Source organism: Daucus carota, chromosome 3 (assembly GCF_001625215.2).
Source record: "Daucus carota subsp. sativus chromosome 3, DH1 v3.0, whole genome shotgun sequence".
Classification (NCBI taxonomy): Eukaryota; Viridiplantae; Streptophyta; class Magnoliopsida; order Apiales; family Apiaceae; genus Daucus; species Daucus carota.
In genome coordinates this window covers 16,536,547-16,662,278 of record NC_030383.2, presented here as the reverse complement: position 1 = coordinate 16,662,278, position 125,732 = coordinate 16,536,547, and the positions used below count along the sequence as shown (strand labels likewise).

Below are 125,732 nucleotides of genomic sequence, written 5' to 3'. Positions count from 1 at the left end.
GTCTTGGAGATAAAGTTGAATTTACAATTCGGAAGAAAAGATATGTTAGAGGATGGAAAGATTGGTACTTATGATAATTACCAACCAGCAGGAAGGAACGTAACTCCTATTTACATGAAAATGATCAAATTTGCTGTTATTAGTTGATATGTAGCTTAATATATAATCTCTCATATGTCATTGTATTCTGTATGAGCGAATATACATGAAGCTTTGTATTTTTACAGAGAGAGAAAGAGAGATAATTATCAACCAGCAGGAAGAAACGTAACTCCTATTTACATGAAAATGATCAAGTTTGCTGTTATTAGTTGATATGTAGCTTAATATATAATCTCTCATATGTCATTGTATTCTGTATGAGCTGATATATACATGAAGCTTTGTATTTTTACACACACACACACACACACACACACACACACAGAGAGAGAGAGAGAGAGAGAGAGAGAGAGAGAGAGAGAGAGAGAGAGAGAGAGAGAGAGAGAGAGAGAGAGAGAGAGAGAGAGAGTTTGTGTATTAAGTTTGTAACTGCAAGATTTGCAAGCACAACTGCTAAGGTATTTGTACGTCTTGATATAGAAAGTTTGTATCCATTCAGATTAAAAACAATTATTTTCATCATTGAATTTATTGATTATCTTTTGCTTAAATATTTGTTTCAGTAATTGAGAAACATACATATATTAGAGTACTTGTATTCAAACCCCACAACCCCCCCCCCCCCACCCCTTAAGACTCAGGTATTTCACAAATAACAATATGTATTTATTTAGACATAATGGTATTGAAAAGATTATCAAAGATTATCTGTATGCAATGATCCTTTTTCCAAAATGATACATGTTACGTGGTATGTGATCATTGAATGTATGTATATGTATAAATAAGTATGGTAAGGGGTTAGCAGTCGAAAGGGTAGCTAGTAAACATACATATATTAGAGTACTTGAATTTAGGGATGGACGGAAACTGAACCGAAAACTGAAACCAAACCGAAAACCGCAAAAACCGTACAAAACCGCACTAAATAAAACCGCACTGAATAAAAATCGAACCGAATAAAAATCGCACTGATACTTTGGTTTTGGTTTCCGACAATTTTAAAGCCAAATACAAACCGAACCCAACCGCAATAATATTTATATTTATATAATTCTTTATTTTATATATTTAAATTTAATATATAAATCATATGTATTATAAAATATATAATTAGGCATGAACTTTGGCACCAGTTAGAAATGTTGGCTGATAGTACTTGTGTTGTGTTATTGTTCGATTCCTGTTGATGGTTTAGAGCAGAGGCAGGCTCATTCTCTAATGTAGATAGAGAAGATATATGATTTGCTCTTCATAAATGGAGGGCTCAGGGTTGTGTATTTGAATTTGTAGTTTGCGGCTTTGCATAAATCTTATAACAAGACTAGTGATGAACCTTTTATCTGGCTATAAGTGTTTGCTTATGCTTCCCTTCATTGCAAGTTTGAGGAACCACCTTGCAGGCTTGCACCTTCATTTACTTTCTGATGTGAACTGATGCCCCGAAAGCAGCAGACTTTCTTGGCGGTATCTTTACCGAGCTAAAATTTGTTTTATATTCTCCGTGTTGATGTCATGATTTTTAGTTTTTCGGACTTTTCACGGTTTGAAAACCGAACCGCACCATATGAAACCGAAACCGCTCATATTATAAACCGAACCGCACCAATGGTGTTTAGTTTTGTTTCGGTTTTCAATTTTGAAACCGCACCTATGTGGTTCTGGTGGCGGTTTTAGGTGCAAACCGCACCAAACCGCACCATGCACATCCCTGCTTTTTTTTTGTCAGGGTCTACATACACGTGGATGAATTGTATCGAATACAAAAGCTGCCACAAGGGAATTCTTTCATTTAAGAAAGTTTATTTTCTAACAGACCGCACCATGCACATCCCTACTTGTATTCAGTTCCCCCTCAAGTATTTCAGAAATAACAATGTGTATTTATTTAGACATAATGGTATTGAAAAGATTATCAAAGATTGTCTGTTTGTAATAATCTTTTTTCAAAATGATACCTGTAACGTGGTATGTAATCGTTGAATGTATGTATAAGTATGGTAAGGGGTTAAATGTCGAAAGGGTAGCTAGTAAACAGAATTGGACATTCAATGAATGTTAAATCTTGACGAGGTTACTGAAATAGTGTTTTTCATGATCGTAGATACGAGTACGACCAAGATAGCTGGAAGTGATAAGAAAAGAAGGTTAAAGTTGAGGACTAGTAGTACAGGAACAACTATCGTTCATGCAAGTAACCCTCCTGAACCCTTGACCATTTTGTTGAAGTAAAATGTAATGCTAAGAACATGTTTATTATATTGTTCCTGTGATATCATTTTGATACATTTGTACATACCCCAAATGTGATGTATGTACAACTTTTGGTAAATGGAAAAGTTTTCATAAGAATTCTAAAATAAAGTTTGTTTGAGCATGAATAGTTTTTCAATAGAAATATAATTTTCAATTATCGGCTTTATGAATGAGAATAGATGAATTAGTTGATAAAGAAATATTTTGGAAAAGAAATGAATTCCTATTAAAAAGGGAAAGTATAAATTTTCTAAAATTTTTGAAAATGATTGATGAGCGTAAAAAGTCGAGTGACACCTGTTCAACATAGTTAAAATGGTGTAAAAGACTGGTCTTTACGCTCTATATTAGGATATACAATTTCTATCAAGTATTAGTCGAATTTCAGTAACTACTAAAATCATTATATGAATATTGCGTTTCATTCTTGACTCTTTTGAATTTGGAAACAACTTATAGCTTGTAATACTAATCCAATATAAAAGAAATAATTACTCCCTCTGTCCCTCCCATTTCTTATCGAATGAGTTGGGCACGAAGGTTAAGAAATATTTATAAAGTAGTGAAAAAAAAATGGATCAAGTGATGGGACCTATTAATTTTTAATGTATAAAAAGAAGATAGTGGAGTAAAAGTAGTGTGAAAAAGAAAGAAAAGTGGATCAAGTGATGGGACCTATTGACTATTTTTGGTAAGTTTTGAAATGAAAAAAATTGGATAAAACACCCGAGAAAAAGAAATAGTTGGGACATAGAGAGCATAAAAGAAAGAGTTAGTCTAATTGAGGGCCTAATTATAGATGAATTTTATATGAACCTCGGAAACTGATAACCCCTATGGCCCAGAAACGTCGAGAAAGATCCAATAAAAATATTTTTCTTAATAAATTTCTTTGAAAAGTGAATATTTATTTAAAAAGTTATGTTGTAATATAATGAAGGTTCAAGGAAAATTTGTTTTTAAGAAATAAATTCAGTTTGTAACGAAACTCAAAATGATTGACCAATAATTTTCCTTTAAACCAGTTAATACAAATTTAAAAGTCCTCCAACAATATTCTTAATACTTGCTCTTAAGTTAATATTTTATTCTTGTTTGGACTTGTATATGACACAAACTCAGATGTAATTGGAAGGAAGGAATATTCTATTGTAAAAAATAAGTTAAGAGTTTTGTAGTGGCTCTTAACTTTGAGGAGAGGAGAGAGAAACAAGAAGTTCTTAGTAATATGAAAAGCCACTAAGAGTCTTTTGAAGCAAAAATTTCTTTCTCCCTCCTCAAATTTCAATTTAAGAGCTCATTTAAGAGTCTCTCAGAGATGCTCTAAACTAGACAGACTTATCCTCATCTCTGTTTGTTCCTTGTAGTGATTACCTGAGCCTCCACCTATTTTCTTAAATTAGATTGGTTACTGTCAGCTCTGAGACAAACAAAACAGAAAATGAGGATCGATAGACTCTAAGTGCGGTCAAAACTATCTACCAGCAGGGTAACTGATATGGCTTGAATCCCTGCCACAGATATATTCAAGTAATTAAATGTTTGGTGTATAAATTGACAGACCTGCTAAATATTACAGTTTCCAAAATGTATTCCTAGAGCTCGTCCTGTAATAGGATCTCATATATGTCCGTCCTCAGATTTAATTCCTTGTCACGCATTACTTCCTGCAGATCTGACAGCTCTTTTGCCGTCAGAATGGAGTTCAATTTGAGAAAGCCATCAAGCCATAGCTTTTTCGACCTAAAAAAACAAGTGGAACAGCACTAAGATCACTTCAGAATAGTGTAGTATGAGGAATAGCATCATGTTATCGCTTTTCCAACCTAAAAAACATGTTAATCAGCATTAAGATCAGAGTAACTTTTACACTACAACAAATCTTTGTTTATGTATATAGGCTTCCGTTTTCCGAGACGCCAAGCACTACATATATGAAAACATTTTACCATGTTCTGTTCAATAACTACAATATATATTTTATGCCACATTTCCTTAAAAGAACTTCCTGGGTCTTGTGCACTTGCAAAAAAGAAACCAAAGGCGAAACCTCTCCGTTTCACATGACAATGCCTGGGTTATAAACTCATCCCATACTTCTAATGTGTATTTATAGTATTTGAAAGACAACATAAAAAACATACCATGGGCATGCATGGATAGCTCGAAAGTAAACTCTCCTAGCTGCAGCAGGATCACATGCAACATTCATCTCATATGATATATAACAGCGCCACAGTATTACTGAGTTACGCGTGTTGTCACTTGCCAGTGCCCTCTCAAACAGGCCATGCACACGATGATAGGAACTTCCTCTACTTATTTCAAATGACAGTGCATATAGCCAAACTATCACGGATGGCTTCCTGCATGTATTAACATGGATGAGACAGAAGAATAGTTGATATTCCAACTTCGTCAGTTATATTTATGTCAGTGCGAATGTGTGGATCTATTATATCATTATTGGAAATTTAACACTCAAGTAAATGATTCTGCAGTTCTACTAATTGCCCAGTGGCAAAAATTATCATGATCTTTATTTCAAAACATAAGAAAAAAAACAAGGGAAAAATGAGATTCAGCTCAAGTCATAAGCTCTGATTCTGAGATTTCCTCGTCAATCAAAGGGAACAGATAGAGATACTAGTAGATAATAAAGACAGTAAATATACATAACTTACTTCTGACAGCTGTCATCTAATATCCATCGCATTTTACTGGGTGTGGTATGAAGATGGCCTATTTCAACAAAAACACTGTAGAGTTCTGGGCTGAGAGAATATAAGTGCAATCCTTGTATAACTTTTCCCCAGACAGTTCCTAATTGAGATTGCTGATGATGTTTCCGCAGCATCCTTACGTAGTAGTTGAACAACATTTCGAACTGATAACTGTGAGTTCTTCTTTCTGGAATTAAAACCCCATGTCAATCAACTGTTAAATATATGCTGTGAATTTCTGGAATAAAGAAATTTAACTCTTCTGGACAACAATATTGAATGCACAACATGAAGTCCACTTGTACACCTTTTAAATCGAGTAATCAACGCCTGCTCTTTTCTTTGTGTCAGCAAATCCAAGAATGGAGCATGAAATATCACAAGGGACAAAATATGTTGTAAGATGAAGTGCTGGGTTGGAACATCCGACATTTAATGGTATAGAAGCAATTCTGGGAGAACATATAGATGCTTAGAGCATCTACAAGAGTCCCCTAGTTCGCTCTTAAATTATAATATAATATATATAGCTCTTAGAGGTTAGTACATTTTTAAGAGTGTCAACTCCAACGATACTCTTTATACTCCTTTAGTTTATATTTTATTAAAATATGAACTAAAAGAGAGGGAAAAGTAGTGGATGAGTAGGAGTGAATGTATTTTTTATTTATAAAAATAATTTAAGAGCCATGTGGAGGCTCCTAAAGAGAGGAGAAAGAATAGGCTCTTAACTTTATAATGAGACTCTTAGAGTCTTTTGGAGCTCTATTTGAACCAAGGCTCTTTATTTTTCTACTTAAAAGCACATATAGAGCCTCTTGAAGATGCTCTTACTTTGGGTTTGGTCTGGATGGCATACACTTTGCAATCGATGGCATATATTTAACATGTAACACTGTCATTTCTGATCAATTTAAATTGAACACAAAGCCATCAAGATCCATTCATAAAATCATAGCAGAATCTTGGCTACTATTCAGATTAACCAACTACTAGCATAGTACAGCACAGAAAAATATATTGATTGATTAAAAATTTATTTAAAACGGTCAGCAACAGACCTGCAATCCTACACTTCATCACCATTTAACAACTTTTCCGAACAAGATAAGAACCATATTACTTTGACTCCCCAAACTTCAAAATAATGGAACATTACATGTTGCAGCAATGCTTGATTACTATAACAACAATTAAATCTTTCTGGTCTTGACTAACTAATATTTCCTTAAACGTACATTTTTGTACAATCTCTCTCTCTCCCTCCCTCCCTCCCCCTTCATCGTCCAATCCAAAATCAAACAGAAATTCAAGATGCCGTGCACAAGTATACGCATCGTGGTTTGTTAATGGCGATTCTATGGAATTATTTTTTGGATTCGGTAAGATTATTCTCTCAATATTGTATGTAATCAAGGTGTCCCTATCTCTTTGAAAAGGTACATTTTTTTCTCGATTATCTTGTTGTGATCAAGAATAATTTTTGTTATGTGTTTTATAATATACTTCATTTGACTGTTTGTATATATCAAGATAGCATGTGTTTTTGGTAGAAATCATTTTATACTTGTGCTCTTCTAATTTAAAGGTTGTATAGATTTTTTAGGTGTTTGAAATCATGGATTTTGTATCTAGTTTGTTTATTTTGCTAGGATTAATTTGTAGATCTAGTTGAGCCTTTTTCTGACATGTTTTTGTTTTAGCCGGATTCGTTATGGTCGGCCGGATTATTATGTTGAAATCAAGTCCATTATATTTTTCGATATGTGTTCTTGGTGTTCTTGATTGTGTGGGTATGTAAGTGTGTACTTTGATCTTCTAAATCACAAGTCTTAATTTTTAAACATGTTTTAGGTGCATGTTATCAATTTATTTTTTATTTATTTCATTGTTTTTGAATTTTATATTTGTTTGTATATTAATGTGCGATTTTTTTAAATTGGTAAGATCCTAATTTGATATGTTTAGGCATAAGATTCTGCTAATTTACCATTTATTTTGATGTTTATATTTTTTGTGCTAATATTACGGGTAATTTTTTATTTTGATGCTTCAAATCTTTTGCAGGTTTAATATTCTTCATGAATATTCAGTACCATTTATAGGGGTCATTATTGATGACATTATTGTGTCTTTATGACATTTAATTCCTGATTGGTTGCCATTTTATATGGCTTGTGTTACCATTTTGATGGTCATTATATATGATATATTTAATTATATTTTAATGTCTATTATTTTATTCTTCGTTTGATTAATTTAGTCTTATGTATCTAACCAAAGGATTTCTCTTTGGTTAGATTTCCTTCTTTAGATTAAATATTATTTTTTATTATTTTATTTTCTCTCTATTCTATTATATTCGCTCCTTTCATTCTTACTTTTATTAGATTTATTTTTTTATGAATTAAATTTCTTTGTATATTATATATATATATATATATATATATTAATATATATGATTTTCTTGTATTAATTTATGTTTTGTTTTTGTTTTGTTTCGTTTTCCAGGATATTTTGGAAGCGGGCTTCGGAGCGAGGACTTTTTAGAAGACGGGTTTATCTTGTCAATCATTAAAGTCTTATTTACTAAATTTCTGGGGACATGTTGCATGACCTTCAGTTAGGAAATAAACTTTCTTGAATAAAAGAATTCCCTTGATGCAGCTATTGTATTTGATACAATTCATCTACGTGTATGTAGACCCTGACAAAAAAAAAATATTTCCTTAAACTGAAAGCATTTGTTTGGGGAACCCAAGAAACATGGACAAGTAGGACTGACTTGGTGAGCGGATGACCAAAATAGTAACTTTAAAAGATGAACCACACACAACACAATTGTTGATGCAAAAGACAACACACACACAGACATAAAGTCAGAAATTCAAAAAAAAAAGCATTAGATGCATGCTTTTCTATGCAAGGAGACAAATGATTAAAAAAAGAGAAAGGAAGAGAACAAAAAGGTTAGCCAAATAAAAATCACATGATACCAGATTGATTATGTAACTGCATGCTTAATATAAAGAAGAATAACCTATCTTTTGGTCATTTTGTGTGTACTCCAATGTTAAATTTAATCATAAAATACATATATACATACATACATAATACATATATATATATATATATACCAGATTGATTATGTAACTGCATGCTTAATATAAAGAAGAATAACCTATCTTTTGGTCATTTTGTGTGTACTCCAATGTTAAATTTAATCATAAAATACATATATACATACATACATAATACATATATATATACATACATACATAATACATATATATATATATATATATATATATATGGTCCTACTCCAATAGAAACTAAATAGAAACCAATGCGATTAAGTAGAATGATGCGGGTTTTGGGACCGGTGATGGACCCCGAGATGGGCCTAGACGAGGTCTAAGTGGGGCCTAATAGGGCCGGGTCGGGGCCTAGTGGGACCATGGTGGGGCCAAGGTTTGGCTCTTTAAGACTGTCTGAAGCCTGTCCAGGGCCTGTGAGGAGCTTTGGGGCCCTAGCGGGCCCGCGGTGGATTGAGTGGAGGTGAGGCTGGGCCCTAGGTTGGTGATGACATATAGGGGGTGGGTGAGGTCATTTAGGTATAGTTTCTCTTGATTTCCATTTTAGTTTTTATTTTAGTGGTTTCTATTTGAGCAATTGCCTATATATATATATATATATATATAGAGAGAGAGAGAGAGAGAGTGTGTTGAGTTCTATGGAGTAGACAAAAACATTGGAGTATTGGAGTACACAATTGGAAAAAATATAAACTAGTCATCTAAATTTAATTTTTTTTCCTAAATAGAATATTTGTAAACATTCGACAACCTGCAGATTATGTTCTACAATATAAACATTGTAATCAAAACGTAGAACAATTACTTTTATAAATCAGAGAACACTATGTTCTGCAATATAACTAATAAGCAGAACATGAATCTTAATACTTGTTAAAGTTGAAAAATATTATTAATTGATTGATAATATAGTTTAAGACAACTTATAAATGATGAATTACATATAAATTTGGATAATCAAAGATATTATTTTTGTTTAAACTAAAAAATTGTAATTCGTACTCCAATACTCCAACGTTTTTGTCTACTCCAGTACACATATCGGGTTTTAACCGGGTTTCGGGTTAGGATCAGGTTTTAAGAAAGATTTCAAATCGGTTTGGTACACATGACCCCAATCCAAATTTTAAACTCTTTAGGGTTTAAAATTTAAATCCAAATTAATAATTTTGAGTTCCGTAAGATCCAAATGGATCGGGTATCCGTTGGTTTCAATTGTTTTAGCATCCATACCTTTGATGGTTCACTCAAGTAAACATCTTACATGAAAAATAATGCTCTATTGGTTATAAGTCGGCTAAAAGAACAAAGTTGGTTGAGAACAGTCAAGTGACTTGCAGAAAACCTGGTTATGGTAAAGAATATCCACATTCGTTTAGGCATTTAAAATATAACATTTCATTCCAATAAAACCCCATTAAACGATTCATACACAAGCTCTGTTACTTGAAAAGTTCACAAAAAGGACCTTATATCATTGGTTTCATTGTCACACAAACACATCATTTCTGATGTGCTTTATTTGTTTAGAGAAGTGAAAAGTCCATTTATTTACAAGTGGTCCTTTTTCAATTCTGTATCTTTGATTCAATTATACTATCAAGACAAGTTTTTTTCAAGCAGTATACAGAGTTGTGGCCCAAATCCCTGGTGACAACCTAAAGACAAGCACACTCAAAAAATATTTAACTACTTAAAGCATTTGGCTCAAACAGATTTCTCAAGGTATACTATGCAAGGCCCCGACCAGTGGCCTGGAAAGTGTGGCTTTGGGGGCACTAGCTTAAAGCTAACATAGCAGTTACAAAATGAATAGGACTATGGCAGAAAAAAAAACTATATTAAGTGCGTAAAAAGAAAGCAGTAACTTACTGGGAAGCACCATGGAAAAGGCTTGATCATAAACTTCACTAGCTGCTGTCCATCCAGCAGTCAATTCTTCAAATAAAGCAGCTGAACATAACAAGGCTGTAAACCGATCATCTGTGACAACATGCGCCCCCATTGCCCGTATTGTCCGAATTCTTTCCCTAAATCCTTGGCGTGCTCTCAACTGTTGCAAACTTGATGGCTGACATGTAAAAGGAATGTATTTCACCCCACTTCCAAAGCTATATAATATGTGCATTGCTCGTACTCCTGATTCTGAGTTGCTACCAGAATTGTTTGCAAGTTCAACCTCAGCATACCACAGATATATTAAAAATGTATTTGACAGGCAATCCTGTTTCAAAAAAGGAGTATAGAGAAATTGGAACCACAACACATTCGTGAGCAAATAAAAAACAGGGGGTATATCAACAACTTCAAGAATATACTAACTAATGACTTACATCACCATTTCTTCACTGATTATGTAAAATAATAGTACCAAACGGGTATAAGATTTAGTTGAAAAAAAATTATAGAAAGTATACACTAAATTTACATATGAATGATAAAGCGAAGGGAGTGATGCCATTACACAACTACTTTTCCAAAAAAATCGTCATCTATGACTCTTTCAAAGCCAATATATACAGCTTAAGATACTATATCTAAGGAATTACAACCACAGCCTCACCATAAAATTCGTGGTTAAAAGTTAACAAATAAAATTATAAACGCAACTAAAAAGTATATTGAAAGCATGTGCATGACTTAGACATAACTAACCGATAGGCATGACCCCCACTTTGTTTACCATTTCTAAAAGTGGGGGTTTATCCTTTGCTCTATGTTAAAACTGTGCATCAACTTGCACAATTACTTCTAGGATTAGCTTCTAAATATGTTATTTTTTCCAAAGAGCAATTAGAAGGACCCCAAAGTTAAAATAGTTATGAAACATACCTCAATGTAATTGTACTACAGCCTAGAGAAAAAGGAAAAAAAAAAACTAGTTGTGTGGAACAATAGTAATGCGGTTTAAGTCAATAACCCTTTTTCATTTCTTTAGTTTTCTCATATTTCCCCTAGATGCTATTCAAACTGACCCTTTTTTAATCCATATCAGTATTTTGTATAGAAGTTAATATGTCAGCTATAAAATCTCTACCCGTGCTGAGGTAAATTTCTTAGCGTTCCCCAGTACTGATATAATCAAAATGCATTTTCTAACTTGTTTATAATTCATGAATGTAATTTTGTATGTTAGAGAAAGAACATGATCCCTTAAGTAGAATTAATGCTGGAACAAACAGCGTCACATAAAAAAAAGATATATGAATTCATCTCAACCGGCGGTCAGGATCCATAAAGCGGGAATATCAAACTATCAATATCACTAAAAATATAATGATAGGAAATTATTAGTAGTAATGATGATCATTATTGTTGTAAAAAATATTTTATTGGTTAGTATAGACCAAAAAATAGAGTGAATGGGTGAGATATATGTCGGGGGTGTTTGGTTCATGGTTAATGAGCCCGGTTAACAAGAACCGGAACCTCAATCTCATGCATAATTGTTTGAATTAGCTATTTAGTTGTATGGAATGGGAACCTCAATTCTTTTAGGTGGTTAAATCATACCCTTCCCACCCTCGGGTTCTCATACCATTCCCATTCCCGATTCCCATTCCAAGCCTTAATCCAAACGCCCCCATAGTTATTTCTCCATAGTTCACTCTTCTAAATTAAGTTTTAAAGTAGACTCCTACACAAATAATTTAAATGTATAAAATGAAAATCTACTAATCTGATTAATCACATAGAACTGCTAAACAAAATATTGGCAACTTAAAGGAAAAGAATCTTACAGGTTGCACCATTTCGCTAGAAGATAATGCCATGTCAAAGACCTTTCTTGCATGATCAATATTTCCAAAAACGGCCTCCCTGCGAGCATAAACTCCGCACAGGAGCACATCCTATATGAAATTTTTTCAGGAAGATAAATTAGAAGAATTGATTAGAGACTGCCTATATCACTTCAACTTAAAAAAAAAAAAAAAAAAAAAAGCACGGCAGTTTTAAGTATGAGCTCGAGAAGAAAAGATTAATTGCAAGAAAAGAAACATAATGTGCCAAAAGCATTAAAATAGATAACCAGTAAAATAAGATATTGATCCCACTGCTGAAAGATATGAAGGAAAGAAATGCAACAAATACCTTATACCCCCATAAAAGAACACGGAAAACGGTAAAGGGCTTCCAACAGTTATCAAGTAAATATCACCCTAGAAGTTATGTAGGAAAACTAATGGAATAAAATAATTGTATGCTCCACTTGGGTGATCCAACTATGGAAGAATCACTAGCCCAAGGGTTTCCAAACCATGCAAGGGAGAATAATTATGGATTGCAGCCCATTAACAAAGAAAATACTCAAATCAATTCAAGATTTAAGTCTTCGACAATATAAGGGGTTACATAACATATATATGATACAAAAAAACCTAATAACATGACCTAATGGACTAAGATCCCAAAAAAATGGGCTTGCTATAAATAGCCTACAAACTTAATAACTTCGAGCCCCATATATAAAACATTAAAGTAAATTCACTAATTATCTGCTATATATACTAAGCTATTTACTATCGAAATAAAAGTTCCCTTTTATTATCATTTCCCCTTGAGAACCCACAAACAGCAGTTGCAGACCGGAAGATCTTAAATTTATTGTGTACATCCAAAAGAAATAGAGGTGGAACCCTAAGATTAAGTAAGCAGTGAAATAGAAGACAGGATTTCTAAAAGTAATATAAGCATTTACCTGACGATTTTTCTTTAGTAGGGTCTTTGCTAAAGCTCGACACGGAGTCACCGAACTGGATAAAGTACCCATTCTTGTATTTGATAGCTCATCAGCAACTAGTACGGCTTCTTGCAATAGGTGATTTTTCGGAAATGCACTCAAACAAAGTAAGGTGGCATTACGAAGAAATTTCATCATATTAGTCCTCATGGAAGTATCTCCAGAGCCATCCAATAAACATTCCAAGCTTAAACTCATTGGAGTGCTTTTTGCTTTAGTTAAAACTTCATGAACTCTCCTCAACTTATCCAAAATTATGTCCGGTAGAACCTCTAAGCTGAGAATTTTCTCACCCCAAGCTGAACTGTTTGTCGAGGTCCTACAAATTTAGTATTGCAAGAGTTCATCCACCAAGGCAATAATTTTGGTTAAGTTATTAAAAAGATTAATGAAGTAAAGCAAAACCAGGGAAGGAAATAACAGATAGAAAAACAATCTAAACTTTGCACGTTCACAATCCTGTAGTATTTAAGGAAAACATGAAACAGAAATTGTACAGCATGGTGACAGATACTTTCCTGACTTAGCAAGCATGCTGATATAATAGTAGATTAGATAATTTTGCCCACAGATGAGACAAAAAGGTTATAAATTATATTGATGCCAGTGATAAAAATGTGTGTTTAAACCACAGAAAATATAATAAAACGAGTTACGCTTGTAAATAGGTATGAAACTATAACTTGATCTAATGCAAGTGATCATGTTAGTATCCCGGAAAAGAATCATCCCTATAAAATTGCATTTGTGTTGCATCTCTTGCACAGATAAAAATTGATGGCTAATATATCAAAATATTCATATTGTCTTCCAAAGTAGTTTTATTTTTCTAATTAAAAAATTTTAAAAATAAACTTTATTGGTGACATTAAAATTTATTTTATGCAGTACAAAATTTATTTATGCACTCCTATTTCTTCTACCTTATCAGTTACCTTAAGGGGCCGTTTGGTTCGACCTAAGGAAACGGAATGGAATTCAGAAAGGGAAACGAAGAGAAAGGAAAGGAATGATGCTGAATTGTATTACATGTTTGGTTTTGATCTGGAAACGGAATGAAAAATTATATGATTATCCTTATATTTGATTTTTAAATATTAAATAATTTCTCAAGAGTAAAATATATTTATGTTTGTAATTTGACATATTTTATTATTTAAAAATTTCATTAATTTTCTAAATATCATGACTTATAAATTATATCAAAATTATTTTTAATATGTAAAAACTATATTAAAATTTATATTTGATCTTCAAAAATATTTTACATATTATTTTTTAATATTAGTGATTTCTAAAACAAATTATAAATGAAAATAAAAAAAGATTCATGAAAGGGAAATGAAATACCTGATGGGGGGTGGGGAATGAATTATGAGGCATTTGGGGTAAACCTAAAACCAAAAGAAGGGAAAGGGAATGATAAATTTCATGAAACAAACAACAACAAAGGGAATGAAACTGGTTGTTTCCCTTTCCCTTTGTTAGTTACCCCTAACCAAACGGCCCCTAACCTTCCTCTTCCAAAAATTTAAGATCTAAATCATTTATTCAAGGCAAGTGAGGAAACTTCATATGAAATTCAATCGAATACCGGAATGTGGATACATGTAAGGAAAATTTTCCAGGACCAGGCGAATGTGTCTAGGAATACAAGGTGACGCGATCTTAACTTGTAATATAGAAAATGCACGGATATGATGTAGTAGCATCTGAATGAGGTGATTTCTGGAAAGAACTCGGTTTCTGAACAACATTTTGACTGATGTAGTAATATTCCATCCATGTATATCAGTATATAACGCAGACAAACAAAAAAATATTGTAGTTTTTGCATCTCTTTTGCAATAGTGATGAAATTTTGATTTGCTATAACTATTTGCCATTTTTAACCAAATATAATAGAGGGTTACCATGAAACTATAAAATAGGCTGAAATATCAAAATAAAGACAATTAACCAATTCCACATGTTTGGACCTGACCAAAGACAGTAGTAAAAAAGGCTTTATCAGCATACACGAGTGACCTAATAATTGCCATTAAAGATTAGGTATCGACAAAAAGTGTATATGAGCAAATTAACTCCTTCATTCATATACAAACTATTTTATAATTAAATGAAGTTTTGTGAAGTATGGACAAGTGAAAAAGACAGTAATTCAGGGTAAACATTGAGAATAAATACTAACCATTGAGATATCTTCCCACCATAAAAATCTATAAATTGGTATAATAAAGACAGACGAGCTTCCTCTGAGGTCAAGGAGAACATGTAATCACTAATATCTTCAAATAATATTACCCTTGAAAAGTGTTCATCAATTTCCCCATCTGTTATTCCATCACCATGGGTATCACCCGCTGCTTTACAGAAAAGATTGATTTTAATTCTAGCAACATAAGGAATTAATATACTAAATTCCACAAAATTTCACAGGCACACAGGAAAAAAGAAGAAGAAATACATGGAATGGATATGCAATAATATATTTGAGTTGCTACTTAGGATAAAGTCCAAAGGCATTAGGGAGTGTTCTCTTTTAGATCTCACAAGGGAATGCAGCAGCTTTTTGAGGTGTAAATTTTGTGTTTCCAAATTGTCTGTGTTTCAACAATCTTTATCTGTTTGTATCATCAGGTTTCCTCCACACTCAGAAAGGGATTTCAATAAATTTAAGAGGAAGTAAGCCCAAGCCAAGACCTCTGTCTATTTTACAATAAACTATAAAAAAAAGTTATGCACTTGAGCAGTATAGGTCCGTCATAGCTAGTAACTTCACATTTTCCCATACTAATCAAGAAGCAATGGATAGAACACACTAAAGATCCTCCTAAGAATGGTCATGTGGTAATGCCATAATTTAACGTGTATCATAAATTATATAGCAATACAAGTGCTAGATCTAGCTAGGGTTGTTATTCAGATTATTAGCAAAATAGAAGAGAACAAAGCAAGTTATTAACAATCATAAAAGTAGGTATCAGGTACATATGTTTCTCAACCAACTAGCAGAAGTGAAACATCAAAAATCTAGTCATCTGATAAGCTGATAAAAGTAATTATGAAGCGTTGAACAATGTCGTTATTCTCGGTTTTATAGGGTTTTATAATTTTGGACAGGAGATACGCAATGTTATTTTCCAATGTAAGAGACTTACACTACAGTTCATCTTCACAGAAAATGCCTAATTTTAGACAGGGCTATATGCATATACCTCACTTTTACTGTCAACATAGTGCACTACAGTTTAGGTCACCACATTATATATAGTTAACGAAATATTTAAAATTCACACCCCGAGATCATGCCACATCATAAGAAAGAGATTTACCAGTTTTTGGATGAAGAGGCATCCATTGATCAGTATCTCTTAATATCTCTTCTTGCGACCATCTAATCCAAGTTGCAGCATTTTTTACCTCATCACTGGCATCTGCATCAGCATCAATTCCCAGCATTTTCAGCAAAGTGGCAGCATCCTTTTCTGGCTCTACTTCACCCTCCCCAAGTTCATCAGATTCCTCGACTTCTGCAATATTCTCGTCTATTTTCTCTTGATTTACATCAACTTCTTTAGTTTTCAATAATGGTTCTGACCAACCAGTCCAACCACCTTCATCGATTTCATCTGACTCTTCATTAACAACTTTCTGCTTCTGTTCTTCCGTTTTCTCAAGCCAGGTTGACCAGCCCAAAGCCCCATCTTCTCCAACTCTAGAACCATTACTATCCCAAAAATATTCAAAAAGTCTTAATTTACTCTGCTCTGAAAGAAGTAAAGAAGGACAGAACAAACAATATTCAATTTCAGCCTGGAATAAAGCTGTGGCCAACTCTTGATAGCCAGCTTGCCACTCAAATCGGCATAGATTTACGAATAAATCAACTAGATTCAGTTCTTGCTGAATGACAGCACTATCATGTGAGAGTGCAATTGTACCTCCATAAGCCTGCATCAAGAAGAGTAGAGGCCTCAAATCAATAAAATAAATTAATCATTTATTAACTTTATAAACAAATGCGATAAATGAAAAAACCATAATCAGAAGAAAAAGTTTCAACAGTCAATATCAAATATAGAAGGTAGAGGAAGGGAAGAACTTCATTGCTAGTTTAAACAAAGTTTCAAAAGTGAAGTGAAAATATATGATAACATAAAATGGGTTATGGTTAAACACCCCCTCCCCCCGTTTTCCCTTGTAAAATGCAAAAGCTACCTATCCACCATGCTATAAATTCTAAGAACTCAAATGTAAGCATATAGGTTCCTTAGGTTAGTTTTCTGTCACCTTCTGAATTAGCACAGAAAAGAGGAAAATATATGCTTACTCTAGCATCTAGTGCATTACATCAGCCACTTCAACTATATAACAAAATAATTCTGATTTTACTCCACATACAGCTATCATCTATCACGTTCTCTAAGGCACTTATCAACTACTGAATATGTATCTCGAAATTAAAAACAAATCTCATACTCATTATCCGCATCAAGTTCACGAGAACAAACAATTTTGTAAAAAAGCTTCTTTAAAAATGGTATCATAGCAAATACTATCACACAAACATTGAAATCTGAGAACCTGCCTATGCTGCTTGCCACGTGTAGCAGATAAAGCTCTGATTGCATTGGCATATATTCTCCTCATTTCAGGAATCTTAAATCTAGAGAATTCTCCCTGAACAACTTGCAAAAATTCTTTCCACAACTTCCAACTTCCAGAATGTTGCACAAGTAATTTCTCCCACCTACTGATTAAAACATCAGTGCTATCTCTTCTACGATATGCATTTAAAAGACAAACCAGCAGATCTTCATTATCCGGATTAACCTCAACTGCCTTCTCCAGTATACTAACTTTTTTTTCAAGGGTCTGCAACCGAGCACCTTTTTGAGGTTGCATACTTGCAACTTTGTCTTGGAAATCTGCAAAATCCAGCCAACCCTTCTCATTGTGAGGATATTCTCTTGTCAATTTATTGAACTCCCTTGTTTTGCGTAAAACAACATCTTCCCAGGACTCCTCAATTACTGATGCTTTTGATATTGTTCTACCATCTGAACGTTCACAAAAAGTATCATCTGACAATGGAATGAAATTATCGAAAGTCATCGCACACTTTTCAGGTGCAGTTATGCGCATTCGCTTGAAATTCTTATGCCGTTCTACTGCATTGTACCTTGCAGACCAATAACGACCTACAGATTTAAGTTTGCTATCCAAGACATCTATATCATCGTCTGCATCGAAGTCCCTTCTTTTTGGATTCCGGTGATACTTTGCATGACTTGCATTACCAAAAGTAGATGAGTGAGGTTTGTAGCGTGCAACGTCCATTCTGCATACACGAAACGTATTGCCTGATTAGTGGACAAACAACATAAGGTTTCAGGCTCAAGGAAATTACGTGAAAATAAGGCAACAGCAGTCTCACAAACAGATCCCAATGACCAAGATCCGAGAAGGAATACTAATATACTCAAATTAAGTTATATTATTCTGAAACAACCTCTGCTTTGGAATAACAGAATCAGAAAGTATTGCTTGTTTAATTTAGAGAGTAAGTATACACTACCATTTTACAAAGGAAAAAAGTAACTTTAAGTTCTTCCTTCAGTCTGAAAAGAAAAAAAGAAGCTTCACTTGCATACTCTTCTTCTTCTATAGAGAGACCATATATTATGAGTCAATTGTCATTTTTTTATATTTACAGCAGTGCAGTCTCAAGAAGTGTAAAATATCACCATCTGGTTCGGAAGATTACTAATTGATAATCTTCATCAAGTATTGTTAGTCCCTTCATAAACTCCACCAACTTTATTTATAAAACAGCCAACAAATGCAAGATACATGCATATACTTGCAAATACGCAAGGACAGATATTTAATAGAGCTTGGGAAAATAATAACACAGTTCCAACTAGTTGAAAGTAGCACAAGCGAAAATCATGAAGTTAATAATTCTTGGAGAATTGAAACACAAGGTCGCGTTTGTTATCAGGTATTACAAAACTTAAACTATCTAAAATATGCTCTTACAGTTTTAAAATTAATCCCGGGTAGTAGGTACTATTAAGCACATTACCATAGTCTATTAGTAAAGTCCAAAATAATAAGGGTTAATATGAGATATGCCAATAGTTCAGAGAATCATACATCCTACGATACAAACATAGCCTAAGAAGGCTGTATTCAATGGAATTTTTAAGGATTTTGAAACAGAATAGAGGTAGAACTCCATAATCCACGAGATTTTTGAGGATTGTCCTTAAATTAACGAGATTTTGAAGGATTGTGCTTAAATCCCAAGAACTCTACATCAGCTTTATGATATTTTACCTTAAATCCGTTAGACTCCGCATAAAATCAAAATCACCTACAATTCATTAGAATCCATAAATTATTATTAATTTCATTAAAATCCAGACTGAATATACCCCCATAAGCCTATGTACACATAATATACCTATGTGGCAAAGTCTTGCAAGTCGCAAAAATTAAAAGAAGCAGCATTTTAATTATATGACTTAAGAGGTATATACATAATGCAACAAGGTGAAAATTCAATTAAAATTATTAGGACTAATACATAAGATACAAACTTGTAATATACCTATGATATTAGCAGGTTAATAGAACCTTAAAAAGTGCTAAAATTATCAAGACATCTTCATTTAAAGCACTCTTTAAGTGTGCAAAATATCAACACTTTGCCATAAAAATTAGAAAGTATATTCACTTCAATAAACATTATGTACCACACTTGACCCAAAAACTGCTCCAACCATTAGCAACTTCAAAGTTGCTTACGCGGTCCCCTGTATTCACTCATACAGATAAAATCATAAGTAGATGTGTTTATGTATAAATTTAATAGTAAAGAGTGCACCAGAATTTGGAACTCACAGAGTTCCATATGATAGACAAGAACAGTGTTATGCCACATGGCAATTGGCGACTAATAATAATGCTCTTAAACCCTGCATTATATGTACATATACAAGATCATAGAGCCTTATAAATTGATAATCCATTTCCAAAAAATGCATCACGCACAATGTATAACCTAGATTACAAAGTAATTATAGGCTACGTTTAATTGTATTTTGCAAGAATAATAACTCTTGTATTATCCAGATTTGGCACTTGCTCTTATCCTTTAAAAGAACCATATGTTCTATTTCTTATTACTTTGTACTTCACTTTCGGGATTTAATCCCAAATCTAGATGACACAAACTTATAGATAAATTATCTCCAGTAGAGCATTTCAATCACTAAAATCAAATATATAAAATGCAAGAAAGTGTAAAACATAAGGAGCTAACATAATGTAAAAGGTAAAAAAATTCAATTAGGACTAGACTAACCTGTAGATACAACCGAAAGCTAAATTATCGCGATCGCCACGAGAATCAAAGAAATAGTCCTTATCACTACTCGAATTCGCCCACGCCTTGTCCGACTTCCTCCCCGAAGGTCCGTACTTATAATCCGCATCCGCCACACCAGATTGCTGCTTCTTCCGTTTCCTTTTCTTCTTCTTCAGATTCTTATTCTCCTCGGAAGAGCTATAATCCGATGCGGGAGAGTCCACCAGTTCGTACTGTGGACGCTGATTGTGTTTGTTATCTTCATCGCTCTCGAGGTCATCATCGTCGTGTTCGATTGGGAGAGAAGTTGTGGTGGCATAGTGAGAAGAAACGGCGTCGTTGATGAGGGAGATGTCGGTGGTGAAGCTGGTGTTGGAAAGCCATTGCGGCGGTTGTTTTGTGGTGGTGGTGGTGGTGGTGGGAGGGGGCGGTGCGGTGAATACGGGGAATAAAGAAGAAGATGAGGGTTTGTCTTCCATGTATCCGACTGGAATCACTTCAAAGGTTTGAATCAAATTTAATTCAGGAGTGGCTGCTTCCGATCAACGAGATAAAACTGCAAAGATCGCAATCGGTCGGTATGACCCGAACAGAATACTATTTTCCAAAATCAAACCCAACCGAAAACTGAAGTACAAAAACCAAACCCGAAAATTATATAAAAAATATCAAAAAACTATTACCAGAATATGATGTTAATGTTTGTTAAAGTTAAAATATATTATTGTTGATTAATTGATAATTGATGATAATTATGTATAAGTTTACTTATAAATGATAAATTATATTAAAAAAAAAATTACAATCAAAGATATTGTTTATGATTAAACTAAAAAATGTGATTAATACTCTAATACTTCAATATTATTATGTACTTCATAGAACTTGACATAATATTATATAATAATATAGAATAAATTTATACTATTAGCTTCTTTTCGGTTTGGTTCGGATATTCGGGTCGGGTTGTGGTTCGGTTGACCTAAAAACCAAACCCGAACAAATATCAATCGGTTTTTAAAAATAAAAACCAAACCCATAACCATACCACGAAAATCAGGTTCGGTAAAAATCATTTGTATCGATTCGGTCACAAATAATTATTTTTTTAAAAAATAACATGAGAGACAAATATTTATTTTGATGATTTTAGTAATTTTTATCGTTTATATCTATTATACGAGAACACCTCTTTTACCAGAGCAAATTAATTCTAACTAAAATGACATCAATACCCCCTCCAAACCTGGAAACTCCCGTCTCATAATTTTGATTCCAATTGAATTGACAGTAATACTCCTCCGAGCCTGTCAAACCGCGCTCGTCTGACCCAAACCTGCGACTACTAACTTTTCTCGCCTCTCCCATTTCACTGTGTCGATTGAAATTGTGTGATCATCCATCGATTGCTTATGATCTGTCCACTAGCTCAATCCGTTCCTCTGCTATTTGTGTTTTCCTTTTTCCTGTGAACTCGCTCACCCAATTCCGGTTCTTGCCCGGGCAGTTTGGCCGCTCTTATCACAACAGTGTCGGAGGTAGTATCCTTTTGTTTTTCCAAGAAAATCAATTAATTATATATTTTGTATTTGTATGTTTGTGTTTGTGCGTGTGTGGGTTGATCACAACAGGGGAGGCTTGGCCACTTAGGGGTGTTGATTTTTTGATATTAGGTTCTTGTAAATGCGTTAAATAAGAAGGGGACATTGTGATGTTTGAGTATTTTACTTGTGAGTTGTTTGACTTTCTATGCTTGCAGAAGCAGCAGCAAGATATACATTCGTACAAGTTATGAGCGAGGCCTTTCTAAAATCAGGATCAAAGAAATCAGCTGTTCAAGCTGATTGTTTAGGAGTATCTGGTCTCAATCATCCAGACCCATCAGGAATGGATATTAAATTGGTTGAGGTTAGTTCTAGCGAAGTGTTGAGCTGTCTATACAAAGTTTATTATCCATCAAGTATTTCTTACAATCTATATCTAGCTTCTTCACTGCATTTAGGAACGCAAAATGAATTGAGCTGTGCCTGAATACCATAGAGCTTGGCGTCGATTAATCAAGACACTGCAGTGGTTTTATTCGAGATTGAAAAATGTTTTTTCTTAATAATATATAGTTTTAAAGTTCCGATTCTCGAAGATCATTTTTTAGTTTTTAACAAATTTTATCGAGTTCAGCTTAATATAAGCTTGATTATCATGTTTGTGAATACTTAATTTAGTTTGACAAGCCAATGTTCACTGTATGCTTTTATATATTAAATTCTTTCTAGGCTTGTTATTGTTCCTTAACATCTATTAGGCTGGTCACAAGTTCAAATAACCAAACTACTCTATGTTCAAGTCCGGATCGTTTGTAGTTTGGAGTTTGACTATAGTTTGTTTGATTTTTAAATTGACCACAAACAAGTTTTTATCAAATCATCAAGTCCGCAAAGAACTAAACTCCTTTATAGCCTTAACTGTCTTCTTGAAATGGCGTCGATATAATAAGATAATGGAGCTAATCAAACATTTAAGATGTAACATGGTAGCAAGATGTACTTTGTTAAAGCAGTTCCAAAAAAAACGTTGCATCTTGAAATCCTGAATTTCTTAGTGGCATTTAGTTTAAAATTATAGTACTCCTTAATTTTAAATGTATTATATTTAGCTTCTGGAGAAACCAGGTGGCAGCATGAGATAAATAATAGTTCGACAGGTATATTATCTTGTATGATAGATGAGCTAAATTGATCATACAAATTTAGGTGGGACTGCATCCCTAACATTTAAGAGAATTTCAGATTTTTTATTTTACTACATTGTATTATAAATTGGTGTCCTTATAATGCCTTATTGTTCCTTGTTGTTAATTTTGCATATGAATTGTATGCCTGTGTGTATATGAGTCTTCAGATGTGGATTTTGAATGAGAATGAATGTGTGATTTGTATGGTTGAGAGCAACTATTTGGATGCAGATCGCCAGTGATTTGTGTGTCTTAAGGGAGATGTATTTAAATTGTTATCAGTGATTTGCAGACCTGTTCTCAATTTTTAAAATCGGTTCCCGTTTGAGCACTAAATTTATATAGATGATTTGTAGAGTGTTTTAGATCAGTTTGATCTGATTATTGGGTTTTTAGTTAGATGTAATCTACTGGTTTTATTATTGGTAATAATATGTGATAAATGATATATAGTTGTTTTATGTTGACATTGGATTAGACAACATTTGACTTTTTGTTAGACATTTTATTGGAATTTGACTATTTTTGTAAAACATTTGTTGAAATTTGACTATTTTTTTGGGACAAAAGCTGGTTACACTTGCTTTATGAAAAGGACTTACCATCTGCATGTATAACACTTGGGTTTTTTGTATAGTTTTGAACTTTTTACTTGCAAATTGATGACTTGTAGTTGTCTCAGTTTTTAAACCTCCCTCTGTTTGCTTTTTCTTGCTGCTATAAGTATATCCCTTGCCTCGCAAAAATGTCTAAACTGTAGCGACAGAATCCTTCACATTAAAAAAATACATTCAATATCCAGAAAATAGCTTTTTTATGTGACCAGAAATGAATATACAAATTATAGGTTTGTGATTTCCATTTATTGTTATCATTGTTCCATTTCCATGTCAGATGTTGCTGCTTCTGCTAATCACCAGGCTCAGTCATATTTTGATGGTTTGGTTCCTTGATAAATTATTTTTTGCGAAATATAATAGGTGCAATCTAGGTAGGGCTGTAAAATGATCCGGGTGATCCCGGGTACCCCTCTGCTCAAGTACCGGATCATATTATTTTTAGGTTGTCCAGATTTGGGTCCGGGATCGTTTTATTCGGGTATAAACCGATCCCGGGTATTTGAGATTCGGATCCGAACCGGATATGATCCAGTATCGTATTTTCTATTTTTTAACCGGGTAGTTTATGATCCATCGAATATGAGCCGGATATGATCCACTAACATCAAATATCATTATTATTTCAGTTGTTCAAATAATTATCATTTAGTCCAAGCAAACATAATATTATAAAGTATAATAATTTTGAATTAAAACTTATAGTTATGTGTTGGTATATGTCATTTATTAAATATATATGAAGATAATAAGCATTATCACATTAAATAAATCATATTTTATGAAGATATAAACTTAAATAAGATAGTACAATTTTATAAAATGATAACTATTTACTTGCAAATATGATGGTGTTAAAATATAATAGGTATATGAGTTTGAATCGAATATGAACCGTTGATCATATTCGGTTATTCGGGTAGGATCATATTATGAAAAATTATATGAGACCGAATCTGAGCGGGTATAGGTGTGCTCGTATCCGGGATCATATATTATACGGGCTTAATTTTTCCGCCAGATTTGGATCGTTTTCAAAACGGATATGAGACATGTATCATATTTTCGAGCCGAATATGAGCCGAGACACCGGATAGTCCGTATCGATTTACAGCCCTAAATCTAGGGGAGGAGTCGCTGCTCAGGCAACTGGTACCATGTCTGATTCAAATCAAATGAAAGGTACCCAAATCTTTCACAGCAACTTCTTCAATAATTAGTCAAATTATACACTATGCTTTGTATGAAAACAAGTATCAGGCAGATCATATCTCCGTTTTATAGTTTTGAGCATATTTCAATGAAAATGCAATAGCCTCACCTCGCGTGCCGTGTTCATTTTTGAATATTGTTAGGATGATAATAATTAGTGTTAAGATTAATTTGGTTTTTGTTAATAATAATTTCCTTTAAAATCCTATTATCAGTGAATAAAATGAGTTCCTCCTTAGGAAACAGTCTGATATTTGATATTAAAAACTGTGGATGTTACAGTTTGAATAATATCTCGTGGCCATGCCTTCATATATATATATATATATATATATATATATATATATATATATGGGGATGTTCTACAACCAAAGGTGGATAAATTATTAATTTATCCACTTCATTTTTAACCGTCCATTAAGCAGTTAACGGCCAAGATTAAAAAGTGATTAAAATATTAAAAAGCGTATCCGCTATATCATGTAGCGTAAAACCAGTGAAAGCAAAATGTCGTTTGTGTTTACGCTACATAATACAGCGGACCGGTTTTTTTCAGCGGAACCGGGTTCGTTGTATTGTAAAGCGTATTGTGGATGAACACAAACGTTAACCTAATTCAAAAACACACAAACACAACCACTGGATTTAGAGGCGATTTAGAGGGCGATTTAGAGGGCGTATTGTGGATTGAAGGCAATTGCAGCAAAAGGTGAGTATTTCTTGTATATGTGTGTGTATATGTGTGTGTATATGTCGATTTTTTGGTTTGATTTCGAATTTGTAGTTAGATTTTGAGTTTGATAGTTAGATTGTTGGTAAAATTGAATTTTTAGTTTGATTTGGAGTTTAGTTGAAGTTTTAGTTTGATTGTGTATATGTGTGTGTATATGTGTGTGTATATGTCGATTTTTTGGTTTGATTTCGAATTTGTAGTTAGATTTTGAGTTTGATAGTTAGATTGTTGGTAAAATTGAATTTTTAGTTTGATTTGGAGTTTGGTTGAATTTAATAGTTGACGTTTTTGTTGGATTTTGAGTATGGTAGTGTAGATTTTGGAAAAATTGGATTTTGATTTTGATTTGGAGTTTAATATCGTAGAAATTGGTGATGTTGAATTTTGTTGTTGGATTTTTTGTTTGATTTTGAGTATGATAGTGGTGATGATAGTGGTGATATTGGAAAAGTTGGAATTTAATTTTGATTTGGAGTTTAATATTGTAGAATTTGGTGAAGTTGGATTTTTTTGTTAGATTTTGAGTACGATAGTGGTGATATTGGAAAAGTTGGATTTTGATTTGGAATTTTATATTGTAGTATTTGGTGAAGTTGAATTTTTTTGTTGGATTTTTGGTTGGAGTTTGAGTACGATGGTGGTGATATTGAAAAAGTTGGATTTTGATTTTGATTTGGAGTTTTATATTGTAGAATTTGGTGAAGTTGAATTTGGTGTAGATTTTGATTAAGTTGGATATTTTAGTTTGATTTGGAATTTAATTTGGAGTTTGGTTTGTTGACGTTGAGAATAATAACATGATCTAATTTTATTTGTAGATATGGCGAATGATTATTGTGGCCCAGTCGATAATTCTGTGCTCTATGACCAAGCTAATTACATAAGCACAACAATCTGGAACGGGGGGTTAAGAGAAAAGCTAACAATCCGTCAGAGTACATCTAATCTCGGCGAATGGCATTTACATGATTATCAAGTCCACTTATTGCGGCAATGGGGATTTGGGATGTTTGTAAACCCAAAGTCGGTTATGCAGAATGATGTTAGCTTGATCACAGCTTTAGTACGTGGAGCGTTGGAGACCCGAGACCAACACTTTTCACTTCACTTTCAGGGAGATGACTGTGACCCTTGAAGATGTATATATGTTGATGGGTCTACCAGTGGTTGGAGAGCCAATTAGAGCCGATGATGATATTCCACATAGGAGTACATGGCTTCGAAGATGGCACGATCCAGAACTTACAGAGGAGCAAAGGAAATCTGCCTTGGACCGTGGTGGTGTGAAGTTGAAATTTTTGAGAGCGCAGTATGGTACTTGCCCTTCGAGTACAGATCGGGATATGATGGTGATATACACTCGGGCATATGTTCTCTACTTGTGTGGGGCAATACTGTTTCCTACCAAGTCCAACAATGTCGTCCACCCTCGACTGATCCTATTTCTAGAGGATCCGAGCAAAATTTATGGATATGCTTGGGGGCTGCAGTTCTTGCATATCTATATAGGAATTTGCAAGAGGCCAGTAGAAAGGATGTCAGGTCCATATCCGGTTGTACAACAGTTTTGATGCTATGGTCTCATGAGAGGTTGCGCCCGGGACAACCTTTGATAGCAGAAAATACGAGGATGATATGGCCTAGGGCATTAGCATGGGCTGTTGCTCCAGTCTCTGCAGGGAGGTCAAAGTTCTACAACGTTCATCACAACATCGATGCATACAGAGGTATGTTCGATAATTTCTATTTGGATTGGGTGCGTTGGAGGCCATATGCACGTTTCTATCGGAGGCCTGATGCGCATTTCGAGAGAGCTCTAATTGCCGGCATTGCCCGTGTACCACTCCATTACTTTGAGGATGTAGAGTACCAGCTCCCAGAAAGGGTCCCAAGGCAATTCGATATGCCGTTGTGTATACCTCCAGATCCCCCTGCAGACATGAGAGGTTTGAGGTATACCAATGACAATCCTTTCATGCAAGTGCATCCATTCTACCGGCAGCAGTATGTAGACATGTGGAATAACTTCGTCCAAATTGGAGTTGGTATTGTGGAGCCAGCGGAGAATGAGATTTCGGAGGAAGCCTATATGGATTGGTACTACAATATCACGAAGCTAAAGATTATACCGCCATCGAGGGCCACGAAAAATCCGGCCGTGTACCAACAAGCCCGTGACAAATGCGACGTGTCCAAGGCGATGGATTTGGTATGTTTAAATATCGCATTTCCATTTTACTGCCATCTTGAGTTTATTGCATTGTGTATATGTTGATAAATGGTGGCCTTCTATTATTTTCAGTATAGATCATCACGACTGCTCGAGGTATGAGCGAGCTCTGTCTGCATGAGATGCCCCCGGTTTTCCATGATTCCGTATTACCGACATTTGTCAGGGGTTATGACGAGCTCATGTTAGAGACTTTCGGTCCGACTTATGAGAGGCACGACTTCAAGAATGTGCTGCCCAAAAGGAAGGCAAGAAGGACCACGGAGTCATCGAGTCAACCGTCTGGGAGTGATTTCTTCAAAGAGTACGAAGCCTATGAACATCCTACAAGTTCTCCTTTCGAGACTACACAGTATGATGTCGGGCCCAGTGCACCTCAGTATGATGTTGGGCCCAGTGCACAGCATGATGTCGAGCCTAGTGCACCTCATTTTGTTTATCGGCCGGTAATAGATTTTGCTGATTATTATAATGTACCAATTTCTCGTCAGGATCCTATTCCTCCAATCGAGAACTTCCCTACCGAGGTAACGATCCGCTTTTAGTTTGATTTTTTTGTCACTTGTCGCTCATTTTCTCATCTTGCCTAATTGTAGCTCATTTTCTCATCTTGTCTTTTTTAAGGATTTTATCACGATGCCGGTACCTCGATATGAAAAGGGACATCTTCTCAAACCCCTCAACCAAAGCAAGGTGGACTGGTTGCAAGCACATTGGTGGAGTGGACAGCCAATTGATTTGGCTGATATACCGACACACTGCAAAGAACGTTCTCTGAAATCAATAGCACCGGGCAACCTAGTCGAGGACTCAATCGTTGATGAGTATTGTAAGTTGGTCATGGAGAGGGATAGGATGTATTACAGTCAGTCAGAGAAGGCTACAAAATTTTATTATATGAGTCCATGGTTTGCTCCATTGATGATATCATATCATATCAAAAAGAAGAATCTCTTAAAGAGAACCACCAGAGAATGGTCACAATTTGATACTGATTGCGTGTCATATGGCACAATGGACAAAGGAGCAATTAAGTGTTGCGATTTTGACTACATTATAATACCAATCGCCACGGACGGACATTGGATACTCTTCTTATGGTCCGTAAAGGACTTTCGGATTACCCTATTCGATTCTCTATATGACGATGCCCCTTGCATGTCTCTACGAGAATTATATAGAAAGGAGTTTGTTGTTGTGGTAAATTTCTAATCCCTTATATTATCTTTTGATTTACTTCCAAGTGCTTCGTATTAATTAATATAGTTTAATTTCTTTGTATATTATAGGAACAAATTATACCTATCATGTTTCATCGCTTGGCCCCCGAGAGATTCCCGGAAGATGCGATTATATATCCACAAGTAGAGAATGTGGTGGAACGACCCAAGCAGAAAAATTGTATTGATTGTGGTGTGTTCCTCATGAAATACGTGGATTGCATTTTGACTTGTAATTCTGAAAACTGGCTTGGGACGGATTGGAATGAAGATGTTATAAATAATTTTCGTCATCGCATCGCATGGGAGCTTCATAAAGGCATAGCCCGTCATCCAACGGAAACATCGCTTCAAGCTAGATTAGCCGGATTATAAATTGTTAGATTTTGTTAGATGGATTGTAATTTATTGATGGATTGTTAGGATTTTGGTATTGATGGATTGTTAGATTTCGTTTATGGATTGTTTAGATTTTTTTGTTGATGGATTGTTAGATTTCGTTTATGGATTGATCGTTTGATTTTGTTTTAGATTTTGTTGATGGATTTTTTTGTTGATGGATTGTATGATTTTGTTGATGGATTTTGTTACAGGTTTTGTAAAACAGAGCACCTTTGAGGTTTGGCTCTGTTTTTAGGTGTAAGAAACAAAAAACAGAGCCCCTTTGAGGCGCTCTGGGTTTACGCTATATTATATAGCGTAAACACAGATAAGAACAGAGCTTCTGAGGCGCTCTGGGTTTACGCTATATAATGTAGCGTAGAAAACAGAGCAATTATGCGCTCTGGGTTTACGCTACATAATATAGCGTACCAGCACACAGCTTCACTTCACGTTTCATCCCCAGATCAACCTCTTATTTTTAAAACCAAAATCACTCCAAATCAAAACCCCTGATTTTGTTGTCTTTTTACTAAAATCCAAAAGACAACAAAAAGACAAAATCTAACAAAAAAACAAAATCTAAATCTAAATCTAACTAACAACAAGATAAAATCTAAATCCAACAAGAACAAGACAAAATTTAATAAACATGGAAATTTTATTAATAAATTTCATTAAAATTATTTTACATCTTCTCCTTCATTATTACATCTTCTTCTTCTCCTCCTCGTCCTCCTCCTCGTCCAACTCCTGCAACTCCTTGATATAATTTTCGAAAATCGCCACGAGCTCTTCCCGAGTATGCCCCTCCTCCTCCTCCTCCTCCTCCTCCGCCTCGGCCTCCTTCTCCTCCTCTAATTCCTTCAAACAAACATCCATCTCGGCGAAAAGCCGCTTTACCTCTTCTTCGTGCTCATCAACCTCTTTTTCTTTTGGCTCATCAGCGAACCAAAATTTTTTTGGTAGATCTGCCATAGGTGGAATAGAGATGAAATAAAAATGAAAATGGAGAAATGGAGATGAAGATGGAGAAATGGAGATGGGATAGAATTTATATAGGAGAAATGGAGTTTCCGATGGTCAAGCAGTCAGTTCCCAGGCAAAGCGTCGGTTTCCGATGCTTGACCACGCTACATTATATAGCGTAAGTAGAATTGAAACAGTCACTACGCTTTATAATGTAGCGTAAGCATAAAACTAAAGCAATTTGCACTGTGTTTACGCTATATAATGTGGCGTAAGGATAAAATTAGAAAACAGAGCAATGAAAACAATGAAAACAGAACAGTTTTCATTGTGCACTCTTAAAAACAGAGCAATTATATCAACTAAATTCATACAAAATTAACTAAAATCATACAAAATTAGAAATTGCACCACAAAAATTACAAAATGCAAACAAATAAAATTCTACAAAATACCAAATGCAAACAAGCATAATATCAACTAAAATCATACAAAATTAAAATCACACAAAATTCTACAAGTATTTTCATAAGAAATTAGGATACATCGGCATACAAATAAAATTAGCAATTTGTCGCTAATTTTGTGGGACAATTTCTTGAATCATGTTGGGCATCAGTTGCACCACAAAAATTACATTTTCGACCTTTTTTCGCTTTGCCGCGCTCTATGCCACTTTTCACCCTTTCTTTTTTACGACCTTTGGTTTGAGATAATATAGGATTTCTCAAATCATTGAAATTTTCGTCATCATCGTCATCCCCGACCTCATGTGCATCATCTTCTTCCTCACGCGCACGTTTTTCCCCACTTTCATTCGGAAAATTTTCAATAAAATTCGATTCTTTTTCAATCACACTCATGAGATAATTGTATCTCGCTATTGAACAACTTCCGCGAGCTGCTAAATCTTGAAATGCTTTGCATAAAGTACTGTATCGGGCGGGTTGTGACTCAAGGAAATTACCAATTTTAGGACGCTTGTGTTGTAAGGCTCCAACTCTTTTATTGCCTTCAATTGTCCATCTCAAAGTGATGCACTGCTGTGGAATCTCTGACCATTGCATCTTATACAAGTATCGAATAATATGACGGCAAAGCATTCCCGAACTTTCAAATTTTCGACAAACACAAGTTAAGTTGCCATTCTCGGTGACGAACAAAACATAGTGTTTTCTATACTCCTCTTGGACCGTTGTTTTGTATGACTCGTAATGCTTGTAAATTGGATTCCTCTCTCTCTCAATCACGACATAAGCTCCACTTTCTTTGAGTTCGTGTTGAAAACGTCTAAACATTTCTTTTGTGTAAATAGATGCCGCATGACTCTCCGATGATGATGATGTTATTTTGGATCTTTCCTTGTTCTTTGTTTCGTAATCAGCCTCTCTTTCACGTAAATATTGTTTCTCCAACGCTTTCTGTGAATTCTCTATAAACTCCTTCAAACCGGTACTAGCATTGACAAATTCATCGAAGAAAGAATTCATTGACTCACTTCTGGAGGTAGTGGTCATCCCGGTTGTGAAGTGCAGTTTAGTGTAAACACAGACCCACTTGTGTCGAACGGAGTACATATCTTGTAACCAAGAATGGTTCATCAAATCGTATTTTTCAACTAATGCCTCCCACCTATCTTTGAATTGTGCAACCGTTAGTGACTTGTAGATGCAAGAGTTGAAATCTTCTTTGAAGTGATCATGATTTGCATATAAATGCGACAATTTTTCACCAAATTTTGTACCTATATGCCACGTACAATATAGATGACTTGTGTTAGGCAAAACTTCGGCAATAGCATTTCCAATAGCAATGTCTTGATCGGTGATGATCGTTTGTGGAGCCACGTTCCCCATAGCCTCCAACCAACTCTTAAACACCCATAAGTAAGATTCTTCGGTCTCATCCCTTATCAGAACAAATCCGAACAAAATCGACTGATAATGGTGATTTACCCCCGTAAATGGCACGAACGGCATGCAATACCTATTAGTACGATATGTGGAGTCAAAAACAACAACATCTCCGAAATTTTTGTAGGCATTGACTGATCTCGGGTCAACCCACATCATGGCCCGCACACGATTTTCCTCGTCCACGTCAACTTTATAGAAAAATTCACCTTGACTATTACGTTTCAATTCTCGAAGTAATGCCAAACCCTCTAAAGCATCACTCGAATCAAACACATAATGTCGAATATCACGCAATACATTCCGAACATCTTGATTACCAAATCCAATATTCTCCAAGCCACCCGTTAACTCCCCTAACACGTTTAAAGTTTTTGAAGGCCCAATACCCGATTTATTCAATGTTATAATCAATTGCCGAATAACGGGAGTTATATTCCTTGGCCGTTGCATGAAAAGCACTTCATCCTTTGAAATCATCGTGTGATTGTGTTTTAAATAAACTGATGTCACTTCCCATTTCTTCAATTTTTCCCTATGCACAGCGTACATCCGCGCCAAGCAATGCGTTCTACCAATAGAATCCATATTTCTCTTTTTTTTGTGAACATCCTTTTCTTCATCCAACGACTTTGTTACTATTCGACCACCCTTTCGACATATATATAAACGCAAACAAATTCTCTTACTTTTCACACGCCTATGTGTGGTTCTAATTATCATCTCAAAACCAACACGTCTACCATAATCCCTATAAAACATCTCCGCTTCATCTAAGCTATCGAACAATTGGCCAACACAAGGACAACTTTCATTCAAATCATCATCTTTTGAATTTTGTTTGTCACAAAAATCATCAAAACATTCACCCCCAACCTCCTCAACATCATCATCCCCAACCTCCTCCACAACCTCCTCAACATCATCATCATTATCATCAACATTCACTATTGGGGTCTTTTTAGCATCACTATCATTTTCTTCTTCAATCTCAATTCTAGGTTTACTAGGTGTAATGGGCTTACTAGGGGATGTTAATTTAGAAAATATGAAAGATGCCATGAGATTGATGGAAATCTAACCTTAATAAAGAAGTCCAATAAAGCTCCAAGCTCCGAGCTTCAAGCTATAAGCTTCAAATTTCAAGCTTTAAACTCCAATAAAGATCCAAGCTAGCTTTTAAACTCGAATATAAGCTCCAATATAGGTGTATTTTGTGTATCTTGTGTGTATTGGGTTTGTATGCTCTAAAAATGGTGTATAGGAAGAAGAGGTCGTGTTTTTGGTTTTTGAAGCTGTGTGGATCTAGACGCCATATAATGTAGCGTATGTGGATCTACTGAAAAGCGTAAACTGCCTTTACGCTAGATTATATAGCGTATACGCTCTTTTATATAGCGTATACGCTTTTTAATGTTGCGTATACGCTGTTTTAGTGTGCGTATTATCCAGGATCTACTTTGAATTCCGTGCGTTGATTGTCCTATTTTGGACAGCTAGAGATCAGTTGGATGGATAAGCTGGTTATCCACCTTTGGTTGTGGAACATTTTCCATATATATATATATATATATATATATATATATATTTCTTCACCTTTAGGAATACTAGCTAAAATTGATATACGTCATAATACCTTGTCATATTTGCCCACTTGTCATTTGTTAAAATCTGAATTCTCTGTATAGACTATAGAGTTGTGGACAACTGTACAAAGTATATTAAATATATACTTTATATATCTTTGCACCATGTTAATAAAACATGTGATATATGAGAATTAGGAATTATAGGGTTATTTGTTGCAATGCCAGAAAGCCAGACACCTACATCTGAAAAATATGGAGCTACAAATTACAATTGTTAGGAATTCAGAACATAGTAAGCATTGCAAAAGAAAAATACGGATTAAAGTATATTTATGTGTGGCATGCGATAATGGGGTTATGGGGTGGGGTAAGGCCAGGAGTAGAGGGTGTGGTGAAATATGGGTCAGTTTTAAAGTCTCCAGTGATATCCAAGGGTGTAATGGAGAATGAACCAGAATGGAAAGTTGATCCATGGGTATGGTGTAATGGATAATGGAATAATGGATCCAAAAAATGTGCACAAGTTTTATAATGATTATCATCAGTATCTGGCATCCGCTGGTGTAGATGGTGTGAAGGTGGATGTGCAAAGCATTTGGAGAGTCTTGGCACTGGTTTATCAGGTCGTGTTGAGGTCACTAAGTAATACCATCAGGCACTTGATGCTTCTTGCTAAGAACTTCTCAGATAATGGTTGCATTGATCGCATGAGCCAAAATACTGATTCCCTTTAGTACATTTATAACTATCTTCATTTCATTTTGTTTTTGAATTATCTTGTGTTTCACATTCAGATCATTTATATTATCTGTAATGATATTATGGAAATATACTCTAGTAAATCTCATAAAGAAGCGTCTTATAAGATATGGGTTGATAAATTCTAATGGGCATGCTCCCACATGTCATGCACTAATTTTACAAGATAATGACCAGATTATTGACTGGTGTTTTGGCTTAGCTTCTCGGTGGGATAGATGGTTTAGTGAGTTAGATCTTGTAAGGAAGTCATGAATTCGAACACTGGCCGCAAAGTATAGAATACACGAAAGTCAGATAGAGAAACAATTTGATTCAGAACTTAGCAGACTTCCATTAACCGAAGAAAAGGTCATGATATATTAAATGGATCATCTATTCATCTGAAGCGCAGCAAGCCAATTATGACGAGGCACTAGCGTGTGGTATATTTTAAGGTGGCTTGTGTGTACTATCTTTAACAAGAATGGTGAGTCAGTCACGGACTTGATGCTGTTTTGATGGGTTGCACAGCTGCTGCACCATGTGTTTAGTCTCTTAATATAATGGAACGGCAACAGTTTCCAAGTTGGGAAACGGGGTTTGCGACATGCATCCATCCCAGCTTGAACAGAAGGCGAATTGGGTTGTGTAAGCAGCACATGAAGGATTTGTATCCTGGTCATATCTCTCTCAGTTCTATTGACTTTGGCGCTTGGGGCTGAGCTGCAGAGTACTCTATATTTAAAACTTTTTTGCACAGAGAGTGGAGTATGAGGTATGTAAGTATACAAGTTCTTAAAAGACATAATCTGAAAATTAGAATTATTTGCTCGACTCCTTGACTTTTCGTCTTTCGACAGAGTTTTGGTATATATATAGAATTTGGTGTTATGATCTCTACTAGTACCCCAACATATAACCTTGATATGTCTTCTATAGCTGTATATACCAGACATACCTTCGGTTGATCACACTATTAGCTATTAAGTACGACCGGTGACAGTAGCAAATGTTGTAAACTATTTCATTCAAACCATATTAGGAGCTAAAGTGCTAAACTATATCTTCTACTAAAGAATATGTACTCACAACATTTTGTGCAAAATAATCGATTAAAATTCACAAAATATCAGTGCTTTGATCGATATGAACATCAACTTTGTTGCTCTATAGTAATAAGAAGATTATATGGCGACTGTATAGTATTAATGAAATTTAGATATTTTGAAAAACTTAAGTTGACAAACTGTTAATATTCAGAAGTACATGAAGACTGTCATGCTATAGCATGTAAAAGATGACCAAGATGAGGGTCCATTGAGAGCTTCGTGGTAATGCTCAACCCCCCCTCCCCTTTCCAATTCCCAGGACGGACCCCATATTAAAATCCAGTGGAAGCTCAACTACCTCTGCTAAAAGTAAGGGAGCCTTTGGTTTATGGTTAATGAGTTCGGTTCTCATTCCCACACACCTTCGAAACGCCCCCTATATGATTACTATAACTATATTTTAGTCTAATACTAAATTATTATTATTTAATAACAACTTGTAGACGATGGATAAACAATGACAAATATTTCTTTAGTAATCTTAAACCAATTCATTAGATGTTTGGTTTAAAGAACTTAAAAATTGAATTTTTTTTAATTAATACATATTGATCAGAATGTAACCGTATTAAATGTATAAATTATTTTTATATATACTTATGATATGTTAAGAAATAGTTAAAAGTTATAAATGAAAAATATAATACATGTCTACATACTAGAGTGAATTATTATATATCCGAGATTGTAGTCTGGTGGTACCCATCTTGTCTTGGTCACACGAAACCTGAGGGGATTTTCCTCAATGTACACAAGTTTGTGTCAGTATCTAAAAACAAGTTCTACTTTAATGTCCAGTGCATTTCTTCATTGAGCCACTGAGCAATCAAGAAAACCAAATTATATAGAGTACAACAGTAACCGCTTAACTATTAATTTTTAAGGATGATCAAGGTGTACGTGAAATACAGGGCATGTGTGTTACCAGAATGTCAGGAAAAGCTGCTGGGCAAGTAATGGAAGTACTCTTTCAAACACTATGCTTATACTTATAAAGAATAATACATCAACTAGTTCTGTTGTTGCGGGTGAATTCGGTTTCCCAAAGTCAAAATTTCCCACGGGCTCTTCGCAAATAGACTCGTCGATGAGGGCTTTTTCAACAACTATCAGTCTGCAAGTTATAAACTGACAAACTTATTTTTAACAAAATTTTTTTAAAAAACAAACTTAGAATGTCGTAGTAGGACACACTTATAAGATTGTGTATTTGAATTGCTGCTAAGAGATGGGAAGTCTGTGACTCAATTCTGACATTTATTGTTTGTTGTTTCCTGACTAAAGCTATAAGGTAGATTGTGTATGTAACATTATGTTAGGTCTCAAATTTTGCTTGGCAGTAACGTGACAAAAGCTGGTCTCACGTGATGATAACGGCAGGATATGTACGCTAATTCAAATTGATACGGATAATACTTTTGCATGCATGAAGATTGAGTCAGAGAGATGGATTCCGAGACGTAAGCCACGATTCAAAACAAGTGATAAACATCAAGGATACGGGGAGTTAGTTGCACGTGGGTGAAGTGCGGAGTAATAGTATGAAACTGTAACCAACAAAATCTCATGTACTAGTAGTATAAATAGACTCAAATATGTGAAGATAAGGACACATCTTTGATCAAGTCATTACTCTGTAACGCGCAAGTTTACTAGTGGAATTCTTTTTCGGCTGGGTATTTATCCCCACCCGCGGTTTTTTCCCTACAAAGGGTTTTTCCGCGTCACCAATTCTTCGTGTCTTAGTTATTTATTTAATTTATAGCTGTATAATTCTTGGCATTTAACCCCTCAAAATTGAGTTAAATCAATTGGCGCCGTCTGTGGGAAACTTGCCAAGAATCAAACACAAAGCAACATGACGACGGGAGATCAACAACAAAGCGGCTCCACGAGCCAGGGAGACAATCCCACATTACGACAAATGGCGGAAAAAATCAAGAAAATGCAAGCAGACATGGATGCTCAGAGAGAAGCTTGGAGGTCAGAAAGAGAAACACTTCAGTCCCATGCACTGGCTCTAGAGAAGGAACTCACAACGGCAAGGTCGAAAGCTAATCCGACGTCAAAGGGGACGCTGAAAAGTGTGACTCGACGTTTGAACATGGACGACGGGGAGGAAGAGGAATACGACGAGGAGATTGAGGCGGAGAATCCAGAACGAGAGAATCCAGACGCCAACGTCGAACGAGAATATGAAAACGGTTCCAGAGGTCATAACAACGAAAATAAGAAGAAGAAGAAAAAGGGGCACCGGTCCTCCAAATCACACAATCACACCACAGAAGCAATGAAGAAGGAGCTACAGGACCTGAAGGAGATGGTGCAGCGCATTCCCGGACTTCCGAAGCCATTGGAAAAGGCGACGCCGACAAGCTACGCTGACTCACCTTTTGTGGACAACATTGCCTTAGTGGAGACGCCAAAACGTTTCAACGTTCCTCCTATGAAGGCTTATGACGGGTCGACTGATCCCTTGGAACACGTAGCTCAATACAAGCAGCGGATGTTTACGGTTCCGATAATGAAGGACCTAAGAGAGGCATGCATGTGCAAAGGTTTTGGATCAACATTGGCCGGACCGGCTCTACAGTGGTTTGTGAATCTACCCAACGGCTCCATAGAAACGTTCGCCGACCTAGTTGACGCTTTCAATTTGCAATTCGCCAGCAGCAGGGTGTTCGAGAAAACAACGAGCGACCTCTACAAGATTGTGCAGAGGTATCGGGAACCACTCAGGGATTACCTCACGCGATTTAACAGGGAAAAAGTGACCATAACAAACTGTGATGTGCCCACAGCGATCGAAGCATTTAGAAGAGGGCTAGAAAGAGACTCGCCACTTTATGACGAGCTAACTAAGTACCCATGCAGGAGTATGGATGACGTACAGGCGAAAGCAATGGCTCAAGTAAGATTGGAAGAGGACAGGAGGGAAGAAGATGACAAGTACTACCGTCCGAACAAAAGGTCACAACGTCGAGGGTCCGAGACACCAGACCTTATGTCAGGCCGACGCACGATGACGCAAGGGTTAGCTCTTCACAGCAAAGGACGGATTGGAGAAAGGACCCCAACCTGCCTCCGACATATGACAGTTACGGTTTCACGTTGACACCTTCGGCCTTAATGAGAGAATTCACTAAGATGGGAGACGCAGTTAAGTGGCCCCCCAAATCAAACAAACCAAAGTCGAATCCGGATTCAAAGCTATAGTGTGATTTCCATGGAGACTACGGACACCGTGCTTATGATTGCGTGGCTTTAAGGAAGGAGTTAGAAGTTTTAGTCAAGAAGGGATACTTGTCTGAGTTCATGACAAAGAATAAGTCGACACATGTGAGAAAGGACAGGACGCCACCAAGGCAGTCGCCTCCGCCGCCACACCAGAAGGTGATTAACTTTATAGCAGGGGGATCAGAGGTGTCGGGCACAACATATTCTCAGGCAAAACGTGTAGCAAGGGAAACTAGTGTGAGAGTATCAAATGCAGATGTTTTGGACTTCAGCATTCCGACGCTGACTTTTAACGAGTCTGACAGGGAACATGTCTCAGAACCTCAACATGACAGCCTCGTAATCTCTTTACCGGTGGGAAATTGTTTCATAAAACGCATCCTGGTTGACAATGGGAGTGCGGCGAACATCATGATGCTGAGTACGCTGCAACAAACGGGATTGGCTGAAACCGACATGATCAAGAAAACGACAACACTGGTCGGCTTTAGTGGAGAAAGGAAAAGGACTGTTGGAGAAATCACCTTGCCGACGTACGCTCAGGGATTGAATTTGTTGACGAAATACGCGATCATTGACGGAGACCCTACATACAACATCATTATGGGGAGACCATGGATTCACGACTTGAAAGCAGTACCATCTACATACCATCAGGTCCTAAAATTCCCGACGCCATGGGGAGTACATCAGATCGTAGGTGACTAAAGCGTCGCTAGGGATTGCTACAAAACAAGCATGAAGCCGACAGTTCAACACGAAGCCAAGGAGACTCCTCAAGTCACCATGACAGGCCCCGAGAAATTGGCAAAAGTCGACTTGACAGGTGATGACAAGAAGGTCCTGATTGGAGAAGACTTGACAAGTACATTGGAGGCAAACCTGGTGGAGTTCTTGACAACTAGGATGGATGCCTTTGCTTGGGGGCATGAAGACATCACGGGCATTAGCCCTGAAGTAATTACACACAAGCTGAATGTTGACTCATCTTTTGCACCCGTCCAACAGAAGAGAAGGAAGTTCGCTGCTGAGAGAAACAAAATCATCAACGACGAAATGGACCGACTATTAAAAGCTGGGATGATCAAGGAGGTCGAATACCCAGAGTGGCTTGCCAACGTCGTCATTGTTCAAAAGAAAAACGGGAAATGGAGAGTTTGTGTTGATTACACCGACTTGAACAAGGCTTGTCCCAAAGATCCTTACCCCTTACCTCACATCGACAAAATGGTTGACTCGACAGCAGGACATGAACTGTTGACGTTTCTCGACGCTTTAAGTGGGTTCAATCAGATTTAGATGGAGCCATCAGATGCGGAAAAGACAGCATTCATCACTGACTGGGGGATATACTGCTACTTGGCGATGCCATTTGGACTACGAAATGCGGGAGCGACGTTCCAACATCTCGTCAATAAAATGTTTAAGGAACAAATCGGTCGAACAATGGAGGTGTACATTGACGACATGGTGGTGAAATCGGTAAATGCTGAAAACCACATCAGGGATCTCAAGGAGGTGTTCGATATATTGAGGCAGTTCAACATGAAGCTGAACCCGTCGAAGTGCAACTTTGCGGTATCTTCCGGGAAATTTTTGGGCCACATGGTGACGCGAAGAGGAATTGAGGCGAGTCCAGAACAGATAAGAGCAATTTTTGAGTTAACAAGCCCTTCTAATGTCAAAGAAGTGCAAAAGCTGACGGGGAGAGTGGCAGCCCTCAACAGATTCATATCGCGTTCCTCGGATAGGTGTCGATTGTTCTATGACGTCCTAAGGAAGAATAAGGAATTTCAGTGGTCGGAAAAGCATGAGGCAGCAGTGGACGACCTGAAAAGATATCTGTCGACGCCTCCCCTGTTGTCAAAACCAGTAGAAGGCGAAGACTTGTATATCTACCTCTCCGTCATAGACCATGCTGTCAGCGCTGTTCTCGTCAAGGCAGTCGAGAACAACCAGTCGCCCATATACTACGTGAGCAAGAGCTTAATTGATGCAGAAACAAGGTACACACTACTTGAAAAGTTAGTCCTTGCATTTAGGGATGGGCATCGGGCCCCTTCGGGTCGGGGATTGCTATACCCGGCCCCGATCCCCGAATCCAAACTCAATCCCCATCCCCGGCCCGATCCCCATCGGGGATTATTTTTCGATCCCCATCCCCGGCCCGATCGGGATTCGGGGATACCCGCGGTGATTCGGGGATTTTTAATTTAAGTTAAAATTTCTTTTTAAATACTTAAATTCATAATTACGATTAGTTGCTAATATGTCTAATTAATACCTAATCATTTTAATAAACAGATCTTGAATGATTTAATTATGACCTTTTTATTTTTAAGACTTATGTTAATAGAAATAAGTATTAAATTTTATTTCAATAAATTTAATTATATTAAAGAGGTATATAAACATGTTAATAAATGATTATAAACATGTGAAAATCCATGACTGAAGTTGACCTAAAGAGGTATATAAACATGTTAATAAATGATTATAATATATATGTATATATTTATATAATATATAATATATAATATATAATATAATAATCGGATCGGGGATCGAGTCGACAATCGGGGAAAATCGGGTCGGGGTTCGGGGATCGGGCCGGGGGAATGTGAAAAACCGTACCCGACCCGATCCCCGATTTTTTTTCAAAGTCATCCCCGTTCCCCGGCCCGTACCCGAAAAAATCCCCGAATCCCCGCACCATTCGGTGCGGGGATCGGATCGGGATCGGGCGGGTCGGGATTAATGCCCATCCCTACTTGCATTAGCCATGGCATCTAATAAATTACGACATTATTTCGAGTCACACAAATACATGTCATGACAAACTTTCCCTTACGAATGGTTCTCAGTAAACCAGAGTTGACGGGAAGGATGGCGAAGTGGGCTATACGACTCAGTACATATGACATCGTTTATGACACGAGGACAGCTGTCAAATCTCAGGCTTTGGCAGACTTTGTGGCGGACTTCAGCCCAAGCCTACAACAACAAGCCGAAGAAGAATACAGGCAGGTCATGACAAAAGCAGAAATTCGATCTTGGACATTGTTCACTAATGGGGCGTCAAATGTAAACGGGACAGGACTGGGGCTTGTACTTAAGTCGCCACAGGGGGATACAATAGCATATTTTATCTGCTGTGAATTTAAAGCTACAAACAACGAGGCCGAATACGAGGCATTAATCATTGGGCTGACGACTGCATGCGATCTCGACATAAAAAACATTGACGTCTGCTGTGATTCCCTCCTGATTGTCAATCACATTAACGGCACTTATGAGGAAAAAGATAGTAAGATGGCGACTTACCTCGAAGTGGTCAGGGGCTTACAAAAGAAATTTGACACCTTCAATATACAACAAGTATCGAGGGAACTAAACACGCAGGCGGACGCATTAGCAGGACTTGGTGCTGTCTTCAAAAACTTCAACGCGACGAATATTCCTATTGTTCACATCATGAGGCCTGCAACGGAAAGGATGAAAGCAGTAGGAGAGGACACGGAGGTTCTCCATGTACGTGATGAAGACGACGCATGGATAAAAATCTACAAGAATTACTTGCTGCATGGACAACAGCCAGATAATGCCCAAGAAGCAAGGACGCTAAGAATGAGAGTCTCACGCTTCACAGTCATCGACAACGTCCTGTTCAATAAGTCAGCATCGGGAGTTCTGCAGAGGTGTCTGAACAAGTCGGAAGCCAATTCAGTATTACAAGACGTCCATGAAGGTGAATGCGGGAATCATACGGCAGCAAGGAACTTGTCCCTGAAAGTACTACGCATGGGTTACTATTGGCCAACGCTGCGTCAGGATGCCTTCGAGTTTGTCAGAAAATGCGACGCCTGTCAACGACATGGTCCTGTCCTGCACCAGCCGTTAGAACCCTTGCATGCATCAATACCATCTTGGCCCTCTATGAAGTGGGGGATGGACATCGTTGGGAAGATGCCAGTAGCACCCGGGCAGAAAGTCTTCATGTTAGCGATGACGGACTACTTCTCAAAGTGGAATGAGGCGGAGGCATTTCGACAGGTGACGTCAAAGGAGGTGATCTCTTTCATTAAGAGAAACATATTATGCAAGTTTGGAGTACCATCTGAAATCATCTGTGACAACGGGTCTCAGTTCATAAGCGACAAGACTGAAGCGTTTTGCAAGAAATACAACATTGCTCTGATCAAGTCGACACCACGTTATCCGCAGGCGAATGGACAAGCTGAGTCGAGTAACAAGAATATCATCAATAACCTCAAAAGGAGGCTGATGACATGTAAGGGACGATGGGCTGAGGAGCTGCCTTGGGTCCTCTGGTCCGACAGGACGACGCCAAAGAACTCGACGGGACAGACCCCTTACAGCCTCGTCTACGGCACTGAAGCTGTCTTGCCCACCGAAGTCATGATGCCGACAGCAAGATACGGCTTGCAGACAGCTGAGGACAATCAGGACGCGTTGGTTCACGAGGTGGATACAGTGGACGAGCTAAGAGAAATGGCAAAGGTACGATTGGAATCATACCAACGAAGAATTGCAAACAGCTACAACAAACACGTATGGGTAAGGTCATTCGCTGTCGGGGACATGGTCCTTAGAAAGGTGTTCCAAAACACGATGGACGCGACGGCAGGAAAATTTGCTGACACATGGGAAGGGTCGTACTTGATAGACGCTGTGGTCGGACGAGGAGCGTATCAATTGTCCACAATGGATGGGGTACAAGTGCCAAGGAGCTGGAACGCGTTTCATTTGAAGGCATATCATGTGTAACGTGTCCCGCCTTCACTGTCATTTTGTGTTAGTAGTTGCATTTTTATGAATAATCTAGGAAGATTGTTTTGGCCTTTCGCCGCTTAGGATTTGTTTTGCAATTGGCAACAATCAATAAAACATGCTCGTGCTTTCATCCAATTATATGTATATGTGCCTCTTAGATGTTCACGTCCCTGCATGATTTCATGATATACTATATGCCCGCAACTTACTTTAAAATTAACTGCGCTATTTGATTTAGATAATTTTTACTCTTGTTATGCACATTTACTACATACTTAAGGGGCTGATCACCCTCACAACATATAGACGCCGGTTTAAACATGTAACGAGTTTAATTTCGACAAATAAAATCTAAACGTAAGATTGCTCCCGACCTTCACAACCACAATTAACAGTTAAGTTTCAAGAGGGATTTTGGCCTCTTAACTAGCCTACGAGTGCATGCACCAACGATTAAAATTATCTATATTTGTCAACAACAATTACGAACAACAAACGCGAAAATCACAAGTATAACACGAAAACAACGAGTACAACTCGGGAAGGCAAATGGAACCACAACTTAAAATGATTATGAGAGATTACGAACTCAAAAACATAACAAGCTATACAAGTACAAAAACATGAACGTTAGTGAAAAATATGGCGCACTGCCAATAAAAATACCACAAGATAACCAGAAGGAAGAAAACAAAATGACAATCATCATAACAAAACATAGATAGCAGTTCGACATAACATAAAAGATCCCCGCTAAAAATGAAACAGGACCATAATATCCACCAACCCCCACTCACAAAGTGAAACAGGGCCAGAAACAAGTTTAATAGTACGAAATCATTCACCAAAATAGATGTTCATAAAAGCTAGTAAATAAAGGTAGAAGAATCACGCACGAAGAGCATCATCCACGGGCTTAGGAACCTGCTCGACACCATCTCCATCAGAAACACCAACTGGAAACGCATCTTCAGGGTAAGCAGCATTATAGATCTTGATCGTATCGTCGACGTCACTGAGGCTCCATTCACCACGTTGAAACTCCACCATCGTCTCGACTCGGGCCTTCATAATCTGCTGGGTCACGAGTTTCTGGGCCTCGTCATGCATAGTAGCCTCCAAGTCCCTCACCCTACGAGCAAATTCATCAAACTCATGCTGGATGGATCCCACCAATTGCAAACGGGACTCAACAACCTCCTTGAGAGACTGTATCTTGGCCAGACATTCATTACACTCACTTTCGAGCTCCTTGACCAACTTCACATTACGAGTATAAATCTCATTGGTCACAAGAGTAGTTTGCAAAGCCTGAAAAGTACAGAAACAATAAAAATCTAACATAGGAGTAAAAGGCGAGAATGTACAAGATCGGAAACATACATGAAAAATGTGTCCAGCAGAGTCCCCGATGATGTCTTCCAGGTTCTTGGGAGAAAGACCCTCCAGAGACTGACTAAGAAGAAGGTCCTTGAGCATGGGCGAAAAGCTTGAAGGCTTGGCATCAACTGAGTATTCATAAGTGATGCGGAGATTGGTCGAGTCGGAGTTGAGAGTGTTCCCAGAAGGATCAATTCTGACCTTCTTTGACATAGGGCTTGCCCCGGGACTAACAAACAAAGCAGCCCTCGAGGACTCAGCTTCTCCAAGCTTATCAAAGCGAGCACGCTTAGCAAAGAGTTCATGACTAGACATGATAACAGGATTGATAACAGGTGCTCTGAACTCTACAATCACGCAAACAGGGGAAAACCACAGTAAAAGGACAAGAGATAAACAAAGCGCCAACCAAAGACATTCAAAGAAGAGAATGCATGACGCATCAGAATATTTGGGAGTGTCATCAGACCCAGAAGACAGGCTGTGGATCGATACGGACGGCCTCGCCGATGGAGTAAGGATTTGCTTACCACGAGTACGATTAGCCAAGCCAGACAAGGAAGCCCTCTCACCAACGCGAGGGTAATGTTTCACAATCACCTTATTCATCTTGTTTGCAAAGTTTTTGACATCTACAAACCCAGCGTTCCTGATGGGCCTGTTTAAGCAATTCGGCCAGAGTCTGTCCCCAATGGGTAAAGCAAGGATCTTATTCACGACGCCCCTGGCGTGTGCATTCCCATCATCAAAATCAAAGGATGGTTCTGTACAAACGATTACAAGAAATAGTAAACAAAAACATCTTAACTACAATTGTAACAACACAAAAAGAAGCGCAGTCTAACAAGAGAATATGAAGCGAATCACTTAAACAGTAAAATAACCACACATACAAGTAATGCAAGAGAGGAGATTACCATCAGTGTTCCATTGATCGGGCATCTTGCCGCCCTCAACTCCAAGAGAATCTCTCTCCGCGAAAAAGAAATCATGCTTCCACCCGCGATCGTTCATTGTGTCATTGTTCAAAATGAGGGGCTCATCTTTTTTCTTATTCACGAATCCATACCTGCAGCCATGGAACTTTTTCAGCGTATAGCAGCACTTAATAACATCAACATCAATCTGGAGATTATGCTTAGCTTCGATAGCATCCAAACAGGCTAAAGTCCTCCACGCGAACGACATAAGTTGACCAGGAGCAACATTCAAAGATTTCAGAACATCAGTAACCAGTTTTGAGAAGGGGAACATCATGCCAACTTCAAAAGGGTAGTATTAAAATCAAACCCAATTCTCTCTAAACCAGTCAGCCTCAACAGGAGGGTCAGGGATGACGGCGACAACGTCGGAACGAAAGAGCATCTGCACCTCGACAAGTTTCTCTGAGGGCATGGTACTAAAGAGATGTTCAGTTGAATCCAAGGAGTAGGTAGGGATTCAATCACAATAGGCGACAGTTTCATTACTGGGCTCATTGATGCGAAGGGTGGAGTTTCTGGGGTTTTTTCTTGCCATGGTGTTGAGAGGAGATGAATCGACGCAAGAGCAGAGAAGGGTTTGTGAATAAAAACAGAGGTAAGGAGCGATTTATTTAAAGAGGGTTTTTGATAAGAGATAAATATTGGGAACATAAAACGCTCGCGTGAATCAAGTAGAAAGGACCGGATGTGACTCTTCGGGTAATGACGTGAAGATTGAAAACTGATACACACGCCACAATATGCGGGAATTACGATACACGTCACTCGGGATTAGACAAACTGATATTTTATTTAATATATTATCAAATAAAATATGGGGCTATTGTTAGGTCTCAAATTTTGCTTGGCAGTAACGTGACAAAAGCTGGTCTCACGTGATGATAACGGTAGGATATGTACGCTAATTCAAATTGATACGGATAATACTTTTGCATGCATGAAGATTGAGTCAGAGAGATGGATTCTGAGACGTAAGCCACGATTCAAAACAAGTGATAAACATCAAGGATATGGGGAGTTAGTTGCACGTGGGTGAAGTGCGGAGTAATAGTAGGAAACTGTAACCAACAAAATCTCATGTACTAGTAGTATAAATAGACTCAAATATGTGAAGATAAGGACACATCTTTGATCAAGTCATTACTCTGTAACACGCAAGTTTACTAGTGAAATTCTTTTTCGGCTGGGTATTTATCCCCACCCGCGGTTTTTTCCCTACAAAGGGTTTTTCCGCGTCACCAATTCTTCGTGTCTTAGTTATCTATTTAATTTATAGCTGTATAATTCTTGGCATTTAACCCCTCAAGATTGAGTTAAAACACATTAATTATCAGTTGGAGCATGATATAACCTTTTTACATTCCTATCGCTTCAAGTATGTGCAGAAAGGTTAACGGTTTCTCAACCTCATTTTTTCATTCTAAGGTTTTGGAAATTATCGTCCTCTTGTTAGGGGAATTATTGATGGATTTTGATTAGTTGAACTATATATTTATGGACATCATAGGATAGCCAAGTGCTTAAGCAGCACAGAGATGGGCGGCAATTTGAATGAAATGTTCTACCGGTACCACCTTTGTCCTTCGGAGAAGCATTTGAGGATGCATACAAAGTAATTTTGATCTTGGATGACCGTGAGAAATTTACCATGCAAGGGTAACTAACTTTTAGTTTTGATATACTCTGTCATTATTACTGACAAATTTAAATTAATTAAAGTTCGTTTGCACACGGTGCTCAAGTTTCATGATATATTGATATTGTACTTCTGAAAAGAATATGTGTGTATACATATGATATATATGTGTGTGTATCAACTATTGCAAAATGCTGATTAATTTTTGTCTTCCAGGTCAAGATGTAGAAAAATCATCGAGGACATCTCGCAAGAATTCAATATTGAAATAGAGGTAAGCTCAATAATGGTTTATAGAGTCATATAAAGTTCTAAATTCCGCGTGAACCCAACTGAGAAATATTGGCCCTAACATCATCTTAGGCTTATTGGACTTTGTTAAGGTGTGGGTGTGGTACTACAATGCAACATAATAGTTTTTATTGATTATAATCTTGCAAATCACTTATATACCAATTAACAGCTGAAGTATATCCACCTTCCATTTAAACATGCACATTTCGATACAATGTTTTCCTATTGCTTTTAGTATTATTTTTCAGTTATTCATTTTAATCCTTCTATAGGTTAGAAGGCTTCCCGTTGGAGATGCCATCTAGGTCGCGCGCCATGAACATTTTCGTTCTGAATATGTTCTTGATTTTATAGTTGAGCGGAAATAAGTAGATGACTTACGAAGGTCAATCAGGGATAATCACAATAGAGATTAAAAAGTGCGGCTTTTGATATGATCCTATTTAGGTTCGGTGCATAGTTCACTATCTAAATGTTACTAATCTAGCAATGAAAATGAGAAAATGTTTTGTATTCCAGGACTCAACCTCTTAACCTGGTTATATCCTTGTTCTTTAGCCAATACCTGTTCTTTCTCTTAAGCTCTAAAAAGCGTTTTTGCTTGTGTCAATTTGGAATAATATGACATTCATACTAGGCCCGTGCCTTGCACGGGCACTAATGCTAGTTATATAATGATATAGAATAAATTTATACTATTAGGTTCTTTTCGGTTTGGTTCGGATATTTGGGTCGGGGTGTGTTTCGGTTGACCTAAAAACCAAATCCGAACAAAAATCAATCGGTTTTTAAAAATAAAAACCAAACCCATAACCATACCACGAAAATCAGGTTCGGTAAAAATCATTCGTATCGATTCGGTCAAAAATAATTATTTTTTTAAAAAATAACATGAGAGACAAATATTTATTTTGATAATTTTAGCAATTTTTGTCGTTTTATATCCAATCGGTATTTTTAAATGTCATGTACTATTTTGTGAAATTCTGATTATCTAAAACCAAACCAAACATACACGATATATCTGGTTTAGAGCAGGGTCTGGCGAGACTAAAGTGTAAGCAGACTAGCCCCTGTGCAGAGAGGCTATTTCCGTGAATACCCCGGCTTAATGAAAGAAGAAATAGTGTGTGATGTATGTGGATACTAAATAGTACCTTGGCCCATGATTTTGTTACATGGGACTTACCTATATCGCGATATCCTCCGTCAATTGGGTGATTTGAACCTTTCTCTTCAAACTAGAGTGTCAGAACCAACCAAACCCATATCAGCGAAGAAATTTTACCCGAATTCACCGGCATGTTGATCCTTGACAAGTGAGTCACAAGAATTTTATTCCGAGCCGAATCCATAATTGACAGTAGCGCTGATCATATCTTCTGGAGGATTGAAACAGGAATTTGAATCCACAACCATTACACAAAATCTTGGGTCTCTTTCTCTGAATGCCCTAATAATCAAAGTTCTTGAAAAAATTCACATTTCTAAATTTTCCGCATGCATTTCTTCTGTGGACAAGAAACATCACATATGAAACAAAAATCATCAATGGATCTATTTTGCATCTTGTAAACTGGGTGTAAAATTTATCATAACTATACCACATCCTCTTTCATGGACATTGTCTCCTCACTTACAAGGTCATAAAAAGAGGGTTTGTAAGCCTTCGTCACTGACACGTTTGAATGAATATGCGCAGGAAACGGGAAAGTGCGACAACATGGACAAGCTTCTATATAAGAAATACATAAAACAAACCGCTAAACAAAAAAGATGATAAAATCATAGTGTCGAAAAGAGACGGTGTTTCCTTCTTCTGTAACCGCTACAGAGCATTTCTTATAGTTCAGAAAAATTTATAGTATTGAAATTTTGATTATTTATAAGAATAAATTAGGTGGAAAATCTTTATTCCATCTGCGTATCTAGAAAAATACCATCTTCATATTTTTTTTGGGAAAATTTATTTTATTCATTTTTGAATCTTGCATATATGATTACATCACCTTTTTTAAAAACATTTATAATTTAGATATTTTTGAAAAAAAAGTCTTAAATAGGTTATATATGTTAAAACGAGTTGAACTCAACCCCAACTTATCTCATTCGAGCTTTTATTACAATTTACATTGAATTTCGATAAATCAATGATCAACGTACATTTTACCGTCCCTAGACCCTGCCCTAAGAGAGATATACCAGGTATGTTTGGTTGGTTTAGATCAATGCTCGATATATAATTAAAATCATCAAATAAATATTTCCATTATATACAAACTTGAAATTATAGTTTATATGGATAATCTGACAAAATACGTTAGTAAATTTTTTTAATCATCAAAGATTTATTTTGTGTGTGTGTGTGTGTATGTATGTATGTATTAAATTTTAGAGAATACATTTCTATAATATACAAATAAATGATCTTAATTGGTGGATTTTTTTTGTCCGAAGTTAATGCATATTTCCATATGAAATGTGTTCGTTTATCGAGATTCTCTAGTCTAATATTATAGATTCGAGTTTTCGAGCCGAGTTTTGACCATCAAAATTATGATTTAGTTTAGCTAGAACTTAAACTCAAGTCTAAATTATTTACTTGAGTTCGGAGTCAAGCACGACTCGGCTCAATATACCTCAGTTATGAAAATTCTTCTATTTTGAAAATAGTTTTGATTTTTAGTCATGTTTAGATGTTTCGACTTTGCACTAAAATTGTTATTTTGAAAAAGATGTTGTTAAGTAAAATATTGGCTATGTATTTTTATTTACAAGAAGAAAATATAAACATTAACTATGCGCTCAAAATATGCAAATATGTGTGTCAAAGTTAAAAAAATGAGAATAAAAAATAGAGTTGGTGTGGGCGCGCGTGCGTGTGTGTGCATGCGTGTATGTGTATTTATATCATCGATTATAGATTTATAAGTTCCTTTCATTTGCTAGTATCAAGAATCGGTACAAATTTATAATTAACAAAATTAGTTAAAGATCTGATGATTGCTAATGATAAATTAGTTTGTAATATTACTTAATATGTATAAGATTAAGTAGAACACGCTATCCTAGTTAAGGTATGTTCTTTGTTACAAGAACAACATGTTAAAGAGTTGTCATCATGATTTGTGGAAAAAAAAGTTAAAATGCTTTAGAAATTTATTCATTTTGACAAGGTCTGGGCGGAGTTAGTGGATGGGGATGGGTCGAGTATTATTGGCTTTTGAATTTGTATGGAGCCTTTTAAAGACGTGTCTCGAATCTTAACTAGACTCAAATGGGCTCGTGATGTATTATACGAGTCAAGGTGGGCTCTAGATGAGTGATGTCATCTAGAAAATAAGAGATGTTCTCTAGAGTGTGATGTCGTGTAGATTTAGTATCTTTAAGTTCGTATTTGAAGTTAGCATTCAGTGATTTATTTTTCATCATCGACATATATAAAATATATTAAATAGTTGACTAATTAGCATTTTGCATCCCCTTGGGTTGGGTTAAATGCAAAATGAGTAACATAGTTTGACAAAATTCAGTTTGCATCCTCATACCTTTCATCTCGTAAAAGATTGCACTTTTTTCGTCTATTTTGACCTCTACCGTTAGTAAAACGAGCCTAGATCAGTAATTTTCATTTACGTTCTTAAGTTGTTCTTGAATATCAAATCAAATTGCAACATGTTATTGACATCCAATCTTCAAGTATGAGCAACCAAATTGAATCTCAAGCCCTATTCTATCCATATCCATCATTAAAATAATCAAACAAACAACTATTGATCAGAAATTTAAAAGCGAATAATTAAATATTTAATATGGAACCCTAATTATCAAATTTTAAAATTGATCTTTGTTTGACTATCAGTAATATGGTTTTGATGATGAATATGGATAGTATACGGCCTATGATTCAATTCGGTAACTTATACATGAAGATTGAAAGTCCGTAACATGTTGAAATTTGATTTGATTCTCAAGAACAGTTTAAGAACAGAAACAAAATTTACTTGTTTACTTGTTTGACTAACGGTAACAATCAAACTTGACGAAAAGGGTTAGGGTTAAAAATGGGGCGGGTTCGGGGCGGGGACTTCATTTCCCAGCCCCGCCCCACATAATTTTTTCTTGCCCCATCCCCGCCCCATTCCCCGCGGGGATTTATTTTTAATCCCCATCCCCGCCCCACCGGGGACTTAATATAATTTCGCCCCGCCCCGCCCCGCCCCGCTTCTATAATATTACACTTTAAATAATTATTTTAAAATTAAGTAATTTTTTCCAGAATTTAATAAAAATATACGAGACATGTATATTAAAAGCAAAAAACTAATGATAATAGAAATCAAACAGACATGTTATACATTGTAAAATTATAGTTTTGTGTATTAAAAATAATAATATTAAATATAATAAATATATTATATTAAATATAATAAAAATATTATATTAAATATAATTATTTATTTATATTAAATATATGCGGGGCGGGGCGGGGAATCCCCGCGGGGATTCAACAAATACCATACTTGCCCCATATTTTGGCGGGGGCAGAAAATCATTCCCCGTCACTGCCCCATTCCCCATATTAGCGGGGCGGATCTGCCCCATTCGGGGTGGGTTAGGGCGGGTTCCCCATTTTCCCCACCCCATTTTCAACCCTAAAAAGGGTGAAATCTGTTACGAGATGAAAAGTATGAGGATGTAAACTGAATTTTGTCACACTACGTTACCCATTTTGCATGTATCCCAAATCAAGAGGATGCAAAATGCTAATAAGTCTAAATAGTTTTACATTTTTAAATAATATTATATAAAATCATATAAATAAATATTATTTAAATATTTAAATATTCATTAATTTACACTAGATTTAAGTATTTTATTTTATTTCATATAGTTTGTGCTCATATACAAAAAAACACATCTATATTTTTCCTGTTATCTTTCAAGGAGTGTTTGTCGATTAAAAAATATTTTTTCTCGATATAAATATTTAAATATAATTTTATTTGTAATCTATATTTTTGTGTTTGACACTAAATTTAATTATTTTATTTGATATCAAAAAGAAAGGAAAATCACTATCTATATTTTTGGTGATCTCTCTCGAACCTTCCGGGGGATTCTGCAAACGTCGATACATACAATGACCCGTTGATATATGGAGCTTTCTCTGCTGCTATCTGATTAATTTTGTAACCTCTCTTTTGTACCAACGGAGTCAACTAATTGTTACCACTCGAATCTTCTTGTTGTGTTTATGGAGCCTTTCTCGACTCTGCGATTCGGCTCATTTGACGGCAGATAGGTATTTCTCGTTTTTCGGCTTCATATTAGGGCTCGCTCGAGTCTAAATTGTGAACATTTTGTTGATTTATTACAAATACATGATTTGAATCGTTCACGTTTCGAGCCGTAAAAATCAGTGGTTTGTTTTTGAAATTCTACCTGAATTTCTTTTACTGAATCGATGTGTGGATATGTTTATATGTGTTGTATGATTTTAGAATTAACTAAAGTGGCATCGTTAAGCTGTCATTCACATTACTTCTGTTATGATTCATATATTCGCGGGATAATTGCAGTAAACAATGAAGAAAATGCTTCAAAAGAGGATGGAGGTCAAAGGCTCTAATTGGTAACATTCACTTGAATATATCTCACTCATTAAATGTTTATTTAGTACTAGTACTATTTTTCTTGTTACTTGTTTGTTAGTTTTAGCGAATCTTGGAGAACTAATTCACTTATGTATGGGATCTGATCCGGTGCAAATAGTTGCAAGTTAGAGGTTAAGCTTCAAATGGCATCTGAATCGTTGCATTTAAATCACAGCCATAATACGCATATGCACAAGTGTTTGCTATGTGCTTATATTTATATCTGTGTGTTTGTCTATGGCCTACGTGTAATACGTGTATCTGTATGGGTGTGGTGTAAGAGAAAAAAAAGATAAGCGCAGGAATGCCAGCATCTTTGATTCAAGTTAAATATTGATTTTTTAAGATGTTTAAACAATGTATGTGGCAGGCTATGCTGTATTGTATTACATCAATGCTATGATGTTTAAATAATTAATACTTACTCTATTTATGTTTCAGATGCGTGCCGGAAACAGGGTGTTCAGATGTATATTCCTTCTGCTCAACAGGATCGTCCACCTTATACATCAACAAGTTTCCAGACTAGCACAATAACTTCCCAAGCTTACATGGTCCATCTGGGGTATTCGTCAGTCACAAATCAGTTAGGTCAGCCTGACTCCAATATATATGCGCATTTGTCCCCATTTCCAGTTCCACCTAGTGCAATACCACATTCAGGCCATTCTTACTCAATTCTATCCCCAGTATTACATTTGAATGGAAGCACCGAACTGATGCATCTTTCCCAAGTGCTCAACGGGATCCTCAATGGACTCAAAATGTATATCAGATTCCATCTCATATTCCTCAATCTTCACCACTTTCACCTGGACAAGGATCTTCCAGAGGCCTAGTTTGGCTACCATCTCCTGCTGGGGTGAGGGGTGTTCAACCTACTTCACAACCGTACCTACCCCTATCATCTCCCATGATGTATGCACATGCTTTGGGACCAGTTGCACATACATCGTCAGCCCTAGTCCTGTCTCTTCCAACTCTACCTCCTCAAGTACCTGCACCCCTTCCACCTTCCTCTCTACTAGGCGCGCCCTATGCTTGTGTAAATCATTCTGCTATTCTCCTTCCTTCCACTCACATTAATCAATATTCGTTCAATCCAAGTTCAAGACCAGGCCTTCTTGATAGTATGAGAAACACAGGTGTATCTCTTTTAAATACTGATTCAGACGTTGATATGGAAGGTACATGCACTACATTGTGCCTTTCTCTACTCTGCGATTCGGCTCACTTGACCGCAGATAGGTATTTCTCATTTTTTGGCTTCATATTAGGGCTTGCTCGAGTCTAAATTGTGAACATTTTGTTGATTTATTACAATACATGATTTGAATCGTTCAAGTTTCGAGTCGCAAAAATCTGTGGTTTGTTTTTGAATTTCTACTTGAATTTCTTTTACTGAATCGATGTGTAGATATGTTTATATGTGTTGTATGATTTTAGAATTAATTAAAGTGGCATCATTAAGCTGTCCTTCACATTTCTGTTATGATTTATATATTCGCGGGATAATTGCAGTAAACAATGAAGAAAATGCTTCAAAAGAGGATGGAGGTCAAAGACTCTAATTAGGTAACATTCACTTGAATATATCTCACTCAATAAATGTTTATTTAGTACTAGTACTATTTTTCTTGTTACTTGTTTGTTAGTTTTAGTGAATCTTGGAGAACTAATTCACTTATGTATGGGATCCGATCCAGTGCAAATAGTTGCAAGTTAGAGGTTAAGTTTCAAATGGCATCTGAATCGTTGCATTTAAATCATAGCCTTAATAGTTAATACACATATAACAGAAGTGAATTTGTTGCAATTTAGGGTGAATTGGTGAGGATTTTTTCTATTTCTAGCTTACACGTCAATTTCAAGCATTTCAGGTGTCCTAACAGTGTTGCTTACTTTGTTCTTTGATGTGTATATGTATGTGTATGTATTATTCAGGTGTGTATCTATGTACGTGTGTAGGATTAATTATGTTCGAAACAGGTATTCTAATTAGGGTTTGAAAAAGGTATGGATACGAGGGGGAGCAGTAGGTTTTGTGTGGATAAGGGGAGCAAATCTGCTAACAGGGCAGCATGGAACGCGCAAAAAAAGTACAGCCGTTATATAGGCCATGTTCTTTTTTCCCTTCTGCGGCTACTTTAAAATCTCAGCCCTCCACTCATTCATGCAACGGTTCTGATTCATTTGTTACTTAAACTCTAATTTCGTCTGTTTACAACAGACCTGCTCTCTCTATGTGTAGGATGACTCTTTTTTAATGATGTGATCATTTCAACATTCTAAATTCTTAATCTGTTTAAATACTTAATAACTTAAAAGTACTTATTGTGTTTGATAGAACATTAAAGACTAATGATGGCTCACCCCGCCAGTCAATTGATTCACCTTCCAAGGCATGTGTTTGTGTCCGCCCTGTTTTCTGAGGGGCTGACTAGTCAATGGTTAGTTGTCAACTTGTTGTGAAATTAGATTGTCTCGTATTCCTTATAATTTCTGTGATATATAAATAAGACTGCTTTGGTGACATAAGTGTCCACTCTGCAATCTGGATTTCCGTCATTCGGAAGAAAGCAGTCGAGAATGCGTTCCTTGCAGGGAGAAATCAACCCACCGGTAGATTTTTGACAGTCTTGTAGAGACATAATCTTGAAGCGAGATGGTTTGCAATTTTTTATTAATGATTCTGCTAATGTGTCATATATTCTGTGGCTGGTCTAAGATTTTTCGCTTCTTTGTGTATATAGATGCATGCACTTACTCTAGTGCTAGTTGACATTTGTCATGTATGCCTTGTATTACTCATATGATTAATTGTGTTTCTTGAATCATATGAACAAAAATATCCGGGACTTGTAATTTTTTTCAAAGTGGTGCCAATAAATACTGAAGACACAAACTCTGTGCTTGTAGATGATATGACTCATATTAATGAGGAACAGGTCATTCACGCGAACCTAGATGAACCAGAGATGCAGGATCACCCTGCAGATGATCGTTTCTATGTACAAGTCGATGAGCCTGCAGATGACAGTCCTCCGCTGTTAAGCAACGAGTCAAATTCGATAAGCGGAGAAGAATCTTATAATTAGTATATTCACAGTGATAGAAACTCCGCTGCTCCGGATGTTAAGATTAGTGCAATCAAAGCAGATGAAAGAAACAAGAATGGAAGCTTTGATTCAGGAAAACATTTCAAGGCTGCAGTAACTAAATTTATTAAAAAGGTCCTCAAACCTTTTTGGCGAAATTGTGCCTTGGCAAGGGTGGTTTTCAAGATTATAGTCCGGAAAGCTGTTAATAAGGGCTTGGGTTCTCTGAAACCACACCATATACCAAATTCACAATTGCAGATCAACCGCTACATTGAATTGTAGCGGAGTAAATTGACCGCTCTTGTGATGGTATACCTTCTTCCTAATGTTTTCTTTTAATTCGTAAATTTTGGTTGCCATATGAACCTGACAACCAGCATTATCTTAACATAATATTATATTTTGTATGCTGATATAATGTGATTTACTTGGGTCTGAAGAATGTTTCTTGAGCATCATGTCAACAAATGTGGTGATATTCATATCTAAGTGGTGGATTATTGTTACATTTTATTTGGACTTCAATCAAAATTTAATGAGATTTACATCAATAAAGACTTTTACTTGAAAACTTTCTATTTATGTATTAGTGTAACATTTATCAGGTATCATTTATTATTAGAGTCACTTTTTTGTCTGGCTTTGTGGTTTGAATCAATGATTCTTTTTCCTGAAGGACGGACTCAGCGCTGCAAAGTGATTAAAGACAGCAAATCAGCAGTACAGTTACCAGCAGGCTAGAGATCAAAGACAGCAAATCGGCAGTACCGTTACCAGCATCTCTAGCCTGCCGGAACTTCTGATTTAATATAAGACGGGGACGCCTAAGTACCTGTTTTGAGCTTCAGTGCTAAAATTGGGCTACAGTAATTTGTATGGTTCAATGATCATACAAGTTCAAGAGATGGTCCAGTTCAAATGATCATACAAGCTGTTCAAGAGATGGTACAGAGGTACAAGTTTGAGCTTCAAGTTTCATTAAGAAGAAATAGGTCTGAAGTTATAATAAGACATTGATCAGCGGAACTGCTGGAAGGTGTTTCTTTCCTGGCGATACTCATAATTTGAAGAATGTTCATTAGGTGATAGTTTCATACTTTAGAATACGGCATTATTAGTGGATGAGGAATCCCTTGAAGATAAGATCCCAAATCTTAATCTTGCTTCAGGGGGTCGCATTAATAAAAAACACTAACAGGGGTCAACCTCCAGTTGGACAGTAATCACATGCAAGGAAGATGCATCTGCTGTTCTCTCTTTTACTTGCCTCCGCAGATAAAGAGCAGGTGAGTCTGCTTGTTGCAACAGAAGAGCCTCTCCCACCGGGAAGGAAACAAGAGGTTGATTTTCCCCCAAGTAGACAAATAGGGATTGATGTAATTTATAACCCTTATGAATATGGATGTGATAGATGTATTCCAGTATCATGTATAATGATATTCACAATGTCGTATGGGAAATCTCAATCACATGTGTTCATAAGCGATGCAGGATCTATTGATGTTCCGTGCACGGATTGTATTATATTTTTAAATTTAAGAAACTATAATTGCATGAGATTGTATTATAATCATTTTTATGTTTTATAATACATTCTCTCAGACAAGATATCATAATTCTTTCAAATAAACACAGGGCTGGTGTAATCGACAGAACCTAGTGCTCTTGGCCTGTATTCTCTATTCATTTAGGTTTTATACTAGTGAGTGAGCTGAAGATGGTATAGTTTAATACAAAGTTCTAACACGCTTTGGATCAATGCCTAACAATTTACTCTCACTCCATGTTATACATTTTTACTTGCCAGCTCTCATTCTTTCTTCCATCTCAAGCAATAATCGTTTGTCCTGTTTTCATTTCATTAACATAAATTTCTCATAATTCTGCAACTAAGTGATAATTTAAGGAGCCTAGTTTAGATAAAATCATGTGTAGTCTATCTGACATTCCAGTTGTGGGAAAAGCTGTGGACAAGATTTCGGTGGTCATTGTTGAAGCTGGAACTCGTGGACTAGTTCACTTGTTTTGTTATAAAGGCGTTGTGAAGGATCTTAAAGCCACAAAGATCAATGAGCTGCAAATTCAGGAGGAGAGTGTTGCAAGAAAAGCTGCTGCAGCGAAAAATAATGGCCAAATTTTGTTGAAGCATGTGGTTGATTGGCAGGAAAAAGTGGTGGAAATTAAAGATCAAGTGAAAGTATTTGTGGAGGAATATGAAAACAGACCGTCCTGGTTGTGCTGTTTTGAAGCTCTGCGCATTCCTGATCCTGTCACTCGTTTTCGACTGGGGAGGAGTGGGGCTAAGATGTCCAAAAGGGTGGAAGAACTCATTGAATCGGGGAAAGAGCTGGTCCATGAGGATATTGCACAGTATCCACCTTTTGAGAATGTTCCTATATCAGGTGGCGACAGATATTACAACTTTGAATCGAGGAGAACTGCTTATGGGAAGATTTGGGAGGCCCTGGTGAAAGAAGATGGATTCTCAGTACTTGGTATTTATGGGATGCCAGGCGTGGGAAAGACCAGAATGATGGAACAAACCTGGAAGGAAATTAAAGAGAAGGGGGTCTTTGACAAGGTTGCACGGGCTAATTTTGGCAATGGAAAGTTGGATGTAATAAATATACAGGAGCAACTTTCTTTCCATTTGGAGTGCCATCTTGAGTCGAAAGATAATGAGGAGTACAGAGCTTTTCAGTTGAGGAATAGTATAATGAATGGAGGTAAGATTCTGTTCATATTAGACGATGTTTGGCGTTACATTCCATTAAATCGAATAGGGATTTCATTTGATGAGGGTACCCCTGGTGGTTGCAAGATTCTCTTCACATCTCGAGCACAAGATGTTTGCTTGAAAAATAATTGTAAAGATCCTGTCAGGATTGACACCCTGACAGCGGAGGAAGCATGGGAAATGTTCAGCAATGTCGTTGGTTCGTCTAAAATTTATTCTCTGCTTGATAAGACATTGGCAATGAGAGTATGCAATAAATGTGCACGACTTCCACTCCTTATTGTAGCAGTTGGAAACTCTGTCGCCATTATGGGTGAGTGTCAGTGGAAGGATGCCCTTGATCTTCTGGAAAATCACAAAATTGAAAAGATTCATGGAATAGAGGGTGATATATTTGCTTGTGTTGAACTAAGTTTCAATCAGTTGCACGAAGATGAGAAGATCTTTCTCTTGTTATGTTCATTGTACCGCGAGGATGCTGAGATTGATAAAAGTTTGTTGTTCAAGCTTGCAACAGATTGCGAATTGTTGGAGGGCAAAAGAGACAGAGTTCATTCCATTGTTCAAAACCTTAAATCATCTTCTTTGTTACTTCCTGGTAGAAATGATAAGTATATCAGACTGCACGACATCATCAGAGATGTAGCAAGATCTATAGCTTCCAGACAAGAATATGCATTTTTATCTATAACATGCAACTCATGGTTGCCGAATCAGAGTGCTTACAGTACTAGGAAAGTAATGTACTTAAATTTGGAGGTGGATAACGTTAGTTCACCCGATGATCTGGTGTGCCCAGACTTGCATACCTTGTGGCTGCAATCAAACTTTCATAGCCAGCAACTTTCAGATAGCTTCTTCAAGATGTTCCCCAATCTTAGATTTCTGGTTATCCAAAAATGTCTTTTTCAATGAAGCATTTTTCTACCGGATCCCTGGAAAAACTTCATACACTAATCCTAGATCACTGCACTTTACACGAGTCATCTTTCAGCATTGTCACTAAAAATCTCAAAACACTCAGGTTTTGGGATTGTTCTTTCCCTGCAGGCCCTCTAGTTTTACCAGAGTTGAAGTTTCTTCGGAGGCTAGATGTGTTGACTCACCACAAAGTAGAAATGATGCCAAATTCTCTGTCAAGTCTGTCTACCCAATCTCGAAGAACTGAATATTCCAAGTGGAATAAAATTTCGCGACATTGAATCAGATAGAGGGGAGCATATCTATGCCGAGCTGAGTAAGTTGACTCACTTGAAGGTTTTAAAGATTAGTTTAAAATACTCCCAGTCTTGTCCTGATGAGAATTTCATGCTTAATTTACTTGATTTTAATATTATTGTGGGTCAGAGGTACCCGGATATGGCACCAATACAACCTAGAGACAGTGATTCTTCAACAAAATATTTTGTCTGCTGTGACACTATAGTAGGAGGGGGGAAAACTCTGGCGGAAAGAGCTGAAAATTTGTTCTTAACAAATGTGGGTACGACAAATCCTTTTATTGACAACAACAAAGGAGCATTCAAGGATTTGAGAGTACTGTATATGGAAAACTGTCACTACGTTGAGAATTTAGCAAAAATACCTGGAGAGGAGAGCAAGCACATCCAACAACTGACAGCATTTTCCAATTTAAGTGTACTAAACATTGTTGATTGCCGGGGAATGACTTACCTGTTTTCCGCTTCAGTAGCCCAAGGTCTCGTGCAACTACAAGTACTCCTGGTACGTAATTGTCCAGCAATGGAAGTAATCATAGGAAGTGAAGGAACAGATAACAAGAAGGTCATAAAATTTGCTCAGTTGAAATCTATTGTGCTAAAAGCTATGCCGAAGCTCAAAAGCTTTTACGGCCACAGGAGGTATATAAATTCAACTACCACAGAGAGTACTGATGTTTCCTCTGTTCATCCTGCATCTCTTTTTGATAAAATGGTATGTTTTCCTCGCATTATCTTCATTTCATCTGTTTATGACAGATTGTCTCCTTTACACGATTTAATAATCTAACTACAGGGATTAAATCAAACTATTAGAATAATAGCTTTTTATATAATAATGTGTAATCAGAGTTGTTAATATCACTGAAATTACTCAATTCATTTGGCCTGCTGCATATTTTTTAATTTATCTGATGCGTATTTCTGTTAGTGTAAAAAGTTGTGCATAATACACATGCAATTATGTAAACAAAAATGTGGAAATTTGCTACAGGTCGTGTTCCCTTCCTTGGTAGAACTGAAGATCATCATGTTGAAGGTTGCAAGTGATGTATGGGGGGAGAATGATCACGAGAACAAGTCATTTTGTCAATTAAAATTTCTAAAAGTTTCACGTTGTGACGAATTGGAAATCATTTTCCCACTTTCCATGTTGCATAGGTTAAAAAACCTTGAAAAGCTAGACATTAAATTCTGCAGCAAATTGAGAAATGTAATGTCACCCTGGATTGCCAGAGATCTTGTGCATCTTAAGGTAATGCGAGTGAGAGGGTGTGCGATGATTAAAGAGATAATCGCAGCATCCGGAAGAAGTAAACAAGAAACGGATGATGAAATCGTGTTTCCTGTTTTGTTGTCACTAGAACTAATTCATCTGCCAAGCTTGATCAACTTCTGGTGTTATGAATCTTGGGAACCAAAGAACGAGCAAAGGCAGCCACATAAGGTACATTTGATCCCGTTCTATAATTCTTTAGATTGTGTTTGAGAACATGCAACTCATTTCAAAATTTGGATTTCGAATTACATGATTTGAGCTGTCTTTTTAACTTCTCAACTTTATACTAGTACTTGAGTGGCCTGAACCTTTTTTTTTTGCATCCAAACATGTCATTTGCTCAAATTCAAAATTTCAAATAAAAACCGGAATTTTGTCCTGCGAAGTTGACATGATGAATGGGATATGACTTGCACAGGTTACAATCCCTAAATTGATGGGATATGAATTCAGTGATCTAAAATATAGGTGGAAAGAGATAGAGCTCAGCAAAGATGATTCAAGTTCAGAAGTTAAATGCTTTCAACTAAGCTGTGATGGCGAAAATGAAGCTTCATCTGACAGGCTTAGAGCATCTCCAACCGTACAAAACCCTTGGCTAAAAAATGAGTTGGCATTCCAAAATTAAAAAATATAGCCAACGTCTTGAAAAACTAGCACTCCAACCACGTGAACCTGTTGTCTATAATTTTAGCCAACCCCCTATGGATGGCTAAATTTGTCGAACCTCTACAGGTCTGTAAGAAAATCTGTAGGAAGATTGTACATCATTTATTACCATATTGAACTGATATATTCTATTTTAACAATTTAAAATATTAATAACATACTATTTTTAAATTATAGCCAACCGGTATAGCCAATACCATTGAAGCAAAATGTGTTACAGGTTCAGCAAATTTTACATAATATCTTACAGGTCCAATTTAGCCAACGATTATAGCCAACACCGTTGGAGATGCTCTTACTGAAATGACACAGTATAGAAAACTTGTCCTTGAGTAACTATCAACTGGTGGCATGGGCGAACTGGTGGCATGGGCGAGATGATGGGATGGATTTGAACATTTGCACCATGTTTATTAAAAATGCTCTAATTCGTTTCCTCGATATAATTTTTACAAATTATGTAATCTAGAATCATTAAGTCATGATTTTCTGCCGAAGATCATTATATTTAAAATAATTAATTGACCGAGAGGGTTTAACTTAAAAAATTGCGAGTTAAACCTCTCCGTAAGTATTGCAAGGACATATAATGTTTAACAGTTTTTCTATGAGTACATATTAAGCGTGAAATTTTTTGTGTTTAGATCATTTTGATTGGCTCTCCTACGATGGTGGACCTCCCTACAAATACATCAACTACATCGATCAAAATAATCTAAATACAAAAATTTCCAAAAACCATGTGTTAATGGGTACACACTAGAATTACCGTATCTTAATTGAGTGTGAGTTTGATGACATTTGGTATGAGTAATACTCCTTTAGTCGTTTTGACTTTGTGCACGTAATCTGAGATGTACAAAAAATATAATTCTACATATTATTTTTCAAATTTTATTTTTCTGAATAAAAGTTTAACATCTATATTTTTATTCAGAAAAAGAAAAAATTGAAAAATGATGTATAGAAATACATTTTTTTGACCTCTCAAAATACGTGAAAAAGTCAAAACGACTAACATAAAAGACCGGAAGGAGTATCTTTTTTATTTATATATTGATTCTTTTTACCTAATTTGACGTCTCCATCACTATCCTCTTATCAATTTTTTTCCTGAAACATTAATAACGGATCAAATCCCGATTACATATATTAAAAACAAATCTATTCTCACTTGCTTTATTTTCCATCCTCGGAATATTATAATCTCCTAATTTTAAATTTTCAGTGACAAATATATTGACTGACTGGGAAGTTCCTATAGACGGTCAGGATTAACGGAAGAGGTCTATCTCTGGTTAGGCGCTTTGGTGATGTAGTTCACTTCCCAACCGCAAATTCGTATTCTTTATTTTCCTCGAGCATTCCAAAGAAAAGAATAACATTGCGACTGTTATAAAATCCAAATTGTCCCATACTTTGTTTCTGGGTTATTTTTAACGAAGATCATGGCAACTGTTCTTGACTCCCATTTCTTGGCTCTTACCGCCATTGTCACTGTAATCTCTCTCTCTCTCTCTCTCTCTCTCTCTCGCTCTCTCTCTCTTCATTCTCTCTATCATACTTGCAGTTCTTGAAACGAATTCTCTTTTTACAGGCGGGTTATCAGTTCTTCTTCTTCATAATCACTGCACTTCTTAAGTTTGATAAAGTTACTGACTTTGCAGGTAATAATCTATATATATTCTTACCCCATCCTTCCTTTTGAATTTATAAAGTTACTGATTGTGCTTTTGTCTTTTTCGTAGTTTCCTGTGGGGTTGGGGTAATTTACATAGAATACTAAACTAGTTGATATTATTATAATGTTAATTGGTTTTGGTTTGAAAATAATGATAGGCAGGGCGGATCTAGTAAGAGGCACGCGGGGACACGTGCCCCCCCTAAAATTTTATTTTACATTTTTTCACCATTCTAAATTTTGCAAAATTATAAAAGTGCCTCCCCAAAATTTAAAAATATATAGATGTTTTTCGAAAATTTGCTTCGTGCCCCCTTAACATTTGTGTGCTAGATCCGCCCCTGATGATAGGGAATAAATGTATTTGTGTCATCTCTGTTGCAGTCTGGACTCTGGTCTCTGGGATTCATATACTGATTATTTCAACCTTTGCAATTGAAGTATTGTATATATGAATCTTTTTAGCGTTAATCAGTTGAGATAGAAAACAAGTAAAAATAGCGGTTAATGGGAATATATTCTCCATAATTCCAATGACCATAGAATTTCTCGAGGTGACTGGTATTAGTTCTGCAAGTACTAGCATATATCTATGCCCAATTTACTAATTTAATTTGAATTAGGCACCAATTTCATGCGGCTATGCAAGGTAATAATATCTTTCTTGCCACAATTCTAATATCAAACAAGTTTTTTCACCACTCAAGTTTTGTCAGTTAACTATTACTCACTTGGTATTTTAATTAAGTCAACTATTGTTCGCTAGAATTGGGGAAAAGAATATCAAATATTTAACATGTGATCACCTTGAATAATACTTCATATTAATATACTATAATCACAACGGGGTTCCATAAAAATGCCAAGTACATAAATTAAGTTCATAATAAAAAATCGTATCGAAAGAATTCCACAACAATCAACACGTTCCAAAAAATGATCTAAAATAGAAGAGAACACAAAGTTAATTGAATGTATGGCTAAATTCTTCTTCAGGTGTTGAATACTCCTCCTATCTTGTGAGGCTACCCTGTCTCAGTAGGATATTCTTATATATCTGTATTAAGGTTTCTTTAATATTTTACTACAACTTTCCGAACTCAAGTTAAAGCCCAAAAACATTATGCTTTGCAAGCTGTTGACAAAATCTGAATATGATTATATATGTACTCAGACTTTGCTATTTCAAGCTCCAATTATCCTTGGTTATATTACCTTTCTACAATAAAACATTTGATATTAATTAAACTAAATTCTAAACTAATGCGAAGTCCTGAAAATGTATGGACAAAGTTAAGATCAACTATAAGTATATTGTTTCTTTATACTTTGTTGCATGCTTATATATGTACTTTACTTGCTGATTCCATTTCTTTTAGGCGGTTATATTTTCATTTCTTGTCACACTTGTAAATGTGTACTTTAGGTGGGCTTGCCAATTTCTAATTTGGATATAGCCAAACCAAAATAATTACATATGAAATGAAATACTCCTCTTTGAACTTGTAAAGCTTGTTTATGTTCAGATCAGCATAGTTTCTTACATAATCTATTACATATGAAAAATTCTCAACCTCTCTAAGCCTACAGGTGAGGTCTTGTAAACTTCACCAAATCAGTATGTTCCGCTTGGTTACACGTATAGCCGTATAGGATATGTTTCTTGTGATCAACGTTTATAGTTGGGACTATGCATATGTGACCTTTTTGGGGATAACAGATGGAGGTGTTACTTTTTCGTTATTGAATAAATTTAACTTTCTCGTACTTGTTTTATGCAGGAAGTACGAATTTTATTATACTTGCAGTACTGACTTTAGTTGTGAGAGGAACATGGCATTTTAGACAGGTAGCGTATCAATTTGACATGGCAGCACAAATCTTGGTGTTTGTTGCACATCTTGTAGACAATCACTACTATCCTAATATGGGGAGTGTTATGTATCTATCAGTATCCTGAGCGCATTTATGTGATAGATTGAATAGGCGTCCACAAATTTTGAAACTTCAAAGTCAATATTCAACTGTCTATTGAAATGATAAGAACCGGAATGAGTTCATCCCTAAGATGTGTTTCTGTAGTCAGCCATAAGATAACCTCCTTATGTTGGGATTTTTGCCTTCATTCCTGGAAACTATTTTCCAATATACAGCAGTTTACATTTCTTATGTCTAAAATGTAAATGAATAGGAAGCAAGCTAACCTTAAAATATAACTGGACTCTCTATTGTCCTGCTCCTGCCGCTCTGGTGATAAGCTTGTGTTTTGATCAAAATTATGGAGCTTCGCTGAGTTTTTTATTTTCTCCTCAGTGAAGAATTAGAATCTTGAAAAGCTACTTAGTGAGAAGCTATTTATAGAATACTGTGACGCACAACAAGGTTTATCTGATCACAGATAAAGAAAGTGCAAGTTGGTAGTAGTATTAATCATGTTAGATCTCTTAATTTTGATGACATATTACCAATGCTGACACTGGACAGGGCCATAGAATCATGCATGTTTTCTTTGGAAATATCTTTCAGGTTATTTTATCTTTGCTAGTGATAGTATGGGGTATTCGGCTGGCAATTTTCCTCTTGATGAGGTAAGATTCAAATATTATGCTTAAATTAATTTCTTTCCCTCCAAGTATCTGCAGTTTAGGATTTCATAAGCTACTAATTATTGAGCCATTGTTTGTTTTAAAAGTGCAAGTTTCTTCATTATTAAAAATTATTTTTTCCATCCGAGTTATCTTTTTCATTTTTGGACTTTTGTTACTCTGTTATCTAATGAGCGCAGAGATGAAGAAATCAATTTGCAGGTGTATCTTAACTGTAATCTTTTTTATTTTTGTTTTTTCAACACCATGCCAGGATATTGCAGTGGGGAGAAGATAGAAGGTTTGATGAGATGCGTGATAATTTAGGAAAATTGGCATTTTTCTGGATGTTTCAGGTTTACACAGTTTGTCTCTGGGCTTACATATTGATAGCGGTGACACTTACTGACTGATTTACTCATTATTACCACTTTTGATAGGCAGTGTGGGTGTGGGCTGTGAGCTTACCTTTGACGGTTGTTAATGCAAGCGACAAAGATCCATCTCTTAAAGCTGCAGATATAATTGGCTGGATAATGTGGTCTATTGGCATTATATCTGAAGCTACAGCTGACCAACAGAAGTTGACATTTAAAAATTCTCCAGAAAATAGAGGGAAGTGGTGCAATATTGGCCTCTGGAAGTATTCTCGTCACCCAAATTATTTTGGAGAGGTATATCCAATATAATCTTCAGTAGTTAAATTTTCTCACAGTATGGTAGTCTATGTTTGCGGTGTGGCGTGCCCCTTGAATTTAATGCACAGGTGTTAGTAGCAAATTTCTTTGCTAAAGAATATGTCTAAATCATGTTATAGTGATTCTATCGGTATCAAACCAATGAAGTTGATCATCTTGAATCGAACTATCAAGCCCCTAATGAGTCGCATACATCATAACTCTGTATGACGACAATTCTTACATTTAAGAAACAGTTTAGAAGTGATTTTAGTTGGACAGCTATAGGTATATTCTTAGCTGACATTAGCTAATGTATTGTTGGTATGAAATAATAATCTATTCAGTTAAAGTGGTATACATGGGAACACTGGTTATTAGTTTATAGTCAAAAAACATATCTTTCTCCCTGACTGCTTGTATTTTCAACTTCATCTTTATAAAACTTGAGATGGCTTGATTTTTTCTTTGTTCAGTTATTTCTATGGTGGGGAATATTCATAGCTTCCACCCCTATTTTGAATGGTGCTGAGTGGCTTGTCATCCTAGGTCCAATATTTCTGACTCTGTTGCTTCTTTTTGTTAGTGGCATACCATTACTCGAGGTTTGATTTACTTAACCTTTACGTACTAAGATTAGCCAATATGTTCTTCGAAAGATTCATTCACGACATATATGTAACATCTGTGGAAACAGGTATCAGCAGATAAGAAATTTGGAAACGTGGATGCCTATAGGATGTATAAAGAGACTACAAGGTTGGTTTGACTTTAATATTAAGTTCATTATATTAATATAACAACAAAGACATTATTAACCGTGACAGTGCTTAATGTTCTAGCCCTCTCATTCCGTTGCCTCCCGTGGTATATGGGAAGCTGCCTTCATGGATCAAAAAAGTTTTTCTCTTCGAGTTTCCTCTATACAGTAAAACTCTTCCACAAGGTGAGCTGAGCTGGTAAGCACACACATCCTTTGCTTGTAGGTTGTCTGCTTTATGTCGAGGCTTTATTTATTACAGTATTATTTAGCATTCTCAATTATTCTATACTTGCAGTTCATTTAGAAATTAGTAGCTAGTTAATAGTTCATTTATTACTTCAATTCTTTTTATAAACATTATGATGAGTTAGAAAAGACCAGTTGTATATATAACATCCTTTCACTAAAGACCATAGTCATTTAATAGTTATCATTTATATTTGCCGTGTTATTTATTGCTTACGAACAATAATTCTTGAAAAAAATAGGCTTGAGCATTCACTACCAAAACCTTATATTTTGTTTCTATGGTTTCATATATTAAAACAACTACATTTATATACATTTACATATAATTGTTTTCAGAGGCAGCATCTTAATTACTACCACCTCTTTAGTGAGAAGAAAAAGAGTGCTATACTATTCTGTTTATCCGACACTGAAGTTTTAATCCTTGGTGCAAGGTATAGATCAAACAGCGGAGGAAGTAGGGAAGGAATGAAGCTTGGTTAAGTGGTTGTTCACGTGGAATCTACAGCAGCTACACTGGTCTTCTGTATCTTTTGTTCATTCTAAACTTAATACATCTGCACATAAACTAAGAGTCACCATTTATAGTTGTGTATTCTTTCCTCCGAAGTATTTAGTATACAAGTGATTGTCTTTGATGATAACTTATGTACATTGGGTTGTATCACGAGAATTTCAATTCTTCCAGTGGAGCTGGGTTAATTTATTTTAAATATGTTTATAGTATTATTATTTATTAACACCATGTAGTTATCAAGTGAGCAGCCTAATGTACATAGAGTCAGTTTTGTTAAATTCACTTTACTCAGGAGCTTTTTAAAAATATATATGTTCTCGTAAAACCAGAAATTATATGATATCCGAGACAAACTTGAAATGATGAGAATGGAATACCCCAATGTTGGTAATCTCTCAAAAACAGACTCACCAACTAATCATGTACAACAATAACCAGCACTGTGTTTAGTTGCAGACACTTCCTGATCATCAACTATAATAATCTCTTTAGCCCCTTGAAGTGATACATTAGTTCTTGTCCCGGGACTAATCAGTTTGCCGTCGAGGCTCTTTTGGCTTGTAATTTCATGAATTTTGTTGATCATATTGAGAAAAGCCTCTTCTACATGTATATTTTCCTTGGCAGATGTTTCCATAAAGCATAAACCTTCAAGTTGAGCCAGTGTTTGGCCGTCCTCCACAACCACTTGTCTAGAGTCGCTAAGATCGGATTTGTTGCCGACGAGAACTATTACCATGTCAGGATTGCCGAACTCCCTCAGCTCATGTAGCCATTTTTTCAAGCTTTCAAATGTGTTCTTTCGCGTTATGTCATAGACTAGCAGTGCTCCAAGTGCTCCGCGATAATATGAACTTGTTATGGCTCTAAATCTGTATGCAATAAACAATAAGAATCACAGTAATGTCAGGTAGGGGGTGAGCAAAACCGAACCGAAACAGAAAAACCGAACCGAACCGTACAATTTCGGTTCGGTTCGGTTTAATTTTTTTCAAAATTTCGGTTAGTTCGGTTTTTCGGTTTGAACCGAAAAAAATATCGGTTCGGTTCGGTTTTCCATATACTATTTCGGTTTAAACCGAAAAAACCGAAGTTTATATTACATTAAAAAATATATATTTTTTATATACACATACAGCCAGACCCACAGTAGCCAGTAGATAACGCCTCATGTCCTAACCTAGTTCTAGTCTAGCCGCAACTTTCAATCTTCGCCCCCTCACACAAAGACGGAAGATCAGTTCATCACGATTCACACGAACATCAACCGCAAGTCTTGACCCTTCTCTCATTTTCCTTGATATTGAATTTAAATTAGATTGGCTACTGGAAGTGGAGTCTGGCCGCTGGGGGTTATGTTGCAAACATGGAGATGAGTCCCAGAATGAGATTACTGAGAATCTGGATTAGAACTTGGAAGCATATCTTATCTACATCTTGGTTTGCTAGTCGAGTGGTTGCTACTTTTGAATCTGGATTGAAAATTCGGTTTTTTTAAACCGAAACCGAAACTGAACCGAAATAATTCGGTTGGTTCGGTTCGGTTTAATATAGTGATTCGGTTCGGTTTTTAAAAAAACAACAATTCGGTTTTCGGTTCGGTTTGGTTTTGAACCGAACCGACCGAATGCTCAAGTACTACATTTGGTCATTTCATCTCAGGGGTGTGCCTGATTATAAACGGACTTGCGTTTAGCGTCCTAAACCCGATATTTAAGGACTCCAAAAATTTCAAATCATTTATATGTAAATACATGAAACATGCAGAATAAGCATACCTTTCTTGTCCAGCAGTATCCCAAATCTGGGCTTTGATGAGTTTATCACCGACCTTCACATTCCGATACGCGAACTCAACTCCGATAGTCGGCTTCGAATCCAACTGAAATTCATTGCGCGAAATTCTTGACAAGATATTTGATTTCCCTACCGCGGAATCACCTATCAGCACAGCTTTAAACAAATAATCACAATCTTCATCCATGGAATCAGCCATGACAACAAAAACCTCTGGTTCTACCCAACTAATGCATCCTCAGAAACAAAGTTCTTGTAATTTGTAGAGACTAGTAGACTACAACTACATTGGAATTGCCTAAACAACTGGTTAGTGGTAGCATGTGACAGAGACATTATGCTTGTTCAAGGCATGCTCATTTTCTAATATTTCATTATTAAAGATGACAACACATTTGTTCTTTTCATAACATTATGAGTGAGCTCTCCTTTTCCTGTCTTGAGAGGATCCTATCATTTTACTACACGTAGGGGAATAGTAGACCGGTTTCATTTGAAGTTAAGTTTTTAGTTTTTTGATTAAGGTATCTAATGAAGGTCATTAGTTAAAGTTGCTCCTGAGATTATTATGGTGTCTTGAAATTTAAGTAAAGAGGGAAATGAATCATTGCAATTGTACATCTAATTTTCAAATCAGATTCCTCATCAATCATCACCTTAATGTTGTGTTTGGTTGGGGTGAATGATTCCGGAAGGAATGGAATGAAAAATGAACTATCTTATAGATGATTTTTAAGAAATTTCATTCCTTCCTCCATTCCATTCTCTACATCATATGCTAGATATCACCCCTTTCATTTGAGATGGAATGCTCCATTCTCTCCCATCCTCAATTTTTTCTCAAATCTCATCATAGCAATTTTGCACTCCTTCAAATTTTTTCAAAACTTTCTTCCTATCTCTGTTAGTTTCAAGTATTTTTTACTCATTTCATTCCATTCTCCCCAACCAAACACAACATAAGTCTTTTCTCCGATAGATAATATCCGGAAATTTTCAAATTCAGCCTAACTTTAAGGTTCAGACTTGAGACTCTCGTGACTTCAACATTTAAAGAAGTAGTATAAATGGCCCAGATGATTAAGATCGACCTAAATGTTTACCTTGGAATTTTGGGCCCAATATTGTTGGATGATTTGAAACATAATTTCATAGAGAAGTTTTCAAGATTATGATATTTCCTCCGTTTCAAATTACATGTTCATTTTAAAAAAATCACACAGTTAAGAAAAATGGTTGTTTACAAATCAATTTCATTAAATGACCATAACATGTGGTATGAGGTTGATCTAAGAAATATAAATAAAGGATATACAGAGTAGAAATAACTTTGGAAGTATGATTCTGCATTGAAAGTTGAAGTGGACAACTAATTTGAAACAATTTTTTTATTTTAAAAATGAACATGTAAATTGAAATTGAGAGAGTATCAACAAGCTATCAGTATTTTGGTACATAAACTTGATTTCGGTTGATTCGTGTCCTTAACTGAGCCTGAACCTAGTTAAATAACAATATTTGAAACCATATAAGAATATATTTCAAGAATATATTCGAAAAATGTATATAATCAATCCTACGACCACCGGAAAATATAATAACAGATACAAACCATGCAAACGATGAACCTAGTTAAATAACAATATTTCTGTATATAAAAAAATAAAATCAAACTACATAAAAAAGAATTTTATTCCATAATTATTGAATTCAATCTGGTTTGAATACCATGCAGCAGCACAATCAATTTTGATTCATCATGATCTTAAACTCCTCAAAATTAACAAACCCATCCCCATCCGAATCCACACTCTTGATCATCTTCTTGCAATCTTCCTCCGTCCTGTCCTCCCCGAGTTTCGTCATAATCTGGTGCAGCTCCGCCGCAGAAATCAATCCATTCTTATTAATATCATACGTGGCAAACGCCTCTTCCAGCTCTTTCATTCCGCCGTCGTTGTTAAAATCGGTGTTGCAGAATTTTACAAATTCCTCCTCGTTGATGTAACCGTCATGATCCGTGTCGATTTCCTCCATTGTCTTGCGGATTTCGTCGGGAGAGGTGTCGGATCCTAGCGCTTGCATGGCCGCGGTGAGCTCGTCGGCAGAGATCTTGCCATCGCCGTTGGCGTCGAAGCGGTGGAAGACGCGGGTTAGCTGGTCCATAACGATGAATCAGAGAGAAGAATGAGAAATGTTTTTCGAGATAGAAGACTTGTTGGTGTTAAAAGAAGCATTAAAGAACAGGGATTAATATTACCTCTTCTATTTTGAGTAAGTTATCACTATATCAGGCATCAGAGGATGTGTATAATTTTTTTTTTTTTTTTTTATTTCCTTGAAATTATGGGTCGTTTGGAACTTACAAGAAAAATCATTATTAATATATCTAGTTGCTTTTAATCTCGAGTTTGAAAGAAATTGGAGGCAAAGTTTTCGCATTTCTCTCAAAAATGAATTTCGTAAATTCGGTCCTAAATATAAATCCCTTCGAATTTAGGTTTAGCGCAAATATTAATTTTATCGTATCTAGCTACTTGATTTTCATTAATCTTCCGAGTGGGAAATAAATTCGATTGATCACGTTTTAGCTGCGTTTAGTGTTTTTAACCGGATCAACGGAAGCTCGAACTTATTAATAATGCAGTAACTTAAATAGGATCGGTGCAAAATAACAAATTGCAATTTCAACTGTCCACATGGTACATACAATGCCAATCAATGACTTGCCAATATGAACAAAACTGCAATAGTGTTGTGTTTTATTTTGGAGATGCTTGTAAGAATCTATAGTAAATTATTCTAACCAGATTAGTCGAGGTGCACAGAAGCTGGCTCGGACGCCGGTTTAACAAAAAAAGAAAAAAACGAATTTATAGTTAATTAACTAGAGCCAGGGGCGGATCTAGGATTTAAACTGTAGGGGGCACTAAGCAAATTTTGTGCCTCTTTCTAGATCCGCCCCTGGCTAGAGCAGACTAAACTCGGAAATTACGAAGAGCAAAATCATAAGATAGGAAATTACATTAAATTATTGAACCAACAAGGAACATATATAATAAACAATATCTTATTTTAAAATTCGAATGCACATAGAACTAGCTAGCTACCCTGCGAGTGATGTTCCTAATTTTAACCGAACATGACGCTTCCTTTACCTGAAGTATCCGAATCTCTAAAGATAGAAGAAAGTACAGCCAGAACGGCCAAGCAAATAGATCCGGTAAATAAAAGACCCACAGAGACAAAAAGCTGATTCAGAAACTTGGTCGATGCCCCCAATTCCAGCACTATATCGGAATATTTGTTGATCTCATAAGTCACTGCAAATCCAGCGCCCATCGCAGTTGCCAATAAGAAGCTTATCAGCTGCAAAAACACGTCAAATTTTATTACTTATTTGCTTCAAAGTTGTCATTCTATAAAAATGTATCTTGGCACTTGTTTTTCGACTGTGAGAAGATGCGGCATCAGAATGATTTGGTGAGTTACGTACCATGTCGCCGTAAAGATCGAAAATGGGAAGAAAGCCGTTCTGGATCGACCTTTTGTCGGTGTAGACATGGTAGATACCAAAAATCACTTGAACCAATGAATAAAAGCACCCCACAATACCAATTGCAAACACGTACCTGAAGTCATATGATATACAAGGTAATGTGGCTGTTTGCCCAAAGTTATTTTTCAGAAATAAAGGTTTATTTCTGGAAAAAAGTACATGAAACTCTCTTTTTCTTGAAATAAGTCCTTATTTTTGTACCACGCACAATGGCTTGATAAAGACACATTAGTAAAGATAGTAGTTACCTGTAAGTGAAGAGAATAGTGAAACGATTATTCAAACCATCAATAAAATCCGGGATAGAACAGGTGGCCATGACAATAACGGAAGAAAACAAGAGCAAGAGAGCGAGTATTCTCAAACCCAAGCTTGTTTTGGCGGATGCGTTTGATAATGTTGGCATCGTAATCAAATTTGTATGGCCTCAGATGGTTTCAGTCACTCTGATTATTGTCTTCTATATGTTTATATATAAAACACACACACATCTCTTTGATGAACAAATAAATGTGTCCTCTCTTGTTGGCAGTGACAGTGGCTTTGTTTCTATCAGCCATCTATTCGCAAGCCGGCTTACAGAAACTCGATCTCTCCGTTCTGTTAAATTAAGCATGTTAATTACATAAATTGTGCTTGCTTGCATGCATGTTGTCATGTTGACAAGTATAAGCACGTCAGCACATGCACGTAGGTGGGAACGAATCAATAAAATCAAACAATTAATCTGATGTTTTAAGCTTTGGTCATGCAACAATATAACCGGCGTGTACATGGTTCTCAGTGTAGACATAGAGTCTGAGTTTATGTCTTATGACTTAACGTGATTTATTTGATGATAAGGTGAGAGTTTAAAATGTCTGTTGGGATAATTTTGACTTAGTAATGAATTATGGGTTATTAAAAATATAATAATAAACATAAAAATGATTTATGATTAACTTATTACTTATAGATAATTTTTATCAAACTAACTTTTGACTTTAAGTCAGTTTCTGGCTTATTTCTGATTTTAAATTGACTTTTGACCTATTACATACAAAACATTTTTCAGTTTAAAGTCATAAACTTAAAATCCGGGCTTTAGCTTAGGCAAACAAGCTCATAGTAACGACCAAAACTTATTTAAACTTATAAATTTGTCTTCTTAAACCGATAAATGTTGCTGAAACAAGCATCTAAGTTTTCACAGCGAAATTGAATGGGCCTCTTGTCCGAATATATAAAGCTACAGTTAGCAGCCTCAGCTGTAGGTGCACAAAACATGCAGCATAAGTTGACAATAGCTTTCAGCCAAACAAAGCCTTATGAAATAACAGAATAGTGACAGCTAAGCATGAGTTGTAATCTGTAGTAGTGGTGTAGCTTTGTCCTATAAATATAGATAGCAGAACAGTATTGTAACTACTTTTTCTATTAGTCAATATACACAGTTTATTTTCTTGTTGCTCAAGCTCTAATGGTGACATAAACAAGGTCTTGTTCATATGGTATCAGAGCATAGATCCTCGATGCTCTTCCTCTTCCGCTCAATCTTCACTCTCTCGCACTCTCAGTAATCTCTTCTCTTACTCGTACTAGTTTCTTTAGTTTCTCGTTCATTCTGTATTAATCTCTTGCTTGAGTACTCGAGATTTATTACAGTTTTTGAGTCGATTTACATCGATAATTACAGTCTGAATTTCCTGTAATTCTGTGTGACTTCGATCTGTTTCTGTGTGATTTCGATCTGTTTGCATCTTGTCTTATTCATTTCGCATCTCGTCTGGTTTATTGTGTGATTTTGTGTGAAAATGAGGAAAACTTCTTATGCAAATGTTGTAATCAATGGTGCTAATGATGATTCTGAGAATACGCCTCATGTTGAGGTTCTGGCTCCGAATTCAGGCGATTCTAATGATGTATCTGCGGTTACATCTAATCTACATCCTCTCTATTTGTAAAATATCGATCATCCTGGACTTGTGTTGATTTTTAAAAAGCTCACAGGCACAGAGAATTTTGGTCCATGGAAGCGTTCTATGAGCATTGCTTTGTCAGCAAAGAATAAGCTAGGGCTTCTCAATGGCAGTGTGCCAAAACCTGATGAGAATTCGCCACTTCGTGCTCAATGGGAGCGTGTCAATGATATGGTCATAAGCTGGATATTGAATACTGTTTCAGAAGACATCAGCAATGGTATGGACTTTGTCAACACGGCTCAAGAAGTCTGGGAAGAATTGGCTGGACAATTCTCTAGTATTGACGGTCATCGAATTTACCAGATCCTTAAGGATCTTCATGCTCTCGAGCAAGGTGACAAGTCCGCAGAACTTTACTACCACAAGATGAAAAATCTTTGGGATGAATATGTGGCTTTGGAGCCTGCTGTTGCTTGCAAATGTGGCTCTCACAAACTGCTGGAAGAGAGGGATCAGCGAAAACGCTTATTACAATTCCTTATGGGCCTTAATGACAGTTTTTCTAATGCTAGGGGACAGATCCTGATGATGGATCCATTGCCTTCAATTGCTCAGGCATTTTCTCTTATCAAGCAGGAGGAAAAGCAACGTCAAGGTCATGTGTCTTCTAATGCTTTTCTTGGCAATGCCAAATCTGATGCACTCACTGCTTCCAATTCTACTGGTGCTAATCCTGGTGTTAGCAATGTTTCTTCTGACACAACTAGCACAAAGAAGCAGGGCCTGAAGTGCAGTTACTGCCATAAGGATGGACACACTAAAGAGACATGTTACAAGCTTGTTGGTTATCCCCCACGAGGGCGAGGAAAGGGCAAATTCACTGGTAATCAAGGTGGTTTTCGAACACATCCTGTACAAATGCAGTCACAGCAAGCTAATAATGCTCAACAGGTTGCTGTTGGTACTAATGCCTCACCCCAGTTCTGTCTAGAACAGTTTCAGCAGCAGATGGCACAACTCAGTCATATGGTCTCAAACCTGACAAGTTCATCCTCCTATGTTGCCTCTGCTACTCCAGAGGACCATGTCTCTTCTATTGCAGGTTTGGCCTTCTCCATGATGTCTTACATTCCTGCTGAATTGAAAAATGTGTTGATTATAGATAGTGGTGCGTCGAGTCATATGTGTTGCAACATTAATCTCATGACTAACATCACTCTGCTTCACACACCTATTCATGTTGCTTTGCCCAATAGTCAGTCCTTAGTTGTTCACAAAATGGGTTCAGTACAGTTGACACCCACTTTAGTGATTAAGGAGGTGCTTTACATACCATCCTTTCACTGCAACTTGCTTTTTGTTAGCAGACTCACAGAACAGTCTTCCATTATCATCACTTTTACATCATCTAAATGTGTTTTCCAGGTTCAGGACCAGCTGCATACCTTGGCAACTGGTGTTGAATATAGAGGCCTTTACTACTTTCCAAGTGCTCCTTATCCTATTGTTTGTAATTCATCAGTATCTAGTTCTATTGTTCAGACTAGTTCAAAATTGTGGCATTTGCGTTTAGGTCATGCATCTCAAAATGTACTGAGCCATATTCCTTGTGTCAAACAATATATTGCTTGTAATGAGTGTCCTGTTTGTCCAAATTCCAAGCAATCTATGTTGCCTTTTTCACGAAGTGATCATGCTGCAAATAATTTTGACCTCATACATATGGATGTATGGGGACCGTATCATGTTAATACTACACATGGGTGTAAATATTTCCTAACTATAGTAGATGATTGTTCACGAGCCACTTGGACTTTTCTCATGCCCAGCAAATCCCATGTTTTTTCACATTTTAAGGCATTCTCCTTGTATGTTACTAATCATTACAAGGCACATATTAAGACTGTTCGTACAGACAATGGGAGTGAGTTGATTAATCACCAGTTTTCTCATTTCCTGTCTGAGCTTGGCATACTCCATCAAACTACATGCACATACACTCCACAGCAAAACGCTCGTGTTGAGCGTAAACACAAGCACTTACTTGAGGTAGCCAGGGCATTCAGAATTCAATCTGGACTTCCCAAACGATATTGGGGTGACTGCATCTTAGCTGCTACATACATCATCAACCTTTTGCCCACTCCCATACTCAACAACAAAAGTCCATATGAGGTCTTGCATAAATTGGCTCCTGATTATAGTTCGCTCAAATGTTTCGGGTGCTTGTGCTATGCTTCTTATCATTCCAATGATAAATTTGACAATCGTGCCATTAAATGTGTGTTTATTGGTTACCCATTCTGGGTTCAGGCCATGGAAAAGGAGTTGATTGCTTTAGAAAGCAATGACACCTGGACTTTAACTGATCTCCCACCAGGAAAGAAGTGTGTCGGTTGTAAATGGGTTTTTAAAATTAAGTACTTGCCCAATGGTCAAATTGAACGGTACAAGGCCCGTCTTGTGGCAAAAGTGTACACCCAGTCTGCAGGAGAGGACTATCATGACACGTTTGCTCCTGTTGTTAAACTAGTGACAGTACGCAGTGTTCTGGCTATTGCATCTGCTAAGAACTGGTTTGTTGAACAACTCGACGTTAACAACGCCTTTTTACATGGGGATCTATCTGAGGACGTGTACATGCAGCTACCGTTAGGGTATAAAACTGTACCTGGAAAACCCATTTATGGTCTTAAGCAGGCTTCACATGAATGGATCACCAAATTGGCAGCCTCATTGCTTGCAGCTGGTTATAAACAGTCTCTCCTTGATCCTTCTTTATTCACGTTTCGATAGGGTCCTGTATTTTTGGCTGTTGTTGTGTATGTGGATGATATTCTGATTGCTGGTAATGATATGCCGTCCATACAACGCCTCAAGGATCTGTTACATGAACAGTTCACCATTAAGGATCTTGGCCCTGTAAAATATTACCTTGGATTAGAGGTGAAGAGGACTCAAAAGGGTATCTTTCTCAGTCAACAAAAGTTTATTAATGACTTACTTGAGGTGGCCAATTTGTCACAGGCCAATCCTCTCTCTGTTCCTTTCGATCCTCATATTAAGTTGTATGACTCTGATGAGTCTGGACCACTCCTCTCTAATGCTACAGTATATCGAGCATTAATAGGAAAGCTGTTATACCTCACTACTACTCGGCCAGATGTGGCTTTTTCGGTTCAACTTCTGAGTCAGTTCTTGCATGCACCTCGACTCAAGCACATGGAAGTTGTTCATCGTGTGCTCCGTTATCTGAAACTCACAATGTCACATGGTCTGTTTTTCCCTTCGGACAATCCTCTTAATTTCCAAGGTTTTTCAGACAATGATTGGGGAGCTTGTCCTCTTGATCGTCGTTCTGTGGGAGGTTATGCTTTCACATTGGGACCAGCTGTAATTTCATGGCGTTCCAAAAAGCAGGCATTAACATCACGGAGTTCTGCAGAAGCAGAATATCGTGCGCTTGCAGATGCTTCTTGTGAGGTTTTATGGCTCAAGTAGTTGTTAACCGAGTTAACTCTTCCTATGACTGGTTCCGTTAACTTGTTCTGTGATAGCAAGTCAGCCCTTGATTTGGCAGCAAATCCAGTTTATCATGCCCGTACAAAACACATCGAGATAGACTGCCATTTTATCAGAGAAAAAATTGCTCTTGGCCTCGTGTGTGTTCTTCCGGTTTCTTCAAAACTGAACCCTGCTGACATCCTCACTAAGGGTCTTGGGAAAGTGCCACATTGGACCTGTTGTTCCAAATTGGGACTCACTTTTACTATACTATAATAAGCCAACATGGGTATAATTTGTAGTCCAAGTTTTTAGTTATATTTTTTGGTTTGGTACTCTCCTTTTGGTACTACAAGTCTACAAATGTGGAGTCTATTAGTATTATATTGTTAAACAGTTTCAAATACTAAAAACACTCATAACAATCCATTATCATATAATATTTCATTAAAAAATTATAATAATCTTATAAATAAAATTATAAATATACAAGATATTTAACAATAACATTCATATAACTCTTTTTAACTAACACGAAGCCTCAGCTGTAGGTGCACAAAACATGCAGCATAAGTTGACAATAGCTTTCAGCCAAACAAAGCCTTATGAAATAACAGAATAGTGACAGCTAAGCATGAGTTGCAATCTGTAGTAGTGGTGTAGCTTTGTCCAATAAATATAGATAGCAGAACAGTATTGTAACTACTTTTTCTATTAGTCAATATACACAGTTTATTTTCTTGTTGCTCAAGCTCTAATGGTGACATAAACAAGGTCTTGTTCATAGAATATAAGTGTACTGTAGGGAAAATTGAACAGTGTTTTTATAAGTACGTACACTTATAAAAAGAAAATAAATTAATAATCATACAGAAATTACTAAATCCACTAGTGTGCGTCCAATGACTCCGATCCTCTGTACCAACGGCACAATTGGTATCACTACATGCATGCATGTCAATTTAAAGATGAAGTAAAAGAACAAAAGTCCATAAAACTGAGTGCCTCGACAATACTTAAATAAGTACATAAACCCAATGTACATCAGCAGAAAAGCGACAAGCTTAATACACTTCTATATGTACAATTCCTTGTTTCAGGGAGATTAATATAGCATAAATTAGAAAATATTGTCTGAGTTGGTGTCGAGACCCATATCGTAAAAATAAATAAGATTTGTCTTGAATATAAACAGCGAAAGAAGTAATGAGGTCTTTTGGGAAGAATCTAAAAACAAATCCGTGTGGGTTTGATTTAACAAAAAGAATAAATAAAAAATTGTTGACAAATGTACAATACAAATCAGGATTTGTTATGAGAGGAGGAACAATTTTACGATGAATTTCAAACTCAAAAATAATGTAACAGGTCATCCTGCTGATGAGAAAATAGCAGAGAATTACACTGACAACCTTATGAGTGCATGAGGCACTAGCAAACGGAGAGCCATTTTGCGGAATGGAAATGGAGTGATATAGTTTCTGACATTTTGATCGAGAACTGGAAAATTGCTGGCTGCAAATATTGCAAACTAAAAAACAACGGATCTTGGTTTTCTTGGTGAGAACAGCTATATAATTAAGGTGCTGTTCTTCCTGGAGGGATTTAACAAAGGGAGAACTGGAGTTTCCAGAAACAAGAATAAAATTCTAATTACAACCAGCATATCTGGAATTTAAATGAGGGGGCAGAGGAGAGAAATGCGAGAGAAGAAAGAAGGTAAATTCCTGTTAATTCTTCCTCAACCCCTACTTATTACCATTTTGATATTCTTTATGAATGTGAAAATTTGAAATTTTTAGTTTGTTTGTCCTTAGTTTTAAGATTTTTTTAAGCATAATGTTTCTTATAATAAGCTTTTAGACAGTGTGAAAATCAGAGCAGAGATTAGCTAGACTAACCCTCCCTGATATACATTAATCCGACCAATGCCTTGCGTCAAAAAAATGTAGGAGAAGCAGCAGAAACACACCATTATTGTGGTTGTATTTATTTCCCAGATGCTTGTGCAAAAACAAAGTTCAGAGTGAAATTCTGATACAAATATTAAATTGAATTATTACAATAAGGAACCTCGATCCTTTATAAAAAAAGAACTTCTTAAACCTCCTATTTTGAATTAACATGATAAACCAGCAGCTAGCTAGGCATGTGAACTTCATACTCAACCTGTCATGAAGCTGCTACGTTTACCTGAAGAACTGTTAGATTCTCTGGAGATAGAAGAAAGTACAGAGAGAATAGCCATGCAAATAGACCCCAAGAATAAAAGACCAATAGAAACGTAAAGTTGATTAGGATACTTCGTTCTTCCACCAAATCCCACGTCTATAACAACATTTTTGTTTATCTCATAAGTCACCGCAAATCCAGCACCGCTTGCAGTTGCCAACAGGAAGTTAATCACCTGCAAATTTAGTTCAGACCACCATAAATATGCTTAGCACTTGCTTTTTGACTTGGCGTTACAGTACGTACGCCCTTCTTTCTTGGACATAAGATATTGAAGGTTAACCAGATCTGTGTTCATATGATTATTTAATTTTTTTTCTTAAATAAATTGTTTTTTATGTAATGTCTTGGATGAAAAATAACTTTTTTACTTAAAAATTAAGTCCCGAGTTACTCACCATGTCACCATAAAGATCAAAATTGGGAAGACAGCCGTTTTGAATCCACCTGCTCCCAGTGTAGAAATAGTACATTCCAAAAATAATCTGAATCAATGAATACAAGCCCCCAAGAATATCGATAGAAAACACATACCTGCAGTTACATGGTACGAAACGTTATATATACATTGTGCCTAATTTTTAAAAATGAAAGCTAATATTTTATATATGTAAGGTAGGCTTAATCAGCAGAAAACGGTATGATAAATAGTTACCTGTAAGTCAAGAGAACATTAAAACGATCATTAAAATCATGATTAAAATCCGGAATAGTGCAGGTGGCTAGAAGTATAACAGAAGCAAGTAAGAGTAACAAAGTGAGTATTCTCAACACCAAGCTTGTTTTCGCGTTTGATAATGATGCCATTTTAAGCAAACTGGTGTTAGAATAACGGCCTCGGATGTTTTTCCTCTAATATACTTCTATTTTGTCTATATGACCACACAGAACACTTCTCTTTTATAGGCCAAGAAGCATATCCATTTCTGTACTCTTAATTGTCTGTCTCTTCTTGGCAGTGACAATGCTTTGTTTTTATCAGCTTTTTTTAGCAAGCCGGCCGAATCAGAGTCGATCTCTCCGTTCTCTACGAATAAGTAACGGCACACAATTAACTAATCTAATCTTAAAGCTCAGGTCATACAAGAACACAACTGGCTTATGTGTAAAATGCAATGCTTTTGACTGGTGCCGAAACACAAATTATAATTCTACTATTAAGTGGATGGCATAGAGAGTAATCAAGTAGCAAAAGCTTTAAACAAGTGCCGTATCGCATAACAAAAATATATATTCTTTTTTTAAGTATAGCGACTCAAATAATTTCATTAGTATCGTCTCTATTGAGCATTGTGTAGTTTCAACTCTGTCCAGAACCAGAAAGGAGAAATATGAAGTTAAATTATATATGTATAGTACTACAACAAATATTTTGAGAGTCAGAAAGTTTGGAAATTAGATATTGCAATTACGGGCTGCAATTTGTTGTGTTCTGTGTACAACTAGATAATTTGTGTGGCATCTGTGACCAATATTTTCTAAAGATTGTGATTATTTGACTGTGTGTTCAGCTAACGAATAGATGAGGTATAAGAGCTATCAGATCAGTAATTTTGAATTAAGTGAATATGGAAGAGGTGCGTTGCGATATCTAATACCACAAATGCTTCTAATATCTGCATTGCTTGTAAGGGTCATGGCTGCTGCAACTTGTGCACAATTGAGGAGGAACTAGAGTTCCAGAAACTTCCGGTTGGCACTAGTCAAGTAGTTCCAGCTCAGGGAGTTAGTACAAAAGAATGTTCCCCACACAATAAACTCGACGACTTCTTTCTATCTATGTATAAACGAGTAAAATACAAAGGAGGGGTTAAATGGCGTTTTGGTCACTTAACCGACCGGAAACTTGCAATTGGGTCATCCAACTCAAAAAGCTGTCAGTCGCATCATTATACTCTTAAAAATTTTCATTCAGGTCACTGGCCGTTACACTCCGTTAAAATTTGACGGAAAACTGACTAAGCGTCGTTACTTGGCTTAAACAAATCCACCGTGGCATGTACAATCAGCTGAAGTGACATTTTGGTCACTCAACTGACTACAAACTTGCAATCGAGTCATCAAACTCAAAAAACTTTCATTTAGGTCACTTATCATAATATCCGTTAAAAATTGAAAAAAGAAAGAATTAAAAATTAACATGGAGCATCTTTTTTTCTCTCTTGAAATTTTCGAAACTTATTGACAATTGAAACAAATACACACACATAAAATTGTTATTTTACACTAACTATAAGAAAGATTGTCTTTCTTATAGTTAGTGTAAAATAACAATTTTATGTGTGTGTATGTGTTTCATTTGTTAATAAATTTTGAAATTTTTAAGAGAGAAAAAAGGGTGCTGCATGATAGCTTTTAATTCTTTCCTTTTTCAATTTTTAACGGATATTATGATAAAGTGACCTAAATGAAAGTTTTATGCATTTGATGACCCGATTGCGAGTTTGTAGTCAGTTGAGTGACCAAAATACCACTTCAGCTGACTGTACATGCCACGATGGATTTATTTAAGCCAAGTGTCGACGCTTAGTCAGCTTTCCGTCAAATTTTTAACAGAGTGTAACGGCTAGTGACCTGAATGAAAATTTTTAAGAGTGTAATGATGTGACTGACAGCTTTTTGAGTTGGATGACCCAATTGCAAGTTTTCGGTCAGTTGAGTGACCAAAACGCCATTTAACCCTACAAAGGAGTGGCCGAACTTTATCATTTTTGCATTTTAGTGGCCAGAATTTCAAATTTACAAATAGATGGTCAGAGTTTATTTTATGTTTCAAAAAGGTAGTTTGATGAATTTAGACCATGGGGCCATTTGGGCGACCTTAAAAAAAGTGACTTCTTGTTTAAAATAAAGAAGTGGAGTAGAATTGAGAAGTTAAGACTTATAAGCTATTAAAGTTTTTGGAAAATAAGTGGAAGACGTGAAACAAAGAGCCTGTTCTTTTAGTAGAAGCAGAAGCTGCCAGCTTCTGGCTTCTGTTGCGCCTTCTACTTTTCTCGACTCGTTTGTGTAAATAAGTAGAATCACTTTTAAAAAGCTGAGAATGCTAGTTTTTCTCTCACAAATTCTACTTCTTTTCCAAACGGGTCAAGAAAAGTAAAAGCCAACTTTTTGGAGAAAGAAGTACTTCTTTGTTGTTACCAAACATGCACAATATATGGCCACTGTGTTTGTAAATTTGAATTTCGTGTCACCAAAATAAAAAAATAGATAATATTCGACGCTACGTATACTTTACTAGCTCGTATATAAACATAGGCTGTGCTTATACAGAATTAGTTTTTCTTTCTATTTGTGTAGGTTCGCTGTATAACAAGATGTAAATACAGTATGAACATCAACTCAAAGAAGCTGTTTTACATATTTGTGATTCGAGTTTAAGAGTGTTAAGTACTTGCGATTTACTGATCATATCAAAGGTGCTATCTTTCTGATCTTCTTCTGTTCATTTTAGATCTGCGTTATTTGTTCTTTTAGTACATAATTTCTCGATTTAGAGTGTTCGTGTTCTTGCAGAATCTTACACACTCAAGTCTGTGAAAATGAAATGATTTGAATGTATATAATCCAATAAAACTCAAATCTTTAGTCGAGCCAATGTAATGTAACGACTAAATAGCTTGTTCCTAGTATGGCTGGGCCTAATAACTCAAATTTTATATTCAGTTTACTCATCATTTTCCCTTTAATTATTATAAAAGAATTAGACTCGTTCATGTTTTGATTTATAACTCGTAAATTTTTCACGCTCATCGAGTAAACACAGCCTAAAGATTGTACTAATTATAAATTGATCAATTATATGTTTTAGAGTATATTTAATAATTTCTAATACTTTCGGATCATTGTTTACAGTAGCTGTAAAATTGCAGAGTCAGCGATCACATTAAAAGAAAACCAGAACCGAAACTTGGCCTGTGACAGAACATTTAAGTAAGTACTACATTTCTCTTGGATAAGTGGCAAGGAAAGTACATTACATTAAATTGAAAGACGAAATTTACGAAGGTTCCTTGTAATACAGTCTAAAAAACTGAGTACAATTTTATTACTCGGGCCTGAGATTTTATATTTTATTAGATCAAGGAACTTATCCAACCTGTTGTTGAACATGAAATGGACGCTCTACTTGGCCTCCTTCACTTGAATTTTCTGAAGTAAGACGAGATTACTGAGAGAACCGCAGTGCAAATGGATCCCAGAAAGAGAAGAGAAACTGAAACATAGACTATATCGAGATACTTCTTTGTTCGACCAAATCCTTCAGGCGGGTAACCAGCGTATGTCCTTAGCTCGTAAGTCATTGCAAATCCAGCACCAGTTGCAGTTGCCAAGAGGAAGCTCATCAGCTACAAATAAACTTCAAATTTCATTAAATTTCAATTATTTGAGTGATGACTTATTCAGATTTGTAATGAACCCTTGCAGTCATGCAAAATGAGTGACATACCATGTCGCAGTAATAGTCGAAAATGGGAAGACAGCCATTTCGAATCCACCTCTTCCCATTGCAGAGATGGTACACACCAAAGGGTATCTGAATCAGTGTGTACAAGGACGCGATACTCGCAATTGCAACCACATACCTGCAGTGAAAGAATACATGTTTCCTTACCAAATTTTAAATTCTAAGAAGTGACGAACGTTCGCCAATATTGTAATATGGACTTACGAACCTGTAAAGTGATTTATATTAACTCTTGGATATAAGATAGTATAATATAGGGTTCATATCACCCTACTTCCTATTTCGACACTTGCTCTAAATTTTTATCTCTTTCCACTCTGAAATGATATGAAAATATTTTGCTAACAAACACATGTTACGACCATCTCCATATTTAGAATCTTTCTGCCCATCGAGCTGCTGAATTAGCACTTCAACTTGTAGATAAAGTATATATAGAGAAATAAATCGTTTTTGAACTCCATACTTACTCTTTATTTATTTTTTCTCAGAAAACATGAAAAAAAAAAATGAAGAATGCTATCTTAGCTTTTAAGCTTTTATTTTTCAAAAATTACGATTTTCAGCACATCATCATATTTTTGAATTTGTACGGCAAAGAATACAACAGCTTGCAACCTTTGCAGCAATAAGGTAAACTGATCTTTAATACCATCAAAATCATTACCTGTAAGTAATGTGATCGGTAAACTGATCTCTAGTTCCATCAAAGTCATAAAAAAATCCAAAATCCGTCACATTATTGGCGGCCATAACAGCAACAGATGCAGCCAAGAATAACAAGCTGAAGATCCGCAACAAGAAGCTTGTGGTTGCCAATGCCATTGATGATATTGCCATCTCTGCAGAATTAATTAAACACAATAACTTTCTTGATTATATTCCTTGATTTACTTCTTGAACTAAATATGTGACGTCTATTTATAAACATCTGGTCTGTGTAAAACAAACGATACTATTCAAATCCTACTCGTCCCTTTCTTCTTGGATGCGGCGATTGCTTTGTTTATATCAGCTTCTACCTAGCTGGTCTATTAACACGTACTCGATATCTCCGTTCTGTTGAAACATTTTTCGACATCGAGCTTGTGTGCAAATATGTCGTACATGAGAGGATGCACATCGGTACGAATGAAGTACAAAAAACAACTAATCATATGTTGAGAATTTTTAGTTTAGTACGCACACCTGGCTTTATATCATTGAAACTAAGATATAGTAAGGTGAAACAACAAACGAACAAATCGAAAACTTCATTGGCCAGGGATGTATATACTATGCTATGGATACGACACTGCTGCTCCCTTGTTTGAAACAATGAAACCGGATAGGAATGCTTGTACTGTAGAATATATGTTTCCTTGCAAAATTTTTGATTCTAAAAAGTGATGAACGTTCGTCAATATCGTAATAGAGACTTGCAAAACTTTAAAAGGATTTATATGAACTCTCGGATATAAAGAAAGACAATGGCGGTTATTTCCTCATATTTGTTTGAAGACTTAATGATCTTTTAGCCTTTAAAGTTTGGGCGGAAGTTCCGATGTGGTCTCGAATTTTAAAAAAGTATCTTTCGACCCTCAAAGTATCTTTGTCATACTTTTTAGCCCTTATGGCGTATACCGGTATATAACGGGGCGGATAAAGCTGACATTTCACACATGAGGGTTAAAAGGGGCATTAAACATTAACGGCTAAAAGGAAATCTAATGTATTTTAATGTATTCTTTAGGAGTTAAAAGGAACGAGATGTATACTTTAAGGGTTAAAAGGTACGCCCAAACTTTACCCTGAATATGAATTGTCAAGTTTATCCCCCGATTTATACCGGTATTTTTAAAAAGGGTTAAAAGGTACGACAAAGATACTTGAGGGTCGAAAGGTACGTTTTTAAATTTCGAGGCGCATCGGATGTTCCACCCATACTTCGAGGGCTAAAAGATCATTAAGCCTCGTTTAAAATTATATCTATATAGGCCAATGATCAAATATAAACCACACTTAAAATAAAAACTAAAAATCAATACAAGTTAGTCATATTCGCAATACAATTTAGTGATATTTTTTAAAAATTTAGTGATTTGTGTTGCAAAAATTGGTGAAAATCTCCGGGAGTCGGTGAAATCTCTGGATCTGTGCTTGTTATCGATTCTGGGAGTAATAATGAAGGTGGAGATAGCAGAGGAGGTGGATATGGAAGGCGCACGGGAGCACGGAGGGAATGTGGCGAGACAAAAGCTGGGCGGCCGAAGAGGCAGGGGGTAGAGGGGACGGCTGAGATGGCGGAGGAGGGAGACAAAGGGATGAAGCTGTGATTTTAGGCGACGTAGTTTCGCCGAAGCTGTGGAAAACAACTGGGTTTGCAATTAAAAAACGGCGGTGGAGGTGAAAAGGGCGAAAGAGAGGAGGCGGCAACGGTGGAGGAGGAGGCAACAGCGGAGGTGGAGGTAGGGGTGAAGATGGAGATGGAGATGGTGGAGAAGATAGAGAAGGAGGTGTTGATATTAGTGATATGTGATTTAGAATTTAGTGGTATTTGAGGTGAGTTTCAGTTTATAGAATAAAGAGGTTTGTATTAGAGTAGCATTCTATATATATTTTCAATGTTGCACTCATAACACATGCTAAACACTAAGATCTAGAGCTCATATAAACTTGTTAGATTATAATCAAACACATGATCAATATCAAAAGAAATACTGCCTTTAAATTTGGCCATATACTATCTTTTCATACTTGATTCCATGCATTAATTTCAATAGTTATATTTAATTTAATTTAATAGTGTTACCTTCTAAAATTAAATGATTGTTTATATGAATTAATATTATACTTTCAATGTGTTGTAATAGTATCGGCACAACTAGTAAATGATATTAAGTATAATATTCAACTAGTAAATGATATTAAGTATAATATTTGGCACAGTATATATAATATATTCTCTTTTTTCATAAAATCCTCTTCTTCTGTATAAGTATAAGTTTTTGTAGTAGTATCACATAAATTTCGGATTTTTTTTACGGCCCTAATTTCGATCTTAAAATTTGGCGTTGAATATACCTAAGAGCATCTCCAACAAACTCTTAGTTAACTCTTAACTATAATATAAAATATTAGACTCCTAGTAAGTTAGTACAAATTTAAGAGCATCAACTCCAACAATGTTCTTCATACATGCTCTTAAATTTATATTTTATTCTTGTTTGGACTTATATATGACACAAATTCAAATGCAGTTGGGGGAATGGATATTTTATTGTAAAAAAAATAAGTTAAAAGTTATGTAGTGGCTCTTAATTTTGAGGAGAGAGGAGAGAGAAACAAGAGTCTCTTAGTGATTTAAAGAGCCACTAAGAGTCTTCTGGAGCAACTTTTATTATCTCCCTTCTCAAATTTCAAGTTAAGAGTCTCAATAAAAAGTCTTTTAGAGATGCTCTAACCATACTCCCTCCGTCCCAATCAATTATATACAGTTTCCTTTTTGGGATGTCCCATCATTTCTATACATTCCCAAAATAGCAACTTTTTATAATCTATACTATACTATAATAAGCCAACATAGGGATAATTTGTAGTCCTACTTTTTATTCACGTTTTTTGGTTTCGTCTCACTTTTTTGGTTTCGTCTCAGCGTTGTACTACTGTTTAAAAACCTCTCCTATTAGGACACTCTCTCTCAACAAAGATCGACTTTGCTAACAAACCAAATACTACACATAGCAGTCCGCTAATTAGCCCGATGTCTCTCTCTTCATCTGGCCGAGCTCCTGTGCTACTTTTCATTCCATCTCTCAGGAACACTACTTAATTCATGCGTCTGAAAGGATTACTGGTCGATTAAAGCTGATTAAACAAGGAACTTCGTTGTTCATGGTATATATCTGTTATTTTGTGTGTATGTGTAAGTGGTTAGCTAATTAATCTTCTTGTATTTTGAGTTGGACGTTGTGTATTTTTTTGTAGACATGGATTCCGTACAAAGGACAGAGCTCAAATGCGAGGGTTTCCTGAAAATGGTAAGATTTCAATTGAGGTATTTGCTGGATAATCTGTGAATTTTGTATTGATAGTTAGCTTTGTTTATTGACAGGAATCTTTATACTATATGGGCAGTGCCTTTTACAGAGATTAGGTCGATTTACAGGCACACTCCTACCCTTGGGTGGCAATACGTAATTGTTGTTTAGTCATCGGGTGTTGTTTTTACATTGATTCTGTACGTGCAATCATATTAGGATATTAATATTTTTTATGCAAATACTCTCTGTTTGCTTCATTTTCTTGTTTGTTATTTTCCTTTGGCAGATTTAGCTTTTCCTCCTCTTTATTGTTATAATGGAGGAGTTCAAGATTTTCTTGCTACAATAAAGAAACATGTTCATCTTGTCAGGTTTGTTATAATAACAGCTAATTGTTGAATTTTAATCTTTAATGCAATTAAAAATTTGTTGATAGTTTTATATGCTAAACCGGTAACAGAAGTACCTTATGGATACACTTAAAGATAAGATGACCCATACAATTGTGTTAATGTTTGATTGGTAAAATCTGAAATATGGAATGGGGCCTGTTTATTTGCTCTAGAATGTCATTCTAGCTCTTCTAGGGAAGTCAACTGCTTGAATGCTGAAAGTCTTAATTTTGATAATGTATCAATGACACTTGAATGATATACATGAAGATTTATCGAAACTGTCATTGCTAGGACACTACAAAAAATATATGTCGTATCTCTTGGTATACAATATCTAAATTTATTTATGGGTTAATTATGAATTAGGTCGCTTGCGTCGTTAGAATATATCAAGTGGGTAAGTAGCTTTCTTTGTTATTCATTGTTTATTTATCTTAAGTTCAGTAATTTAGTTGCTTATAAGGATTGATAATTTCATCTTTGTTGTGCTGATGTTCAAGTAATTCACTTATTATATTGGTAAGACTCTTAATTTATGTGAGTGTTTACTTTGCTTGATGCACGATTTTCGAGGCATTTGGTTAATGTCACTGTTTTATGGGAATTTAGATTAGAGGCATTTTGTAGTTTTATAGTAAGTGTATGTGTTAAGTGAATTTTACATTTTTCGTGATGTATTGTCATGATTTGGGATGTAGTTCAGGGTACGTGTTTAAATTCTTAGATTTTTCGTGAAGTATTGTCACATTTGAGACTTTTTGTGGTTCATAGCTGTATTTGTTTTGTAACATTTGTTACTATCAATTCCAGAGTTTTGATGTTTTAGAGATTTTGTGTTCTGTTACGTCTTTGAGGTATTTTGTGATTTTTTTGTTGTATTGGATATTGTAATTTTTATAAGCTGGTGATTGATTTGTCAAACTACATATTAGTATTTAGTAGTATAATATAGGATTCCATCTTCGGAAACATGAACTGAGCCTGCAATTCTTTTAGCTTTTTACTTTCACCATTATACTCCTTCCTAACAGTATGACAGCAGCTTAAGCACTAGAAACCTTAGCCTTCAGATCACTTAGATCCTTCAATGTCTATATATACCAGCAAATAAGAAGATATAGTATATTAGCAAAAAAATAATGCTCCACCTTCTGCCTATAAGAGTAATTGCTAATTGATAAATAGGAACCAGGAACAATTCTGCCGATCATGGAGTTCTAGCTGGTTTTGCTTTACACGAGCTTCATCCTTTCGTATTGTAAGTGTTTGCTATGTTTCTGAGCTTTCCTTATTTGCTGAAATTGTGTTTTTATGAGTAAGGTTCAGTTGAGAGAGGGAGAGGGAGATTACATTTCAGTTCGTAGTCAAATGTGTTTAGTCAGTTATGAAGTATCAAGTTTCTAGCATCTTGTTACTCTTTCAATATACAATTATGTGTGCGTTATGTTTTTGCTTGAATTTGTTGTGTTTATGTGTGTCTTTGGTTATGCCTGAGCAGTTGAATATACAAAAAGAGGAATCGAAGAAGAAAGAAGTTCATGTTGAAGATAATGTGTGCCGGCGCAGTCTCCTCGATTCAACTGCTCGGTAATTAGTAGTTTTAAGCATGAAATGGAGTCTGTTTTTCATTGATTTGATGTGTTTGATAACGTCTTTTGTTTGCGGCTTCAGTACTAATTTTGGTGTTTTCGTGTAGTTATGTATTAATCCTTTAAAAGAGACGGAATTGATATTATACGGTGGCGAATTTTACAACGGCAACAAGGTAAGCATAAATAAAAAATGTTTCGAGTGTGATATGCCAATATACAGGTTAGTTGGAGTGTTGATGAATTTGTCTTGTTTGGAACTGAATACATGATATTGGGTTACTGCAGACATATGTATATGGTGATCTTTATCGCTACGATGTAGACAAGAATGAGTGGAAATTAATATCTAGCCCTAACAGCCCACCTCCTCGTAGTGCTCATCAGGCTGTTGCTTGGAAGAACTATCTTTATATATATGGTAAAATAGCTATTTACAGTCATATGTACAATGCATGCATGCATACAATAATGTATTTATCTCTCTTTGGCTAATGGGCATGCACAAGTCTATAAATAAACGTTCTCGCACTTTCCTGTGGATTGATATGGGATTCTGGTTTGTTGGTTCATAGGTGGTGAATTTACCTCTCCTAATCAAGAGCGTTTTCACCACTACAAGGTAGAAACTGTATTACCTATTACATAAATTGCTTTCTTTCTGCAGATCTGCACTTATACATTGTTTTTGTGTTTGGAATTTTGCTTTTGGACTTAGTTTCTTCCAGGACTTCTGGATGTTGGACTTGAAAACCAATCAATGGGAACAACTAAATTATAAGGGATGTCCTAGTCCTCGCTCAGGTCATCAAATGGTACGTTTTTATGTTCTCTGTTTACCTGAATATTCATTGCAGGCACAGATTATGAATTTTTTTCCTACATGGTTATATGTAAGGAATGTAGACCCTATATTGCTGATATGAATCACTTTCATTCACTGAAGCTACTTATCCTTTGAATTTTATAATTCTTGTAAAATTTTATATTATACATTTTGCAATGCATATTAGGCTGAAACTGAACCATAATAATAATCTATGCCAGTGTTGTGGGTTACTCAAATATATTCCCCCCTTTCAAGCAGTGGCGTAGCTAACATAATTGTCGATGGGGTCAAATTGCATATGTAATATGAGGCTAAGGTGTAGTTACCCCCTAATGTACAGTGCTATGTTTTAGAGATTTTGTGTTCTGTTACGTCTTTGAGGTATTTTGTGATTTTTTTGTTGTATTGGATATTGTAATTTTTATAAGCTGGTGATTGATTTGTCAAACTACTTTGGTGTTATATCATTTTGATTTTCAAGGCATTTCATATATATATTTTTATAATTAATATTGGATATATCTCACACTTTGCGAACATCTATGAGTGAATGATTTGTTCAGCTGCTATTAATTTATGAACTGTGTTGCAAGTATTCCAGTAGCTGGAAATTGATTATGTGATCGGAGAGAGTCACAAAGAGTTGTTGCCTAATTCTTCTGATCCTGCTGCTATTATTCGAATTTTTGGCGTCACAAGAGAAGGTATCATACTGATTTGCATCTTTCTAGCTTCTCACAAAAGAGACCCAATCAAATCCTCAGGTCAACTCCTCCACCCCATCTCTACTTACAAGCTCTCTATATCTCTGTTATATCTGCTACCTATCTATTGTTCAAATTAGAAATGTGTGCTTTTCTGGGGTTTGTCTAACTCCAGTATATTGTATGTTTAATTTAATTATTGATAGTATCAAACTGATAATTGAGCTATTTTTATTATTAATGTTCAGATTCTTGGGTAATGTTTGTTTACAATGATTATAATCTTTGGACTATTATTGATTAATGATTACTGTATAGTTCTTTTTCGGGGAAGGTTAATCGAATTTTTTCCCAAGGTGGTATTATATCCGGGGAAATGAACTTCGAATTGGCTGACATTTGAAGAACAATTTTGCAGTAATTATCCTTTTATTTCTCAAACAGAATTTGTATATTAATCACATTTCTATTTCTGGCAGAGTAATTGAAAAACCTCCTCATCTCTATGATTGTGCTGCAGATTTGCTATGCATGAATTGGGTCTTTCCTCTCGGAAGCCTTATAAGAAATGTGCAAGCTCAAGAATTACTAAAGAATGAAATTCGAGTCATCCTTGGACCCCAAACTACTCCTGAAACAAATTTTGTTGTTGAGCTTGGAGCAAAATCTCAAGTTCCTATTGTCTCCTTTTCGGCAACAAGCTCTTATCTATCACATGTGCGGAGCCCTTACTTCATTCAGATGGCAGGGGCTGATTCTTCTCAACTGAAAGCTATTGCTTCCATATTTAAAGGATTTGGATGGAAGGAAGTTATCTTTGTCTACGAAGACACTGGCTACCAAGATGGATTGATTCAATATTTAAGTGATGCAATGAGGGAGGCCGGTATTCAGATTTCTATGTCAAGTGCTATTTCTATTTCTGCTAATGATTTACAGATAGAAGAAGAACTTCTCAAGTTGAAATCAGCTTCAAGCAGGGTGTTCTTGGTTCATATGGCTCCCCCCCTTGGATCATGATTCTTTCTTCAGGCAGACGCTGCAGGAATGATGAGTGAAGGATATGCATGGTTAACTACTGATGGTTTGTCGAATACGTTTGCTTTTATGGATGCTACAGTTAGAGATGCAATGCAAGGTGTTCTGGGTACAAGGCCTTATGTACCCAAGTCAACAAAGGTTACAACTTTTAAAATGAGGTGGGGAAGGGAATTGCAATGCACGAAGCCTAAAGCTGAGCTTAATATTTTTGGATCATGGGCATATGATGCAGTTTGGGCATTAGCTATGGCAGTAGAGAGGGTGACACCAGATCATAATGCAGACCATAAAGAAAATTTAGGCATCTCTGAATTAGGCCCAACACTTTTGAAAGAACTCTTGCGCACTAAGTTCAAGGGCTTAAGCGGAGAATTCAGTCTGGTAAATCGCCAGTTGCAGATATCAGATTTTGAAATACTAAATGTAATAGGGAATGGAGAGCAATCGATAGGCTATTGGAACTCGGACAGAGGATTGTCGAGAGATCCAGATTCATTGAACATATCTTCGACATATTCAACTTCTGTAAATGTTTTGAGAAGCATCATTTGGCCTGGAGATTCAACTGTCAAGCCGATGTATTGGGCAGTACCCACATCAGGGAGGAGATTGAAAGTGGGGGTTCCAGTGAAAGATGGTTTTACTGAATTTGCGAAACTTCAGCAGTTTCAAAATACTACGGAGTATAATATCACCGGTTTTTGTGCAGATGTATTCCGAGAATTATTATTAAATTTGCCATTCAAAATTGAGAATCCTCAATATATCCCTTATTGGAACCTGACTACAGGAAGCGCTGGGAGTTACGATGATCTTCTTACACAGCTTGAAGAAAAGGTAACTAATTGTAAGTCTAAATGTAAAGACAACCCTATCTGTTACATAGGGATGATAACTCAACAGTAGAACAGGACAAGTAAATAACACTACGCCTGCACCGGAATCGGATGATACGAAGACAAAGGTTGAAGAAGCCATCTACAGTCTTGAAGGAATAAGTTCACTGGAAGAAGTTCATTAATATGTTCATGCCTCAGTGAAGAATAAAGATTGAAGTATTCAAGATTGTTGAAGCAATGAAGATGTTGTCCAAGTACTCGAAAGATTTCAGTGCAACCCCTGAAGCAAGATATTTCTATATATCTTGGTTGGTTATTTATAATCAACAAACTGAAGCATAAACTAACCCGGAACCGACTGATCAATGTTTGCTGACAAAGACGGTACAATGTTTAACTTCAGTGTTAGTCGCTTGTGAACCAGACCAGTGCACTAAGCGTCAGCACGTACGGAGCTTTGCAAAGTATTTATCGATCGAAGAATTGATTCAGTCATATCAAGTCATTTGTTCCAAAGCCAAGTCAAGCCAAGCCAAATGCCAGCTATGCCAATGCTTACTGCTCAAATGCCATATGTCAAAGCTTCCACAGAAAGCCATATCAGTGACATTTTATATATGTATGCACTTATATATTTGTATATGTACAAATATAATTATATATGTATATATGTATATTTAATTAAATATAATATATATAATATATATGTATATATGTTTTTTAAACATATGTATATGTATATTTATATGTATATATATTTAAATAAATATATATGTATATAGTATATGTATTTATATTTTACATAAGCAATTATATAATTAAGTGTATATATATATTATATTACGTGCATAAATATATCTATATTTAGAGAGAGTTATATATATCTTTATATATATATTTATATTTATATTTACACATAGTTATATGTATATTATATATATTTAAATATATGAGAATATATTTAAATATATGTGTATATATATGTTACTATATGTTTATATAAATATTATATATATGTATATATTTATATATACTTTTCTTTATATATATTTATGTTTATATTTATATTTATAAATAACTATATATATCTCTATATATATTTATATATATATTACATTTGTATTTACATATAATTATATATTATATATATTTAAATATATGAGAATATATTTAAATATATGTACATATATTATTATATGTTCATATAAATAAAATATATATATGTGTGTGTATATTTATATATATTTTTATTTATTAATATAATAACAACATAATATATTATATTATATATATTATGCATGCATGTGATGATGTCAGGTGTCTAGGGCAACCTAGGGTTTGCATGTGAGGGAGGAGAGATAACAGTGGAGCTCTCTACTGTATCAAGCGCAAGTTCACTACACTTAGAATATTTTCTAAGTGTCTTCACAGTGAAATCAAAGGCGCAACATTTGACCTGGAAGAAGTCCGAGGAGAGATAACAAGGGGAAGTTACACTGTACAAGGCGCAAGAATGACTTAGAATATCTCTAAGTCACCAAGTATCTCTTGCACACTCTGTAGCGCAACTTTCATGTTAACCAGGAGAGAGAAGAGTGAGTACAGGAGGCTCTTCTCTAGCGCCAACTCATCCCAGGCGCAAGTTGGTTAAGTTTTAACCTAGAGTGATAACAGTGTGGCACAGGAAAAACTACATGAGCGCAACATTTGACAAGCGCAAGGTTTGACTTCTCCTATATACAACAGTGGCGCAAGTTTGAACACTTAGAATAAATTCTAAGTGATCAAACACGGGACACAGTAAACTCTTCATTGGCGCAAGTTCAATATATATATATATATATATATATATATATATATATATATATATATATATATATATATATATATTGTATTTGGCGCAACTTGGATCACCTGCCTTAACTAGGGTTAGTTAGTGAAAAGCCTATAAATACCCATGGATTTTGTTCTCATTTGTAACACTCTCCACCACCTTTATGGTGGAATGGCTTTGTGCCTTGCACACTACTACACACAAATAAACTCTAGCTTAGTTTTGTATTATATATATATATATATTTAGAAGCTAGGGTTTGTGAGTGTAAGTAGTAATAGCCATTGTAGCCAACCTTCGGGTTTGGATTTATAGCACCCTTCGAGGTATTTATCAATATACAGATATACCTTGGAAAATATTGTGTGTTGGTTTAATATTTTCATATCCTCAGAAACCGACCCAATAAATATCCGAAACACGAAACCCATTACAGGACTGCAATTTATTTATCCGCAAGATTCGAAAGAATTTTAAATTGTAGTGAGTATCGTATTCAACCCCCCCTTCTACGATACTTTGGACCTAACAATTGGTATCAGAGCTTGGCTGATTGATATACAAATCAGGATCCTTATCGTACGGAAAATCAAGAACCTAGCTTTTGATATTTGATTAGGGGAAAGGTTCTTCCGGTTTGTGTTGCTGAATTTGTCCGTAGGCCTAAGCAAGGATTATCTGTCGGATACTGAACTTTGGACCGGGACTTATAAATTTATACTTTAAATTTTAATAAGTTTATTTTATAAATTTGACTTAATTTATTTTAAACTTATTAATTGAGTTTATCATGAATTAATTAAATTTATCTTATAAACTTAATTAAATTTACTTTATAAACTTTACTAAATTCAATTATAAAATTTGTTTAAATTTATTTTAGACTTGTAAAGTTTACTCTTAGACTTTATCAAGTTTATCATAAATTTTTATAAATTTATTATTTAAATTTGTATAGTTTATGATTTAAATTTAAGTTAAAATCTAGAATATAAATTTAAGAGGATTTAACTGATTATGGATATAAGTTCAAGTTCAAGGGTTCAATTTATTTTGTTTTGAAAGTTATGATTTAATTGGAGACGAGACACTTGAATATTTTCAAAAATTAAATTTATACAATAAATTTTAATATATTTACTAAATGAATTTGAAATAAATTTATTCTAAACTTATTCAGTTTATTATGAATTTATTTGAATTTATTTTTTAAATATAATTAAATTTATTTTATAGATTTGATTAAGTTTATTTTATACTTTATTTTCTTTTATCTTTTAAAATTTTTTTTTTTGAATTTATTTTCTTTATAATTTAAACTTAGTTTAAATAATCAAGTGTCCCGTAACCTTTTTAATTATTCTACTCCAAGACAAATCAGACTGACATTTAGTTGAGACAGATCAGGCTGACAGATTACAAGACAAACACCGGGTTTTCAAATACCAGATTCTCAGAACCGGTAATGGAAGTACATTGATGACCCAATCCAATTGATTACTCAAAGGATTATTGGAAGCAGTTTTCTATGTTCGACAAAGATGATTGTGATTCAAAGAAGATTCTATTGAAGACTAATTTGGTACTACTGACAGTGGATTTTGAAGAAGGTACTTCAGGCCTTGATCTGAGTAATTACTCCTACTTGATTATCAGATCACCAGATCAGGATGGGAACTGGCTTTATGTGTTGAGTGCATCTTCACAGGGCTCGGAATATGAACTTTGAATGGTACCACTGGTAGTAGGAAAAGAGAAGTTTTTACGAACGAATCTTCAAGGGATTTCAATCTAACTCAGTGATTCAGGGAAATACAATTACACAATGAATTGTATCAATGCTAAATCCATCCAGAATCAACTGAACCAAAGACAGAGAACTGTGGAGGTTTAAGGATATAATTATCGAGTTACTACCGCACCAAATCAGTTTCGTGCATTTATGTCAGAACCTTAGGATTGAACAGAAGAGTTTGTAACTGCTGAATTTGACGAAGCTCAAGTCGACGAAAGTTAACACTTTTGAAGAATGTGAGGACAGAACTTCAAGGATTAGCATAACACTGTCTGAGAGGTTTAGTCATGTGAGATTCAGATGGAATCCATTGGTTTCAAGTGGAGACTCTTCGGGGTTCAGTTCGACAGGTTGTTTGAAAACTGAGTTGGTCAGTACACACAATATTGTTTGGTATCTTTAGCAAAGAAGGGTTGCTATATATATTGAAGCCTCGACAAACAAGGATGATAGGGCTTGTCTGAAATTCAAGTGGATGTTTTGAAAGAAGCATCATAACAAGTTCTTATGCTATTTTAGGAAAGGTGTGAGATGGATCAATTGCTGATGAGAAGGATGATTATGGTTATCTGGCTATCCTAGCATTCTCTGAAGATGACTCACCTCGCACTTCTCAGGTATGAATTCTTTCTAACTATGCAATACTTATTTCTTTATATTCAAAGCATGTTATAAATCTTCGAGTAGAATTGTTTAACACACAAGCACAAGCATGATAGCATCACAATAGATAATGTTGAACTAGTATGCTAGAGCACATTCTGGTAACTAGGATTGATGATAATCTTGTGCATGTGTCTTTAGCAGATTCTTAGCATGTGTATGAATATTTAGGATTTGATTATTTGCAATGGTGAGATTAGAAGCTTTCCTTTGGAAAACAACTCTTAGTTTTAGGGGTTATGATCCTAGCATGTATAACTTTGTTAAAACATTTACTTTCAGATTCCCTAGTACAATTAGATTTGCTTATCTAATCTGAATTGTTTGTTAAGGAATTTATTTGTTCTATGATGGAATGTTTACCTTGTGTCAGTAGAACTTTTAGAACTTCATGTTAGATCTAAAACTGACTTAGGTAATAGAGATAGTATAATGCCATATAACAACGGAGTGGGATTAGTTTGGATTGATAATGTGATTATTAATTTGTCTATGATCCTTATGCTTTTCGAAGATTATTGAATATGTGTAATTCTACTTGCTACCTGTTGCACTTGTGTTAATTGGTTTAAGTAGAGAGTATTAAATCTTCTGAATTGCATAACTGCCTGTCTTGCTCTTGTCTTATCTTTGATTGTTTGCCATGTGTATTCAACATCATATATGTCTGCTTATTTTCATGTCATGAATGCATGTCTTTGTAATTGCATTGATTTTAGAAAAGCATGTTTGAGAATCACATTAGGGCAATGTCTAGATAAGAATTAGCATGTTAAGGTTGCTTCTGTTGTTACCATTGTTAAAGAAAAATCTCTAATCCATCCGGACCCAGTTATGATTGGGGACCATAGAACTCTTTCCATTTGTGATTGCAGGTTACATATGTTCCATATGATTTTTGGTGCACTCTGTTTGCTGAGTAGCTGAAATCATATATTCACCAAAAGTATCCTGTTAGCAAATGTGATCATGTGAGCAGTTCCGTCAATAATCTTTGAAAGATGACAACAAAGATTCTCTTGCAGGACATGCCTGTTTTCCTGGAATGTCATCATGGAAGCATATCTTTCTTGAAAGAGTCAAAGCACACAAATTCCTAGTATCAGACTGTTCTCTGACAAAGGACAGTATGTCAGTTCATGGAATAGTGTTTTATCTCAAATCAGGAAGGATTTGAATTTGCTCGTAGCTAATATGTAACTTCAACTGAAGATGGAGTGAACTGTTTTGATAGTGAAGCTTCATCGGATGAGTATTAGCTATGGCACTTGAAGCTCTCAAACTTGTATGTCAAAACAAGGAGCTCTTTTTATTAGTAAGAAGAGATTTGGTGAGAGGACTACCTCATTTGGAATTCATTATGGATGAAGATTATGAGGTATGTCAATAGGGAAGTCGAAGGAGCATCGCACAGAAGCAAAGATATGATCAACATTACTGAGCCGTTTCAGATGATACATATGGATTTCTACGGATCAGTTAATGTCATGTCTACAACAAATTCAGATATCGTTTTGCGATGATCATTGACTACTCTAGATTCTTTCGTGTTGTTCGTATGTGTTCAAAAGACAAGACGTCACAGATGAAGGTTGATCAAGATGAACCCTGATCATTGATAATTCCAGAAAGACACCATTCTTGTCAGTGGCCAATCAGAAGCAAACACAAACTCTTGGTATGTGTTTGGAGGAAAATGCCTCTTTGCAAGTCCTGCATTCGAAGATCAAAGAATATTTTCCTCAGGCTACTCTATGGAGTCTACAATCTACCGGGTGAGTGTGATTGATCAATAGAAGGTGATTGTAAGTCTAGACGGGATATTGAACGACACTTTGCTCCAAGCTGTTAAAGGTGATTGTATTGGTTTAATAATGATTCAGATCCAAGCAGAATCTCTTTGCAAGGATAAGGATTATTAAGGAGATCCCAGCAACAGCTTAGGGGGAGCATTTGGTGGATCCACTAGTCAAACTCAATACCACATTAAAGATGAACATGACAATTTAAGAACGTATCTGCTTAGACAAAGGGTTTGGAGTCAATATCATTCCCGGGTTCTAGTTCTTAACTGTTTCTAACGGTTAAGAGACGACTGGGAGAGCTACTATGAAAGGATGTTATTTGTTTGGGTTTCAATCTGAAGTGAAACTTGAGGAAGATTCAGAAGCTCTTAAAGGGATCCAGATTGAGTGATTGCACAACAAGATGATCTCAATCAGTTTGAAAGCAGATTGTGCGGATTCTGATACCCTGACCTAAAGACAATTCAGTACTTAGTACTTGTCGGGTATTCAGATTCCAACTGGATGTTTTTGGCTCTGTTACGAGGGACAAGCCAATTTGGTTGCTTAGAGTTATTACAAAGGAGAAGGTTATGAAGATGATGGAAACAGAATCTTCAAGTTCAGGACTCTACATCTTAGGGGACTCAACGACCTTCATGATTGAACTAAAGCACCATTGACGAGACTCGGGTTCAGGATATTACAGTGAGCTAGAAGATGAAACTTCATGCAACATTTCGAGGACTTTGCAGTTGCAGATCCAACGGAGTTTGTATGCTCTTTCTTCACCAGCTCTCTATGAGTTGTTATCCAAGACCTGATGATAGTCACAGACATGGTATGACTTCTGACTAGCATATTATTCTAATATTTGTTTGCTAGAGTCATATTTGGTATCCAAATTATTACCTCTCATGATACAAGGCACACACAATACAACTATTTGTGCTGTGATACAATGATTATATTATATGTGGACTAACGTCACTTGTGCAAGATAATTGCTAAGTGAATGCAGATTAGTGATATGATGAGTTTGTTGGAAAGTTGCAATTCTTCATGGTCTACTAGTTAGCCTAAAGAATGATGGCAATAAAAGGAAGTCAAGGATCTTTTGAATATGCGCATTTTGGAAGATTCTAGACTTGCCAAGACTTATGCCAACAACCACTTGACTTGATCAGTACAAGAAAGGTACATCAACTGAAATGTCAAGTCTCAGAGGTATTCAACTTATCACTTTACTTCACTGCAAGTAGATCACATACTATATTTTCTATAAGGCATTACTTCTTTCATGAGCATGTCTATCATATTTCTTGAATGAATTCATGAGTATTAAATTGTCTATACATAGGACTTGTGAATTTATTTAAAATCCAGTACCTCTTGCTTTTTGCTATTATATATGATTGCCATGTTTATTGATTTGCATGCTTAGATGGTGATTATATGTTTTAGCATGAGTATTTGTTATTTCAAATTATTTAAATTGTGTTGCATGACAATTAAGTGACTTATTTGTTCATGATTTAAATGATTAGAGATGACATGAAGCATGACTTAATTATGTTATCTTTCTTGATCTATACCTATTTAACAATTTGTATCTAGTAGAGAACTTTGTCATAATCAAGTTGTGATATATCTGTATTTGTGAACATACTTAGGATTATTTTCTAGGTTGAATTCATTTTTATAGGTATAAAATCTGAAGCATGACTTATTCGTTTCTAGACTTGTGACTTGTATCAGTAATTGGTATCTAGTTTGAATCTAGTTAGAATTTAGTCATGATATACTAGTATTTGTGGAGTTACTTAGATTCTCTCTAGGCTAAATCCATTTATATTAGTGTATATATTTGAAGCATAGCTATTTGTGTTAGATATTTGATGATTTATTAATTGGTATTTTATTTCATGTCTAACTGCATATAGGTGTGATACTTTTAGTGTTAGTGATATTTTGCATGCTTATATATAGATCACTAATATTAAGTGTTAATATTTTCTGCGAGGAGTTGTGTGAGTTTACTTGTACTTAATGCTTACATGTATAGGACTCGTGAACTTTTCTTCAACTTTCCCTCGGGCTTGCGAATATCTTTGTATGATTGTCATGATTTTAGTTGTTATATGCTGATATGATAATTATATGATATTGCATAGGTAATTATTATTTTATCTTAGTTAAATTGTGATCCACAATTATATGCTTATTTGTTTCATGATTAACTTTGATAGAATAATAGAAGCATGATTAATTCATTTTTGAAATATTTAATTGGTATCTATTTTTGATGCTTTATTAATGTTTTATTTGTGAATTGATTGTGATGTATTGGCACTGGTGAAATATTGTTGCATATTTCTTAAAACCACTAGTGCTAATATATTTTAGGTGTTTAATATTCTGAGTACAAGGGAGACAACATAATCTTTATTCAGTCTCATATTTATGTTGTGGAGTGGTGAGTTTCTTCAAAGAAATTTTATTATCAATTGATTTCAACAATTGGTATCCACTACTCTATTTCATAAATATTTCTTAGCATATTTTGCATCTATACATGTAGCGTCATAGGACGAGACATCGATTATCTTGTATTTGTGTACTTGGTGATCTTTGTCACTTGCAGCGTCTGTTTTGATGATGTGCTAGTATGAGGCCTTTTCACTAATTAGTGTGGCGAGTGCTTTATACACTGTAGCGCATAAATTTTCTTGTTTCCTTTTTAAATTATAGTGAGAAACAGGAGTCTGTGTCTTTTTCAAAAGACAAGTTCATTTAAACCTTTTATGCATAGATTCAGACTCTCGTACTCAAACCAGTTTTTAATGGAAAACTTTGATTCTTTCATCGGTTGTGATTGTCATTCTTTATGCAAATCATTTTTACAATCACAACTGATTCATTTTTTCTCAAAAGATTAAATGCAATTGCTTTCATTTAAAATCATAGATTTTCTAAAATGCATTTATATCTCTTTCTGTTCTTCGGAACTTAATCAGCCTCTTGGCTTTCCTAGATAGTCATAAGGTTGAAAACCCACAATCTTTATCCCAGACTATAAAACCAAATTCAGAACACATCCAAACTTTCTCCCTGAAGTGATAAGGAACTTATTAGACTAGAGGTCAATGAGGGAGAAACTGTACTTGTTGCAGCAAATAAGGATGTGAGGGATAGTGTACCCACAGCTCTACCTCTCAAGAAGAAAAGGTGCTTTTGAACTTGAGGTAACTGTTGCTCATCTATATTTTCTCAAAAGAATATAGAGCTGAAAAGGCAATAAAACAGTCTCTGGAATCATTCTCTCAACAGGATGAGTCCATTGAAATTCGCTCGTCAGCCAGAGCATCTTGTATTGAGTCAAGCACATCATCAGTAGTCACTCTGATGAAGAGCCTAAACTGAAAATTTTATGGACACAATACAAGAGAGTGCACAGTAAGGTTAAAGGTTTTGTTCCAGAAGCAACTTCTTCATTCACCATTTTACGGTAAATAAGATGGTTGATGCCTTTACAGGTGTAAGGAGGAAACGAGGATCTCAATTGCCAAATCTTCAGGATTCTCGTCTCCCTCCCCAGATAAGAACAGATCTGGATCCAATCGGAATGGATTTCCTATTTATAGGAGATCGGCAACTCTCTGACTATGAGTCAATTTATTGATGAGTCAGTTGAGGATCGGGGATTTACGAAACCCCATTGCACCGCCAGTGACCTCTCTTGAAGGGGCTATGGTGATTTTCTCATGCAGGTACAAAAGACCATACTTTGAGTGCTGAGAGAAACACTGTGAGCCAAACACTGAGAGTTAAACACTTGGTGAGATTCTGAGAAGAACTAGTGAGATATCAAAATGAGAAATATGTGAGCATGAGTGAGTGCAAACACATAGGATTTTGAGAAGAGTGAAACACTTGTGAGGTACATATAATAATAATTGGTATTGAAAGCTCACAAGCTGTTGAAAGAATTGACGGAAGCAACTACGGTTCATTCCATTTCATGTTGTGAACTTATGGTTGATGATTCTCTTGAATCAAGTGTCTTCACAGACATTGAGGGGGACTTAGGCCTTTGCCATAATTAAGCCTTTGTCTAACCTCCCAGAGCAAACAACTCTGGATCCTTAATTGGATAAGCCACTTAGTGGTTGGCAACTTGTGGACCATGATTCGGATTTATCTGATGAGTCTATAGGGACTGGGAATTACGAACTCCCATTGCACCACCGGTGACCCCCTTTAAGGGTGGCTAAGGTGATTTTCTTGCAGGTACTCAGCATTTTGGAAGCTCAGTATTTGTGTGGAGAGATACACTTACAGAACTCGTGATTGACACCCTTACCCAAAAACCGAGAGAAATTTGAGTGTCGAGTGATACACCTGCAGAACATTTAGTGAGATAACCACTGATTACCAAATTTATACCTAAAGGCAAAGTGGATACTTACACTGAAATGTTCGACTGACTGCCGTTGGAGCCATGTTGAGATGTTATCGAAACCATACCAGGGATCTAACAATTGGTATTGCGACCTAACAATATCGGGAAGCTTTATCATTTGGTAACACCAAAGGGACACGATTGTCAGATTTTACTCATTACTTTTCCGTTTGGAACCTATTCTTTCAGGATAAGGACCAACCCAATCAAAGTAAACCCTTCTTCTGAGATCTTTCTTCAACCCCAGCTTTAGCGTTGTTTATTCTTTATGGGGAGATTATCTTTTAGTACAGGAAGTATTGTACACTTTCTTTGACCTATTTGATACCACATATCCTCGGAGGATTCCACAACTAAGGGGGAGAATATATTTAGGGGGAGAATATATGAAAGGGGGAAGAAAAAGTAAGTTAGCTTTCTTTTGTTGTCTACAACTAAGGGGGATTGAACTACTCTTTAGCTGTGTACTACTGAGGGGGAGATTCTTCTTTCAACTAAGGAGGAGGATTGATCTTTCATCTAAGGGGAGATAGCTACTTATCACCAAGGGGTACCTGATCAAGGTAATGGGAGGAGAAGTAATAACAACTCATGTACACCTCACCACTGTGTTGTATCCTTATTCAGGTGGTACGTGGTATGATTCCTAGGAAGTAGTGGTATTGGTTCACCACTATATTTGTCAGAGGGAGAAGCATAAGCAAAGACTTGTTTCTTTACTTTTGAGGAATCACGGTGATACATTTATTCTTCAGTAAGTGGTAGACAGGAACTTATTCATTACCACTGAAAATTTTAAAGAAGCTGCTGATTGTTCTTTGCATAATGGAATGTTTTGAATTCTCTTCAAGACAGACTATGAGGATTATCTGGCAGGTAAGAAAGGACCAGAGAAATAAAGGTGATATGCACATCTGTTGTTTCTATTCATGAAATCTGGAGATGTATTATATGATCCAGAAACTTTGTAGCATTATTTACTAGTCCAGGACTTTACTTTTTCTAGTGTTAGTTGAGTTATCCTCCAGAGGATTTGCTTGTTGTGGTTAACAAACAAATAGGGGGAGATTGTAAGTCTAAATGTAAAGACAACCCTATCTGTTACATAGGGATGATAACTTAACAGTAGAACAGGACAAGTAAATAACACTACGCCTGCACCGGAATCGGATGATACGAAGACAAAGGTTGAAGAAGCCATCTACAGTCTTGAAGGAATAAGTTCACTGGAAGAAGTTCATTAATATGTTCATGCCTCAGTGAAGAATAAAGATTGAAGTATTCAAGATTGTTGAAGCAATGAAGATGTTGTCCAAGTACTCGAAAGATTTCAGTGCAACCCCTGAAGCAAGATATTTCTATATATCTTGGTTGGTTATTTATAATCAACAAACTGAAGCATAAACTAACCCGGAACCGACTGATCAATGTTTGCTGACAAAGACGGTACAATGTTTAACTTCAGTGTTAGTCGCTTGTGAACCAGACCAGTGCACTAAGCGTCAGCACGTACGGAGCTTTGCAAAGTATTTATCGATCGAAGAATTGATTCAGTCATATCAAGTCATTTGTTCCAAAGCCAAGTCAAGCCAAGCCAAATGCCAGCTATGCCAATGCTTACTGCTCAAATGCCATATGTCAAAGCTTCCACAGAAAGCCATATCAGTGACATTTTATATATGTATGCACTTATATATTTGTATATGTACAAATATAATTATATATGTATATATGTATATTTAATTAAATATAATATATATAATATATATGTATATATGTTTTTTAAACATATGTATATGTATATTTATATGTATATATATTTAAATAAATATATATGTATATAGTATATGTATTTATATTTTACATAAGCAATTATATAATTAAGTGTATATATATATTATATTACGTGCATAAATATATCTATATTTAGAGAGAGTTATATATATCTTTATATATATATTTATATTTATATTTACACATAGTTATATGTATATTATATATATTTAAATATATGAGAATATATTTAAATATATGTGTATATATATGTTACTATATGTTTATATAAATATTATATATATGTATATATTTATATATACTTTTCTTTATATATATTTATGTTTATATTTATATTTATAAATAACTATATATATCTCTATATATATTTATATATATATTACATTTGTATTTACATATAATTATATATTATATATATTTAAATATATGAGAATATATTTAAATATATGTACATATATTATTATATGTTCATATAAATAAAATATATATATGTGTGTGTATATTTATATATATTTTTATTTATTAATATAATAACAACATAATATATTATATTATATATATTATGCATGCATGTGATGATGTCAGGTGTCTAGGGCAACCTAGGGTTTGCATGTGAGGGAGGAGAGATAACAGTGGAGCTCTCTACTGTATCAAGCGCAAGTTCACTACACTTAGAATATTTTCTATATATTTCTATATATTTTGGGAGCTTCTGGGCTAAAACCGACCACCCAAAGTCATTTACGACCGCATGGTCATTACCGACCTCCTTGCTTTGGTCGGTTTTCTGGGCAAATTGCTTGCCACAACTGGTCGGTTTTAGCTTTAGTGGTCGGTTTTCTGGGTTTTAGGATATGAATTTGGTCGGAAATGTATACATCTAGTCGGTTTTCTTGGTTCTTTTTTACCATTCTTGGTCGGAAATGAGCAAATTTGGTCGGTTTTCTGGGGAGAAAATTTCAAAAAAAAATGTAGTGTTTTCATTGTAAACTATACCATATCCCTGTTATTTTACCAAACCAACAATGCACATACAATATTCAATTCCAAACCCAAAATCAAGAATCATATCCATTAAAATTCAGTATGACATAATTTAAAAGCCAACAAGCATTCATATATTTACAAAAGAACAATTATATAATTCAGTACGACATAAATGTTACAGCTGAACAATCAGTCAAAAGCCAACAATCATATACATTGCAGCTAAACAATCAAAAGCCAAAAGCAATGTTTTAACAAAATCAGCATCCCTACCAATAATGCATCTAGCTAGGTAGCTTCATTTCAATCTTCCTCATCTCCATCACCATCATCATCCCCATCAATGTCATTCTTCGAACTCTCACCATCGGTGACATCCTTAGTCGCCTCCGCAATTGCCTGCAATAATTAGAAAATTTATATGCTTGCATATAATCACAAAGATATACAACAAAAGCCTTAACTCTCAGACATTATAACAATAGAGAATTAGAAAGAATATCATTAACATTTTGTGTTGTTGCAAAATAGAAGGCCAGCCAAATTCTGTCCTAATGTATTTAGTTGACTAGCAAATCCTTCAGATTTCTTTAATTATTTACCATGTGATCCATGGACATGTCAAATGAAGATAACTTCTCACATAGCAAATTTCGTTTCCAATCAAACATTACTGTATACCCTAGTAAGGAGCAGCTGAAGATAATGACTGAACAGCCGAGAGAAGAAGATACACAATGTTACAAAATATTATGCCTACAAAAAAAAACAACCTAATTACTATATATGTATTGCCTAGTAACTATTCATTGCATTACTTGACATATCTGTATACACAGCATCTAGCTTTCACAATAAACCAGGAAGCATTTAGGAGCAGAAATTCATAAAGTATAAACATCATACATCATTTCTCTTAGTTTCCTAAAAGAAATCCTTTTTAGAGAAAGTCACAGAAACAACAGGAAGTGAAGTCTGCTAATTAGAATACTCTATATTTCATTATATTTCATTAGTATCTAATTAGTCTTGTATGAGTTCTATTCTTATATCTTTTACAAAATAACCTAAATTCCAGTCTATTCTATTCAAGAACCGACATTAGTGTCATCGGAAGCGAAACAAAAGGGATATAGTAATAGTACTATTGGAAACATAATATGATTAAGAGCTTGATAATGAGCCGTACCTCTTTCCTCTCCTACAATTTTAGTTCCTGATGCTGCATGTGAAATAGCTTTTTCCATAATATGTTGGTCATTTCGTTTGGGGACAATGATATATGCCGATTTCTCTTTGCTGCTAGTTCTTTTTGCAGTATCTCTTGTAATATACTGTGAGCAGAGACATATAGTTAACAAGTGGAATGCATCACCAGTAATCCAATACTTTCACTCGTGCAGACCTGAGCATTTAAATTACCAGATAGTGGAAATGCATTAAAAAAGACCTTTTAATTTAATAGAACTTGCTTTCTAATAGGTTGCATGGTCCATCAAAAATATAGACCACACGACACAGTTTCTTGTCAACAGTGTGATTGAAAGCAATAGCATTTCCATGAGAAATGTGATCACCAAGTAATATTAAGTTGCAAAATAGCCTCAAATAGATGTGAAGTGACAATCCAAATTGCAGCATACATATGAAACAACATAAAATTAAATAAACACCCTGTAGCACATATATAAATATCTAACAATAAAGGCACTTCCTAGCTTAGTTCTTCACTATAATTTTGCTCTATAATATATTGCTGGAACAACAGTATCATCTATAATATATTGCTGGAACAACAGTATCATCTATAACAATCACATATTCTATACAGAGCGAGACCACCACAGTAATCATAAATTGAAAAATGCCATCAAACTATTAATCAAGTGCCCACAAAATTACCATTCGTAGATGTTTATCTTAAATACTACCAACAACTTGAAGGGAAAATTTCAAAACTGGAAGAGAAAAGGAATAAAAGTGTCGCAGACCTTGTTTTTCTCAGAACCCCGTCTAACAGCAACTGAGAAACAGAAGTTCCGGATGATATTCCACCAGTCCTGGCAGGCATCCCATTAGCCAAAAATCTCTGCTATCATAAACATAAAGTTGCGACTTGTAAGCACATCAAACATAAATTAATTAATTGATGATTAGCACTTAGCATAACAAATAGATGATAATATGTAGGATTATACATAAATGTCAATGAAATATACAGAAACATCAATCCTAGCTAGTCTTGTAAATCAAGTACACAAACACAAACAACCACAAATACTTTAAACACACGGCAATCCTAGCTAGTTATAAGCTTGTAATCCTTTGTTCAATAACATAAATTCAATAACAAAACACCCACAAATACTTTAAACCAAACACCCATATTAATTACGTGTACAAAACACCCACAAATCACTGCACAAACACACAAACATACAAAACAACTAAAACACAAACACAAACAGAGCAACCACATGACAGATTAGGCCAGATACAAAAACAGAGCAAAAAAATCATATAAACAGATCATAAAACTAAAACAACTAAACTTCAGCCAGATTAATGCAAAAATAAACATATAGGAACCAGATTAAAGCAAATTACAACAAATCAGAGCCAAAAAAAAAATCAAAACCCTAAAATAAGCATAGTGTAATGAGAGAGATACGACCATAAACTATACATATAGAGCAGAAACTATAACACATGTATAAAGTATAACCCAGATTATAAACCCTAAAATAAGCATATAATGTACAGGGAGAGAGAGATACACAGAGAGAGAGAGGCGGAGAGAGAGCTTACAGAGAGAGAGCTTACACAGAGAGAGAGAGCCGGCAGAGATGAGAGAGAGAGAGAGAGAGTTGAGAGAGACAAGACCGGAGAGAGGAGAGAGCTGGGGGAGATAACTGATCGAGACGTTAGGAGGGTTTTAATCGAAATAAAAGAGAACGACGCCGTATACACACAAAACGACGTCGTTTAAGCTGGGCGGGGGTTTTAACTTTTCATGAAAAAAGAACCGGGGAAAGCGAAAAACAAGACCGGAGAGAGGAGAGAGCTGGGGGAGATAACTGATCGAGACGTTAGGAGGGTTTTAATCGAAATAAAAGAGAACGACGCCGTATACACACAAAACGACGTCGTTTAAGCTGGGCGGGGGTTTTAACTTTTCATGAAAAAAGAACCGGGGAAAGCGAAAAAATAAAAAATCACGCGAAATCGAACCCGCGACCCCTGAGTACCAAGTACAGTGCTCAACCATCAGACCAGCCACAACATTAAGTTCAGATTGAAGGGACTTATATATATACCTACCTTTATTTTACAAAATAAAATAAATAAATAATCAGTTTTCATTATAATATTCCTTCAACTAATGTTTAAAATGATTAATTTTAAGGACCAATATAAGTTAAGTAATTATATTCATATCCGTACAGTTTGATCATTTAAATTATTTATTTATTTTTTTTAGAAAAAATAACCCTACGTTCATATTTAAGTATAACCTAATATTTTCGCTATAATATCTTAACAAATAAAATCCTATTGAATTGATTTTTGGTATATAACTACGATGAGTACTTAATTTAGGATCCGTACGGTTGGATCGTCTAAAAAACAAATTTATTTTTTTGTAAAAAAATAACCCTACGTCTATATTTAAGAATAACATAATATTTTTGTTATAATATTTCAACAAATAAAATCCTATTAACTTGAATTTTGGTATATAACTACGATGAGTACTTAATTTACGATCCGTACGGTTGGATCGCCTAAAAAAATTTATTTTTTTATAAAAAAAATAACCCTACGTCTATATTTAAGAATAACATAATATTTTCATTATAATGTCTCAACGAATAAAATCCTATTGACTTGATTTTTGGTATATAACTACAATGAGTACTTAATTTACGATCCGTACGGTTGGATCGCCTAAAAAACAAATTAATATTTCGGAAGTGTACAACCTAGGATAAGTTCTGATAAAATCCAAACCCTGAACTCCGACATTCACTACAATGCATGATTCGTAACTGAAAAGCGTCTTTATAATTTTTTTATATTTTTCTTCTTTTGCTATTATGATTAGTACCCTAAATTAGAGCATATCACAAAGATTCTATATGTTTCTGTTGTTTGAATAATTAATTTGAAATTAGTTAGTTAGTATTTATAATTTGTTAAGAAAATAAAAATATTTTAAAAATCAAATATTAAGTGATGAATAATTTTTTATTAAATTATTAACTGATTAAAAGCTAGTTTCAATATTTTTCAATTTTATTAATAGTTTTCTTAGCCGAATAAAATTTTATTATTTTTCTCACAAGTCATAACCGACCGCCAAGGTTTTACATCGGTCGGAAATGATGATTTTATTGGTCGGTTTTCTGCACTTGAGTGACTGGTCGGAAATGGTTTAAATTTGGACGGTTTTCTGTGTTAAAATTATGAGTTTGGTCGGAAATGTGTTGCATGTGGTCGGTTTTCTGTGTTAAAATTATGAGTTTGGTCGGAAATATATGTGGTCGGTTTTCTGGTTGTGCAATATTTTTAGTTTTTTTTAATAGTTTACATAATCGAATAGAATTTATTGTTTTTCTAAGAAGTCAAAACCGACCGCCAGGGTTTTAATTCGGTCGAAAACGAAGCAAGTCATTTCCGACCGCCGTCGGTCGGAAATAAAGCTGGGCTCCACCACGTCCCCACTCAGCCAATCACAAGGCGACAACGAGTAAGAAGCTGACCAATTATTTTAAAACCAGTCAAGGTGGTCGGAAATGACCACAGGCGGTCGGAAATGTGTCGGTCGGTTTTACCGACGTGGCGTCCATGTCAGCTGACGGACGTTGGGGAGCGGGACCCACACCCATTATAACCGACCGATTTGGTGCGGTCGGTAATGGCGGTCGTAAATGACGCCATTTTTTACGACCGATCGTGTTTGGTCGGTAAGTCGGTCGGAAATGCCCGCTTTTTTTCCGACCACTTTGGTCGGTCGGAAATTTTGGTCGGAAATGCCCGCTTTTCTAGTAGTGGGTAGCTGATGTTACAATACTGCCTAACCGTGCCCAAAGAGTGGACTTTAGTACACCGTATCTGGAATCAGAAGTTGTGATGCTTAGACGAGTAAAATATGGTGGAGACAGTGATATTTCGATATTTTTGAAGCAGTTTGCTTTATATCTCTGGCTAACAGTTGCACTTTCTTGTCTTTTTATGGGTGTGATGATTCTAATATTGGAGCACCGTGCAAATGACCCGGGAAAACTTGAAAAGGCGATTTGGTTTCCATTTGGCTCTCTTGTTTTTGCTGAAAGTAAGGTTTTTATACTCAATAGTTTCTATGAACTTTTCTGCTTTCTCAGTTTGTTTATTACTTGCTAATGTCTGAATTGGTGTTTGACAGGGAATTTGGTTACTAGCAAATGGTCTCAATTTGTATTTGTGATCTGGCTGTTTACGGCATATATTGTGATGCAGAGTTACACAGCCAACTTATCTTCAAATATGACTTTTTTTCGGCTACAAAATTCAACAACAAGCTTTTTTGTATTGGTTTCCAAGATGGTTCTTTCGTGAAGGAGATACTAATCAAGAGATTGGACTTCAACATATTGAGGATTAAGTCTTATGCAAGTGTGGATCAATATCATGATGCTCTTTCCAAGGGATGCCAGAACGGAGGAGTTGATGCTGTACTTGATGAGCTTCCCTTCATCAAGATCTTTCTCGATAAATATGGTAGAACAATCCTATACTGCCATCTGTTTCATCATTTCATGTAAGGAAATTGTTAATGTTTCCTAATTGAGAATCAAGTCTTTTCACTTCCAACTAAGCCAATATCATTCTTAGACTTGTATTTTGAAACTAATTTTGTTGATATAAATAGATAATAAAATGTAAAGGTTAAATTTTTGTTTCACGATTTCTACTTTTTTTCCAAACACTTTAATCACTTATAAGTCTTAACTAACTTCTACTTCACTTTTTTTTTACTTATAAGTAAGAAGCGTTAATTTTAAACTCACCCAAACGGCCTCAAAATATGAAAAATTTGATGTAAAATTAATTAAATAATAATCATCACATATTAATAACATAATATATTTATAAATAGATAATAAAATGTAAAGGTTAAATTTTCATGAGAACATATAATCGGTTTGTTAATATAATTTAATTAAAATTCAACTCATTAATACTAATATATTAATAAAATGATGTTAAAATTTAAATAATAAATTATGAATTATATACTCGCCCGTGCTTCGCAAGGGTTATAGGCTAGTATAAAACAATACTACACCCACTACATCCTCCCATTATCTCCATTATATAATAATAAAAACACTATTACACCCACTACTTTACTCCACTATCTCAAATCTATTAGTATTAAAAATTTTGTGGGTCCTACCACTTTACCCACTTTCCACCTAATTTTACTCATTTCTTAAATTTTTTTTGGTCTCCGTGTCCGATCCCAATGTATATAATTCATTGGGACGGAGAGAGTATAATCGACTCTTTTTATTTGGACTTGCAGCGGACATTGTTATTTTTGTTTGTTTTGTCGTTGTTGTCTTGAATCACTGTTGTTATACGCAAAAATCACCATGAAGACCCGGCCCATAAAAGAAGACTATGATGGGCTCAAGAGTGGACCAAGCCCAAGCTAGCCATGTTAGTCAGAAGAGACCACTTCAAGAAAATTGGGCGCGCCTTATCTTCAGGGCGCGCCAAGTTGAAACTTACAGAGAAAGATCGTCATTTGAAGGGCAGAAGGGGACATATTTTACCTAGGGGGATGCCCTTGGGTATGTATAGATCCTACTGTTAATTTGTCGAAGACTCTACCTTGTAGTCTGAGGAGTTGCCCTCCTTGGGAGATAGAGAATGAAGATTAGAGGAGGCCTTGCTCTGTAGTCTGGCGAGTTGTCCTTGTCGGGGAGCTTGTGGAACCTTCTCGAAGATACGCCCTGGAAGGCTCTATCTCTGTAGTCTGGCGGGTTGTCCCTGTCGGGGAGTAGAGAAGTGCCCTTGCATTTGGGGTAAGTTTTGGGTGCTCGAGAGTCTACAAGGCCCAAGACTAGGCTTCATCGTATTGGGCCCCTTTCAGGAGGAAGATAGTAGAAGGGGAAGCCTAATCCTAATAGGTTTAGGTTTCCTTAGGAGAAAAGAACTACGTATTGGCTTGATCCCCTATAAATATAGGGGTACGTAGGCAAATTAGGGGGACACGAGTTGGGAGCACCTGGAGGCAACTCGAAACCCTAATCTCAGCCACCCCTAAAATTTCATCACCACCGCTTAGCCACCATCATAGATCTTGATTCCGGCCACGAACCTCAAATTTTGTTAACTACCAAATTCCTCCGTTAACAAATTGGCGCTAGAAGGAGGGGCTATTCTAGATCTTTCGTTTGTGGAGGACAAACGATCGTCACAGACGTACTCAAACCACGGTTGGTTATTCATCAATAATCAAATCACAAGTCGGCCAAGGGCGAACTGGTGGATGGTTGTTTTTACTGGATACTTATCATGTGTCATTACCTTTAGCCATTAAACATCAAATTAGACATGGTCGTGGCTGCATGTTTTCTGGATGTGGCACGCAAACTGGATTCCGAACTATCTCCGATCTACTAAAGATAAGCTTTCTTCTCTATTATTTAAATTTTTCACAATTTCATATATAATGGTTTTATCTTTTTTATAAAATTAACAAAGTTTCTGGCGTGATATTTGTATTTTATTATCAAATCTTTAGTGAAAAATTTGTAAAAGAAAACAAGTGTGTTCTAATATCACATACAGGGAGTGATAACTTATGATTGCTGCAGGACAGATCCCGGGATCAATTTATGATGGCCGCCACGATAAAGACTTAACCTTACAGAATAAAAGGCTTGATCACGTTGGCGACAGAAGTCAACCCTAAAATTCGCATGAGGAAAGTGTGGAGATATAATAAAGATAAAGAAAAGATAGTATCGGACGCTATGAGGGGGCAAGTTCATCCACCTGGGAGGACATAACCAGTACCTTACGGAATGAATCAAGAAGCATGACCCATGAGATTGAAATTTGGAGAGAGTATGTGGGAATTCTTGTTCTTGTAAATAAGTCCCAAGCAGCAGGAATAACAAACTACGCGGATATCAAGATAAGTTTTCTTTTTCTTTATCTTTTTCTTAATTTTTAATTATCGCAATTATCGCAATTACATATATAATACTGCTCATTAATTGTGCTTTATTTATTTATTTATTTATTTATTTTATCTCATTGTTATGAAGTGCACACGTCTAGAACTTATTATAATTATTAGACATTATACATGTCTAATGCTTATTTTTCATTCATGATTATTGATTCAACTTAAGAGTTTAATGTTTCTATGTGGCTAACCTGGTTAAAAAAAAAAAAGTTTATTTGCTTGGAAGATTGATAGTACATGCAGAAGCAGGCCACTGACAACAAGCCAGCAAATTGAATTTACAAAGGACATGGCCGGATAAAGAAAACAAACAAACAATGGAGTGACTCAACAATCGGTTCCGAATCAGTTGGTGAATAGATAAGTCTTTCTTACCCTTTTATTACCATAGACTATATCATGTTACGCATTAAAAAAAACATATATAATTTTTTAAGAGTTTTATATTTATGATTTATTCTTTTAAGATTTATTTTAAGTATTCAGAAATTACTAATTATTTAACGAATTTTCTTTACATTTTATATTTATGTCTTAATTGTTTTAATTAACTACTATTTGAAATAATAAAATATTATTTTATTACAACATGTACGTGGTTAACTTGACTTTTAAGCAGGAAAGCTAGGATGGTTTTGTTCCATCATGATTTGCAGGAGTCGTGAACATTTAAAAAAGGATAGAGAATTATCGTGATACAAGGAGGTGCCGTTGGACTCGAAATTGACTTCTGGAAAAAGAAGATAAGTTTCTTAATTATATTTTTTTTGGAAAAAAAGTCATTTGCTTCGAATGACTATTATCTGCACATGCATATCATAGATCTTTCATATTTATATATTTATATTTGTATGGAATCATGTTTCTAACGTAAGTGTTTTAGTTTGGGTAATATATGTATGGTGGCCGAAATTTTGGAGAAGGCAAAGTTTTTTATTCTTTTGGATAAGAAAATAGTGATTCTTCCCGAGCATTGAAAAAAGGGCGAAATCTCATTTCTAGACATGATGGTTTGACAAAAATAAGATGGGGTACATGGGGAGCTATATTCTACGGTCTCTTGGTAATATTTAATTTTGGATGAGACGTATCGCTAACAGAGATAAGTTTTTTCTAATTTTTATTTTATTTTCTGTAATATATAAATGCATTTTTTGTTAAATTATTGATTTGTATATTATGACAAATTTGTGATTGTTATAGGTATGTCATGTGTCTCTACATTTAACTCATAATATTTTTCTTATTAATAACTTGCTCTTAGCAGAAAAGTGCAGGATATATGTGTTTGCAGGGTGCCTTGACAAGAATGAAAGTTGATGCAATGTCTCTGGATACATGATGATTCGCACGTTCAAACAAAAAGATAAGTACTTTTCATTTTTATTTAGAATTTTCATTTAGTATATATATATATATATATATATATATATATATATTCTTGTCATGCATATATTTATTCTTGGATATATATGTTTTAATTTAAATATTTTATGCATAATCGAATTATATATATCTCTTATCGAGATTGGATTATTATTATGATACCACAAATATATTGATATATTTATGCGTGGTGTTTATATAATAAATGTTGTGTACCTCTAACCTAATATTTTATTTAGTAAGCTATTTTTAGACAGGATGAGAAAAAATTCAAAGAATTTCGTAAGGCGAGCCCAGGATGAAAATAATGTGAATGGGAAGGCATAGGATATTTACAAGAGTTTCTCCCCTAATAAGGTGTGTCACGAGGTAAGTGACTGAAACTCTTATTATTTTGTATCAATCAATTTTCTGTATGTGGAGAATTTTATGCAGGTTCTCTTGAAATTCTTGAGAGGCGCGCCTTCCCCTAACAGGGCGCGCCATGGGGTAAATACTAACCTTATTATTTTGCTAAATATAATTGTGATATATAATTGTATACAGAGACACGTCCAACACTCCAGTCTTCAAGATTCAGAGTAAATATATGTCACAAAACATCTTCGTAACACTGTCTTCTCCAACCTGCATCTACAAGTCAAGCTCATACTCCGAAACTGGGGGGTGATCATACAGATTAGAAGAAGGATTTGGATAAGACATGTTCTTCTCATTTATCCTCGGCTTCCGCGGCCTCATCTCCAGCATCGGCTTCCGCGGCCTCTCCTTCAGCCTCGGCTTCCGCGGCCTCATCTTCATCAATTCAGTCTTGGCTTCCGCGGCCTCTCTTTCAGCCTCGGCTTCCGCGGCCTCATCTTCATCAACTCAGCCTCGGCTTCCGCGGCCTCATCCTCAGCAACCTCGTCATTGTCTCTATCAAGCAAACACTGCCTCACCTCCATTAGGCAGAATCATCTTCATCTTCAAACAACTTCTTCAACATCGACTTCAGAGGAAATTTCTTCAACATATGGCGCGCCTAGTTAAGGAACGTCAACATCTCTGCATCAGCAAAGAACAACCAAGATAGGACATCTCAGGGGATGAAGGACATCAAGATCTCGTCGACATCTTCAATGCCACCAAGATCTGGGGGGTAGTTGTTATACGCAAAAATCACCATGAAGACCCGGCCCATAAAAGAAGACTATGATGGGCTCAAGAGTGGACCAAGCCCAAGCTAGCCATGTTAGTCAGAAGAGACCACTTCAAGAAAATTGGGCGCGCCTTATCTTCAGGGCGCGCCAAGTTGAAACTTACAGAGAAAGATCGTCATTTGAAGGGCAGAAGGGGACATATTTTACCTAGGGGGATGCCCTTGGGTGTGTATAGATCCTACTGTTAATTTGTCGAAGACTCTACCTTGTAGTCTGAGGAGTTGCCCTCCTTGGGAGATAGAGAATGAAGATTAGAGGAGGCCTTGCTCTGTAGTCTGGCGAGTTGTCCTTGTCGGGGAGCTTGTGGAACCTTCTCGAAGATACGCCCTGGAAGGCTCTATCTCTGTAGTCTGGCGGGTTGTCCCTGTCGGGGAGTAGAGAAGTGCCCTTGCATTTGGGGTAAGTTTTGGGTGCTCGAGAGTCTACAAGGCCCAAGACTAGGCTTCATCGTATTGGGCCCCTTTCAGGAGGAAGATAGTAGAAGGGGAAGCCTAATCCTAATAGGTTTAGGTTTCCTTAGGAGAAAAGAACTACGTATTGGCTTGATCCCCTATAAATATAGGGGTACGTAGGCAAATTAGGGGGACACGAGTTGGGAGCACCTGGAGGCAACTCGAAACCCTAATCTCAGCCACCCCTAAAATTTCATCACCACCGCTTAGCCACCATCATAGATCTTGATTCCGGCCACGAACCTCAAATTTTGTTAACTACCAAATTCCTCCGTTAACAACTGTCATTGACTTGGGGACAAATACTGTATGCGGGTCTGGCCGGTGTAAGCGCGGCGAGGTTAAATTCATTTGTAAGTATGTATATCACAAGTACTTCGGATTATCCTTGCTTTAAGGTACATGAAATTAAATACAAAATTCTTCATTCATTTAAATAATATATGTAAAAGTTTTATTGAAATGAACCCGAATTAAAACATCTCACTTCGATTCCTAATTATTTATACATAGATTGAGAATTTTTTTCAAAAATACCCAAATCCACTTAATATATTATATTATATTAATATATTACATACAAAGTAAAAATTTCTAAAAATACAAGACAGAAGTCTGAATCATATTTTTTTATAACCGATTAGTCCCTCCTAAGTCTTGACCTGTCTCTCACTCTTATTATTCGATTTATCTAATAATCTTTTTTTTTTGTAGAGTAAGTATAAACACAGGGGAGCTAAACTCTTCCACTTGACACCTCCTCAATCACCTGGTTCTGTATTTAAGACATATTTATTAATTTTAATCCTTATTAATGGAGAAGTAACCATAATTTGTTTACTCCAAAAGTATTAACTTAATTATTATTTTATATTTACTTGATACATTATATGCTGAAGGTTTTACAGGAACAACCAACAAAGTTTTTCAGTTGCATTTTTCGTAATAACATTAAGCTACAGATTTTACTTTACCGCTTTATTAGTAAGATAAAATTCATGAATTAAATTTTAGTGGATCGGATCTCCGACCCGATTATCCACAATCCGAATGAACCGGATATGGATTGACTTGTAGAATATCGAACTCCTGATCCAATTTGATCTGAATCCAATAAAACTAAATAAATTAGAATATGAATTTAACTATCAATCCAAATCCGATCAGTTTACCTGCCCAAACCAAAGGCCCAACAACTCTTACATTTTAGACATTAATGAAATATAGCCGGTTTTGAAATATCAACACTTCTTCACGTGACAATGTCTATGAAGTAAAGAAGGGAAAGGTATTGAAAGATATGACCCACACCACTCAGAAGGATGTCAGTTTGTTAGAGCTAGCATTTGGAATGTTTTCCAATCAAGTTTTTAATTTCGTAATCAGACCCAAAAGATTATGTCATAACATTGAAGTAAAGTCATCAAAATGACATAATTTTTCATTAGCGATAAACGAAATCACAATATAAAATAAAAAAATTATGATGTTAAATTATTTTACAAATTTGGTTTTGATCTAGAGAGAGAATCGAAATTCGCGAGATTAATTTTATATTTAATTGTTTTAAATTATATAATTTCAAAAACTTACATTTTACTAAATTAATATAGTTTATTATTTAACAATACTAATGATTTTTTAAAATAAATTGACATGTGAATTATATCACAATTCATTACTGATGGAAAAGAGAATGATGATTTTTACAACAAACGCCTACAAAAATAATGAATTAGGCTGATTTCCTTTCCCGTTGCTAGTTACCTCTCACCAAACGCCTCTAAGTCTTTTGATTGCAGTCTTAAAATTATTATTTTTTAAAATTTTTTTAATAAAAAATAGATTATTGACATTTTTAAATTAAGAATGAAAGTTTCAAAATAATGATTGTAATTATGTAGTCAAATAATTTATAATTATTTTAAAACAAAGGCAGTAGAATATAAATAAAGAGAAGTAGTGTTGGAATATATTATAGTATTATTTTTTTAACAATGATTCATGAGTCTTTATTCAAAAAAAAAAACAATGATTTATGAGTGGATCCTTATGTACTCTACCGCCGACTCGGTACTACTCCCTCCGTCTCAACAGATTCTTTACAGTTTCCTTTTTGGGATGTCCCATCCAATTCTTTACATTCCAAAACTTACCAAAAATAGTCAATGGGTCCCACCACTACCCAACTTTTCTTTCCCTTTCACACTACTTTTCCTTCCTTTTCACACTACTTTTACTCCATTATCTCTCTTTTATAATTTAAAAATTAATGGGTCCCACCACTTCATCCACTTTTCTTTCTCTTTTCCACTACTTTATACATATTTCTTAACCTCCGTGCCCAAACCAAACGTAAAGAAATGGCCGGGACGGAGGGAGTATAAATTTGCCATTTTTATGTTGATTGCCTCAACAGTCAAACACTATCCTGACTTAGTAAGTTCCAACCATTTCTAACCTCTCTTCAGACTGCAATAGTAACATAGCATACCTGTGCTCCGATATACTTGTAATTCACACATAATAACAAGCTTATGATATGGAAATGAAGGGGGAAGTGATGACTTTTAGTGCAGCAGCAGCATCTTCACCAGGTTCAGCAACCAGGAATAAGCTAGACAGGAAGACGGTGGAGAGGAATCGACGAATACACATGAAAGGACTCTGTCTCTGCCTCACTTCTCTTGTCCCTCCCCATTACTTCAGCCCCTCCAGAGTACGTACATCACGGTTTCTCTAACCTGGTCTTTACAATACTTTTAGTAATCTCTCATGCATGTTTCTGGTGTTCCAGGCTGAAATCCCGACTGAACTTCAAAATTTAGTACGACTTGGTTTTTAAAACATCTCATAGTTGTATGTATATTAGCTACCATTAGCAGGGGATACTTCACTCAACACCCGCACTGCGCACTCGATTCTCGAAGATACTTGGCCGCTGGCGAATTTTTGAAAATTCTTATTTCCGATTAATTCTGTGATTAGTTGAAATGTTGAATATTCTATCACTTAATTATCTTATACTCTTATTCTCTTATATTTATATTATTAAATAATTATATTGTAGATTGCTATGAATATTGAACTTATTTATTTGATTATTTGATTTAAATATATATTCAACTCTTAAGATACATGCATAATATATATTTTTAATATATTTATATTTGCCGAATCACCTTCACACGAATCTCTATATTTTTGCCGAATTCCCGATTCCATATATTTTTAAATTTGCCGAATTCTCATAGTCCCGTGCCGCAGACTCCCGCACCCGCACCCACACTCATGTTTCTTAGGCTACTAGAGTATGTATTATCATGAGTCTGAGCTTTTGCCAAAAGCATAATCACGATCTTGATTAAGCTCTCGTTTAATTAATTACATTCCAGAAAATTGAATAGCGTATCTGAAAAGTCATTGAATAATTGGTGGCAGATATTTTTTACTCTCCTGATGATCAGTATGAAATAAAGAATAGCGTCATTTTTAGCTGGCACCTCACTCTCAGTCTGCAATGTTATCAACAATGGTCCCCGAGGGGGCAACTCATGTAGCTTCGATTTTAGTCCACGTGCTCAATTTTAGATGTGATAAAATACTTAGGCCCTGGGTTTTTTTTTTTTTCTATTCGTCGAATATTAAGATGCTAGAGTATTTAAGATCAGTACTGCAGATTAGAATAAACAAATTACTGATAAACTAAGTAAATTATGAATCAGGAGCTGTTATCGCAACAAGCTCAGCTGGACCATACAGCAGCTTACATTAAGGAACTAAAAGCTCGCATCGACGAATTACAGGTGAAGAAGCAGTTACTAACTCCAATGAGCAGCGACAGCCATATGAGCAGCCCGGCATCCACGTCATTCATAGTGCCTGTGGTTGATTTACGTGAGTTGGGTTCAAGTAACATAGAAGTAGTTGTGATCAGTGGTTTAGCAAAGAACTTCAGGCTATGTGATGTCATCAGTGTTCTTCAGGACGAAGGAACAGACGTAATCAGCGTGAATGTTTCAAGTGTCGGAGATCGAGTTTTCCACACACTGCATGCCCAGGTAGGCGATTAAATTACGTCTGTACCAAGATTCGAACCCTTGACCTCTCGTGATATATAAATATTTTGGTAAGAATTTTTACTGAATTTTTTTGCAGGTAAAAGTATGTAGAGTTGGAGTGGACATCACAAGGGTTTGGCAGAGATTTCAAGAACTAATGCCCTTAGCTTATCTGTGTGAAGATGCATAGGTCCTGTTTGTTTAGCAGAAGCAGAAGCTGCTTCTGCTTTTCTTGACCCGTTTGTGTAAAGAAGCAGAAGCACTTTTAAGAAGCTGAGAATCTTAACTTCTCTCTCACAGTTTCTACTTATTTTCCAAACACTTTATTCACTTATATATTTCTCACTTCTGCTCCACTTCTCTAGTTTAAGCAAGAAGTCACTTCTTTTAAGTTTGCCCAAACGGCCCCATAGTCTTATTGATCAGAACACTACACGCGTTGATGATTACGATGATGATGAATACTAGGGATTAATTAGCTAGCTAGTAAGCTCTTTATTCTGAAAACAGTTAACTAGTAATTTCAAAATCTGATTATGATTATGATTGGTGTACAATGTTGATCCGTTATTGTTTACAACATTATTGTTTACAGTAAAATCTTTCACCCTTGTATGTTTCTACATTAAGCCACTTTAATATATTAAATGCACATGTACACAGATGAAAATTTAAGGCCATGCAGGGCGCAATTTATAATCCATTTGATTTCAAAGGAGTCGTACACTAGAACAGAAGCACGCGTATATTTAGAAGAGTAATGCTTCATCCAAAATCATTGCTGAAATGAATGAGCCTGTATTAGTGATACAAGTTAAAATATTTCACCTCGTTGCCATCTCATTTTATCTAAAATTTTATACCCAATTTTATTGATGTAGCAGTAGCAATACTCTATTTAGAGTGTTTCTGTCCATTGGGCTGCGAGTGAGCAGTTCAACTCGTAGATAAAGTGGGTGTTTGGCCGGGCTATTAAGCTCGGCTTCTAGGT

At 35.7% G+C, this 125,732-nt stretch overlaps 12 protein-coding genes, 2 long non-coding RNA genes and 1 pseudogene across 27 annotated transcripts; 8 read left to right on the top strand and 7 right to left on the bottom strand.

Moving 5' to 3' along the window:
* Positions 1 to 3,785: 3,785 nt before the first annotated feature.
* Positions 3,786 to 20,933, bottom strand: LOC108214799 (uncharacterized). Of its 4 annotated transcripts, none has more exons than XM_064090458.1 (10): positions 20,293 to 20,932; positions 17,505 to 18,261; positions 16,253 to 16,871; positions 15,109 to 15,283; positions 12,876 to 13,236; positions 11,917 to 12,027; positions 10,049 to 10,400; positions 5,043 to 5,268; positions 4,503 to 4,724; positions 3,786 to 4,101 (listed from the first exon to the last, which is right to left on the bottom strand). In XM_064090458.1, exons 1-10 carry the CDS (start codon positions 20,772 to 20,774, stop codon positions 3,954 to 3,956), a joined length of 3,453 nt encoding a protein of 1,150 aa, XP_063946528.1. In that variant the 5' UTR covers positions 20,775 to 20,932; the 3' UTR covers positions 3,786 to 3,953. The 4 variants fall into 4 exon arrangements, with proteins under 4 accessions (XP_063946528.1, XP_063946529.1, XP_063946530.1 ...); XM_064090459.1 differs by having other exon boundaries at positions 15,109 to 15,280; XM_064090460.1 differs by lacking the exons at positions 3,786 to 4,101; positions 4,503 to 4,724 and adding an exon at positions 5,389 to 5,421 and having other exon boundaries at positions 5,130 to 5,268; positions 20,293 to 20,933.
* A 9,194-nt stretch (positions 20,934 to 30,127) lies between these two features.
* On the bottom strand, positions 30,128 to 33,363 carry LOC108212330 (protein FAR1-RELATED SEQUENCE 5-like). Its single transcript, XM_064089834.1, has 2 exons — positions 31,026 to 33,363; positions 30,128 to 30,390 (listed from the first exon to the last, which is right to left on the bottom strand). Exons 1-2 carry the CDS (start codon positions 33,361 to 33,363, stop codon positions 30,128 to 30,130), a joined length of 2,601 nt encoding a protein of 866 aa, XP_063945904.1.
* Positions 33,364 to 34,239: 876 nt separating this feature from the next.
* On the top strand, positions 34,240 to 34,624 carry LOC108212329 (probable galactinol--sucrose galactosyltransferase 6). Its single transcript, XM_064089833.1, has 2 exons — positions 34,240 to 34,365; positions 34,436 to 34,624. Exons 1-2 carry the CDS (start codon positions 34,240 to 34,242, stop codon positions 34,622 to 34,624), a joined length of 315 nt encoding a protein of 104 aa, XP_063945903.1.
* A 2,974-nt stretch (positions 34,625 to 37,598) lies between these two features.
* Positions 37,599 to 39,685, top strand: LOC108212328 (uncharacterized). The gene is made up of 2 exons (XM_017384058.1): positions 37,599 to 38,773; positions 39,010 to 39,685. The coding sequence occupies exons 1-2, from the start codon at positions 37,599 to 37,601 to the stop codon at positions 39,683 to 39,685; spliced, it is 1,851 nt and encodes a 616-aa protein (XP_017239547.1).
* A 13,465-nt stretch (positions 39,686 to 53,150) lies between these two features.
* Positions 53,151 to 58,306, top strand: LOC108211552 (uncharacterized). Of its 7 annotated transcripts, XR_010290480.1 has the most exons (8): positions 53,152 to 53,369; positions 53,647 to 53,699; positions 54,163 to 54,969; positions 55,243 to 55,296; positions 55,711 to 56,171; positions 56,261 to 56,343; positions 56,641 to 57,131; positions 57,499 to 58,306. It is a non-coding gene; the product is annotated as an uncharacterized LOC108211552 (long non-coding RNA). The 7 variants fall into 7 exon arrangements; XR_010290477.1 differs by having other exon boundaries at positions 53,151 to 53,369; positions 56,261 to 57,131; XR_010290479.1 differs by having other exon boundaries at positions 55,711 to 56,343.
* A 268-nt stretch (positions 58,307 to 58,574) lies between these two features.
* LOC108212326 (probable disease resistance protein At1g15890) lies at positions 58,575 to 62,621 on the top strand. Its single transcript, XM_064088912.1, has 3 exons — positions 58,575 to 61,494; positions 61,774 to 62,226; positions 62,477 to 62,621. The coding sequence occupies exon 1, from the start codon at positions 58,750 to 58,752 to the stop codon at positions 60,472 to 60,474; it is 1,725 nt and encodes a 574-aa protein (XP_063944982.1). The 5' UTR covers positions 58,575 to 58,749; the 3' UTR covers positions 60,475 to 61,494; positions 61,774 to 62,226; positions 62,477 to 62,621.
* Positions 62,622 to 63,955: 1,334 nt separating this feature from the next.
* On the top strand, positions 63,956 to 69,408 carry LOC108210606 (uncharacterized). 4 transcript variants are annotated; one of them, XM_017381969.2, is made up of 10 exons: positions 63,956 to 64,226; positions 64,325 to 64,394; positions 66,190 to 66,257; positions 66,935 to 66,996; positions 67,268 to 67,349; positions 67,434 to 67,667; positions 68,147 to 68,275; positions 68,368 to 68,429; positions 68,513 to 68,629; positions 69,123 to 69,408. In XM_017381969.2, coding segments are annotated over exons 1-10 (876 nt in total). In that variant the 5' UTR covers positions 63,956 to 64,175; the 3' UTR covers positions 69,124 to 69,408. The 4 variants fall into 4 exon arrangements, with proteins under 4 accessions (XP_017237458.1, XP_017237456.1, XP_017237457.1 ...); XM_017381967.2 differs by having other exon boundaries at positions 64,046 to 64,226; positions 68,513 to 68,616; positions 69,117 to 69,408; XM_017381968.2 differs by having other exon boundaries at positions 64,047 to 64,226; positions 68,513 to 68,616.
* Positions 69,409 to 69,495: 87 nt separating this feature from the next.
* LOC108210607 (ras-related protein RABA6a) lies at positions 69,496 to 71,338 on the bottom strand. The gene is made up of 2 exons (XM_017381970.2): positions 70,978 to 71,338; positions 69,496 to 70,071 (listed from the first exon to the last, which is right to left on the bottom strand). The coding sequence occupies exons 1-2, from the start codon at positions 71,193 to 71,195 to the stop codon at positions 69,618 to 69,620; spliced, it is 672 nt and encodes a 223-aa protein (XP_017237459.1). The 5' UTR covers positions 71,196 to 71,338; the 3' UTR covers positions 69,496 to 69,617.
* Positions 71,339 to 72,581: 1,243 nt separating this feature from the next.
* On the bottom strand, positions 72,582 to 73,396 carry LOC108213834 (calcium-binding allergen Ole e 8). Its single transcript, XM_017385622.2, has one exon. It carries the CDS (start codon positions 73,160 to 73,162, stop codon positions 72,740 to 72,742), a length of 423 nt encoding a protein of 140 aa, XP_017241111.1. The 5' UTR covers positions 73,163 to 73,396; the 3' UTR covers positions 72,582 to 72,739.
* Positions 73,397 to 74,028: 632 nt separating this feature from the next.
* Positions 74,029 to 75,035, bottom strand: LOC108212325 (CASP-like protein 4D1). Its single transcript, XM_017384056.2, has 3 exons — positions 74,804 to 75,035; positions 74,493 to 74,628; positions 74,029 to 74,365 (listed from the first exon to the last, which is right to left on the bottom strand). The coding sequence occupies exons 1-3, from the start codon at positions 74,959 to 74,961 to the stop codon at positions 74,129 to 74,131; spliced, it is 531 nt and encodes a 176-aa protein (XP_017239545.2). The 5' UTR covers positions 74,962 to 75,035; the 3' UTR covers positions 74,029 to 74,128.
* A 4,277-nt stretch (positions 75,036 to 79,312) lies between these two features.
* LOC108212324 (uncharacterized mitochondrial protein AtMg00810-like) lies at positions 79,313 to 79,957 on the top strand. The gene has a single exon (XM_017384055.1). The coding sequence runs from the start codon at positions 79,313 to 79,315 to the stop codon at positions 79,955 to 79,957; it is 645 nt and encodes a 214-aa protein (XP_017239544.1).
* A 1,962-nt stretch (positions 79,958 to 81,919) lies between these two features.
* LOC108212322 (uncharacterized) lies at positions 81,920 to 87,548 on the bottom strand. Its single transcript, XM_017384052.2, has 6 exons — positions 87,328 to 87,548; positions 86,643 to 86,778; positions 86,336 to 86,541; positions 82,848 to 83,042; positions 82,591 to 82,726; positions 81,920 to 82,367 (listed from the first exon to the last, which is right to left on the bottom strand). The coding sequence occupies exons 1-6, from the start codon at positions 87,498 to 87,500 to the stop codon at positions 82,125 to 82,127; spliced, it is 1,089 nt and encodes a 362-aa protein (XP_017239541.2). The 5' UTR covers positions 87,501 to 87,548; the 3' UTR covers positions 81,920 to 82,124.
* Positions 87,549 to 90,285: 2,737 nt separating this feature from the next.
* Positions 90,286 to 96,146, top strand: LOC108213747 (glutamate receptor 2.3-like; annotated as a pseudogene).
* Positions 96,147 to 109,469: 13,323 nt separating this feature from the next.
* On the bottom strand, positions 109,470 to 112,380 carry LOC108211926 (uncharacterized). Its single transcript, XR_001805137.2, has 4 exons — positions 112,222 to 112,380; positions 111,390 to 111,487; positions 110,588 to 110,732; positions 109,470 to 109,797 (listed from the first exon to the last, which is right to left on the bottom strand). It is a non-coding gene; the product is annotated as an uncharacterized LOC108211926 (long non-coding RNA).
* Positions 112,381 to 123,050: 10,670 nt separating this feature from the next.
* Positions 123,051 to 125,097, top strand: LOC108213548 (transcription factor bHLH168). Of its 2 annotated transcripts, none has more exons than XM_017385353.2 (3): positions 123,051 to 123,399; positions 124,487 to 124,741; positions 124,839 to 125,097. In XM_017385353.2, the coding sequence occupies exons 1-3, from the start codon at positions 123,223 to 123,225 to the stop codon at positions 124,929 to 124,931; spliced, it is 525 nt and encodes a 174-aa protein (XP_017240842.1). In that variant the 5' UTR covers positions 123,051 to 123,222; the 3' UTR covers positions 124,932 to 125,097. The 2 variants fall into 2 exon arrangements, with proteins under 2 accessions (XP_017240842.1, XP_017240841.1); XM_017385352.2 differs by having other exon boundaries at positions 123,066 to 123,399; positions 124,406 to 124,741.
* The last annotated feature ends 635 nt before the right edge of the window (positions 125,098 to 125,732 follow it).

Excerpts from the sequence above, each read along its gene's own strand:
- LOC108214799 (XM_064090458.1), bottom strand. The coding sequence starts at position 20,774 with ATGGAAGACAAACCCTCATCTTCTTCTTTATTCCCCGTATTCACCGCA. Across the intron at positions 18,262-20,292 it reads GCTTTCGGTTGTATCTACAG|AATGGACGTTGCACGCTACA; the intron begins GTTAGTCTAGTC and ends TCGTGTATGCAG. Across the intron at positions 4,725-5,042 it reads TTAGATGACAGCTGTCAGAA|GAAGCCATCCGTGATAGTTT; the intron begins GTAAGTTATGTA and ends TAATACATGCAG.
- LOC108212330 (XM_064089834.1), bottom strand. The coding sequence starts at position 33,363 with ATGGCATCTTTCATATTTTCTAAATTAACATCCCCTAGTAAGCCCATT. Across the intron at positions 30,391-31,025 it reads AGCGAAAAAAGGTCGAAAAT|ATCTACCAAAAAAATTTTGG; the intron begins GTAATTTTTGTG and ends CACCTATGGCAG.
- LOC108212329 (XM_064089833.1), top strand. The coding sequence starts at position 34,240 with ATGGGGTTATGGGGTGGGGTAAGGCCAGGAGTAGAGGGTGTGGTGAAA. Across the intron at positions 34,366-34,435 it reads AATGGAAAGTTGATCCATGG|TATCTGGCATCCGCTGGTGT; the intron begins GTATGGTGTAAT and ends GATTATCATCAG.
- LOC108212328 (XM_017384058.1), top strand. The coding sequence starts at position 37,599 with ATGACGACGGGAGATCAACAACAAAGCGGCTCCACGAGCCAGGGAGAC. Across the intron at positions 38,774-39,009 it reads CGACGCACGATGACGCAAGG|GAAGGAGTTAGAAGTTTTAG; the intron begins GTTAGCTCTTCA and ends CGTGGCTTTAAG.
- LOC108212326 (XM_064088912.1), top strand. The coding sequence starts at position 58,750 with ATGTGTAGTCTATCTGACATTCCAGTTGTGGGAAAAGCTGTGGACAAG.
- LOC108210606 (XM_017381965.2), top strand. The coding sequence starts at position 64,176 with ATGGCAACTGTTCTTGACTCCCATTTCTTGGCTCTTACCGCCATTGTC. Across the intron at positions 67,350-67,433 it reads CATTTTTCTGGATGTTTCAG|GCAGTGTGGGTGTGGGCTGT; the intron begins GTTTACACAGTT and ends CACTTTTGATAG. Across the intron at positions 68,276-68,367 it reads GTGGCATACCATTACTCGAG|GTATCAGCAGATAAGAAATT; the intron begins GTTTGATTTACT and ends CTGTGGAAACAG.
- LOC108210607 (XM_017381970.2), bottom strand. The coding sequence starts at position 71,195 with ATGGCTGATTCCATGGATGAAGATTGTGATTATTTGTTTAAAGCTGTG. Across the intron at positions 70,072-70,977 it reads GATACTGCTGGACAAGAAAG|ATTTAGAGCCATAACAAGTT; the intron begins GTATGCTTATTC and ends TATTGCATACAG.
- LOC108213834 (XM_017385622.2), bottom strand. The coding sequence starts at position 73,162 with ATGGACCAGCTAACCCGCGTCTTCCACCGCTTCGACGCCAACGGCGAT.
- LOC108212325 (XM_017384056.2), bottom strand. The coding sequence starts at position 74,961 with ATGCCAACATTATCAAACGCATCCGCCAAAACAAGCTTGGGTTTGAGA. Across the intron at positions 74,629-74,803 it reads ACTATTCTCTTCACTTACAG|GTACGTGTTTGCAATTGGTA; the intron begins GTAACTACTATC and ends ATATGACTTCAG. Across the intron at positions 74,366-74,492 it reads TCGATCTTTACGGCGACATG|CTGATAAGCTTCTTATTGGC; the intron begins GTACGTAACTCA and ends GTGTTTTTGCAG.
- LOC108212324 (XM_017384055.1), top strand. The coding sequence starts at position 79,313 with ATGCCGTCCATACAACGCCTCAAGGATCTGTTACATGAACAGTTCACC.
- LOC108212322 (XM_017384052.2), bottom strand. The coding sequence starts at position 87,500 with ATGGCAATATCATCAATGGCATTGGCAACCACAAGCTTCTTGTTGCGG. Across the intron at positions 86,542-86,642 it reads TCGACTATTACTGCGACATG|CTGATGAGCTTCCTCTTGGC; the intron begins GTATGTCACTCA and ends GTTTATTTGTAG. Across the intron at positions 83,043-86,335 it reads TCTTACTTCAGAAAATTCAA|GAAAAACATCCGAGGCCGTT; the intron begins GTGAAGGAGGCC and ends AGTATATTAGAG.
- LOC108213548 (XM_017385352.2), top strand. The coding sequence starts at position 123,223 with ATGGAAATGAAGGGGGAAGTGATGACTTTTAGTGCAGCAGCAGCATCT. Across the intron at positions 123,400-124,405 it reads ATTACTTCAGCCCCTCCAGA|GAGCTGTTATCGCAACAAGC; the intron begins GTACGTACATCA and ends ATTATGAATCAG. Across the intron at positions 124,742-124,838 it reads TCCACACACTGCATGCCCAG|GTAAAAGTATGTAGAGTTGG; the intron begins GTAGGCGATTAA and ends ATTTTTTTGCAG.